The 135,269-nt window shown below is 49.8% G+C and overlaps 13 protein-coding genes across 17 annotated transcripts; 7 read left to right on the top strand and 6 right to left on the bottom strand.

The window, feature by feature from the left end:
* The first annotated feature begins 19,428 nt into the window (after window positions 1-19,428).
* Arl2 (ADP ribosylation factor like GTPase 2) lies at window positions 19,429-25,264 on the top strand. The gene is made up of 5 exons (XM_036207371.1): window positions 19,429-19,582; window positions 21,475-21,585; window positions 21,675-21,837; window positions 23,121-23,201; window positions 24,835-25,264. The coding sequence occupies exons 1-5, from the start codon at window positions 19,518-19,520 to the stop codon at window positions 24,967-24,969; spliced, it is 555 nt and encodes a 184-aa protein (XP_036063264.1). The 5' UTR covers window positions 19,429-19,517; the 3' UTR covers window positions 24,970-25,264.
* A 5,171-nt stretch (window positions 25,265-30,435) lies between these two features.
* Window positions 30,436-40,215, top strand: Snx15 (sorting nexin 15). The gene is given in 9 exon segments (XM_036176991.1): window positions 30,436-30,686; window positions 34,377-34,412; window positions 34,619-34,717; window positions 34,719-34,740; window positions 36,405-36,520; window positions 36,621-36,768; window positions 37,041-37,184; window positions 38,738-38,992; window positions 39,831-40,215. Coding segments are annotated over 9 exon segments (1,011 nt in total). The 5' UTR covers window positions 30,436-30,587; the 3' UTR covers window positions 39,923-40,215.
* Window positions 40,216-40,730: 515 nt separating this feature from the next.
* Sac3d1 (SAC3 domain containing 1) lies at window positions 40,731-43,850 on the top strand. Its single transcript, XM_036202720.1, has 2 exons — window positions 40,731-41,544; window positions 43,263-43,850. The coding sequence occupies exons 1-2, from the start codon at window positions 40,731-40,733 to the stop codon at window positions 43,757-43,759; spliced, it is 1,311 nt and encodes a 436-aa protein (XP_036058613.1). The 3' UTR covers window positions 43,760-43,850.
* Window positions 43,851-44,093: 243 nt separating this feature from the next.
* On the bottom strand, window positions 44,094-56,734 carry Naaladl1 (N-acetylated alpha-linked acidic dipeptidase like 1). Its single transcript, XM_036202733.1, has 18 exons — window positions 56,535-56,734; window positions 56,282-56,454; window positions 56,084-56,205; window positions 55,596-55,718; window positions 51,303-51,586; window positions 51,114-51,218; window positions 50,578-50,663; window positions 50,356-50,475; window positions 47,266-47,351; window positions 47,115-47,178; window positions 46,966-47,033; window positions 46,749-46,840; window positions 46,570-46,660; window positions 45,159-45,240; window positions 44,907-45,080; window positions 44,743-44,830; window positions 44,548-44,640; window positions 44,094-44,324 (listed from the first exon to the last, which is right to left on the bottom strand). Exons 1-18 carry the CDS (start codon window positions 56,732-56,734, stop codon window positions 44,138-44,140), a joined length of 2,238 nt encoding a protein of 745 aa, XP_036058626.1. The 3' UTR covers window positions 44,094-44,137.
* Window positions 56,735-75,092: 18,358 nt separating this feature from the next.
* Window positions 75,093-80,474, bottom strand: Cdca5 (cell division cycle associated 5). The gene is made up of 6 exons (XM_036176961.1): window positions 80,399-80,474; window positions 80,128-80,219; window positions 79,979-80,044; window positions 79,859-79,894; window positions 75,681-76,109; window positions 75,093-75,543 (listed from the first exon to the last, which is right to left on the bottom strand). The coding sequence occupies exons 1-6, from the start codon at window positions 80,442-80,444 to the stop codon at window positions 75,463-75,465; spliced, it is 750 nt and encodes a 249-aa protein (XP_036032854.1). The 5' UTR covers window positions 80,445-80,474; the 3' UTR covers window positions 75,093-75,462.
* Window positions 80,475-80,630: 156 nt separating this feature from the next.
* On the top strand, window positions 80,631-84,458 carry Zfpl1 (zinc finger protein like 1). 2 transcript variants are annotated; one of them, XM_036176957.1, is made up of 8 exons: window positions 80,631-80,810; window positions 81,133-81,242; window positions 81,522-81,633; window positions 82,765-82,958; window positions 83,072-83,144; window positions 83,218-83,364; window positions 83,453-83,570; window positions 84,002-84,458. In XM_036176957.1, exons 2-8 carry the CDS (start codon window positions 81,141-81,143, stop codon window positions 84,186-84,188), a joined length of 933 nt encoding a protein of 310 aa, XP_036032850.1. In that variant the 5' UTR covers window positions 80,631-80,810; window positions 81,133-81,140; the 3' UTR covers window positions 84,189-84,458. The 2 variants fall into 2 exon arrangements, with proteins under 2 accessions (XP_036032850.1, XP_036032849.1); XM_036176956.1 differs by having other exon boundaries at window positions 80,719-80,779; window positions 84,002-84,448.
* On the bottom strand, window positions 84,430-85,151 carry Tmem262 (transmembrane protein 262). Of its 2 annotated transcripts, none has more exons than XM_036176958.1 (3): window positions 84,890-85,151; window positions 84,687-84,786; window positions 84,430-84,587 (listed from the first exon to the last, which is right to left on the bottom strand). In XM_036176958.1, the coding sequence occupies exons 1-3, from the start codon at window positions 85,061-85,063 to the stop codon at window positions 84,511-84,513; spliced, it is 351 nt and encodes a 116-aa protein (XP_036032851.1). In that variant the 5' UTR covers window positions 85,064-85,151; the 3' UTR covers window positions 84,430-84,510. The 2 variants fall into 2 exon arrangements, with proteins under 2 accessions (XP_036032851.1, XP_036032852.1); XM_036176959.1 differs by having other exon boundaries at window positions 84,485-84,587; window positions 84,719-84,786; window positions 84,890-85,063.
* A 2,640-nt stretch (window positions 85,152-87,791) lies between these two features.
* Vps51 (VPS51 subunit of GARP complex) lies at window positions 87,792-97,107 on the top strand. Of its 2 annotated transcripts, XM_036202658.1 has the most exons (10): window positions 87,793-88,069; window positions 88,538-88,667; window positions 92,994-93,140; window positions 93,217-93,436; window positions 93,546-94,263; window positions 94,637-94,852; window positions 95,054-95,272; window positions 95,593-95,714; window positions 95,799-95,886; window positions 96,730-97,107. In XM_036202658.1, the coding sequence occupies exons 1-10, from the start codon at window positions 87,854-87,856 to the stop codon at window positions 96,988-96,990; spliced, it is 2,337 nt and encodes a 778-aa protein (XP_036058551.1). In that variant the 5' UTR covers window positions 87,793-87,853; the 3' UTR covers window positions 96,991-97,107. The 2 variants fall into 2 exon arrangements, with proteins under 2 accessions (XP_036058557.1, XP_036058551.1); XM_036202664.1 differs by lacking the exon at window positions 95,593-95,714 and having other exon boundaries at window positions 87,792-88,069; window positions 96,730-96,814.
* Window positions 97,108-97,151: 44 nt separating this feature from the next.
* Tm7sf2 (transmembrane 7 superfamily member 2) lies at window positions 97,152-101,580 on the top strand. Of its 2 annotated transcripts, none has more exons than XM_036202675.1 (10): window positions 97,152-97,428; window positions 97,762-97,958; window positions 98,057-98,111; window positions 98,445-98,639; window positions 98,720-98,823; window positions 100,161-100,280; window positions 100,370-100,538; window positions 100,744-100,824; window positions 100,909-101,031; window positions 101,311-101,580. In XM_036202675.1, the coding sequence occupies exons 1-10, from the start codon at window positions 97,221-97,223 to the stop codon at window positions 101,505-101,507; spliced, it is 1,449 nt and encodes a 482-aa protein (XP_036058568.1). In that variant the 5' UTR covers window positions 97,152-97,220; the 3' UTR covers window positions 101,508-101,580. The 2 variants fall into 2 exon arrangements, with proteins under 2 accessions (XP_036058568.1, XP_036058574.1); XM_036202681.1 differs by having other exon boundaries at window positions 101,246-101,469.
* Window positions 101,581-101,896: 316 nt separating this feature from the next.
* Window positions 101,897-103,186, bottom strand: Znhit2 (zinc finger HIT-type containing 2). Its single transcript, XM_036202694.1, has one exon. The coding sequence runs from the start codon at window positions 103,137-103,139 to the stop codon at window positions 101,940-101,942; it is 1,200 nt and encodes a 399-aa protein (XP_036058587.1). The 5' UTR covers window positions 103,140-103,186; the 3' UTR covers window positions 101,897-101,939.
* Window positions 103,187-105,769: 2,583 nt separating this feature from the next.
* Window positions 105,770-107,459, bottom strand: Fau (FAU ubiquitin like and ribosomal protein S30 fusion). The gene is made up of 5 exons (XM_036202649.1): window positions 107,373-107,459; window positions 107,048-107,130; window positions 106,791-106,935; window positions 106,073-106,128; window positions 105,770-105,939 (listed from the first exon to the last, which is right to left on the bottom strand). Exons 2-5 carry the CDS (start codon window positions 107,120-107,122, stop codon window positions 105,814-105,816), a joined length of 402 nt encoding a protein of 133 aa, XP_036058542.1. The 5' UTR covers window positions 107,123-107,130; window positions 107,373-107,459; the 3' UTR covers window positions 105,770-105,813.
* A 122-nt stretch (window positions 107,460-107,581) lies between these two features.
* Mrpl49 (mitochondrial ribosomal protein L49) lies at window positions 107,582-111,092 on the top strand. The gene is made up of 4 exons (XM_036202637.1): window positions 107,582-107,717; window positions 108,349-108,499; window positions 109,962-110,086; window positions 110,179-111,092. The coding sequence occupies exons 1-4, from the start codon at window positions 107,640-107,642 to the stop codon at window positions 110,323-110,325; spliced, it is 501 nt and encodes a 166-aa protein (XP_036058530.1). The 5' UTR covers window positions 107,582-107,639; the 3' UTR covers window positions 110,326-111,092.
* On the bottom strand, window positions 111,000-117,683 carry Syvn1 (synoviolin 1). Its single transcript, XM_036202626.1, has 16 exons — window positions 117,580-117,683; window positions 116,643-116,791; window positions 116,365-116,457; window positions 116,129-116,281; window positions 115,988-116,036; window positions 115,468-115,571; window positions 114,747-114,873; window positions 114,557-114,656; window positions 114,411-114,476; window positions 114,202-114,318; window positions 113,958-114,121; window positions 113,560-113,688; window positions 113,322-113,477; window positions 113,055-113,241; window positions 112,201-112,352; window positions 111,000-112,129 (listed from the first exon to the last, which is right to left on the bottom strand). Exons 2-16 carry the CDS (start codon window positions 116,772-116,774, stop codon window positions 112,020-112,022), a joined length of 1,839 nt encoding a protein of 612 aa, XP_036058519.1. The 5' UTR covers window positions 116,775-116,791; window positions 117,580-117,683; the 3' UTR covers window positions 111,000-112,019.
* Between the last annotated feature and the right edge of the window lie 17,586 nt (window positions 117,684-135,269).

Genomic DNA, 135,269 nt, shown 5'->3' with positions numbered 1-135,269 from the left:
TCTCTTGGGGAGCCCCAGGTTCACAGTCCACACTGGAGCTGTGCAGCTTTGAGAAGGTGACTCATCTTCTCTGAACTTTAGTTTCTTCATCTGTAAAGGATGTGGTAGGATGGAACAAATTCCCAGACTTGCGGCGGGGTGTGGTCAGTGCGGTGCTTGCACTGCAGAAGCAGAGGCAGGAGGATCACCCATGAGTTTGAGGCCAACCTGGGCTACATAGTAAAAGTTCCCAGGCTTGACAAAGGAACTAAGACAATGCAACCACTCTGAAATCTCGGAGACCAATGTGGCAGGCATGACTGCAAAACTAAAGTCAGGGCTGGCATGGTTCCAGAGCCAGGAGGGGGTCTATGAGTTAGAGGCTATCAAGTTACAGGGCAGCCAGTACTAAACAATCCTAGCATTTGGGAAATGGAGGCAAGAGGATCAGAAGTTCAAGTCCATTTATAGCTACACAGAGAGTTGGAGGCTAGCCTGGGCTATAAGAGGTGGTGTCTCTTAATAAATAAGTAAATAAAAATAGAAAAGTACTACAATTGATTAGCAATGTCTGCCATACCATGATTGATTAGTGATGTCTATAATGACCAGAGCTATGGAGCACAACAATCCTTTGCCATCTCTAGAACTGGTCCTGAAGCCAGCCTGGGCTTTATAGTTGGAAATCTTGACTGAGCCCTGGTGCTCTGCCCACCAAGTTTACAGCCAGAGGCTTCAGTGTGCTCATCCCTTTTCTGGGGATGATAAAATCAGTCCTAGTTTACAGAGCTGTTTGAGGGAAAGAACAGGATGAGAAGAAAGTCCTTCCCCTATCATAAAGTACTGCCAGGCTAGGTGCATTCCCTCTCCTGAAACTTGTAATGAATCGGATTCTAGGATCATTGATGTATGCTCACAATTAAAGCTGGGTAGGGGCTGGAGAGATGGCTCAGAGGTTAAGAGCACCGACTGCTGTTCCAGAGGTCCTGAGTTCAATTCCCAGCACCCACATGGTGGCTCACAACCATCTGCAATGAGGTCTGGCACCCTCTTCTGTATACATTATAAATAAATAATTTTTTTTTAAAACTGTCTGGGTAGGTGAGATTAGATATGACAACCGGACCCTGTCACCTTGCTTCTGAGAGTCCTGGAGGCAGAGGCTGAAATGGGGTAACCCCACACAATGAGGCTGCTCATTTCTTGGAACTATTTTTGTTTCCCAGACATCAGAAGACTAGGGCAGCTGGCTTGAGGCATGCACCTGAGGGGCTCATTAAACCAGTCTGTGAACTCCACTGGGGAACAGTCAGGAGGAGAATTGGCCATGATGTCACTCCAAAAAACACCTATAGGGGAGACTAGGACCTTGTGTCCCTACTTCAGCCTGTACCTCTAACTAGAGCTAGACTCCCTTGACCTCCTAGACCAGTGGTGACCAGTGGCTTCCAGTAGAGCGGAGACAGGCTGCAGGAGTGTGTGTATCCCCTCCTCCTGCCCCCACTTCCCGAGAAAGCTTCCTACAGGAAAAGGAAAGGAAGGTGTTTATGGCTTGATCTCCAGGAAAAGGAAGGGAGAGGGAGTGGCAGGCAGGGAGGGTACAAGGTAATATTTAACCCCAAATGGTCCTGCAAGGCTTCCCTGAGAGGTGGATGGACTCCCAGGCCAGTGGGGCCACACACTCTGACCCCTCACTTGGAAAGTGCCCTCATCACCTCACACCAACACAATACTGTAGCCTGGGTGGCTTAAACATTTATTTCCCATAGCTTTGGAGACAGAAAAGCCCAAAGATGCAGCAGATTCAGCTTCCTGCAGAGGGTTGCCAAGGTCTCATTTTGTAGCCCAGGCTAACCTTAAACTCCTAGAGAAGCTTTTGTCTTAGGCTCCAGAACACTGGTATTACAAATGTGTGTGGTACCAAGTTCTACAGTCTTATGGTAGGACAGGTTCTCGCTAGGTAGCCCTGGCTGCAGACCAAGTTGGCTTCACACCTACTGCCTCTGCCTAGTGCCTAGTGAGCCCCATACCTAGTGGCGGCTGCTGCAGCTGCTTCTGCTCCTTCTTCTGCTCCTTCTTCTGCTTCTTCTTCTTCTTCTCCTCCTCCTCCTCCTCCTCCTCCTCCTCCTCCTTCTCCCCTTCCTCCTCTTCATCATCTTTTTTTTTTTTTTTTTTTTTTTGAGACAGGGTCTTATATGGTCCAGGCAGGCCTTCTTAAATTGGGTTGTAGCACCGGGTAGTGGCGGCGGTGCACGCCTTTAATCTCAGCACTCGGGAGGTAGAGGCAGGTGGATCTCTGTGAGTTTGAGGCCAGCCTGGTCTACAGAGTGAGATCCAGGAAAGGCACAAAGCTACACAGAGAAACCCTGTCCAAAAAAAAAAAAAAAATGGGTTGTAGCAATCTGGCCTCAGCCTCCTGGTGGTGGGACTACAGGTATGTGACACCATACCTAACTGAAGGACTGGTATTTAAAACATGAGTTTGGCAAGAACATAGGCATTCAGAACATTCCCAAAGGGGAGGAACAGAATACCCAGAGAGTTAAGGTCACCTACCCCAGGGAGGCAGAGATGGAAGAAGAACAGAATCTCTCCCTCTTCCAAACCCTTAATCCTCTCTACTGAGCTCTTAGGGGCCTACTAATCCGGCAGTCCTGGGGGCGTGGAAGCTGGAGGGTCTCAGGTCTGACACCTGAGGTCCAAGCGAGCGGCTGTCTTGCTCTCTGATGTGGTCCCCGTGCCTCTACCTAACAAACGCTCTGTTGGCATCTGAATGAACTAAAGCCCAGTCAGCTGGACTCTGTACATCCAGAATCTCCAAAATTTTCCTCAGAAAAGAAACTTCGGGAAGACTCACTCCCATAAGACCTACCCTAGAGACCTGGAGGACTCTACTAGCCAAGCTCCTCAATATGCTTGTGTGGGAACTGGAGGCACAGGGAAGGATCATTTGGTAGAGTCCAGGATGTGTTGATGCCTGGTCCCAATGCCCTCCCATACCTCCTCGGATTGGAACAGATGCTCAGACCTCCAGCTGTGTGGGGAGGAGGAGGAGCTCTGGGTTTAAATCTTCCCATTACATGCATCCTGTGTTGTAGGCCTGCCCTCCTCAGCCACTGAAGTGAACAGAAGAAAATGGGGCTGAGGTGAGCTGACTTCTCGTGTAGAGTGAAGGGCTTGCTGAAAGCTAAGCCACAGCTGCTTACACTCTGTAACTGAAAAGTGTGTGGGACACTCCTGCCGAGGAGGAGGTCAGGGAAGGCAACAGCGCTTTGGGATATACATCAGAGAACAAGCAGGTTCTGTGGCAGGTCTGAAATCCGTCCTGGACCAGTCACTGGACTAACTTCTGGGTCTCCTCTGTAAAATGAGCTAATAAGGCTTTGATGAAGCAGAAAATGTAAAAGGTCTTTTGGGGAATATCTTTGGGGTTTGCTTTTTTATAATCAACCAACAGTGTGTGTGTGTGTGTGTGTGTGTGTGTGTGTGTGTGTGTGTGTGTGTTTCTGGGTTGTCCTAGCCGACTGAAACTCATTACTTAGAATTTGTGGGTGATCCTCCTGACTTCTGTGTAGCCAGACTTTTCTTTGGGCCACCAGCTCACAAAAAAAAAATAATAACAGAGACTTATTATTAATTATGAAAGCTCGGCCTATAGCTTAGGGTGGTTTCTAACAAGCTCTTACAACTTTAAATTAACCCATTTATATTAATCTACATGTTGCTATGTGGCTTGTGGTTTCCACCTCTCCTCCTTCATGACTTGCTTCCTCTGTGTCCAGCTGGCAACTCCCCCTTTCTTCTTCCCAGGGCTCTCTGTCCAGAAGTCCCCGCTATACCTCCTGCCTAGCTATTGGCTGTCAGCTCTTTATTAAACCAGTCACAGTGACACATCTTCACACAGTGTAAAGGATTATTCCACAGCACTTCTGTCTCTTTGGTCATTCTTTAACCCCATCACTCGGGAGGCAGAGGCAGGTGGATCTCTGAGTTCGAGGCCAGCCTGGGCTACAGAGTGAGTTCCAGGAAAGGCACAAAGCTACACAGAGAAACCCTGTCTCAAAAAAAAAAAAGAAAAAAAAAATTAAGCCATCTCACCACCCCTGTGGACAACTGCCTGCTCCTCTGTTCACTGCAGCCTTCTCTCATGCCTGTCATGGCTGCCGCAGCTCCACTGCGCATGTGCCACTCTGCTCGTCTTTCCTGCCTCTCCGTCATGAAGCTGCGGTGTGTCAAGCCCTATACCCTTTTGCCCAAACAGCTTTACTTACAAACGTTCACTGCAGTAAGTCGTTGGTCTGGTTCAAGACCACTGGCACACCATCAATACTGGACCCTCACCAAGAGTCCCCTCGGAAATCCTGCTGTTGCCCAGCGTCATGGAGATCCTGTGGCTATGGTTCCAAAGGACCAGACCCTTCACACAGTCTGGCAGCTCATAGATGGGGTAGATGTTGGGGTGGGTCAGCGGCAGCTGGTAAAGGTGTGGGGCCAGCTCAGGCATCAACATGGTTTCAGGCTGAAGCCCAAACCACAGTCATCAACACAGATCCTGGCTTCAGTAGGACCACAGGCCCAGACATGGCCCTCAGGTGGCAGCAAAGGCCCTCCCACATCAGCCTGTTCCTCACCACTTCCGCCTCCCTCACAGCACACAAACCACTCTGCTTCTCTTTCTCCCAGTCTCTCTACTACATGATTGCTCATCATTGTGGCACCCGCTCGCCTATGAAAAGAGGTGGCAGGTGGGCCTCTTGGCTCTCTTTTAAAATAACTTTTTTTGAGATTATAATTACATCATTTCTCTCTCCCCTCACCTCCCTCCAAACATTTTCATGTATCCCCTTTGCACTCTTTCAGATTAATGGTCTTTTCCTTAATTGTTGTTTTACACACACACACACACACACACTTAACCTGCTGATTCTGTATAATGTTACTTGCATGTAAATGATTTCAGGGTTGACCTCTTGGTACTGAATAAACAATTGGTGTGTTCTCCATCTGTTGCAAAGAATGTTCTTGGTGAGAGGTAAGCACTACACTTACCTGTGTAGTCCCTGGGGAATGGTGTCTGACCCTCTTGATTTGTAAATTTTGTAGCTTCTGGTCAAAAGAACAGCGGATCATTTTTGCAGGTCACCTCCCAATGCTCACAAAGGAGCATACTGGATTTTAATGGAGGGACTCAGTGGACCTCTAATTGGTTTTGTTCATGTCATGCCAGCTTGGATTTCCTTCTTTGCCATCACCATCACCATCAATAGCCAAGAGTAGTGACTCACACCTATAATCACATAATTCTCAATGCTGAGGCAGGAGGATCAGTGGTAACAGGGACAGAGACACAGCTCTATGCCACTACCTATTAAAGATAAGTTCCTGTTCAAGGCCAGCCTGGGCTACCAAGTGAGTTCCAGGAGAAGGCGCAAAGCTACACAGGGAAACCCTGTCTCGAAAAAAAAAAAGATAAGTTCCTTCAATCTTTTAGGGACCTCTACTCAGGTAAAACCAGGCCATTGGTTTCAAAACAGAAAAGTTTCATGATGAGCCATTATGAAGCAGAGATGAGGTTTATTAAAAATAATTTTCTGTTGTGAGATATTTAATTACACTGTGTAAAGATATGTCACTGTAATTGGTTGAATAAAAAGCAATGAATGGCTAGACAGGATTCCCAGGATTTCACAGAGGACTCTGGGAAGAAGAGGGAGAGAGATGAGAGAGACCAGGAGGAAGCAGGAAAGCAGGGTGGACAGTTCATAGATGAGGTAAACCAGCCGTGGGGCAGCACATAGATGAACAGAAATGGCTAATTTAAGTTGTAAGAGCTAGCTAAAAGCAAGCCTAAGCTATTGGCCAAGCTTTCATAGTTAATAATACGTCTCCATGTCATTATTGGGGAGCCAACGGTCCCAACCAAAAAGTCGGCCTACAATTTACAGCTGGTGAGATGGCTCAGAAGGTAAAGGGGGCTTGCTGCCAAGCCTAATAACCTGAGTTCAATCCCCAGGACCCACATGGTAGAAAGAGAGAACCAGTTCCACAAAGTTGTTCTCTAACCCCCACATGTGTAACGTGCCCTGGCATGTGCACCCTTGTAGTTTGACTTTCTTGGACTGCTAGCCCACAAATAAGGACAGAGACCTCTTATTAATTAGGAAAGTTCGGCCTTAACTTAGGCTTGTTCCTAACTAGCTCTGATAACTCAAATGAATCTGCTTCTATTAACCTATGTTCTGCCATGTGGCTCGGTTACCTCACCTCTGTACTGTATGTTCAACCTGTTCTGAGTCTTGCTGAAGTCTACTCCTTTCCCAGAGTCCTCTCTCTCCCTGGAAGTCCCGCCTATTCTCTCCTGCTTAGCTATTGGCCATTTAGCTCTTTATTAAACCAATCAGAAGGTGCCTTAGGCAGAGACACATCTTTACAGTGTAAATAAATACTCCACAACACACTCACCTGCAAATATTCATATACACAATAAATAAATATGTTTTAACAAGATTTTATTTAGAGATTTGTCTGTATGTATACTGGCATGATTTTATATGTATGTGCATAGGTATTCTCAAAAGCCAGATGAGCTGGAGTTACAGGCAGTTGTGAGTCACCTTCCGTGGGTACTGGGAATCAACCTGCCCTCTGCAAGAGCAGTAATTGCTCTTGAGTGCTGAGCCATCTCTCCAGCCCCACAGCAAATGTTTTTGTTGTTTTTGCTTCTCAGCTGGCAAGAAGCTTCAGCCAGAGTCTAGGGTACAGTCACCGTTCCCTTTCCTCTAATAGTGTTCTCTCCAGCCTGCCTTGCGAAGATGGTCACAAGTTCCCAGACCCCCAACTTTCGCCCTCCCCACAGAGGGCCGCCCGCTTTTTAGGCTGGCCCGTGTCCCAGGACGATGATGTACAACAAGGACAGAGAGGATATACATATTTAATGAAAAGGCCCTCAAACACACTTGGCGCCTGGATGCATTTCTCACGCAGGGCCTCTGCAGCAGGCTGCCCACAAGGGGCAGCAACGTAGTGGCTCCAGGAAGGGGGAGTCCCCCATACTTTCTCTGTAGGCATGACAAATATCTCCAGGCTCTTCACTCCCGGTCTGACTCAAGTCTCCTGTGTATTCCTAATACCCATGAGCTGGGCAAAGCCAGGGGCGGAGGCTCACTTGGTGGCAGGTAGTGGGGTCAACCTTATCTGAACCAAAGGGACTAGGGGAGAAGGGGCAACTCGCAGGCCACTAGGGTGCTGCTGTCAGAAGCAGGGCCCAGGGAAGAGCGGCTCCTGCCCAGATCAATCCAGTACAAAAAGTCTCAAAGTCTAGGTAGCCCTCCCTGCTCCCAAGTCACCTTGCCAGGGAGGGACAGACTCTCTTTGTTGTTTGAAATTGGGCCTTATACCCCCAGGGTGACCTCAAATTCCCTATGCAGCTAAAGATGACCTTGAATTCTTGTGTGCACGTGTGTTTTGCCTGCAGATAAGTCTGTGTACCCTTGCATGTCTGGTGCCCACGAAGGCCAGAAGAGGCCAGCTGGAGCTAGAATTCCAGATGGTTGTGAGCCACCATGTGGGTGCTGGGAATTGAACCCACGTCCTCTGGAGGAGCAGCCAGTGCTCTCAACTACTGAGCTATCTTCCCAGCCCAAGCCTTTGAATTCTTGACCTTTCTCCCAAGTGCTGGGAGGCATTCGCCACCTGCCCTTGCTGGGACTTTCATCCCTAATTATCTCTTTCCATTCCTTCCCAGCAGCTAGAATTGGGACGCAGGGTCCTGAGAGCCACCTACACACAGGAAGGCAAAGGCTTGCCAAAGAGAACCATTCTAGGCAGCCGATTGCTAGGCAGGGACTGGGGAAGTGACTCTTGGGGACACAGACCAGGAAGGACCACTTTCAGTTCCAGCACAGCTAATGAAAGGGTCTCCCAAGGGGCAGGTGACTGCACCTGGAGTTCTATTACGTCACCACAGTCATCAGCCCTTTCCTGGTCACCACCACTGAGAGGAAGTGGGAGATGACACGCCCCAGTGCTCAGCTCTCTGTGGAGACTTCGGCGGTCTGGGAAGTACTGCCCGGGCTTTGCTCCACTTTCCTTAAGCTGCACGCATTTCCAGGAAACTCAAGGAACTCCTGGAGGAGGGCAGGAAGTATAAACAGTAAACAATAGGGCTGAGGAGGAGGTGGCTGGGACTCCAGCTCCTAGATCCTCCCAAAGCCTGTTACCTTTGTGACCTTGGCCAAGGTCTGGTTTTTCTGGGCGTCGGTTTCTTTGTCTACAAAATGAAAACCCCTCTCTTTTCAGAGCTATCATCATGACCGAAGCTACATAAGGACAGTGGTCACTAGTAAGCTCAGGAAGGGTGGGTCCCCTTGTTCCTGTCCTTTGGGAGCAGCCAGCGAGGGTCAAGGAGCAAGCACCCGCCTGGGTTGGAGCGGACTGAAGACTGCCCATTCCAGAGAGGCCAGCACCTCACAGGCCCCAACACAAGAGGCTGCCTTCGGCCAGCTCAGCACCTTGGACGGTGCCAAGAGGGTAGGGGTGGACCTGGAACCACTTGAGCTAGGCTAGTGGGCAGGGGACCACAACCAGAGCACTCTGAAACTTGTTATCCAGCCTCCTGGCTTTTTAACTGGGGGAAACTGAGGCTCAGTAAGAGGAGAGGGCAGTAAAAGTCAAAATGGCAAAACCAAGGAGACTCAGGTTCTGCTCAGAATGTGTGTGTGTGTGTGTGTGTGCATGTGCGTATGTGTGTGAGTGTGCGCGCGTGCATGCGAGTGTGTGTGTGTGTGTGTGTGTGTGTGTGTGTGTGTGTGTGTGTGTCTGCCCTCTCTCCTGCTTCCCCATTGTGTGTGTGTGCGCCCTGTATGTTGTCCAGGTGCTTGTGGAGGCCTGAAGGGGGTCCGATCTCCTAGAGATGGAGTTTCAAGTGGTGGTGTTCATGGGTACTGGGAACAAGCTCAAGTGCACTGCAGGTGCAGTAAACACTCCTAGCCACTGAGCCATCTCTCCAGCCGCTTGACCTTGATTTTTAGGACAGGTCTCTCACTGAATCTGGACTTCATCCATTAGGCTTAGCTAGATGACCAGTAGGCCTCTGGATAGGTGGCACCAGGCGCTGTGCGGTTTTATGTTTGCTTTTTGTTTTAGCTGTGGCTTGTGGGGATCCAACTCCAGTCCTCAGGTTTGCAGGCACTGAGCTGTCCCCAGCCCCCACGTGCTCTCCTCTCGCTGTGCACTGACTCAGCCCTCCCACTGCTGTCTCTCTTCACCAGCACACAAACTTTCCGTCCTTATTATCAGCAGAGACTCTGAACATCTACTACATGGCAGGTCCTGTCCTAGGCAACTGGAAACAGCTGTTTAAGAAAAATTCAAGGTCATGCTTGGTTACATAGGAATCTGAGGCCGGACTGGGCAATATGAAACTCTGTCTTAAAAAAAAAAAACAAAACAAAACAGGCCGGGCAGTGTTGGCTCACGCCTTTAATACCAGTACTCGGGAGGTAGAGGCAGGTGGATCTCTGTGAGTTAGAGGTCAGCCTGGACTACAGAGTGAGTTCCAGGACAGGCTTCAAAGCTACACAGAGAAACCCTGTCTCGAAAAACGGGGAAAAAAAAGATATTCTGTCTTAAAAAGCAGGCTGGGTGGTGGTGGCACATGCCTTTAATTCCAGAACTCGAGAGGCAGAGGCAGGTGGATCTCTATGAGTCCGAGGCCAGCCTTGTCCACAGGGCTAGTTCTAGGACAATCAGGGCCATACAAAGAAACCCTGTCTTAAAACAAACAAACAAACAAAACAATAACAAAAACAAACAAAGCAGTAGGGGATGGGGCGATGCCTCAGCAGTTAAAAGCACTTGGGGTACTTCCAGAGGACCTGAGTTTAGTTTCTAACACCCACATAGGGCAGCTCACAACTGCCTATAACTCCTGTTCCAAAGGACTCAGTCCCCTCTTCTGACTTACACAGGTACCAAGTATGTACATGGTGCACAGACATACAAAAAGGCAAAAACAACAACAACAAAACCATACATATAATGAGTAATTTACTATTTTATTTCTTTTTGTTTTTTGAGCAAAGTCTCATCATGTGACTCTTACTGTCCTGGATCTCGCTCTGTAGACCAGGCTGCCCTCAAATTCACAGAGATCCACCTGCCTCTGCCTCCCGAGTGCTGGGATTAGAGGTGTGTGCCACCACCGCCCAACTAAAATAATTTTTAATGGAGTCTTCTTGGGCTTGATGGTGGTGTTATTGTTCTTACTGTTTTTGGATGAGTCTGGTTCTCCTGAGCCTAGACTGGCCTGTCCCTTCCAACTTTGCCAGGCAGTTGGCAATGACCTTGAACTTTTTATTTTGTTTTTTCTAGACGGGGTTCTTCCGAGTAGCCCTGACTGTCCCAGAACTCAACTGACCTTGAACTCTTGATTCTCCTCCCTGAATTTCCCAGCTACTAGGATTACAGGTTTATATCACCATTCCCAACTCTTTTAATTAAGATATTGCTAGACTAAGGGCTGGAGAGATGGCTCAGGGGTTAAGAGCACTGGGTGCTCTTCCAGAGGACCTGCGTTCAATTCCCAGCAACCACATGGTGGCTCACAACCACATGGTGGCTCACAGAACACTGTATATCTATAAATAAGAAAAACTTAAAAAGAAAAGAAACAGGAAGCCAGAAAGGTTAAGTAATAATTTCAAAATTATACAGCTGTTCAGCAATAACCAGGATTCACATCAGGCCTCCCTGGCCTATTATAAAAAGAAAAGAAGATATTGCTAGACTAATTGCTTGTTGTGTTGTGCTGGAACTTACCCTGGGCCTGTGCATGCCAGGCAAGCACTCCATCACTGAGCTAAAGTCCCAGCCAGTATCTGCACAAGAACATATAGTTTTAGACACTGGACATTTGAGCAAAGAAAGAAAGGGGTGGCATTGGGTGTCCAGCAACAAAGTAGGGTAGTGTATTCCAGGCCCAGGTGGGATTAATGTAGACCAGGACTGATCCAGGGACCAAACATTCAAGCAAGCTCTAGTAGATATGCTTATGTTCTGGAGATACAAGCTGCCAAAGTTAAAAGAACCCTGTTACTGGGGATGTCTTTATGCTGTGAATTTGTATTGCTCTGACTTGGTTGATAAATAAAACGCTGATTAGCCAGTAGCCAGGCAGGAAGTACAGTATAGGGAGGAAAAGCAGAGAGAATTCTGGGAAGAGGAAGGCTGAGTCAGGAGTCGACAGACAGACACAGAGGAAGCAAGATGTGAAGACAGAACTGAGAAAAGGCACCAAGCCACATGGCTAAACATAAATAAGAATTATGGGTTAATTTAAGTGTAAGAGCTAGTCAAGAGTTAGTCTGAGCTAGTGTCCAAGCAGTTTTAATTAATAATTAATTAAAGCCTCTGTGTGTTTACTTGGGTCCAAGCAGCCACAGGGCTGTGGGAGCTGGGCAGGACTAGAAAAAGTTCAGCTACACCCTGTGGAGCCAGGCATGGTGGGCACCCCTGCAATCCTGACACTCAGGAGGCTGTGGCAAGAGGATTGAAGGCCGTAAGGTCAAGGACAGCCTAGGCTACATACAAGATCCTGACTCAAAGAAACAACAGGCACAGAGAAAGCAGCCAGGAGCTGCCCCGCTTTCCAGGTGAACAAAGGCTGTGTGGGTGGAGACAAGAGCGGCCCAGCAAGGAAGGAGAGGATGGACACCTGGAAACACACGGCCATTCCCACCTCAGTCATCAGCTGGCCCTCAGGAGTCATATGCCAACTGAGACGCTGTGACAGCTTCGTTTGGGGGAGATGCTGTTGTCATTTGCTTCTTTTTTTTTTTTCTGGTAAAGATTGTTTATTATGTATACAGTGTTCCGCCTGCATGTGTCCCTGCAGGCCAGAAGAGGGCACCAGATCTCATGATAGATGGTTGTGAGCCACCATGTGGTTGCTGGGAATTGAACTCAGGACCTCTGGAAGAGCAGCCAGTGCTCTTAACCTCTGAGCCCTCTCTCCAGCCCATGCTTCTTTCTTTAATAGCATTCTCTGTTGGGGGTTTGGGTTTTATGGTTTTTCTTTTCTTTCTTTCTTTTCTTTTCTTTTTTTTTTTTTTTTTTTTTTGTTGTTGTTGTTGTTGTTGTTTTGGTTTTTCAAGACAGGGTTTCTCTGGGCAGCCATGGCTGTCCTGTAACTCACTCTGTAGACCAGGCTGGCCTCCAACTCAACAATGCCAAGATTAAAGGCATGCACAGCCACCACCCTGATGGTTTTTTCTTTTTAAAGACAGAGTCTATGTAGCCTTGGCTGCCCTGGAACTCCCTATGTAGACTGGACTGGCCTTGAACTCACAGAGATCTTCCTGACTCTGCCTCTCAAGTGCTGAGCCTAAAGGTGTGGGTCACCATACCCAGTGTGCTTTGTTTTGAGACAGGGTCTCACTTTATAACCCAAACTAGGCTGGAACTCACTATGTAGCTCAAGCTGGCCTCAAACTGGTGTCAATCCTCCTGCCTCTGCCTCCTGAGTGCTAGGATTACAGGTGTGAGGGATACTACCCCTCTACAGTCCTGCTCCAAAGGGATCCTCCTGCACCAGATGAAGTGAGCATGAAAGTGGCTGCTGGCACAGTTGAGTTCCGAGTGCTTCCCAACGCCCGAGGTCCAAGGTCCGGGTAAGGCCTGAGGGTGGCATGTGCCTGCAGTGACTGACTGCGGGGAGTAACCACTCCTTTGTCACCTGCAAGTGGGGTGGGACGCTGCTTGTGCCACCCACATGAGGCAGCTGGGCGGAGACCTGTAAGGAAGATGTTTGGGTGCTCTGACCTGTCTTCTGAAGTAGAGTCCCACATGGTACCCACACCCACTGAACAGCCAGGGACAAACACCTGGACAAGGTTTGCCCTAGGACCTTGCAGACTGCCTCGGAGATGAGCCTTCAAGCAGGCCAGGGCAGAACTAGTCTGTTCACAGCTACCATTTCAATATTTAGATTGCACGTTCTACCTTCCGGTTCTTTGCTATTCAACAGGACAAAACCTATATTTGAGTATGCTGCCACCAAGTGCTGGTTGGTGCCTCTGTTATGGGTATGTGACGTGAACAATAAGACCAGCATCTCATGCCTTACAAGAGAGATCAGGTTTCTTCCTTCCTCATCACTCCCTTACATATTGCGTCTGAAAAGGCTAAAAATTTCATCCTTAGAGGGCCTCTGTTTTTTTTTTTCATGTACCCATGTGTTGTAGAATATTATTTTAAGGTGTGTTATTTTTGTTTATGTTGCATTTGTTTAACTCTGTGAAGCTGTGTTACTTTGCCTGTCTAAAACACCTGCTGGTCTAATAACGAGCTGAATGGCCAATAGCTGGGCAGGAGAAAGATGGGCAGGGCTAGCAGGCATAAATAGGAGGAGGAGACATCTGAGAGGGAAGGACATCAGGAGCCAGTCACGCAGCTACTCAGCAAGCCAGAGACTAAGAGTAAGATTTACAAAAGTAAGAGAGCAGGAAAAGCCCCAAGGCAAAGATAGATGGCTTAATTTAAGTTAAGGAAAGCTAGCTAGCAACAAACCAAGCTAAGGCTGAGCATTTATAATTAAGAATAAGCCTTTGTCTGGGCGGTGGTGGCGCACGCCTTTAACCCCAGCACTTGGGAGGCAGAGGCCGGCAGATCTCTGTGAGTTTGGGGCCAGCCTGACCTACAGAGTGAGTTCCAGGAAAGGTGCAAAGCTACACAGAGAAACCTTGTCTGGGAAAAACCAAAAAAAAAAAAAGAGTAAGCCTTCATGTGCGTGATTTATTTGGGAGCTGGGTGGCAGACCCCTTAAAAGAGCCAAGAAACAAACATTTTAGCTCGAATATCCCCAGGGTCTAAGAAAACTGGAAAAAAAGGGGGGGGCGTCTAGGGCTCCTTTAAGAGTTCGGGCCAAACAGTTTCTTCCAGTAAATGAGCCCCTGAGCAGCTAGTATGTTAAGTAGGAAGAAAAAACTAAGTAAAAACACTTACCACTGTGCAAGCACATTCTAGAGCTCTAGGGGGCTTGAAGGCAGTTCCTGGTCAGACAAACCTGTGACCAGCCTCAAGTTCCATGCTTGGTTTTCACAACCCAAGCAGTGGACAGAGCCAGCTGAGAGCCCTCTCAGAGGACCCGGTGTAGGTTAGCAGTTTAAAAGTTTGCTTATAAGGTCAAAAAAGGTGGAAGATACACAACAATAGAGGTCCAGGCAGAAAAACCTCTAAATAGGTTACAGTGTGTTTAACAATGTGTGTAGGCTTAAGAAAAGGCATAGTCACAGAAAGAAATAAATAGTTTAAAAATAATAATGAAGTCTTTAAAGAGAGAGTAAAAGTAATATAAAAGAAAAAAGTCATGTGAGATGGGAAATACTCTGGGAGTTGGATCCTGTTTGTTATTATGTTGATTTTGAAGTTTTTGGTTATTGAAAAGCAAAGGACAGCTGCAAAGAGACCTGGAATTGAAAGAGGGGCTGTTGAAATAAATCAGCCTGTATGCTTTAGGAATGCCTTTTTTTTTTTAAAGTAAAAAAATATATTTGTCAAATGGAAATCAAAAATGCTTTGGGGTTTTGTTCCCATAGGAGATGAGAGGCTGTGGATTCCTTCAGGGTTAATATGGATCAGATTTGATCAGGCTAGACCTCCTGAAATTTGACAGGTGATATCTATCAGCAAAGGCTACTGCTGGTCTTCCCAGGACTCGGCCATTGTCTCAAAATTTTCACTCTGGGACCCTAAAGATACTTTGTCCAGACAGAAGGAAGCAATTTGGAGAACATGATGTCCACATTCCCAAGACGGGTGTAGGAGGCTTTTGATTATTTGGTGGGTTATGGATGTTGGTTTTCATTTAAGAGAATACAGAATATTGATACAAATTTAAAGTTCTTTTGTTACACTGTATATGTATATATTTATATATGTTTCTACTCTTAAAGGATTTTTGTATATTGATAAAAATTTAAGGTTATTTTTGTTGCAACATACTGTACGTATGTTTCTATTTTTGTTTGAGGTATTGTGCCTATGCAGTTCATTTGGAAATGTAAGATGACATTCTAGTTTTTGAAAGCTATTATTATAAACTATATAGGATAATCATGAAACATAGGTTAGTGGTTAGTCATTTGTAACAATCAAAATTGTAGGTATGTTAGATATGCTTTCCAGATCATATAGAGATATATTTTAATTTTAGATAGATAGATGGTCTTCAAACCTTTCAAAGATCTACAGAATATAGCATTTCAAATGTTTTGTTAACTTAGGGCTTTTCATGACAATAAGAAATGTCTGCTTCTGGTAGCATGAATTTACTTCAGCGATAATGGGCATCAAAGAAACTCCTTAAGGAGATTGCTTTCAATGTGGCAAGGCTAGCCATTTGGGCAAAAAGCTGATCTTGCCTGGACTAATTGACAGTATGTTGTATAAACTGAACATGTAGAACCCCCAGAAAGTAACCACTGAATGTTGCCAAAACAAGGCAGGATGGTCCTTCAGGGTTCCTGCTTCACAGAAAGAACTGCTCGATATTCTGCAGAACTCACAGGAAAGTGACTGATGAACTTGCCTAAACAAGGCAGGACAGTCCAAAATTCCTGCGTCACTGAAACATTTGCCAGTTATTCTGGACCTGTAGGCTGAAGATGGATGCCCCAATGTTGCAGAGGAACTTTGCATGACTGTCCAGGCAGCCAAATGTCTCTGTGGTTAGATAATATTACATCTTTCTGTGTCTTTGATGGAGTTGAAGACTAGATAGTTACAGTTGCAATTTTCCTTAGTTATGATAGAAAGTAAATTATGTCTAAAACTTGTGAGTCACTAAGATAGATGAATGGGGGGATGCTTTCTCTAAATTTGCTAAATGTAAATAAACTGAATACTGTAAATTTTTTTTTTTTTTTTGAGCTGAGGATCAAACCCAGGGCCTTGTGCTTGCTAGGCAAGCACTGTACCACTGAGCTAAATCCCCAACCCTGTAAATTAATTCTTTTTTTTTCCTTTTTTAAAAAATTTATTTATTATGTATACATAAGAGGGCGCCAGATCTCATTACAGATGGTTGTGAGCCACTACTTGGTTGCTGGGAACTGAACTCAGGACCCCTGGAAGAACAGCCAGTGCTCTTAACCTCTGAGCCATCTCTCCAGCCCAGTAAATTAATTCTTATTTGATAACTTTGTTGTATGGAGTTACACTATGTTAAAGTTAAAACCCTTTTTTATTTAGACAAAAAGAAGAAATGCTGTAGAAGATTATTTTGAGGTATGTTACTTTTGTTGATGTTGCATTTGTTTAACTCTGTGAAGCTGTGTGACTGTGCCTGTCTAAAACACATGCTGGTCTAATGAAGAAGTGAACACTCAATAGCAAGGCAGGAGAGTGGATAGGTGGGGCTGGCAGAGAGAGTGAATATATAGAAGGAGAAATCTGGGAGGGGAGATATAGTGGCCAGAAAAGGAGAAGGACATCAGGGACCAGCCACCCAGCTACCAAGCAAGCCACAGAAGTAAGAGAACAGGAAAAGCCCCAAGGCCAAAGATAGATGGATTAATTTAAGAAAAGCTAGCTAGCAGCAAACCAAGCTAAGGCCGAGCATTTACAATTAAGAATAAGCCTCGATGTGTGATATACTTGAGAGCTGGGTGGTGGGCCCCCCGAAAAGAGCCAAGAAACAAACAATAATACTCATGTTGGGGCTGGAGAGATGGCTCAAGGGTTGAGAGCACCAACTGCTCTTCCAGAGGTCCTGAGTTCAATTCCTAGCACCCACATCACCCACATGTTGGCTCACAACCATCTGTAATGAGATTTGGCACCCTTTTCTGTATACATAATAAATAAATAAATCTTTAAAAATATTTTATAAAATACTCATGTTGTATATACCCAATATACAACAAGCTAATGCGAGTATTACAGTTCTCCCATCCAAGTACTAACCAGCTTAGCTTCCAAGTTCAGAAGAGATCAGATGTTCAGGGTGGTATGGCTGTAGATAGCATTATAGTTCTAACAAATAGAAAATTTGTCTAAGGTTGCCTTAAAAATAAATGTTTAGATATTAAAAAATGAGAAGTATTTCAATATTTCAATATACTTCAATAATGTTTAATGATTAGCAATTTTCTTTTTTCTCTCTTATTTATTTATTTGTTTGTTTGTTTTTTGACAGGGTTTCTCTGTGTAGTTTTGGTGCCTGACCTGGATCTCACTCTGTACAGCAGGCTGGCCTTGAACTCACAGAGATCCGCATGACTCTGCCTCCTGAGTGCTGGGATTAAAGGTGTGCACCACCACTGCCTGGCAGTTTTCTTTTTTCTTAAGTGATTGATTTACTTTTATGTTCATTGGTGTTTTCCCTGCATGTTCGTCCTGTGAGTGTGTTGAGTCCCCTGGAACTGGAGTCACAGACAGCTGTGAGCTGCCACGTGGGTGCTGGGAATTGAACTCAGGTCCTCTGGAAGAGCAGCCAGTGAGTGCTCTTAACCGTGAGCCGTCTCACTAGCCCAGCAATTTTCCTTGAGTCCTAGTAGTTTTCATTTCAAGATGACAGGAAGTAGAGCGGCTCTTTGAAGGGCGACACCTGCTTCATTTATTTATAGTCTGGGAGGAGTCTCACTGCCATCCTGCCAGTCCTGAAGTCCTCCTTCAAGCCACCTGCTGGCCCCAGCAGGCCTCTGAACTGCTGATTCAAGGCACTCCAGCCTCAGCAAGTACCAGCCACTGCATCCAGCAAAAGTCAAGCTAAATTGTTTCCTTTGGGTAAACTGAGCCCTGCACAGAGCCTCAGGGCTACTTAGCTACACACACACAAAAACGGATTGGAGAGATGGTGCCTCAGTTAACAGCACTGACTGCTCCATTCTCAGCACCTGCATGGTGCATCACAATTGACCATAGCTCCACTTCCAGGGGCTCCAATGCCCTCTTCTGGCCTCCAGTGGTACCAGGCACTCACATGGTGCCCAGACAAGCATGCAAGCAAATATTTATGCACATATAAATGAAAGGGTAAATTAAAACAAAGCAAACCCCACAAACAATGGGTGAGATATAGTGGACCAGCCCATAATCCCAGCACTCAGGAGGCAGAGGCAAGCGGATCTCTGTGAGTTTGAGGCCAGCCTGGGCTACAGAGTGAGTTCCAGGACAGGCACCAAAACTACACAGAGAAACCATGTCTCAAAAAAACAAAACAAAACAAACAAACAAACAAAAAGAGTTCTTCACTATCCTTAGCTGCACAGTGAGTTCAAGGCCAGCCTTTAAATTGTCCTCTGGCCTCCAATTGTATGAGCGCCCCCACCCACACACACACACAATAATATTTGAGACAGCATCTCACTATATGTAGCCCTGGCTGGCCTGGAACTTGATATGTAGACCAGGCTGGACTCATCTACTTGCCTGTGACTCCCTGATGCTGGGATTAAAAGTGTGTGCCCTCACCAGCCAGGTGGTGGTGGTGGTGGTGGTAGTGGTGGTGCACGCCTTTAATCCCAACACTCAAGAGGCAGAGGCAGGCAGATCTCTGTGAGTTCGAGGCCAGCCTGGTCTATAGATCGAGTGCTAAGACAACTAGGGCTACACAGAAAAACCCTGTCTCGAAAAACAAAACAAAAAGAACTCTTGGGCAAATCATTTATTGAACAAATTCTAACTGAACACACCTACCACATGCCAGCAGGCAGGCTTCAGGTTTTTACAAATCTGTTTTTTGAGACAAGGTCTCTCTACATAGCCCTGGCTGTCCTAGAACTTTTATGTAGACCAGGCTGGCCTCGAATCCCTAGTGCTGGGATTAAAGGCGTACGCCATCACCGCCCGGATAGCTCCCTCATTTTATCCGAACGTTGGAAAGGAGCTTCTCAACCTGATGGCTTCCTAGACAGGGCAACCCTTTGTGCAGGTCTGATCGCTGCATTGCGGGAAACTTACGAGCTTTAAATGACTATGACTATTGTACCACTGAAACAACCCAAAGGAGCACATTTCCAAATGGCCCTTCGGGGGCATCATCCCCCCTCGACTGAACGCACAGGGCCATATCCGACAGAGTCCCGCACCAGGATCAACGCTTTCTCCGTCCCTGGCAGATCCGAATAATGCAAGTCACAAGATGCGCAGGAACTGGGCCATTATTACGGTCCCCGGATGATTCGTCAGCCCCCTTGTGGAACTAGGTTCGAACTCCTGGCTAAGACTCCCTTCGCGGGTTCTCCCTACCCAAACGAGATACAGCTCGAGATGTCAGCTTTGCGTCCGCGACCAAGGCCTCGGAGTCAGAGGGTTTGGGGACTTTGCCCTAGTCTTCCCCAAACCTCACACATCGGGAAGCGAAGGAAGGGTTAACGCGGCAGGCAGCAAATTCGCCGCCGCGCCGCTAGAGGGCGACGCCCCGCACTCAGTCGTCACGTGATCTCGAAGGCGGGCCCAAGCACCGGCCTGGCCAATAGGAACCGGGAGCGGGGTCCCGGGACTAGAAGAAACGGCGGCCGGGAGGGGGCTACGGGATCATGGGGCTTCTGACCATTCTGAAGAAGATGAAGCAGAAAGAGCGAGAGCTGCGGCTGCTCATGCTGTATCCTCAGAGCGCCCCAGCGGCCGCCAGGGTGGATCCGCCGGGGGGCGGGGCCGCGGCCGCCGTGGGTACCCACCGCCGGTGGTGCGTCACGCACGCGGCGCTACCACTGCTGGGCGCGGGGCCGGGCGGGCCGTACCACTCTGCGGGGCGGGGGTTTGCGTGCTCACGCCAGCAGTGTGAGCCTGAAGGACGGGCCTGCACTGGGGTCTCCAGGGTCATGGGGAGGCGCGCCGCGCTGGTGGTGATCGGACGTCACGGTCTCTCGGGCTGGCCCGAGCGTGGGCCCCGCTCCTCCCCACCGCCGACCCCCACCCCTTCGTGTAGGCCCCGGCGGTTCCCTCCGGCTCGGAATCCCGGGGGCGCGAGGACCGCCTAGGCCCCTGCGCGTGGGCGTGGGCTGGGCTCCAGGTCTAACTGTCACTCAGGGCCCTTGCGGACCTTGCATTCCCTTAACTGGCACCTGCATCCCCCGCCTTGCGCCGTACCTGGCTGCCTGGACATCTGCGATCCACAAACTGGCAGGGAGAGAAGAGGGAAATCACTGTGCACTTAGAATTGGCATGCAGAACATGTCTGTTTTAGACAGTTGTGGGAAAGACAGTCATTAGGTTACTATGTATTGATCACCTACTGTGTGTTAGGGAATGCTGTAAAACAGGGAAACGGAAAGGCCTTCGTTACGGATCACAGAAGAGGAGGAAAAAAAGTAATAAAGCAAATGAAGTGTGTAGTTTGATTGAGTAGAGAAGAATGCAGTCCAGAGTAGTCAAAGACCATGCCAAGATAGTAACTATTGGGCAAAGATTTGAGGAAGGAAGAGATGCCTGGGAAAATTTAGGCAGAGGGCCTAAGATGGGGAGAGTGAGTGGATACAGGGCACTGCTGGACCATGGGAGATGGGAGTTTGCTAATGAGGAAGATACAAGAGAGGAAACACGGAGAGAGGGTGTGGTATTGGAAGGGACGGGATAATCAGGGCTAACTTTCCAAGGCCAAAGTTGGGCTACAGATGATGACAGGTACTCTGCTCACCCCCTTAGACATGGGATCACTGAGCCTGGGTCAGGTGAGCAAGAAGTAATAAAAGCAAAGCTTGTCCCTTCCCTCTCACCCCTCAGTTCAGGCTGTGGCTGCTCCAAGTTCGCACCTGCTGTTGAGCTCACGTTTGTTCTCTGCAGTACAGACTGTGGATCATTCCAGAAGGAGATGAAGGTGGTTTCCACCTCTAGATAGTTGCACTTTACTAGGTCCTTCAGAAGACTTGGGCCATCTATTTTGGGCCTCAAGACCTCACAGAGCCTTGTTTGGTGTCTAGGCTGAAAGCCACCCCTTACAGGAATGTCTCACTGGTTTCAGGGATCCCAGGTACCTAACTTTCTCCTCTCCTGCTTTATTTAGTCTTTTATTTCTCCTTAGACTTCTTTGTGTATTTTGCCTCTCTGTCTGTATGTGCACCATGTTGAGCGCCTGGTGCCCATAGAGGTCAGAGCTTGGTTGTGAACCACCATGAGGGTGCTGGGAACTGAACCAAGGCCCTCTGCAAGAGCAGCTAGTGCTCTTTACTGATGAGCCATCTCTCCAGCCCCATTATTTAGGGTTTTTTGTTTGTTTGTTTTGTTTTGCTATTTTTTTAAGTGTCATAAGGGTGAAGACTTGGCACATAATAGGCACTAAATATTTGTTGCATAAATTAAGTTACTTTGAGTCGGCTGACATGATACAATTCCATTTTGATACCTCCACATTTATCTCAAGCCAATCATGGGCCAGGCATATGCTCAACTTGTTTCAATATGCAGTAGGAAAATGCTAGCCCCTGAGAAGGTGGTAGTGTGAAGAAGTGTCCTCCTGCAGAGCTCAGGGATTTCTCCTTAGCCTATGTGCCCCAGTGGCTTGGACAATGCTGGCAAAACAACCATCCTCAAGAAGTTCAACGGGGAAGATGTGGACACCATCTCCCCAACACTGGGCTTCAACATCAAGACCCTAGAGCACCGGGGGTGAGTAGGGTCACTGAGGGCCACTGTGGGTCTGGGGGAAAGCAGGGAGGGCAGGACCAGCCTGACCTTCAACGCCCCTTCCTTCCCAGATTCAAACTGAACATCTGGGATGTGGGCGGCCAGAAGTCTCTGCGTTCCTACTGGCGGAACTACTTTGAGAGCACAGACGGCCTCATCTGGGTGGTGGACAGTGCCGACCGCCAGCGCATGCAGGACTGTCAGCGCGAGCTGCAGAGCCTGCTGGTGGAGGAGGTGTGCCCTGGGCTTCCAGCTGTGCCATGATTGGTCTGGACACTTGGGGAGGGAAGGGTCATTCCTTCACTGGGCACTGGGCTGAGACCTGGACTCACATCTCCTTGGTGTCACTGATTCACCACCCTGAGTGAATCTGCAGGAGCTGCCTCAGGACCAGCGCAGGGGCGAAGCTCAGGTTGCTGTGTGATGTCCACATCCCTAAAATTGTAATTAGGCTAATCTTGACCTTGTTGTCTGGACCCCTTTTTTTGTTTTGTTGACACGGAGTTTTACTCTGAATCTCAGGCTGGCCTAAACAGACTGAGGCTAACCTTGAACCACCAGCCTCTATTTCCCAAATAATAGGATTACTGGTGTGTGCCGACACACTACTTCATTATTACCTATTTGTTTTGGCAGGGTTGATTTTTTTTTTTTTTTTTTTTTAGGGAGTGGTGAGATCAAGTTTCTCTATGTAGCCCAGGCTGGCTCCAAACTCTCCATCCTTCTTAACCACCTGAATACAGTTGGGCGCCACTAAGCCATGCTCAGGAATTGCTATTATCTTAAGCTACAAGTTTTATTTGGATACTGCTATTTCTCCATTAATGTGCTCTGTCTGTCCTAGGACTTGAATCACATTGCCACATTTCAGTTAGTTGAAGGCCAGGGCACTTTTGAGAGGGTAAGAGGGAACTGCTACTGTCTATGCAGAACCCACAGGAATGCATGGGACTGTCAGACTGACATATACCACTAGTATGAGCGCAGCCTCTTCTGGAGTAGTGAACAAATCTAGAGAGATCACTGTTGACAGAGGCTGAGCCAAGGCTCAGCAGGGTTAGGCCCAGAAGTTAGAGTCCTCTTTGCAAACACACAAAGGTGAATAAGTAGAGAAAGGCCAACAGGGCAGTCTACTGGGAGTACAATTTAAGGATTCTGTGAATCAGGAGGAGGGGCAGGTGATTATATCACCAAGTTCCCAGGGCAGCCCACAGCATGCTTATGCTTTCTGCACAGAGCCAGAGCTACAGAGGGCTCAGGGATCACTGTGACCAGCACCCTCACCCTGATCATGGAAGAGGAAACTGAGACATGAAGGGGAGAGATGCCCACTGGGTGGTAGTTCGCTAGCATCAGCAGCTCTGTCTGCTTTGCCTACCCCACCTAGGGCTCCCCAACAACCATGGAGTCCTGCTCTTGACCCTGCATGCTGATCACTGACCCCCATGGCTTGTAGAGAAAGGATCAAACTGTACACTAATCCTCCCCAACCCCCAACCTGTTTTCTCTTTCCCCAGCGCCTGGCTGGAGCAACCCTCCTCATCTTTGCAAACAAGCAGGACCTGCCTGGAGCACTGTCCTCTAATGCTATTCAGGAGGTGAGTCAGGCCCTGGTGCAGGCTCATTGAGTAAAACTGAAACGTCTATAGTGCTTTATTATTTTTAACTGTATTTATTTTTGGTTTTTTGAACTGGGTTTCGGCAGCCCTAACAGGCCTCAGACTTACTAGAAGCTGAGGATGCCCAGGAATGTTCATCTTCCTGCCTCCACATGGAGAGTCCTTGGGATTAAAGCGTGCACCACAATGTCAGTTTCTGTAGTGCTGGTGATTGTTCCCAGAGCCTTGGGCATGCTAGGCAAGCACTTCTAACTGAGCCACATCCCCAGGCCCAGTCTTTTTTTTGTTTTGTTTTGTTTTGTGTTTGTTTTTTTTTTTGTTGTTGTTGTTGTTTGTTTTGTTTTGTTTTTTGAGACAGGGTTTCTCTGTGTAGCTTTGCGCCTTTTTCCTGGAACTCAGTTGGTAGCCCAGGCTGGCCTCTAACTCACAGAGATCTGCCTGCTTCTGCCTCCCGAGTGCTGGGATTAAAGGCATATGCCACCACCGCCGAGCAGTCTTTTTTTATTTACTTTTGAGACAGGGTTTCTGTAGCCTAGCCTGGCCTAGAACACACTATGTAGGCTGGTCTCAAACTCAACAGCAGCCCTCCTGCCTGAAACTTCAAGCGTGCACCTCCATGCCTGGCTAATAATTGGCTTTGAAAGCACTTATTAGCTCCTGCTGTGTGGCAAGCCCTAGGCAGGGTACCCAGAATTTGATGATTAATAAGGTCGTGTGGCCCCAGTCTAGACAAAGGCAGACCTTTAAATAGATCATTTCACAGGGTTCTAGCAGCCACCTTGCAGTGAGTGCTTCCCACTGCAATGCTCTCTGCATGGATTCACGTTTCATTCTTCGTTTATACAACAATCTCATGAGGCAGAAATGACTGTCACCACACAAAGGATGCAGGAGAATCAGAGAGGTTAAGTAACCTCCCCAATGTCACATAGTAGGTAAACAAGCCAAGATTGTTCCTCATGTTGACCTAGCCCTGGAGTCATAGCTGCATCTTTTTTTTTTTTAAAGATTTATTTATTATGTATAGTGTTCTGCTTGCATGTATGCCTGCAGGTCAGAAGAGGGCGCCAGATCTCATTACAGATGGTTGTGAGCCACCATGTGGTTGCTGGGAATTGAACTCAGGACCGCTGGAAGAACAGCCAGTGCTCTTAACCGCTGAGCCACCTCTCCAGCCCCATAGCTGCATCTTAACTGTTACTCTAGCAGGTTTAGAATCTTGATTTTTGTCTGTCTGAGACAGATTTCATGTAACCCCTTCTGCCTGCACCTCCCGTGTCCTGTATCGTAGGTGTGCGCCACCATAGCTGGTTTTAGAACCTTCCTGCCACCTTTTAACTGGCTATGTGGTGTGGAAGGTTATGGAGCCTCTGAGTTTGGGTTCCCTCCTTGGTAAAATGGACCATATCATCCCTAGATCAGGAGCTTTAGCAAGAGACAGACGACCTCTGTGGTTCCTGCAAAATTCCTGGCTCCTAGCAGACACTCAGCAGGCCATGTTGATTTTATGTCACCAAGGGGTGGCACTGGTGTGCAGCTGGAGTTGCCCACTGGGTGTCTGGGAAAGGATAGGCTAAGGCCTGCTTGTTCCACCAGTCCTTTCTGTCCCCAGGCCCTGGACCTGGCCTCCATCCGCAGCCACCACTGGCGCATCCAGGGCTGCAGTGCCGTCACTGGGGAGGACCTGCTGCCTGGCATCGACTGGCTCCTTGATGACATTTCCAGTCGTGTCTTTACTGCCGACTGAGCTTCTTCAGTGTCCCCAGCTCACTGTCCAGGCCCCTCCCCTCATCAGACACCAGCTTTGGGGGACAGGCACCAGCCGGCCAGACTAACACTCCCAACCCCGCCGTGATCTGCTGCTGCTACTGCTACCCACTGCTGCTCCCCCTCCAGGCCAGGGCTGTCACCCTGGCTCCCAAAGTGGCCTCCAGCTGCCATGCCAAAAGGAAAGGCTGAACTGGGAGGGACTACCTGCTGCTACCAAGGTCCTAGGTGTCGCCTCTGTCCAGCAGTGAGAATAAAACATTCCTTTCCCAGTTCCTGGCTGAGCCCTTTGTGTTTCACTGACTTCAGCCCTCACCTGGAATGCTTGATCCAGAGGGGACAGACGGGGCAGAGGTAGAACTGATTTTATCAAAGGACCGTGCACAGCATGGACGCTCAGGACTGGGCTAGCTGGTTCCACCTGCAAGAGACCAACTGGACTTCCTGGACATTTCATTAAAACAGGGAATCAAGGGAAGAGAAAGGTTTGAGAAGAAGAGGTTAGCAATTTCCTAGGGGAACACCTGCCTTCATCAATATAAATTACAAAAAACAAAACAACCAGACTCCCTCCCCACCCAGCCTGGGGCTCCTGGATAGTTTAAGTTTGGTTCCTAGCTTGCCAGTGCAGCCAGGAAAGCTTGTGCAGTGAGCAGCTTGCACAGCTATAGGACGGGTCAGGCAGAAACTCCTAACAGATTGGGGTGTCAGGGGGTGGGAAGATGGGTAGCTGTGTCTGTTGGGGATGACAAAAACTAACAGGACCCAACTGCCTAGCCAGACTGTCTCCAGCCGCTGACGGCTCTCTACCAAGAGCTACCCACAGCCCAGTGCAGGGTCAGCCCTGTTCTCCAGACCTAAGTATCCCCTCCATGCTCAGGGCAAGCTGAGCCTCTGGCAAGGGAAGTGGTTGGGACCTGAACCCAGGCACCTGGCACCGACATCCTGCCTCCTCTTGTTTAAGTCCAGATCTTGCTGTCTTCCGTTGTTACTCATGCTTGAAATTGAAGTGCCCAGGGCAGGAGCTGGCTTGTTTGTCCAGGGGTCCTGCCAGTCTCTCAAGGTCCTGATGCCACCAAACCCAGTGGCCTGTGTCCTTGTGTGTAGGGCAGTCACCTAAAGGGAAGAGATAACTAACACACTGAACTGGAGCCCCACCCATGCCACCTCCAGAGAGGAAGAGGCCTGAGCAATCCTGGTTCCTCAGGAAGGAGGGACCACAGGCATCAGGACAGAAACTGTCCTCCAGAACTCGTCTGTCCGTTCTAGACAGACCTTGGGTGGAACTGTAGGGAGATTTAAAGTGCCTAACTCATCCAGGCTCAGCTCTCCCAAGACAGGTTCTCCCCACCCCACCCCTTTTCCCTCCTCCCCCATCTTCTTAAAATATATATCTTCCTTACATTTTCTCTTTTTTTAGATGGAGTCCCTCTGTTGTAGCCCAGGCTGTCCTGGAACTCATCATCTGCCTCAGTCTCCCCAGTGCTGGGATTATGGGTTTACACCACCACTCCCAGCACAGCTTTCTTTGTGCTGATTAAATTGCACACCAAGACATCTAGGAACACACTCTTGTCACAGACTCTGAAGAAAGGCACCCCAGTGCCAGCCTTCTTAGGCCTCGAGCAAGAAGGAAGAAGTGGATTAGACACAGAGACCAGAAAACAGCAAGGCTGTTTCATCAAGGGACTGAGGAGAGAGCAAGGACTGAGGTGGGACCTCCCTCACAGTCAACGGCACAGCAGCTTCTGACCTTTTCCTGCTGCTTCTGCCGGCATCTGGGGCACCTCGAGATCAGTACAGGGCCAGGAACTGCACCGCTGTAGACCAAAGAGCTTAGCAAGCACAGGGAGAAGGCAAGACAGCCGGGAGCTAGGCACAGTGGTGCACACCTGCAATCCTAGGCTGCCTCACAGTGTGTGTGTGTGTGTGTGTGTGTGTGTGTGTGTGTGTGTGTGTGTGTGTGAAGCTAACTACACAGAGAGCTTGAGGCGGGCTGGGCCTAGGTGAGAGCCTGCCTCACAGTGTGTGTGTCTGTGTGTCTGTGTGTGTGTGTCTGTGTTGTTTTGGGTTTTTTTTTGTTTGTTTGGAGATAAAGTCTCACTTCTTCACTAGGTAACCCTGGGCTGGCCTGGAACTTGCTATGTAGACCAAGATGGCCTCCTTGAATGCAGAGATCAGCCCATTTGTGCCTCCTGAGTGCTGGGATTAAAGGCCACCACACCTCACCCCTTTCCTCTCAAAATTTACTTTCTTTTCATATTTATTTTATATTCTTTGTGTGTGTGTGTGTGTGTGTGTGTGTGTGTGTGTGTGTGTTTAAGGAGACCAGAAGAGAATGTTGGGGCCTCTGGAGCCGCAGTTACAGGCAGTTGTGAGCTGCTAGTCATGGGTGCTGGGTTCTGAACTCTGCTCCCCTAGAGGAGTAGCAAGCACTCTGTGATCACTGAATCTTATCTCCAGCCCCTTAGCAATCCCTTTTGCTCCCAAGATGAGTGGCTTAGTAGGATCCATTCTGTTAATGGCAGCTAGCTGTCTCCTATCAAGTGCTAAACCAAGAGGGAGCCTTCACGCCCCCACCCCCTTCAAATTGGCAAACACTGCCAGTGTCAGTCACAAGCCAGCCTGAGGTGGGCGGGGGTGGGGGTGGGGTGGGGGATGGGGGGATGGACCAGTGTGCTGCTCCACCTCTGCATTCTGAGCACCAGTGATGGTCAGAGGGGTCTGGCACTCTAATTTTCACAGGAGCATATCACTGGTGACTGGACTCACAATCAGCTTTCTGTTTAACCATGTTTTGGGGCTTTTCCCACCTCAGCAGCCAGATGGTGGTTTAAATAAGAACGGCCCCACAGGCTCATGTAGTTGAATGCTTCGTCACCAGGGAGTGGCACTGTTTGAAAAGGACTAGAAGGTGTGGCCTGGTTGGAGGAAGTGGTCACTAGGGTTGGGCTTTGAGGTTTTAAAAGCCTATGCCAAGCCCAATGTCTCTCTCTTCCTGCTACCTGTGGATTCAGATGTAGAACTCTCAGCTACTTCTCCAGCACCATGTCTACCTGTGTGCCACCATGCTCCTCACCATGGTAATAATGGACTAAACCTCTAAAACTGTAAGCAGGTCCCAGTTAAAATTTTTTTTTAAATAAGAGTTGCCACAGTCATGGTGTCTCTCCACAACAATAGAACACTGACTAAGACAAGCCTCCTTAGATTTTGTTTTGTTTTTTTCAAGACAGGGTCTCTCATATAGCTCTGGCTGTTGTGGAACTCCTATAGACCAGGCTGGCCTAGAACTCACAGAGATCCACCTGCTTCTGCCCCCAAGTGCTGGGATTAAAGGTGTGAACCACTTTGCCCACATCTCCTCAGACTTTTCAATGGTTATTTTATCTACTCTTTCCCATTTGAAGATGGAATTTCTGGTAGTGGTGTAATATGCTGGAATCTACATGTCTAGCACTAACACTGTTGATATATCTTCCTCACAGATTTGGGCTTCACCGTACCAGTGTTCTGCCAGCATGCCCCCTGATCTGCTTCACTACAGTAGATAAGTTACAAGTACCTCTTTCCATACATGAAAAACTAGGCTCAAGCAGTTAAGGAAGGGAAATATGGTGATGCTTATAATGAAACCTTTTCTGTCCTGCAAGCCAGCTCCCAAATAATGTTACGAAGACTTATTATTAATTATGAAAGCTGGGCCTATAGCTCAAGCTTGTTCCTAACTAGCTCTTATAACTTAAATTAACCCATTTATATTAATCTATGGTCTGTCATGTGGCGTTACCTCTCTTCCATCTTGTACCTCCTGTTTCCTCTCCATGTCTCCTGGCTTCTCCTGAATGTCTAGATTCCTCCTCCTCCTCCTCTTCCTCTCTCTCCCTGGAAATCCCACCTATACTTCAGCTGTCCTGTGTATGTCTCATCTTTACATGGCTTATTCTTTTTTTTTTTTAAGGAGGCTTAATCTTTTTATACTTATTTTCTCTCTCTTTAAAGACTTTTTTTTTTTTAACTATTTTTTTGACTGTCTATACCCATTTTTTACTGTATCTGTTTAAAGGTTTTCTTGGTATGGAATGCTTTACTGCATGCCTGCAACATTCTCTAACCACAAGACAAACCTTAAACAGCCATGCCAGCAGCCCTGTGGCTCTGGCAGCTGGCTCTGCTCCCCTCATTTCCCTTACAGCCCCAGCTCTGAGAAGCTGCTGTGTCCAGGATGCAACAGGCGTTTTTACCCAGCATGCTCAAGTGCTCCTCTGCACAGCGAGGCCTCCTCTACCACTTTCTCAGGCCCTATGTGGATATTCGAGCCCCACATTGGGTGTGATTTGTAGTCAGTTGGACTTTCCTTTAGGCCGCTACCTCACAAATAACTACACAGAGACTTACTGTAATTATGAAGGTTCAGCCTATAGCTTAGACTTGTTCCTAACTATCTCTTATAACTTAAATTAATCCATGTATATTAATCTATATTCTGTCATGTGGCATTACCGCTCTTCTATCTTGCACCTCCTGTTTCCTCTCTGTCTCCTGGCTTCTCCCACACCCTAGATTCCTCCTCCTCTTCTTTTTCCTCCCAAAGAATCCCACCTATACCAACTACCTAGCTATTGGCCATTCAGATTTTTATTACACCAATCACAGCAATACATCTTCACACAGTGTACAAGTATCCCACAACAGATGCTTACCTGTGATCTCAGCATTTGGGAGGTGGAAGAAGAAGGATCAGAAATTCAAGACTAGCTGCTATTACATAGTGAGTTTCGAGGCCAACCTGGGCACCTCCGCCTCACCCACATCTAAAGCAGTTATGGGGAATCCAAACAGCTATAGCATTGTGACTTCAGGGCCTCTGTCACTATCCAACTTTTTCAGCATCAGAAAGTGTCAATCATCCAGCCAATTCCGCACAGGGATGCAGGGAACTTAACTTGCCTCTTGCACATTTTAAACACAATGAAAGTTGGGTGGGTTATACCTACCCTTTGGCTGGAACCAGTAGTTCCAGATACTCAGGAAGCTGAGGCCGAAGGATGTTTTCAGCCCAGAAGTTCAGTCTAGGCAACACACTGGAGACCCTGGCTCACAATAACTCATACAACAGCCTGAGATGGCACAAGCCTTTGATCCCAGGCAGAGACAGGCGGATCTCTGTGAGTTCAAGGCCTGCCTGGTCAACAGACCTAGTACCAGGATAGCCAAGTCTACACAAGACGGGGAGAGGGGAGGGAAGAGGCTGGGTGGATGTAAAGAGAAACAGGGCAGAAGTTTCAGTGGTCTGTTGGGAGGGTTTATGTCGGGGTGAGATGGGTTCAACCACTTACCAAGAAGAGGCCAGTTAGTAAAACCTCCCCAAACAACCAACCAATTATTCTTTACCTAGATCTCTCCGCTTTACCAATGACCTAGAACTTGTCAGACACTCCCTTAACCACGCCCCCAGGCCAAGAGCAGCTGTGTCACTTGCGACCAGGTCCCTGGACCTGTAGAAGGGCGCAGGCCCGAGCCCGGCGGCGGCGGCAGCCGAGGCACGCGGAGCGGGGACGACGTGCAGGAGGAGGAGCTTGCGGCCAGCTCGCTGTCATGTCGCGCCAGGCTAAGGATGACTTCCTGCGGCACTACACAGTCTCCGACCCCAGGACCCACCCCAAGGGCTACACGGAGTACAAAGTGACGGCGCAGGTGAGGTGGGACCCGGCGGGAGACCTACCCTTTTAAACAGCCCGGGACCCATGTTGTGCCTTAAAGGCAAAGAGCTGCTGGGAGCTCGCAGTTGGGCCTACGAAAATGGACGTCCCCTTTAAGAGGAGCCCGAGGCCGAAGACTTAGGTTCCGCACCCCCTGGGGGCGGGGCTGAGGGTCGTTTGTAAAGCCTGGGGACTCTGTTGCTTCCCGGGCAGGCTTGCGTCCCCGCCCTTCCGCTAGTTGTGTCTAGATGCTGTCTACGAATTTCTCAAAGCAAGAAAACTCCGGATTAACCCAAATATTCCTTCTCTAATCGCTTGGAGTAACTTTTAGTTATTAGCTCTGCTTGACACATAAAAGCCCCCTCCACACACGCCTTTTTTTTTTTTTTTTCTTTGAGACAGGGTTTCTCTGTGTAGCTTTGCGCCTTTCCTGGAACTCACTTGGTAGCCCAGGCTGGCCTCGAACTCACAGAGATCCACCTGCCTCTGCCTCCCGAGTGCTGGGATTAAAGGCGTGGGCCACCACTGCCCGGCCTTTTTTTTTTTTTTTTTTTTTTTTGAGACGGAGTGTCTCTACTTATCCCTGACTGTCCTGGAACTCATTATGTAGACCAGGCTGACAGAATGCTGGGATTAGAGGCATGCGCCGCTGTGTACAATTGAAAAAGTTTCAAGGAGTTTGTTTTTCTGTTTTTGTTTTCATTAAAATATATGTATTTGTGTGGTTTTTAAAAGCTCACGCAATCCAAAAGGACTGAAAAAGTCTCTATCTTCACGACTGTCTCAGGAAGTAAATAAAAGCTGAAGTTTGTAACACTAAAACTTAAGGTGAGCACATAAAGACATGAAGGAAACTATAAAAATAAATCATCATGAAAGAATGCTTTTAGAATTTTACCCAAGGGCCTGTAACCAGGGAGGCGTCTAGCGGGAGAAACTGGATTGCTGCTGGAAGACTGCAATACGTTTTCCTGTACCTTTCAGCTAGGCAGCCCTTTGATTAGTGTGCCTGTCAACGGTTAGAAGGAAACACACACATAAAAGTTGCTCCCAAGGCGATCTAAGTCAGAATCCTAGATGTTTTGGGATTGTGCTTCTGCCCAATAACTTGCTTTGTTCCATGCCAAAAAAATATGAACAAAATAATTGTCTCTAGGAAGATGGCTGGAGTGTAGGAAACATTCGAAAGTATTTAGAACCCATTCTGACGTATCTTCCTGTTAACTTTTTAGACCTAGTCACAATGCATTACACATGCATTTATTTTTTTCTTTTTTTAAATTTTTATTTATTTATTTATTATGTACACAGAAGAGGGCGTCAGATCTCATTACACATGGTTGTGAGCCACCATGTGGTTGCTGGGAATTGAACTCAGGACCTCTGTAAGAGCAGTCAGTGCTCTTAACCTCTGAGCCATCTCTCCCGCCCCTATTTTTTTCTTTTTTTTTAATGCTAGGGATTGAACCCAGGGTCTCCCTCAAGCTAGACAAGTGCGAGACACACACACACACACACACACACACACACTCAAACTTACTGTGTAACTGAAGATCTTGAACTAATACTCCACACACACACACACACACCTCTCGAGTGCTGGGATCGTGTTGCCACCACACCCTGCACCTCCATTTAAGATTTACTTAAATGTTTCTTTCTTTCTTTCTTTCTTTTTTTCAAGACAGGGTTTCTCTGTGTAACAGCCCTGTCTGTCCTGGAACCCACTTTGTAGATCAGGCCTGCCTGTTTCCCAAGTACTGAGATTAAAAGGCAGACCACATCTGGCTTATTTACTTAAAAAAAAATTTTTTTTAAAGATTTATTTATTTATTATATATACAGACGAGGGCACCAGATCTCATTGCAGATGGTTGTGAGCCACCATGTGGTTGCTGGGAATTGAACTCAGGACCTCTGGAAGAGCAGTTGGTGCTCTTAACCTCTAAGCCATCTCTCCAGCCCCATTTACTTAAAATTTAAAAAATGTTTTAGTTATTTATTTTTTTAACATGTGTGGGTGTTTTATCTGCATGTAGGTCTGTGCACTGTGCATGCAGTGCCGGAAGAGTACAGAAGAGGTCAGTGGATCCCTGTGGATGGGAATGACAGGCCATCCCTGCTTCCTCTGCGTCCAGCTGGCGACTCCCCCTTTCTCTTTCCAGAGCTCTCTGCAAGTCCTGCCTATACCACCTGCCTAGTATTGGCCATTTAGCTTTTTCTTAAACTAATCACAGTGACATATATTTACACAGTAATCAAATATCTCACAACAGAGAGCCAGGCCTGGTGGTACATGTCTTACTGCAAGTACTCATGAGGCAGAAGCAGGCAGATCTCTGTGAGTTTGAAGCAAACCTAATCTATATAGCAAGTTCTAGGCCTGCCAGAACTACACAGGGAGACCTTGCTCCTCCTCCAAAAAAAGACCAACTTAAAAAAACATAAAATTAGCCGGGCAGTGGTGGCACACACCTGTAATCCCAGCACTCGGGAGGCAGAGGCAGGCGGATCTTTGTGAGTTTGAGGCCAGCCTGGGCTACAGAGTGAGATCCAGGAAAGGCGCAAAACTACACAGAGAAACCCTGTCTCAAAAAACAAAAAACAAAACAAACAAACAAAAAACCCATAAAGTTGCTGGGTGGTGGTGGAGCACACGCCTTTAATCCCAGTACTTGGGAGGCAGAGGCAAGTGGATCTCTGTGATTTCAAAGCCAGCCTGGTCTGCAGAGTTATTTCAAAGACATCTAGGGTTACACAGGGAAATCCTGACTCAAAAAAGAAAACAAAACACACACACACAAAGTTGAATATGCGACTACCTAGACAAATGTTTTTTTGCATTTTTTTTTCTTTGAGACAGGGTTTCTTTGTTTACTAGCCCTGGCTGTCCTGGAACTGACTTTGTAGACCAGGCTAGCCTCAAACTCACAGAGATCCATCTACCTCTGCCTGAGTGCTGGAATTAAAAGTGTACACCACCACCACCACCACCACCCAAAAAACAATCCTGAAAAACTGGGCGGTGGTGGCGCACGTCTTTAATTCCAGCACTCAAGAGGCAGAGCCAGGAGGATCTCTGTGAGTTCAAGGCCAGCCTGGTCTATAGATCGAGATCCAGGACAGACATCAAAACTACATGGAGAAATCCTGTCTCGAAAAACCAAAATTAAAAAAAAAAAAAAAAAAAAGGTGTGTGCCACCACAGCCTGACTTCTAGGCAGATGTTTAGTATCCTGACATTTCCCAGATGAAGATACATGTGTACAACAAAAAATTTTCTCAAGAAGCTGAGGATGTAACTCATTGGGAGAGTGCTAACCCAGGTCTGAAGAAGTCCTGAGTTTAATTCCTCGTACCAAAAATAAAAATAAAATAACCGAATCTAGTGGTGTATGCCTATCACCCCAGCACTTGGGAAGCAGTGGTAGAAGGATTAGGAATACAAGGCCATCCTCTGCTACATAGCCAGTTTGAGGCCAGCCTGGGCTATATGAAACCCTGTATCCAGAGACCAAAAAGAAAACTTGCTCAAAACCTTCAGTGCAGGACCCTTTTATTCCAACAGGCACTGTGTCCTTTGAGGGACACTAGGAGGCCTTTGGGGCTCCCTCAGCTTTTGGGGGTAATGCAGTGTTGCATGTTAGGCTCTGGGCTCACCTGGCTCTTGCCTTTCCTTTCTCAGTTCATCTCAAAGAAGGACCCAGAGGATATCAAAGAGGTAAGGCTCCTGGGAAGGAGGGGGACTATTCCATATACAGAGCCAGCATCAGTAAGGGACAGTTGGTAACTTCAAGGAACCAGCCTTCTTCCCTGGCCTGTGCTTGAGGGGTATGTGCTGTCCTTCTCAGCCCCTAGGATATACTGAGCATGGGAAAGCCACTTTCTACCCATGCTGGTCCAGGTCAAGTCTCACATACCTCACAGGTAGTAGTCTGGAAGCGATACAGTGACTTCCGTAAGCTGCATGGGGACTTGGCCTATACTCACCGCAACCTCTTCCGCCGCCTAGAAGAGTTTCCGGCTTTTCCCCCGAGCCCAGGTGTTTGGTGAGTATTGTATCTCCACCTCTAGCCCCAGTATGCAGGTAGATTTAGGCAAAGGGGACCTGGACTGTTGGGAGCTGGTGAATGTGGTCCTGCACACTTTTGGAAAACTGGATGGGCTTACTGCAATGGTGTCATTGAAATATGGGGAAACTGAGGCTCAGAGCAACCTACTGCTTATTATGTGTTGGGCTATTACCATTCCCATCAAGATGAGGCTCGGCAAGGTAAAGGGCTTTTGTCTGAGCCTTAGTCTGTTTTCTGTTGCAATAATACAATACCACAGACTGGATGCCTTAGTTACACAGAACAGAGGCTTGTTCTGACATATGGCTCTGGTCCAAGGTTCAGAGGCCACATCTGCTGATGGCTCTGTTGGTAGCAGCACGCCCAAGGTGACAGGGAGCATCACATGAGTGACAGAAACAAGCTCATTTTTATAGCAGAGAACCAGGAGTCCATTAACCCATTAATTACAAAAGTTCTGCGACTCATGTGAATATTCCTTTACAATGAGGTAAAGAATTGTTGGCAGGTCATGCAAGGCCAATGAAACCATTATGGGGAGTAGGGCGGGGTGCAGGCTGCACCCCAGCACAATAACTGTGGTAGAGTTAGGTTACCCACATGTAACTTTGGAGCTTTTTGTTGTTTTCTTTTGGCTTTTGTTTGTTTGTTTTTGGTTGGTTTGGTTGGTTGCTTGGTTGTTTTGAGACAGGGTTTCTCTGTGGAGCCTTGGCTGTCCTGGAACTTGTCCTGTAGACCAGGCTGGCCTTTAAATCAGAGATCCACCTGCCTCTGCCTCAGTGTTGGGATTAAAGGTGTGCACTACAATGCCCAGGTTTTGTTTTTTCCCCTGTTTTTTGTTTGTTTGTTTTTGAGACAGGGTCTCAAATGTAGCCCAGGTTAGCCTTGACTTTCTGATGATTCTCCCACCTCAGCCTCCCAAGTAGGGGGATGGGATGGCAAGTGTGTGGTTATTATGCCCAGCAGTGAAACAGTCTCTTGCTTTGTGACCTTGGGCAAGTCACCTCCCTTCTCTGAACTTTATTTTCCTCCTGATTATATCCAAGCCTCCTCAAATGGCCTTTCTTGCCAGACATGATAGTACATGCCTTTAATTCCAGCACATAGAAGGCAGAGGCAGGTAGATCTCTGTGAGTCTGAGGTCTACATAGCAAGTTCCAGGCCAGCCAGAGCTATATAATAATACATTGTCATTACAAAAATTTTAAGAAGCCAGGTGGTGGAGGCGCACACCTTTAATCCCAACACTCGGGAGGCAGAGCCACCAGGCAAATCTCTGTGAGTTCGAGGCCAGCCTGGTCTACAGAGGGAGATCCAGGAGAGGCACCAAAACTACACAGAGAAACTCTGTCTCAAAAAAAACAAAGCAAAAAACCATGTTTTGCCTCCTCCTGTCTATGGTATGATACTCTGAGAACAGGGAGCTTGTTTCTCCCACTAACCTTCAGGAGGCAGCATGAAGCAGGTGCTCATTCCACATGGAAAATTAGCAGAGAGCTGGTGCCTGCAGGAGGAGCCAGGGAAGATTAATGGGAGGAGGGGGGTCCCACAGGCTGCTTAGCACTTCTCAGGCAGAGCCAGGAAATGTGGGCTTTGGGAGCAGAACTCCTGTGGCCATTGCTGCTGTCCTCGGCCTGCAGGTCGATTTGAAGCCTCTGTGATCGAAGAAAGGCGTAAGGGTGCGGAGGACTTGCTGCGCTTCACGGTACCCATCCCTGCACTCAACAACAGCCCCCAGCTCAAGGAGTTTTTCCGGGTAAACCTGCCTGCTCCCCCACCTCCCCAGCACCTGTACAGCTTCCCTCCTAGCAGCTAAATTCCTGACTCTCTCCCTTGCTGGACTTCGTCCCTTGCAGGGTGGGGAGGTAACGCGGCCCTCTGAGGTGTCCAGGGACCTGCGCATCCTGCCACCCCCCCTCATCCCCAGACCACCTCCTGATGAGGCCCGGCTGCTCCAGCCACTGCCTGCAGAAAGGAGGGGCCAGGAGGAGTTGGATGTGCCAGGTATATCTGGGTCAGGGAAGGGAGTGAGTCCTCCCCAGGAATCTCAGGGAGAAGTACAGGGGTGCGTAGTTCTACCATTCACCTGCAGGGGAACTCTGAACAGGTCATTTTTCTTTTCTGGGCTTCAGTTTGCTAATCTGTCAAAGAGGCCAAGACCTAAGAGTGGCCTTGTCTGTACCCATGGCTGCTTCAAGGATTAATCCAGACAGATTCTGTTTTGAGAGCTGAGAGGCAGTGGGTGCAAACATTAATGTCCCCTGCTCTCTCCTCAGCGGATCCCCTACCGTCTAGCCCTGCCCAGGAGGCCTTGGATCTTCTCTTCAGCTGTGACAGTACGGAGGAAGCATCCAGCTCCCCAGCCAGAGGGCCCCTCTCTGAGGCTGAACTTGCCCTTTTCGACCCATACTCCAAAGAAGGTAAGGAGAAGGTGTGGGGCAAGAGGAGCTAAGGGACATGAAGGGAGTACATGCTGTCTGGGTCAGCCCCTGCTGCCCTGAAGCCAGACGGCAGCCTCCATGGCCATGAGAAGCACTGAGCCACTGTGGAGGAAGGATCTGAGCCCTCCTCTCTGGGCAGAGTCTGGGTAGCATAGCATCATAATGTCTTTGCTCTTGGACCTGCTACGGCTAGCCGGGGTGGCACATGCCCTGACTCCCAGCATGAGAGGCAGAAGTACAGGCAGGAGGATCTGCATGAATTTGGCATGGTCTACATAACAGTCCGGGGAAGGGAGGGCTACATAATCTCAAAAACAAAAGTAAAGAAGGTGGGACCTTGTCCCAATCCATGGGGACAGTCTGGACCTGAAGAGCAGTAGGCACTAGAGCTCCTATGAGACCTGGGGGCTGCCAGAGTCAGGCAGGTTCCCCATACAGGTCAGGGCACCGAACTCCTGCTTGCAAAGAGACACTGAAGCTTTCTTTATTCTAAAATTCACCGACTTCATGCTGTAACTGCAATTGGGTTAGGGTTGCTGACTGCATGGGGGACACGGCTCAGTTGATAGAGTGCTTGGCTGGCATGCACAGAGCCCCGGGTTCAACTTCTAGTGCCACTTTACAGGGCTTCCCTGTGGAGCCCTGGCTGTACTGGAACTCAGAGATTCACCTGCCTCTGCCTTGGCCTCTTGAGTGCTGGGATCAAAGGCGTGTACCACTGCCCACCCAGCTTTTATTTCAAGCCAAAAATAAGGGCCTTCAGGATGGCCTTGTGGATAAAGGTACTAGCCAACAAGCCTGATGACTTGGACTCACGTGGTAGATTCTGCCAAGTTGCCCTCCAACCTACACACGCACATATATGTAATGCTATTTTTAACAGGAAAGTTGGATATGGTGGCACACACCTTTGATCCTAGCACTCAAGGAGTGCAGATATGTGGATTCAAGATCAGCCTAGTCTACATAGCAAATTACAGATAGCCAGGCCTCTGTGGTGAGACCCTGTCGTTAATAAAACAAACAAAAAAGGTAAGTGGCACATGGCTATATCCCAGCACTAGGGAGGCAGAGGCAGAAAGACCAGGCCAATTCAAGGTCATGGGCCAGTAAGGTGTCTCAGAGGGTGACAGCACCTGCCCTGTGAGCCTGGCAACCTGAGTTCATCTCCAGAACCCACTTAGGGTGAAAAAAACACAAAACAAAACAAACCCAAAATCTCCCAAAACTTGTCCTCTGGCCTCTACCTGGGTGACTGCAGTCGGTCATGTATGCAACAACAATAATAAACTAAGCCTTTCCAAAAAGCTCCTGAGCCAAACCAAGCAAACAGAACACAACTGGTTTGCTCTACTCAAGGGAATTCTGGATTTTCCAGGCTCTGTTCCCATCCAGTGGGGACAGTTTTGTGTCCTTATGAACAAAATAAGCGCGGGGTGGGGGGGGGGGTACAGGACGGGGACGGGGACAGGGACGACAACAGACCCTGGGAAAGAAGGCCATTCCGGCTTGAATCCTCCATTTTATTACAGAAAGGACCGGTTCCAGCCCCACCCACACGGGTGAGCTGGCCGCCATGGAGGTGCAGTCCAGAAGGCTGGACCAGGAACCCTGGGAGCCAGGAGGCCAGGAGAAGGAAGCAGAGGATGGAGAGCCTGCCCCAGCCTATCTGAGGCAGGCCACAGAGCTCATCACTCAAGCCCTTCACAGTGAAAACAGTGGTGCCTATGCGGAGGCGCTCCAAGGCTACCGAGACGGGGTGCACATCCTGCTTCAGGGTGTCTCGGGTGAGTGCTGCTATAAGGAGACCAGAAGTGAAAAGCAACGGGGCTGGGGAGATGGCACCGGGGATAAAGTACATGCTACATAAGGAACTGAATTAGAATGCCCAGAACCCACACAAAGTGGCAAGATGGGGGGCAGAGTCAGGAAAATGCCAGGAGACTCCAGGGCTGGTGAGCCTGGCATATGTAACAGAACGGCAGAGTGGAGTCTCAGACATGGTGGAGGAGGAGACTTACATCAGAGGTTGACCACTGACCTGCCGTGTTCACTCTCACAAAATATTTCAAAAAGAAAAGAAGGATCAGGAGCCTTCATTTCTTACAGGTCAACCAGAGACCTTGGGCAGAACTTTCTTTTTATTTATTTATTTATTTACTTACTTACTTACTTACTTATTTTGGTTTTTCAAGACAGGATTTCTCTGTGTAGCTTTGCGCCTTCCCTGGAACTCGGTTTGGAGACCAGGCTGGCCTCGAACTCACAAAGATCCGCCTGCCTCTGCCTCCTTGAGTGCTGGGATTAAAAACATGTGCCGCCACCACCTGGCTAATTTTTTTTTTTGAAGGTTTATTTATTATGTATACAATATGCATGAACGCCGGAAGAGGGCACCAGATCTCATTACAGATGGTTGTGAGCCACCATGTAGTTGCTGGGAATTGAACTCAGGACCTCTGGAAGAGCAGTCGGTGCTCTTAACCTCTGAGCCATCTCTCCAGCCCTCATAATTTTTTAATAGCCTCATAAAATGGGGAAAAGACACACTAGGACCCAGGGCTGGGGGAAGGGCACATGCTGGCCAGGGGTTCTGAAGGTAGCGGGGCCTTCTGCTCTCTGCAGGTGACCCATCCCCTGCCCGCAGGGAAGGTGTGAAAAAGAAGGCTGCGGAGTACCTGAGGTGGGCAGAGACCCTCCATGCACACTTGCCTTGAGGGGTGGACCCTTCTGGGACGTCAGTTCCTGCACTGCCAGCCTCCTCCACTCCTTTCCTTGGGACCCAGCCCTGTTTCCTGCTCTTGGAACCCCAGGGGCCATATCTCTATTAACTGGATCAAGTATGAGAAAAGCAAAGACTCATCAGCTCTGACCTCTCTGTTTTATGTGAGTGGCATGTGGCCACTAATCTCTCAGTTCACCCATCTAGAGCCAGGGTCTGCAGTCAGACCTGGCCCACTGCCTTTTTTTGTAAGGCCCTCAAGCTACAAGGATTTTTCCTTTTTTTTTTTTTTTTTTTTTTTTTTTTTTTTTTTTTTGTTTTGTTGTTGTTGTTGTTAATGGTTGGAAGGAAAATGATTCTTTGACCAGTGAAAAATTTACAAAATTTAAATGTGTGTGAATAAAAACGAGTCAGAACACGTCTAGGTCCGTTTGCTTATTACTGTCTATGGTTGTACCAAATGAGTTGAATAAGCTGTGTCTATCAGTCTGTGGCTCACGCCTTTAATCCCTGTACTCCAAAGGCAGGGGCAGGCGAATCTCATTGAGTTCAGAGTCAGCCAGCCTAAGCTACACATGGAGACGCTGTCTCAAAACAAAACGCTTAGGGAGGCTATCTCCAGGGAAACAATAAAGAATGGCAAGCCCACGACACTAGTTTCGTGTGTCCAAAAGATAATGAAGAGATACACAAAACAGAGTTAAGTATTTTGCGAGAGCCCCAAATCCAAAAACTGAAGTTCACTAAATCCCAGAAGACTTGGAGAGGTGTGGCCTCATCGCTGGACTACAAACCAGTGCATCATGGGACGGCTTAAAGTGGGAAAAGAACGAGGCCAGGCGCGATGGATTATGGGAGGCGTTTCTGAAGGCCGCCGGAGCAGGAGCGTTCTTGTATTGGCCGGTCTGGGGAGCCACGGGGAGCGGGGGCGGGCCAGCCAAACGGGGCCCCGTGCCTGTTCCCCGTGCCCGGGGCAAGATGCAGCGCCGCGCGTCCACTGGCCCGGAGATGCCGAGTGTGCGTCGGCTACCCACCTCCCTGCCATGTCCGGCTGCAAGCTGCCGAGGGGCCTGTGCCCAGACATGTGCCCGGCCGCCGAGCGCTCCCAACGCGAGCGCGAGCGCCGCCTGCACCGGCTGGAGGTAGAGCCGGGCGGACCTGGGAGCGCGCCCCGAGCCGACCCGCGGCGCGCCGTGAAGGAGTACAGCCGGCCGGCGGCCGGCAAGCCCCGGCCCCCGCCCAGCCTGCTGCGGCCGCCCCCGGTGCTCCTGGCCACCGTGCGCTACCTGGCCGGTGAGGTGGCCGGCCGCGCCGACGCGTCGTGCGCAGAGGTGGCGGGCTTCGTGGCGGACCGCCTGCGCGCTGTGCGGCTGGACCTGTCGCTGCAGGGCGTGGGCGACGCGGAAGCGGCGGCGGTGCTGGAGGCCGCGCTGGCCACGCTGCTGGCCGTGGTGGCGCGCCTGCGGCCCGAAGAAGCGCGCGGAGCCGCGGACCCGGTGCTGCTGCAGACGCAGGTGCAGGAGGGCTTCGGCTCGCTGAGGCGCTGCTACGCGCGAGGCGAGGCTCCGCACCCCCGGCAGGCCGCCTTCCAGGGCCTCTTTCTGCTCTACAATTTGGGTGAGTCGGCTCCCACGGAGCTGAGCGTGGGGACCTGAGGATCTTGGGGGAGAAGCAGCCCTAGCGTCGGTGGCGAAGTGTAGCTACGGGGTACGGCAGCTTCCATCACTCCGTAGTAGCTCCTCCTCGGGAAAGTCTGTTCCTAAGAGCCCTCGACTCCCGACGTGGGGCCTCAGACCTGTCATTCCTACACGGGGCTGTTTTCTCCATAATAGAGGTGGAGGGAGGTGGGATGGTAATGAGGGAGTTGGCCTAGAAAGCGCTTTCCGAACTTTTAAAAACTACTCGGTGGGCTGGCTGGCCCAAGAATGAACTTGACAGAAGTTGCTAAAAGGCCCTTTCTGTGGGCGAATTACTTATTAAAAGAAATCCGATGGGCGTGGTGGCAGGTGCCTTTAATCCCAACTCAGGCAAGCAGATTCTTTGGTGATTTTATATGGGATAACACACACAGGGTGACTCCTTTTTTAGGTTTTTCGAGACAGGGTTTCTCTGTAGCTTTGGGCCTTTCCTGGAACTCACTTGGTAGCCCAGGCTGGCCTCGAACTCAGAGAGATCCGCCTGCCTCTGCCTCCCGAGTGCTGGGATCAAAGGCGTGCGCCACCACCCACCCAGCCACAGATTGATTCTTAAACTAAAAAGTGGCCCAAGGTCCCAGTGGCCACGATTTCTTGGAAAGGAAGAGAGTCTTCCTCAAAAAATGACCTTTCCAGATGGAGAAGTGAGAGTGTGGTGAAGAAGCCAGCACCCAGAATCCTTTTGATAGTGCAGCCTAGACAGTGGGAAACCCGAGTCAGACAACTTAGGTTTGGGTCCAGCAGGAGTAGCCTGAGCTCTCTAGGACAGCCTCAGGCAAGACTTTATTTTGGCCTGTGCACTGGCTGGTTTTGTGTGTTGACTTGACGAAAACTAGTCATCAGAGAGGAAAGAAGTTGAGGAAATAAGCCCGGCGGCAGCGCAAGCCTTTAATCTCAGCACTTGGGAGTCCGAGGCAAGCCTGGTCTCTGAGTCCGAGGCCAGCCTGGTCTCCAAACTGAGTTCCAGGAAGGACGCAAACACTACAGGAGAAACCCTGTCTCAGAAGAAGAAGAAAAAAAAAAAGTTGAGGAAATGGCTTCACGAGATCCAGCTGTAATGCATTTTCTCAATTAGTGATCATTGGGGGAGGAAGGGCCCAGCCCACTGTGGTGGTCCTGAAAAAAACAGGAAAAAAGAAAACGAGCTGAGCAAGCCAGTGAGCAACACCCCAGTGGCCTCTGTATCAGTTCCTGCCTCCAGGATCCTGTCCTGCTTGAGTTCCTGTCCTGATTTCCCTTAGTGATGAACAGCAATTTGAAGGTGTTAGCCAAAGGAACTTCCTCCCCTCCAACTTGTGATTGGTCATGGTATTTTGTCACAGTAATGGAAACTCTTAAGACATCCTGTGTCCTCATCTGTAAATGTAACAATGCCCATTTCCCCATTGTAAGGATTTAGACTGAAGGAGGTCTGGTCTTGTGGCTCCTCACATAGACAGATCAGAGAAGGGTCTGGTGTGATGGCTGGATCTTTGTTGGAAGGAGAGAGGAAGTGTTAGCCTCTCTGAGGGAACATGACTGGAGTTGGCAGGTGGGCAGAACCAAGTTCTGGAAATGAACTGGAGGGGTGGAATATAAGGTAGGTGGGCCTGATCTATTAGTTACTAAGCATTCTTGTTTCTTTCTGATTCTGGGCCTCAGGCTCTGTAGAAGCCCTGCAGGAGGTCCTACGGCTGCCTGCCTCCCTTCGTGCCTGCCCACCCCTTCAGACCGCCCTGGCTGTTGACGCTGCCTTCCGTGAAGGCAACCATGCCCGGTTGTTCCGCCTGCTTCGCACCTTGCCCTACCTACAGAGCTGCGCAGTGCAGGGACACATTGGCTCTGCCCGCCGCAAAGCCCTGGCCCGTCTGTCCCGTGCCCTGAGCACTCCCAAAGGGCAGACCTTGCCTTTGGACTTCATAGTACACCTTCTGGCCCTGGATGGACTCTGCGAAGCACAGGACCTGTGTCGGGCCCATGGGCTGACCTTAGATAAAGACAGAGTTGTATTCCTGAGGGGTCGATACTCTGAGGAAGGACTCCCACCCCCTGGTACCTGCCACCTGTTAGTGGGAAGCAAGCTGCAGGGACACACCCTGGAGGAGGTGGTCATGGCAGAGGAAGACAGGGAAATACACAGACCTGGATCTCCAGCTTGAGAGGGCTCCGTCTCCCCCAAGGACTGGACCAGAGCACCTGGGGTTCTTTTTCATGATTCCCAAACAATAAAAGGAACTTGTTTTACAGGAACTTGTTAGACTTCGTTTATTTGAGGGTTAAGAGGGGAGATAGAACATTGAAGATCAGGGTAAGAAGAAAGACGTTGGGCAATGGCCTCTACACTCTACTTGGGGCCCAAGTTTCACCCACTACCATGAGCAGGTTTTTTTAACTGCAAGGATCCCCAGCTGTTGCCTCAAAAGCTTGAGAGTGTTTCCTGATTTAATCTACTCCTGGCCTCACAAAGACTGGGACATATCCCAGAGGAACAGGTGTGAGATGCAAGATAAGGAAAGGCCCAAGAGACAGAGCTAGGGTCAGAGGTCATCCACAGGTTCCAGGGTGGCTGCTGCACCCTCCAGGGCCATTACTACAATGCTAAGCTGCCTCTGTACTTCAGCCCAAGCTTCAGATCCTGAGTTGGCGTCCTGTGCTCTAGCACAAGCATTGGCCAGACCTGGGAATGTGGCAGTAGAGGCGGTGTTGGGTGCCCAGAGCACGTGACTGTGGAGAAATAACAAGTTAACAGTCAGTGAGAGGTTGGCCTGGAACTCTGCATTGTCCACAGGCAGGCATAAAAGCCCCCGTCTGGTCTCTGAAAGAAAGGGCTTAGCAGTTCAGGGAGGATCTCATTCCCAGCCATCAGTGAGCAGGTGGTGCAGGGAAGCAGGAAACCGGCTAGATCGTTGCTCCACCCCACCTCCCAGGAGCTTGGGCATAGACTTACCTATAGTGTCGGTTCTCCGGAAAAGCCCTTGGGTTCAGGAATGCCCGTTCCAAGAGCATTAGCTGGTCATTGACCATCCGTACCTGCAAGGGACTGGAGGGCATGTGGGTCACCCCACAAGCCAGTAGTCTAGCTGCTGGCTTGATGTGTGCCCTTGGTACCCCCTCCAGACACCTGCCCACTGCCCATGCTCACTTAGGGCTGTTCTTCTGCAGTCTTGAGATGCGTTCGACCAAGGCTGCAGCTGCTGTCTTAAAGTTCTCCACTGCAGTCACCAGGGGACCTGGGAGAGGAACATCTGGCTTAGCTCTGCCTGGGGATACAGGGTTCCCCGAACTTCCATGTTGGGGTGTGCATACTCAGGCTGATATTATGCTGCTCTAATAGGGTGCCAAGACCCTTTTGGGCAGCCTCCAGGAAGCTGTGTAGTGTCTCACTGTAGTCACTGACATTGAGGGGCAAGAAGAGGCTGTCACTGAGCCGCAGAAGCACACTCCCAGCAGTCCGGGCCACAGCTTGGTGGCTGCTGAAACCTGTGGAGGGGACATGAGGCCAGGACTGCATCTTCAGCCCATCCTTCTATCCTCAGAATGTCCCTGTCCCCTCCTCACCAGGGTCCAGAAACTTCTCCATATAATCAAAGGTGTCAAAAGCCGTGTGGTAGGTAGGGTAGATCCTGGCTGAAGTCTTGCCCTAGAAGAATAAGGAAGAGGGGCTAGGCTTGGGTGGGAAAGCCACATTGTGTGAGCTGTGTGTCAGCATGGCCGCAGTCATCACATCCAGGATGTGGGCTTCAGAATTTCCACATAAAAGAAGGAACTGAGGCTCAGGGACTAACCTGCCTGGTATCTCCCAGGTAGGAAAGAGGAGGAGCTTGGGGCAGTAGAGTCAGATATGGGGATCCCAGCTCCACCACCCAAGGGCAGCAGAGCTAGTGGGAGAAAAGGCCTTAGAGCATCCACTCAAGAGGTGCAGGCCAGAGGAGCTGCAGCTCCCACCTCAGTCCCACAACAGTGTGTGACTCCTTAGTTCCCTAGCATTACTTGATTAGTGCTGACACCCACAAAAGCATTTCCAAACTCAATTCTGTTAGTCACTGTCATCCTACAACTGATTGACAGTAGTCTTTTCTTCCTCCTGACTAAGGCATAACGTGACACAACAGAGGATTGTAGAATGAGCAAGATGGAGCATCTGCGAATTGATGCAGTCAGCACAAATATTCGGTGAGTATACATGCTCAGAGAATCTAAGAAAGTTGGTGTGGTAATTTGAATGTAATTGGCTCCCATAAGCTCATAAGGAGGTGTGGCTTTGTTGGAGTGGGTGTGGCCTTGTCGGAGGAAGTGAGTCACTGTGGGTCACTTTGAGGTCTTCTGCCTGCATGCCACCATGTCCCACCATGATGATAACAGACTAAATCCCTGAAACTGTAAGCCACCCCAATTGGATGTTTTCCTTTATAAGAGTTGTTGTGGTCATGGTGTCTCTTCACCGCAATGGAAACCCTAACTAAGACAGTTGACCTGTGTTGCCATGTTAATCGTTAGTTTAAATTGTCGACGTGAGGATCTAGAATCACCTGGGAAGAGTCTCAAGAAGGGACTGTCTAGATCAGGATGGCCTATGGGCATGTCTGTGGGAGTCTATCTCGATTACATTCATTGGGGTGGGAAGACCATACTGGGTAGCACCATTCCCTAGGTCAGGGATGGAGAAACTAAACTGCACACTAGTGCATTCACTCATTGCTTTCCACCCTTCACTGTGAATGTGATATGTTCTCTGGAGTGCCTGCTACAGTAACTTCCTGCCATAATGTACTGTGACTTGGACTTGTGAGCCAAAATAACCCCTTCCTCCTCAAAGTTGCTTTTGTCAGGGTGTCAGTCACAGCAACAGGAAACAAAACTAAGACGCACAGCTGCTTAGTGAATGCGCTAGAGCTAGTCTGTACCAGACCTTCCCTGAGATTTGATGCAGCCGCACTGGGAGGGGAGTGGCGTGGCAGACTCTGCTCACCTTGTCATAGGTGTAGGCAAGGTCCATGGAAGAGATGCCCAGGAAGTGGATAAACGAGGCATAGTCGCTGCCTGCACCCAGTGTACCCAGGCTAGAGGAGGGAAGAGAAATACATTTGGAAGGTGCTTGATGAACGTGCTGGGCCTATGGTCCTCTGCCTTTCTGGTTTTGAGGCTCACCTGGGGACCAGACCATACACTGGACTACTGCGGTTGGTATACCGGAGCCAGTTGTCATAGATACTGAGGCTGCTGGGACCTGGAGCACTGATCTGGTACAGAGAGAAACCCAGCCTCAACAACTGGATGGGTCTCTGCCAGACTCCAATCTCCAGATCCACTGTGACCCCTGCCCCAGTCCTGCCCACCCCACTAGATCATCATACTCCCCTTGTACCTCTTTGGTGGCAGAAAAGATCACACTTTGTACAGGGGGCGTCCCCTGTGCCCTGAGGGTAGCATTGGCTATGGAAGGAATCAAGGAGACCTGTTCAGACCCAGCTCCTCCCTTTCCCAGCCCACCTTAGCTGGCAGAACTTCCCCTACCGAACACAGAGATGTCCACATTGATGTAGGCCACTGTGCGCTCCTGCAGCTTGCTGAGGAACTCCTACAGGGTCAGGGAACACCCCAGTCTGTTACAGCCCCATCCAGGAACCCCTTCCACCCATTCTACCCATTTGTGGGGTTCACTCACCTCTGTGAATTCTGTAGAGCCAATGAGCCCGAATTCCTCTGCCCCCCAGCTGGCAAAGATGATGGATCTGCGGGGTCGCCAGGTGCCTGGAGAGAAGAGGGCATGAGGAGTCGGAGGGCAGGGTCCTCTGACTTCAGGAGTAGGCTGGGGACATGGAAGGGATGGAGGAGCTAGAAAAGGTGTGCAGCCTGTGCCAGGGAGACCTAGCACCCTCCTGCCAACCTTCCAGGAGGGGTCTTCTTTCTAGTCTCCCTCTCTCAACACACCCGACCCCGGGAATCCCTGGGTCAGGGTCTCTCTTAGCCAGAATGCCCCACCTCCTCTCTGGTTCATGGTAGATCTGCTTTGAGGGAATCTGAACCTCTACCTCAATCTCAAAGCATCCCAGGAAATATTTGTTGATAATACATTAGTATTTGTCCAATGGATTTATCCCAAACCAACCATTACAACAGTATCTTTGCATTTCACAGTTGAAGAAAATTAGGCAGAGAGAACTTAAATGATTTGCCCAAGGTCATAGCCAGTAGGCAGCAGAGCCACGTTCAAATTCAGACATCTGCCTCCAGAGGCCTAGATTTATCCAGGGCCCCACCCTGCCTCCCACAGCATCCTGCAGCCTGGCTTCCATCTCCAGGCTACCTACCCACAGTGTGTCAGCCACACCCAAGGACTCTTGTGGGCCACAAGAATATATCGTAGAGATTCAGCTGTGTATTAAAGCTAAACCTTGACCGGCCAAGGGCCTGTCAAAAAGCAAGCCATTTATTATGAATATTTGGTGTTACCCAGCCTTTAATATTTCAGCTGTCTTTTGCTATGAAATCCTTGCGTGCCCAAACCAAGTGGCAAACAGTTCAGCTCCCCTGACCTGCTGAACCTACTAAGTTACTATCTGCCCTGCTGAGCCTAGGAGACAAGCTGGAGGGAGCCGCCTAGCTTTGTTTCCTGTGCTAAGGAAGCTCAGACCATCCCCTGGCCTTGAGGAGGCCTAGTGGTTCTCCAGAGCACTTTGATTGAGAACAAAAGAGGTTTTCACATATCAAGGTGAGAGATAAAACAACATTCCTGAGGAGGCAGGGAACCGCGTGCCCAAGGAAAGAAAAGGCAGGTATTTTCTGTAGACAGGGAAAGAACCGCGCACGGAGAAGAGAAAAGAGAATGGAAGAACTAGATGGGTAAGAACTTGAGAGGAACAAACTGAGATGGGGAAGAACTAGATTGAAAGGCTAGAAGAGAGAACTAGAGGAACGAGATGGAAGATGAGGAAGAGCCAGATGGGGAAGAACAAGATGAGAGAGAAGGAGATGGGAGAGGAGCTGATATGGGAAAGAACTAGATGGATGAGAACCTAGACGGGGCAGAACTAGATGAAGGAATTAAGATAGAACCTGGAGGGGACAGTAGATAGATGTAGAGAGAAATCAGGCAAGAAAGGAGCTGGGCATGAGAGCAGAATAGAGGCTATGTAGAGAGAACTGACACAGTAGAATAAAGTGTATGAACTAAGGAGTTTCCTGCACATGGATTCATTTCTTTTCATCGAAGATTAATTATCAGCTGGTTGTAGATTCTTCCCAGACCCTGGGAGGGGACTATCGAGGGGCTGGACCCCCACAGTCCCCTCATCGACGCCATATTCCCTCAGCCCCACATGCTCCCTGTGTTTGTCGCCTCTGGCTGCAGCTGGATCACTTGATCATTCTTGTTTGAGTCTTACACTGTTGTTCTCCAAAACGGGGTCGTGCTATAGAGTTCAGTCTGGCCTAGAACTAACTACTCATATAGCACAGGTTGGTTTTAAACTCACCATCCTCCTGCCTCAGCGTCCCCAGTGTTAAGATCACAGGCATGTGCTACCCTGACAGATCTCATCTTTTGTATCAGAGCCTGACTCCAAATTCACTATGTAACTGAGGTTGACTTTGAACTTCTAATTCTCCTGCCTCCACTGGGATCCAAGTGCTGGGATCCAATAAAGGGCCTCTCACATGCTAGGCAAGCAGTTTACCAACTGACCTGCAACTCCAACCCTTCACTTACTTATTTACTTACTGAGATAGGGTCTCACTCTGTATCCCCACACTTTTTCTTATCAGAAACGTAAAGCCTGATGGTAACCAGGCTTACCCAGACTCAGGGAGATCAACAAATGCCAGCATGGTGAAAGACAAGAAGAGCTGAGGAGCCGCCGAGAGACGAAAGGGCACAGGTGAGGCAGGCTCTCCAAGGCTCTCCTGTGTGAGTGCAGGTTAGCTTTGTTTACGGTTTTGGTGATGGTGGTGTTTTCTCATCTCCAGAAAGCACCTATCTTCATACCACTTATTAGTATTTCCTGACAATCTATAGGAGAATCCATTATTTAGATTCTGTCTACTTTGATGTATTAAACTATAATAAATGCATAAGGAAAATATTAGCTATGTCCAAGTAACCCCTTGGCTTTTGAGATGAGGTCTCCATGGCCAGGAACTCACCAAGTGGGCTAGACTGGCTGGTCTTGCTCAGAGCTCCAGGGCTGCTTGTCTCTCCCCAGCTCATCACTTGACTCCTCAGCCGATCTTGGCTGCATCTGCTTGACCTCCTGGCATTGCTACCAACTCTCCAGTTCGTGTCTCAAGTGCCTTTTCCAACCTGGACACAGACACCCTCAACCTCCTTCCTGCCAGCTCCTCTGGTTGCCACTATCCCTGGCTGCTCAGCTTCTTTCCTAGCTATGACCCCTTGCCCTACCTGAGAATCCACTACCCCTTCCTCTGAGAGACTCTGGTGCTGGAATGTCACCAGAATACTTTGACATGCCTTAAAAGGCATGGCACCCTAATGGGCAGAGCCTGGGCAGACCATGTTTACAGCCTGTGGGGCTGACTCTACCAGGACACACATCCTGAAGATGGCTGCATATATCAGTAATCTGTTCCTTGATCCCTGAGACTTCTTAGGCCAGGGGCTGGTGCCCAGGAACTTATGCCTCCAGAGCTCATGGCCGAGCTCAGGTGAGCCCTGAAGATGGAGGAAATGGAAGAAGTAGGCTAGAAATGACTCTGTGGCTTCTGGGGAAGTGACCAGGAGAGAGGATAGCAGCCTCACCCTTCTTTAGCAAGGTTCCCAGGACTCGGGAGATCTCCAGGAGGACAGCAGTGCCGCTGCTGGGGTCCACGGCTCCATGTACCCAGCTGTCCCGATGGTTTCCATAGATCACATAACGATCTGAAGGGAGGACCAGAGTCAGGCGGACCAAGGTGGGCTGCAACCGGGGCAGGACCCAGGGAGACTTGAAGGGGAGTGGCAGGGCTTGGACCGGAGGCTCACCAGGCTCCACAGCCCCCTGGATGATGCCCAGGACGTTGGAGGAGGGTCTCAGCTCCAGAGTGTTGTGGACACTCACTTTCACCTCACTAGGGAGTGAGAGGAAGGATATGATTAGAATTTAAGCCCCCTCCTGTCCCCTTATCAAATTCAGGAGAAAGTGAGGCCAAGAGAGGTGATGGCAGTCACTTGCCCAGCAGGACCAAGAAAAGCAATAAGCAAAGCTGGCCTGCCTTTGGTTGGGAGCCTCCTTAGCTTGGGAAGAGGGGACACTTGGTAGCAGGAATGCCCAGATGAGGAAGCTGACATTGGCCAGGAGTGCACTGCCAAGGTCATGGAGCATGTTCAAAGGAGGCAGTGGCTAGAGCTGGAAGTGGGTTTGGAGGGTCATAGCCCTTTCAGTGAGCTTCCCCCAAAGACCAAGCTGTTCTGGAGAGGGCTGGAGGACGGTCTTGAAGAGGGAAGAAGGAAAGTCAGGTAAGAGGTATCAGGGAGGAAGGGAGTTGGGGGACCTGGAGGGAAGAGAGAAGCCTCCTCACCTGTCTGCTGGGAAGCTCCCGTCCTGCTTGAAGCCGGGCCCCAGCTTATAGTCACAGCCCAGCGCTCCCTGCCAGGAATCTGGGGCAGAGGCTCCAGTGAGGTTACTGGGGAGGAAGAGGGTGCCTGTGAGGGTAAGTTTGCCATCTGCGGGTATCTGCAGACAGGCAAAGGACTGGGCACAGGCTCACCAGAGCAGGTCTTTGGCATCCTCAAAGCCAATGGGCTGAGCAGGAATTGGGGGAAATCCCGAGATGTTGTTAAGATTCAGGCGGAAAGTAGAGGGATGAGCTGGAAGGTATGGAGTCAGAGGGTCCCCAAAATACTCATAGTAGGAGCCTCTCTCCACACCAGAGGGAGGCAGCCCCCAGGAGTTGGGGAAGGTTTCGGTAGGCAAGCTCTTCCCATCATTGATATCGCCAGGGTCTGTGTACACCAGCACTCCGACCACTCCGTGTTTGGCAGCATTAATGGCCTGCAGAAGGCACAGAGGAGGCCGTGTGTGAGTGACAGATGGGGACAGGTATGCCCTATGCCTCCTCCTGTACCAGGCTTTTTCTTTTGGGCCACTAACCAGCTCCCAAATCATGTATGACACAGAGACTTATTAGTTGTGAATGCTCAGCCTAGCTTAGGCTCATCTGGCTAGGTCTTTTAACTTAACCTGTTTCTCTTCATCTTCCTTGTTTTTTTTTTTTTTTTGTTTTTTTTCTGAGACAGGGTTTCTCTGTGTGTCCCTGGCTGTCCTGGATCCTTGCTCTGTAGACTAGGCTGACCTCAAACTCAGAGATCCTCCTGCCTCTGCCTCCCCAGCGCTGGGATTAAAGGTGTGTATGTACCACCATCACCACGGGGAAAATGTATGACACTTGTAACTCCATCACCGAGGGATCAGATGCCCTCTTCTGGCCACTGAAGGCACCCACACAACACAACACAAACATGCACATAGACACATAAACAAACAAATGTCTGAAGTCCTTTTTCATTGAAAAATAAATAAGTTGGCAGGGATAGACAGAGTACTAGCTGTGCCAGACTATGGTGTGGAACGCAATAGGGAAGCAGAGGCAGGTGGATCTCAAATTCAAAGCTAGCCTGCTAAACAGAGCAAGTTACAGGATAGCCAAGGCCACACAGAGAAACCCTGTCTGCAAAAACAAAAACAAAACAAAAGAGCACTGGCTGCTCTTCCAGTGGACCTGGGTTCAGTTTCCAGCACAAACATGGCGGCTCATAACCATCCATAACTCCAATTCCAGGGGATCTGATGCCCTCTCTGGCCACTGTGAGTACTGAATTTATATTTGGGCAAAACACTCATACACATCAATTAAAATTACAAAAGAAAGTGGAGTTGAGGATATTAGAGGCCTATGGTGCAATGGGAGAAGAAGACATTATTAAATGGAATTTCAGTTTCAATTAAGCAAAACAAAGCAGGTGTGGTGGCGCACGCCTTTAATCCCAACGCTCAGATCTATGTGAGTTTGAGGCCAGACTTGTCTACAAATCCAGTCCCAGGACAGCCGGGGCTGTTACACAGAAAATCCCTGCCCCTGCCAAGAGTAAAGATATATTTTACTATTTATTTAAATTGTGTGTGTCTGTGCGTGTGTGTCGTGTGTCTCTAAGTGGGTTTGTGCACGAGTGGCTGAGGAGGCCAGAGAGGCCAGATCCCGTTGGAACTGGAGTTTTAGGTAGCTGTAAACCACCTGACATGGGGTCTGGGAACTAAACTCAAGCCCTCTGCAAGAGCAGTATGTACCTTTAGTAGCTGAGTCATCTCCAGAGCCTCTGGAATGTTGTTTCAAACAATGCTCCGGTGCTGAACATGGACAGTAATGATGGTGCATTGTGGCGGCATTCCTGCTGAGCTGGCTTGGCTCCAGAGGGCAGCCCCTAGCCCTAATCCTTCCTAGGTCTAACCACACCTTTTGTTTCTCTTATTACCCCTATGTGAATCTTGTTTGAGAGTCAAGGATCAGAGAGTCCCCCAAGGATCAAAGGCCTATGCAAAACTTGGTCCAGGAAACCCGGAAAACCGAGGAACCCGTTAATTCAAGTAACTTGCACCTGGCATTTGGTCTCTGGGAGAGCCTTTCAGGTTGCTTTGAAGGTACGAGATTAACTATCTAAACTGTAAAAAAAAAAAAAAAAAAGAGTAAATAAATATGCCCTAGGTGAAGGGAAAAGGGCTTCGGTCCTTCGTGGCTGGACCCCCCTGCAGCCATGATAGGCTAAATTCATTCTTAAGATGCCTCGGTGTCTTCATTCCACAGACCCGCCTGAACCCACACACTACACACAGCTACAGTGCATATCGCCAAGGTTCTTAACACACTGTAGACTTTGAAACTGTGACAGCCAGGCCACATGTGGTAGCTCACAATTCTAATCCTAGCACTCAGAAGGCTGAAGCGGGAGGATTACCTTGAGTTGAAGGTAAGCCTGGGCTACATAGTGAGTTCTAGGCTAGCCTAGGCTGTAACATAAGGCCTTTTCTCAATCTTCCCCACACATCATTTAAAAAAAAAAAAAAAAAAAAAAGGTGAGCATCACACTGAGCATGGAGGTGCACAATTGCAGCCCCAGAACTTGGGAGGCTGAGGCAGGAGGATTTGGGAGTTCAAGATTAACCTGAGATACACAGTGAGTTTCAAGCTAGATTTGGCTACATAATGAGACTCCAAAACAATGAAAAAACAAGCAGACAGACAAAAAGGAGATTAACAATTACGTAACTTGGTAATTACGCAAACCTCTAATACCAGCCTGTGGTGGGTGGGGGCAACAGGGTCAGAAGCTCAGGGTCCTCCTTAGCTACACAGTAAATTCAAGGCCAGCCTTTGCTACATGAGAAAAGGAAAATAAACTCTTCTCCCCAAGTTGCTTTTGTCATGGTGTTTATCACAGCAACAGAACCCTGACTAAGCCAGGCAGTGGTGGCCCACGCCTTTAAACCCAGGAGTCAGTGGCAGGAGGATCTCTGTGAGTTTGAGGCCAGTCTGGTCTACAGAGTGAGTTCCAGGTCAGCCAGAGACACCCTCCCTGTCTTGAAAAACCAATAAGAAAAAGAAAAAAAGAAAGAAACCCTGACTAGGTGAGATACCTCCCTTGAAAAGCTGGGGAAGAGAGCAGACAGCAGCTGTCCCAGCCCTTCCTCCTCTCTCTCTCTCTCTCTCTCTCTCTCTCTCTCTCTCTCTCTCTCTCTCTGTACACAAGTGTCTGTGAACATGGTCACTTTCCACCCTATTTTTGTTGTTTAGGTGTTGGTTTTATTTGTTTAGTCCTAGCTGTCTTGGAATTCTCTACATAGACCAAGTTAAAGCCAGACAGACCCTCCAATCTGGAGTTAAAGCTGTGCGCCACCACACCTGGCTTTATTTATTTATTTAACCTGAAAAACACTATGTAGACCAGGTTGGCCTGGAACTCACAGAGATCTTTCTATCTCTGCCTCCCTCTTCAGGGATGAAAGGCATGCTCCATTTTCACCATATTTTTTGAGATAGCCTTTCTCCCTGAAACCTAGAGCTTTCCAATATGACTAGACCGGCAGCCATCCATGGAGCCCCAGGACCCTCTGTATTGCAGAAAAGAGCCTGTAGGATGTGCCCAGGCCCCGGAGTACACAGTTGGTATCAGCAGACACTAAGTAGACTCAGGGTCTGAGCTCAGCACCCCGAGAAGGAGCAGGCCGTGCAGCAGATGCAAAGGTGAGACACGAACACTGGGAGTCTCCGAAGCATGGCCGGCCCTGGCCCGAGGGCCTGACTGCTCCAGAGTGGCGCCTGCCTTTGTCTCTCCAGTCTCACTGTGCAATCTCCTGGCTGGGGAGGAGATGCCAGCTATTAAGATGTTAGCCCGCTGCTTTCGCAGATTGCCAGGTCTGAATAAAACACAACTTAAAGAGTCAGTTCCTGGGCAGGTGAGCCGGCACGGCAGGTAAAAGGGGCTTGCCACCAAGCCTGACAACCCAAGATCAACACCCAGGACACAAAGTGGAAGGAGAGAACTGACTCCTGCAAGCTGTCCTCTGTTCCCACACACTCACAAACATTCTTCCCCTCAAATAAATAAATAAAATGAATAAATAAGTGTAAAAAACGGTTTAAAAAAGACTTTCTAAACATCTTTTTAAAATTTGCAATTAGCTGGGCAGTAGTGGCACACACCTTTAATCCCAACACTCTAGAGGCAGAGGCAGGCGGATCTCTCTGAGTTTGAGGATAGCCAGGACTACACAGAGATACCCTGTCTTGAGGGGAAAAAATAAAAAAGGAGCTTAAGAGCTTGGGTTTTTTACTCTATTGGGGTACCAGGCAGCATGAGCCGGGGTGTTCGGGGGACACCAGCCCACATAAGCTCGCAGCTCGGCCCCTTCCCTCTCCTAGCAATGCTTCCTCTGCTCTCTTCCCCTTGTGTTTCTGTACATCCCTGGCCCTTCTCCACCAGGTCCCTGCATGGTGAATGCTACTCACCTTGGCTCCACGCCCCACGCCCCCATAGCGAGTCAGGGCGATGGTGCCTTCAAGGTTGATGCCCCGAGTCTCTAGCTCCTTGAAGTCCTCTTCAGAGCCTCGGTTGGCATAGACGAGGAGGCCCTAATCCCAAAAGGAGAGATCTGTAGGCCAGGCTTGGCCAAAGGCAGGTACAAGGGGGTCCACAGATTGAATAGCAGAAACAAGAATTTTGGTTCTCTTTCCTCCTCACCCAAAGATATGTGTACCCCAAAAATGGCTCTCCTCTTCCCTATCTAGGTGTCTATACCAGGCTTTAAGCAGGGAGCACTAACTAGTGTTTGTTGAATGATGAACAGAGGCCAGGAATAACAGCAGCATGTGTAAGATCAGTGGGGAGGGGGGGCTTTGGGCTCCACTTGAAGCACTTCTCAGATGCCTCTGCTTTAGAGCAGGAAGAGGGGGAACCAAGAAGAACTAGAATATGGTAGTGGGGGATCCAGGCTCACCTTTGGGGTTCCAGGGGGTGCGTAGGCAGCATAAGGTTGCAACACATTGGGCCCCACCTGCTCCCCAGTCAGATTTTTCTCTCCAGGTTGGAAGGAGTGAAAGACAGTTCCACTGGAACCCACTGTGTGAGAAGGCTGGGTCAGCACCGGGCCTAGCCGCAGCCCTCACCACCGGGGCAGTCCTGGACAGGAACTCACCAACTTCCACAATGTTCGGTTGCTCCCGGCTGGGGAAGGAGAGCAGGACCTCATACTCATTGGTCTTGGCTGAGTCCAAGCCAGTCTCTGTATCCTGCCAACGCTCCAGCAGCAGCTGCACCAGGGCCTTATCCCGAGCGCTGGAGGCAACATGTGGCTCCTTGGAGAGTTCTCTGCAGGGTGAACAGGGGAGGGTGGAGTCTGTCAGGGCAGGCCTCTGGCTTACAGGGGTTTGGGAGGACCCACCTCTTACCGAAGGTTCTCTCTGATCCTGCTGGCATCTAGTTGTCCCATTACCAAGTCAAGAATGGCCAGGTCCAGGTCCTGGGAGTCTGAAGTGTTGGGGGCCGGAGGATCACTTGCTTTGGGGATGGCAAAGTGGCCCAGGATTATCCCCAGCCCCAAGAGGGCGGCAGCCCCAACGGCCACCCCCAGTATTTTAACCCAGTGCATCCTGTGGAAACAGCCCAGCAGCCCTCACTGGGCTGCTTTATATATGGGGTGTCCAGCTGGTTAACCATTACTCATGAGTAGTACTGTTCTTTTGCCCCTGCGGTGAAGAGACGGGGAACATCCTGTAGTACCAGCCAGGAGCTGACACCTGAACCACATTTTGAATTGTTTACCTGAAGGGCTCTCTGAAGGAACCAGGACAATTCTGGAACACTACAGCTGGCAAAGGGAATGGCCCTTCCATGGTTCCCCTGCCAAACTGACACCACAGGTCCGGGACATCCAGGGCCCTGCTGACTGCCCCACTGCAAACCCTGTCTCCTTTGCATCCTCGCCGAGGCCATTCAGTCTCCGACACTGGTGCCTTGATGGCTGGAGCAGACATTTAGTCAAATGACGTCATTTTGCTGGACAAGCTGTGTCATGTTAGACAATTCACTTAGCTTCTCTGAGTCCATTTTCCTCACTAGAAAACCGCACTGTCGGCTTCATGAAGAAGACACCGTCTGTGGAGATGTTACAGCCCAGTGTCAGAGCATGAAACGAGGGAAAGGCTGGCAGGATTTTCTGTCTCTGCCTCTCAGAAGGTCCGGTTCACGGAAGGAAGTGGGACTCTTGATGGGAGCCTAAACCTTGCAGAATCTAACCCAGGAAGCCCACATCACCCAGGCAAAGCAAGGTTCTCCATCCCCAGATGTGGAATTTACCCATCATCCTTTTTTTTTTTTCACAGACAGAATCATGTTGTGTAGCCCTGGGTGGCCTACAACTCTGTAGAACAGGCTAGTCTCAAACTCGCAGACATCTGCCAGCCTCTCCCACTTCTGCCGGGATTAAAGAGTGCACCACCGTGCTCTGCTCGCATTCATCTTATCTGTCCCTCCCACCATTCTGCAGCTCATCCATCCTTCCTCCCATCCTCTGGTCTTCCTCTTCCATCTCCCACTTAGCCCCTCACTCCTCTCCATCCACCCATTTTCTTATCTATTTCCTCCTATGCTTTACCCTTCATTTACTCAGCCCCCGGCAGGCCCTGGGGAAGCAAAGTCCAGTGGGAGAGATAGACTGGCTTGATGCTTATCAGGGCGCAGACTGTGGCCTTGGCTCTTATCAGAAGATTGTCAATCTGGAGAGCACTCACCTTCCTTAGGAGGAACTGGGGGACAGTTGCTAAGGTTAGCAACAGAGGTTCAGATGACACCCAGGGTACAACCACACCCCGTCCTGAAGGAGTTAGTTCTTGGAACATTGAAGCCACAGGTGGGACACCTAGTTAAGAGTAAGTGTGCAACTGTGCTCGAGTCTGGTTTGGGTCTCAGAGCATGCATAGTGAATGACATTTGAGAAGTCTACTCAGGCCAGGCTTGATGGTACCTGCAATCACAGTCCTCTGGAGGTAGAAGCAGGTGGACCACCAGTTCCAGACCAGCCTAGGAAAGAGTGAGTTTGAGGCCAGCCCCATGAAACCCCGCCTTAAAAAAGTGTCAGGAAGAAGGCTCAGTCAGTGGAATGCTTCTGTGAAGCATGAGGACCTGAGTTCCATCCCCAGCATCTCTGTACAAGGCTGGGCATGGTGGCTGCCATCTACAACCCCAACACCAGGGTTGGGGGAGTGGAGAGGGAATCCTTGGGGTCTTTCTGGCCAGCCAATACAGCCAAACTAGGGAGCTTCAGGTTCAATGAAAGACCCGATCTCAAGAAATAAGAAGGAGGGACTGGAGATGATTCAGCATGTATAGGACCCACCACCACCTGGCTGTTTGTTTGTTTGTTTTTTAAAGATTTATTTATTTATTATGCATACAGAAGAGGGTGCCAGATCTCATTACAGATGGTTGTGAGCTACCATGTGGTTGCTGGGAATTGAACTCAGGACCTCTGGAAGAGCAGTCAGTGCTCTTAACCTCTGAGCCATCTCTCCAGCCCTAACAAGATCATTTGTTTGTTTGTTTGGTTGGTTTTGGTTTTTTGAGACAGGGTTTCTCTGTGTAGCTTTGCGCCCTTCCTGGATCTCTCTCTGTAGACCAGGCTGGCCTCTAACTCAGAAAGATCCACCTGCCTCTTGTTTTTTTTTAAATACTAGTTATGTGGACCTGGTGTGGAGACTCACACCCTTAGTCCCAGAACTCGGGAGGTAGAGGCAGGCGGATCTCTGTGAGTTACAGGACAGCAAAGGCTGTTACACAGAGAAACTCTGTCTCAAAAACGACAAAACAAGGGCTGGAAAGATGGCTTAGAGGTTAAGAGCACAAATTGCTCTTCCAGAGGTCCTGAGTTCAATTCCCAGCAACCACATGGTGGCTCACAACCATCTGTAATGAGATCTGGTGCCCTCTTCTGTTGTGCAGGCAGATCACTGTCTACATAATAAATAATAAATCTTAATAAATAAGTCTTAGCCGGGTGGTGGTGGTGCACGTTTTTAATCCTAGCACTCTGGAGGCAGAGCAAGGCGGATCGCTCTGAGTTTGAGGCCAGCCTGGTCTACATAGTGAGTGCCAGGAAAGGCACAAAGCTACACAGAGAAACCCTGTCTCAAAAACCAAAAATAAATAAATAAATAAGTCTTAAAACAACAACAGGGGTTGGGGATTTAGCTCAGTGGTAGAGTACTTGCCTAGCAAGCACAAGGCCCTGGGTGCGATCCTCAGTTCAAAAAAACAAAAAAAAATAGGTATTTGTATATATGTGTCCATATTACAGCAAATATACAGAGGTCAGAAGATGGTTTAGTAACAAGTCCATTACCCACTGAGCCATGTTGCCACTCTCCTCTCTTAAGCCCACACACCTTCTCCCCACCCAGCTTTCAGTTTCTAGCTCTGGCCCATCCCCTTGTCCTGCCCTCCTCATACCATGGCAGAACAAGCAGTCCATGTCCCCATCTGAGGTCAGCCTCCACCCTGGACCTGGACCACTGTCCTCATAACTCAAGGGTGTGGCTCAGCAAGTCTTACTCCCTCCCACTCCTGTGCATGAACACTCACACACACGTGCAAGCATGCTTGTGTATATGTGGGGGCCCCAAAACAGCTTGACCACACAGCTGCCATGACAGGCTTACTGGCAGGCAACATCCAGATCCAGGAAAAGCCCTAAGCTGACCCCACCAAGGAAAGGCCTTCATCTAAGGAGAAATACCTGACATTCCAAACCTTCCAGCACACACCTATACCCCTAGATAAATGTCAGCCAATCAGGGTCCTGAACCCTGAAAATCCACTCCCCCCAACCTCTGCTATGATAAAAGCCCCACCCTGCCGGGCTCAGGGCTCTGTCCTCACTGCTTCATCACAGAGACCAAGCTCCAAGCTTGAAATAAAGGCTCGCCCTGGGCTGTGGTAGAGCATGCCTTTTATCCCAGCACTGGAGGCAGAGCCAGGCTGATCTCTGTGAGTTTGAGGCCAGCCTAGGCTATAGAGGGAGATCTAGGACAGGCACCAAAACTACACAGAGTTTTGCCAGGTTATTGGAAAATAATCTCAGAAAAAAAGAAAGGAAGGAAGGAAGGAAGAGAGAGAGAGAGAAAAAAAGAAAGGCTCTTTGCTTTTACATATGGGATTCGGTCTCCTTAGTGCTTTTTTGGGGGTCCCTATGATCTGAGCATAACGATATACATTTGCTAAGCAAACACACATACACACCTTATACACACACACACAAAAAAAATAATAAAATAAAAAATAAAAAAAACTAGATCCTGCTTCTCCTAGGCTTCTCAAGCAGAGGGCAGAGAATAATCAGAATTCACTAGGATACGTCACATTGAATCCTTTGACCCCAACAGGAGCCTGTCATCAACTGTGCTACAGATGAAGTATGTCCAGTCACAGTTCCTCAGCGCCAAGGCCTCAGCTGTGACTAGAATGGAAAGCAGGGATGAGCTGCAGCTCCACACTCACTCAGCAGGTCTCCAGACAGTGCCCACTGGCTCTGCACTTCCCTGAAGATGGCACCGGAGAACCAGAGGAGGGTTTGTCAGCCAGCCCAGTGTCTTGAGGACTAAGAAGTCTGGAGGATGTGACACAGTGTTCTGGTGAACACCAAAACTTCTTTTGACCACCAGATCCTGGGAAGCCAACCGAGTGTGAACTGAGAGGCCCTCTGAAGCCTTCACAGCTTCTCTGTGGGACTTGGATTTGAAAGACTATTAGGCAGGTACTGCCCGGCAGTGTCAACGGGACTGAGTGTAGGACAACACAGCTCTGAAGCCCAGAACCCTAGGGCCAGCTGAGCTAGGGCATTGATACCCCTGTGGCTGCAAGCTAGCTGGAGGCAGCCTGGCAACCTTGGTAATACCTAAGAGCCTGCTTTCCTGGGTTCCCAGGCCTGAGGCCTACCTGAGGGAACAGGTAAGTCAGGTCACAATGATCTGCTCTTGATGGAAGTCCCTAGGGTGGGGTACTCCTTCCCTGGAACCCCTCAAAGTTTCAGATGTTTCCCTTTTTTTAAAAAAGATTTTATGGGGCTGGAGAGATGGCTCAGAGGTTAAGAGCACTGGCTGTTCTTCCAGAGGTCCTGAGTTCAATTCCCAGCAACCACATGGTGGCTCACAACCATCTGTAATGAGATCAGGTGCCCTCTTCTGGCCTGCAGGCAGAACACTGTATACATATAAATAGGGCTGGAGAGATGGCTCAGCCATTAAAGGCTAGGCTCACAACCAAAAATATAAATAAATAAATCTTTAAAAAAAAAAAAAAGGCCAGGCAGTGGTAGCGCACGCCTTTGATCCCAGCACTCGGGAGGCAGAGCCAGACGGATCTCTTGAGTTGGAGGCCAGCCTGAGCTACAGAGTGAGTTCCAGGAAAGGCACAAAGCTACACAGAGAAACCCTGTCTCGAAAAACCAACAAATAAACAAACAGGGACTAGAGAGATGGCTCAGAGGTTGAGAGCACTGGCTGTTCTTCCAGAGGTCCTGAATTCAATTCCCAGCAACCACATGGTGGCTCTCAACCATCTATAATGAGATCTGGTGCACTCTTCTGTATGTATAATAAATAAATCTTTAAAAAACAAACAAACAAACAAACAAAAAGTGTAATGGGACAATTAGTTATTGCTGACGGTGAAGTCCTGAGGAAAATGATGTATTGTGGATGATATGCATTCGCAACATTCACAACATGCCCCCACGGTTGGGCATGCCTGGCAGACCTAGACACTTCCGCCTAGTTATTTCCCATTCAAAATAGCCATTTCCGGGTCAAAACATCTCGCATGACTAGGACTCCGTGGCTTTGCATGGTCGCATAAAGCGCGTGCACAGCCATGTGATCTACGCGCATGCGGGGAGTAGCCACATGAGTTCCGGCTCCATTTTTGTACCGGTCTCTCTCTTTCCTCTTGACCACATGTGTTTCCCACAGGCCTGTTCACGTCTGTCTCTTTCTCTCCTATCTTAATAAAACTCTTCTGTGGATTTGTCGTGTTTTGGGACGTTTCCTCGCCAGATAAGAGCGCCAAATAACTAACAGTGGACCCCTCCTGACTAACCTGGCAAGGGCTTGAAATCATCACCAGAGACAGTTTCTTTCATATCAGAAACTGGTTCCGGGCCAGAGATGGCTCAGCTTGCCACACAAGCCTGGGGACGTGTTTGATCCCTGGAGCTCATGTGAAAAAGGTGAAGAGAGGGAATATCTCCACAGAGTTGTCCTCTGACACCCACAAGCATTGCAGCACATGTGCCTTTCCCTTATTATTAACTATAATTTAAAATTTTGTTTCCTTATTAATGTCAACCAGTCTAAGGGTTCAGAACGCTTAGGAGCATTTTATTGTGTTGCCCGGTCCTATTGGACTATACTTCAAGATGAAACCAATCTAAAGTGAATAATGTGGACACAAAGGGGGTGGGTGTAAGCGCTGTGGCTCAGATGGAAAGGGATTCTGCCAATCCTGAGCCAAGGAACTGTTACAGCTCGGATGGAAAGGTCTTCTGGCAATTGGGAGCCAGGGAATACCACAGGTCACAGTAAGCTCAGCAGCTTGCAGCCCTGCTCTCGGGAAAGGCTTCCCACTGTAACAGCTCTGCTCCAGAGTAGGAGGGATTCCCCAGGGTAGTTGTTACAATTGCGCTCCGGTTTCCCGGAGTTGTCCACTCTGCTAAGGGAAGATTTCCCCAATGAAAGTATTACAGCTCAGCTCCGCTCTGCCCAGGTTGGTCTGGTCTCTGCTCTGGCAAAAGAAGGTCTCACCTAAACCTCAAGAGATTTATTGGGAGGGAGGAGCCAGGAAAGTGGCTGCCTCTGCCAGGGTGACAAAGGGGCAGCCGCAAACTATATAGGGCTTCTTAGGGGCGGAGTTTGTCCAGGAAGAAGATTGCAGATGGGCATTGGTCAGATTTCAGGTCTTGAGCTCAGATTTTGCTAGATCTCGTGCTCAGGGATTGGTTGGTTGTCTGCCCAAAGATCAGTTTGTTTTTCCTGCTCAGGGACTGGTTGGTTACTTTTCTGCTTAGTTGGTCAGGCGCAGATTTGACTCTGGTTTCAGAGCCAAAGTGTTTCTTTCACTAGCCCATTTTGGCCTTTTGGCTCTAATTTCAGGGCCAGGGCATATTTCTTTCACTGGCTCTGATTCTAGGGCCAAAGTATGTTTCCATGGCACCGGTTTCAGGGTCAGCGTATATTTCTTTGGCTCCGGGTTCAGGGCTAAAATGTTTCTTTCACTGGCTCTGATTCTAGGGCCAAAGCGTGTTTCTATGGCTCTGGTTTCAGGGTCAGCGTATGTTTCTTTTGTTCTGGGTTCAAGGCTAAAGTGTTTCTTTCACTGGCTCTGGTTTCAGGGCCAGGGTGGGTTTCTTTGGCTGGCCCTTTTACCCTACAGTGAGAATAGGTTTTATTACCATAATTGTTCAGCTGGAACCCCCAGCTCACCCGTGCATGGGCCAGAATGCCCCATTCCTCTCTCTCTCCCTCCCTCTCCAAACCCCACCTGCTCAGAGTCTCCAGACAAAGGAAAGGTGCCCAAAGCCCAGTTCCGCATTCTTGGCCCCTGCTGCAACCCTTTCCCGAGCCACCAGCAGCCCAGATATCCCGTCTCACTGCTCAGCTTTGGACCATACCTGAGCACAAACCCAGTTTCTGGCAGACACCTCATTACCCCTTGCCTACACCCTACAAAGAATCCCTGCTTCACTCTAGGGCTGTGGCTTCTCTGGCCTCCACCTCTGGGACTGGGGAACTGGGCTGGTGGTTGCTCTCTTCAATATATATACCTATTGTTTTACTTTTTCAATGGGCTTGATTTGGCTTACTGCGTTGGCAGAGAAACCTCTGGGGGGGGCAGGGAAGACAGAAAACGTATTAATAAGTAGGAAAATTTTTATCTATTGGGGAATTTTTTTTCTTTTTATTATTATGTGTTTTAATTTTATACATCAGCCATGGGTTCTCCTGTCCTCCCCACTCCTGCCCCCCCCCCCACCTTCCCCCCAGCCCCTCCCCTCCAGTCCCAGATCCTCCAGGACCAAGACACCTATTGGGGAAATTTTTTAAGATTTGTTTATTCATTATGTATACAGTGATCTATCTGCCTGTATGTATGTCTGCAGGCCAGAAGAGGGCATCACATCTCATTACAGATGGTTGTGAGCCACCCTGTGGATGCTGGGGATTGAACTCAGGACCTCTGGAAGAACAGCCAGTGCTGTTAACCTCTGAGCCATCTCTCCAGCCCAGGGAAATTCTTTTATACATGATAAATGAGAGTCTCTAATAAATGTGGGGAGAGGTCCTCAGTTAAGTGCATTTCATGTAACTGTTGCCAAAACACCCCTGGCCAACCTCAGTATTGGGTGGTTCCTCTGGGAAAATGATGTTGTACAGCTTTGCCAGTGGTCAAGGATGGCAGGAAGAGGGTGAAGAGGATGCCTGGGACCCTTCCAATCATCAGATAAGAATTGGGTCTCTGGGCCGGGTGGTGGTGGCACACGCCTTTAATCCCAGCACTTGGGAGGCAGACGCAGGCGGATCTCTGAGAGTTCGAGGCCAGCCTGGGCTACCAAGTGAGTTCCAAGAAAGTCACAAAGCTACACAGGGAAACCCTGTCTCGAGAAAAAAAAAAAAAAAAGACTAAAAGAATTGGGCCTCTGAAGAGATGTAGTGTTGAATTAAAGGTGTGAGCTCTGCTCAGCATGAGCTGAGACAGGGCCAGACCACATGCGCCCTCAGCTTGGAACAACCCCAGCACTACAAAGCCAAATGGAGAGAGAGAAGAGGGGCTGGAGCTGTGTTTCAATGGTAAAGCACTTGCCTAGCACATGTGAGGCCCTGGCTTTGATTCCCAATTCTGGGGGTGGCAGGAGAGTCAAGTCTGGTTGAAGGAGGAGCGTCAGGCAGGGAACTCCTTCTGGATGGTGTCTGCAGGCCCAAGAGCAGGCACGAAGGTCACCTGACTCCCCCCCCCCTCCCCCCCCCTCCCCCCCCCCCCCCCCCCCCCCCCGTCCTTTCTAGGGTTTCCTATCCTTTTTAAACTTAAGAGGATTAGAGAGGAATTCTAGCTTGGGCTCCAAACATGTCTAGGTTATTTACCCGAAGTGGAGTAGGGTGCAACTGGCTTTTACCAAAAGTTTTCCTCCCCAGCTACTGCTCATTCCCTACTGTGGTGATTTTGTTTGTGCTTTAACAAATAAAGCTTGCCTGGAGATCAGAGTGCAGAGCCAGCCACTAGTTAGCCATAGAGGCCAGACAGTGGTGGCGCACACCTTTGATACCAGCCCTTGAGATCTCACATCTTTGATCCCAGCACGAGGGAGGTGGAGTCAGGAAGTGATATGGCTGGGCAGAGAGGGATATAAGGTGAGAGGGGACAGGAGCTCATCCCTTTCAGGCTGAGGAGTTGGCGAGGTAACAGGTAGCTGTGGCTTGCTCCTTTGTCTGATCTTTCAGCATTTACTCAGATATCTGGCTTTGGGTTTTGTTTGTTTGTTTGTTTGTTTGTTTTCCAGACAGGGTTTCCCTGTGTAGCTTTGCGCCTTTCCTGGAACTCACTTGGTAGCCCAGACCGGCCTTGAACTCTCAGAGATCCGCCTGGCTCTGCCTCCCAGTGCTGGGATTAAAGGCGTGCGCCGCCACCGCCCGGCACTACTATACATTTTTCTTTTCTTGGTTTTTCGAGACAGGCTTCTCTCACTGTGTTTCTCTATTCTCTAGACCCTGCTATTCTCCTCTCTCACAGAGAGCCCTCACCAGGTCCAGTCTGCTGGCCATGTTCAGTCTACTTTCTTTCTCTGCTCTGGACTCCTTCAGGAAATGTCTCTGGCTGTTCTCTCATCTCCACGGTAAAAACTTCCCCTTAACCACACCATGGAGCAGTCACACTTTCATCTATACAGGTTACCTTTGTCATTTCCCACAGCATAGGCCAGGTTAGCTGGCCTCAGAGCTTCTGGATCTTTCTTCTCCACCCCCCATTTCTCAGGAGTGCTGGGATTGTACCCACTTGTGCTATGTGGACTCTGGAGACTGAACTCAGGTCCTCCAGCATGTATGACAAGGGCTTCACTCATTGAATCACACCCACCCTAGTCTGTCTTTGGAAATTGGGGCTTCTCTTCACACACACAGCTTGTCTCTCTCCCTTTAGGGATTGTGGATGCCTAGTGAGCTCCCTAGGCTGGACAAAAAATGAGAGGCAAAGTCCTCAGGCAGTCTCAGCCCAGATCTAAAAGCTTCTCCAGGCCCTCAGGAGTTCCCACCATCTCCCTACTTCCTACCCCATGGCCTACAAAAGGGGTAGTGACTTGTAGGAGGTCACAGGTGGGAAGAAATCCTTACTGACCTCAGTGTGTTGTATCTGTACTCTCCCATTACAGCCTTGATCCTCAAGGATGATTCCCTGTCCTACCCTGGACTTACCACAAAACACTCCTTGAGTGAGTCTGAAAGCAGGGCTGGGGTATTAGGAAGGTCCAGAGACTCAGCTCTCCGTGGAGTGGCTGGATTCTACTCTATCCAAGTGACAGGCCCATCTTGGTTCTGCAACTCAGTGGGGATCTTTATTGCTGGGGCTTAAAGAGGGGCTGACTGATGGAGCAGCCTCCCAAGGAGGTATCCTTTCTCTGGTCTCACGCCTGGCCAGGGCTGATTGCTGTTCCTTTGAGACCCTATCTTCTGATAACAGGGTGGCTGCTGGCATTGGTATGGGATGCCCAAGGGAGTACCGCTGGGTAGAACCTCTCTTCAGATACTTAAGAGCGAAGGCTTCCTCCTTGGTGTCTTCTGATTTCTTGTGGGTGCCCTCTGTTTCCTCTTGGGAGACTCTGGCTATCTCCTGGGTGACTCTAGGGCCCTTTGAGGTGACCAGACTTTCCTCCAGGTTCTCATACAATGAGGTAGCCTGGGACAAAAGATTGCAGGACCTGAGCGGGTGGCTGACCAGCAGGACTACCTTCATCCCCAGGGGCAAAGGGGTGAGGCTGGGGGCAGGGAGGAGCCAGGGCAAGGCATGGCTCTGGGGCTGAAGGTCTCACCAGGTTTTCTAGCTTCTCTTCAAGGACCAGGTTGTCCCTCTGGTTACAGTTCAGGGCCTCCTGAAGCCTAAGGCAAAGGAGAGGCTCCCTGAGCCCCAAGCTTCCATCCAGGCACTTCTTGCATCAGCTCTGCTGGCTAGCGCTTCCTGAGGAGGCTGGACTTACCCACACTACCACTGCAGAGGGAACAGTCCTTCTATACGGCTTGCACCAGCCGCTTTCTCCCTTGTAAACAATGGTTTGGTTTTGTTGTCTCAAGACAGGGTCTCGTTATGTAGCCCTGGATGGCCTGGAATTCACCATGTGAACAAGACTGGACTCAGACACAGAGATCCGCCTGCCTCAGCCTCCTGGTGCTGGGATTTAAAGGTGTGGGACACAATGCCCAGCATTCTTATCTATTTACTTTTTTAATTATTTATTTTATGTGCATTGGTGTGAGGGTATCAGACAATTAGACAATTGAACCCGGATCCTCTGGAAGAACAATCAATGTTCTTAACCACCGAACAATCTCTTGAGCCTCCCAGCACTGTCTTTAAGATTTACTTACAGCACACGCCTGTAATCCCAGCACTCGGGAGGCAGAGGCAGGTGGAAGGTGGATCTCTGTGAGTTCGAGGCCAGCCTGGGAAAGGAAAGGCTCCAAAGCTACAGAGAGAAACCCTGTCTCGAAAAACCAAAAAAAAAAAAAAAAAAAAAAAAAAAGAAGTATTATTTCTGCTGGGTGGTGGTGGTTTAGACCTTTAATCCCAGCACTCAGGAGGCAGAGGCAGTTCCAGGACAGCCAGGGCTACACAGTAAAACCCTGTCTTGAAAAAAAATGTTTTTTTACTTATTTCTAGTTTACACTATGAATGTTTTGCCTGCTTCTGTGCCTGGTGCCCTCAGAGGCCAGAAGAGGGAATCAGCTCCTTTGGGATTAGAGCTATAGACAGCTGTGAGCCTCTATGTGGGTGCTGGGATCTGATCCCAGGACCTCTGTAAGAGCAGCCAGTGTTCCCAACTGCTGACTCATCTCTCCAGCCCCTTCTCTTAATTTTTATTCATTGTAAGTAATTAATAACATAAATTTGAGGCAGATTCTCATGTTGCTCAGGCTAGCCTCATGCTTACTCTAGAGACAAGTTCAAGACAAGGTATTGAACCCATGATCTTTCTGCTTTCACCCACCACTGCTGAGAGAAGGCATGCACCACTACACCTAGTTTATACAATACTGGGATTGGAATCCCAGCTTCCTAAAAGGCAAAAACTCAACCAACTGAGCTACATCCTCAACCCTTATTTCTTATTTATTTATAACAAGGTCTCAGTAGCTGACAGAGAATTCTCATAGAAAAGATGATATTGAACCCCCCTAGTCTTCCTGCTTCCACCTTCAAATGCTGGGGTTGCATGTGTGTACCCACACCCAACTCTTCTTTAGCAAGAGACAGGCTGCTTATCACCTGGGCTGGGCCATGAGTCCTGTGAGGTCTCCATGGAGCAGGGCAGAAAGCTGGCCATCCCTTTGAGCTGTATCAGGGCTGATTCAGGACTCTATGGTTGCAGGTTGAGTTTCTATGAAATCAGCCCTGCCTGAGAACTCTATGCCAGCAGTGAGTGAGTGGAAACCTGCATTGTTCAGATCCATGGTTATAGGCATGAAGCAGTGGAGGAAAGGCAAGACATCCATCCCAGGACCTCTGTTGCCAGGTAGAATTGAGCAGACCCCAAGCTCTACTGGCTGACATCACAGAACAGAACCCCTCCACAGCCAGTTACCTATCTAGTTCTTTGACAGTTAAAGGTAAGAATCTTCAATACACTAGACTCCTGCCACTCAGCCATGGCTGTGGTCACTAACCAGTGGGGCAGATCCTGAGCCTGTACGATAGGATACTTCTGCTTGGGAGGTGAGCTTGTCTAGGTTGGACAGAATAAAGACAAAAGAGAACACAGGCAGAAGATTCAGGGCAAGTGAAGAGCCACAGCCACGGCAGCAGCCAAAGCCCTCAGCTAAGAACCAGTCCTGGCTTCAGCATCCTGTCCTGCAAATTGGCCCCACATGTCCCTGAAGCTCACCTCTTGCAGTCCCTCTGCAAATTCTGTATCTCCTCTGAAGTCCGCTTAGTGCCCCAGTCATCCCGACCCAGGAACTGTCTCTCCAGTGCCTCCGTGTCCCTGGGGAGGTGATAGCAGACCTCAGGGTCTGGAGGCCAATTTTTAGTTCCCAGCCTGGGACCCAGCTCCATCAGTCATGTGTGGGCCTTCCTGCTGTTCAGCACAGGTTTGAATGGTGGTGGTGGTGGTGTGGTGGGTTGTCCTCCACCTCCCTCAGATAATGCCCACCCACTCACAGACACACACCCATTCAGGCAACCTTACGATTCAGCATCTTTGGGCTCAGGGGTGTTCAGGAGTGTAAACAGGAATGCAACAGTGGGTTCCGACTGCTGGTCCGACTTTTGCTCTGAAGATGGCTTTGCAGAGAAGGTGCCTTGGTGACTGGAGGGGCGTGGGGCTTCCAACCCAGGAGCCTAGCCCTTCTTCCTCCCCTTTTTGCCCTTTCCGTTACTCTGCTTTACAGGGATTTGGTCTCTGTGCCCCTCAGCTTATGGGGAGGCAGCACTGGGAAGGACAGGGCAAGTGAGTTTTCTCCTAGAGGAGGCCCTCCAGCTGGAGGACCCAAGACGCCCCAGCAGCAAGAGGAGTTTGAGGATCGGAAATACAGGTCTTGGCCCAGGCTAAAGAAGAGTTTCTGTAGCCCACCTCTCTCCCTTGCCTTCTGTCTTAGGGTCAGCAGGAAATGAGGGGCCCTCAGAGCTTGCTGTCACCTCCACGCTGTGCTCCCTGGAGCTCCCTGGTTCTTCTAGCCGTGGCTCAGCAGGCTTCATCGCTGTTGTCAGTGTCTGCATGGAGTGGGCACTCAGTTTGCCTGTGGGAGCCTGAGGGAGACAGATCTGCTTGGTGACCCGCCTCCCCATCCTATTTGCTTGCCTTTCCTTTCTTTCCTTCTTTCTTTCTTTCTTTTTTTTCTTTTTTTTGTTTTTCGAGACAGGATTTCTCTGTGTAGTTTTGCACCTTTCCTGGAACTCACTTGGCAGACCAGGCTGGCCTCAAATTCACAGAGAGCCTCCTGCCTCTGCCTCCTGAGTTCTGGGATTAAAGGTGTGCACCACCACTGCCCGCTGTTTGCCTTTTCTAACAAGCTTGGTTTTCTTGGGGTAGTAATTGGTCTAGGGAATGGCTATTACCAGCTCTGTCCAGCAAGCCAGAACCCCCAAGCTAGTGTTGACAGACCATGGTGCAGCCCAGATGGTAAAGGCCTCAGCAAATATGATGCAGGATGCTGTGTTGATGTTAATGCTGTCACCATGACAATCAGAATCACCTAGGAGACAAATCTCCTGGCATGTCGCTACACTGGGTTAACTGAGGGAGGAAGAGCCGCTCTGGATATGGATGTCACCATCCCAGGGGCTGGGGGCCTAGACAGAATGAGAAGCAGAAAGAGAGCTGAGCACTGGCACTCATCTGGCCCTGCATCACAAACGCAGAAGCAATGTGACCAAACTCAAGCTCCCATGACATTGCCACCACAATGAGCACGTCCTCCCACTGTGAGCCCAAATAACCTTCCTTCCTTCAGCTGTCTCCTCAGGTATTTGCCACATGAGGAGAAAAGTGATCAGCACACAGAGTTTTCAATTTAAAAAAAAAAAAAAAAAAAAGCCAGTATATTGACACTGTGCATCTGTGCATGGCCCATGTATGAAGATGGGAAGACCTTCCACCTTTGACTTGAAGCAACACACCTGGGCTGTTAGCCTTTTTTTAGAGGCCTTCACCCACGGAGTCATCTCAGGAGCCCACGACCATCTCCAGGGTGTTAATCCAATTACAAGCCCAAAGTGAATACTTTAGGCACAGCTGTAGTCTTAGTACTCAGGGGGTGGAGGAAGGAGGATCAAGACTTTAACAACAGCCAGGCGGTGGTGGTGCATGCCTTTAATCCCAGCCCTGGAGGCAGAGGCAGGCAGATCTCTGAGTTCAAGATCAGCCTGGTCTACAGAGTAAGTTCCAGGACAGCCAGGGCTATACAGAGAAACCCTGTCTCAAAAACAAAACAAGGTCCTGAGTTAAATTCCCAGCAACCACATGGTGGCTCACAACCATCTATAACGGGATCTGATGCCCTCTTCTGGCCTGCAGGCATACATGCAGGCAGAACACTGTATACAAAATAAATAAGTAAATCTTAAAAAAAGAAAAAGTAAGTTAATTTAAGGCCAGCCTTCAGCTAAATAATGACTTAAAGGCCAGCCTGGGCTATGTGAGACCCTGCCTAGAAAAACAACAAAGGGTTGCAAATGACATCTTTTTTTTTTTTTTTCTGAACATTTAGTTTATTATGTGCTCTTAACCTCTGAGCCACCTCTCCAGCCTGCAAATGTCATCTTTTATTTACTTCTCAATGCCCATCTGACACTAAAAGTAGAAGTATTCCCCACTTTACAGAACTGCAGGATTCCTTTAAATACTGTCCCCAACAACTGCCCCAAACCCGATCCCTTTGAATACCATCCCCAACAACTGCCCCCAAACCCGATCCCTTGTGCTTTTGTCAGGGGTTGCTTTTTTTTTTTTTTTTTTTTTAAATAAGACAGTGTTTCTCTGTAACAGCCCTAGCTAGCGGTCCTGAAACTCAGTAGACCAGGCTGGCCTCAGACTCATAAGAGATCCACCTGCCTCTGCCTACCGAGTGCTGGGATTAAAGGCGAGCGCCACTATGTTCAACATAGTTTTTGGTTTTTTGAAGAGAGTCACCTGACAAAATTCTGCTCACCTGCAGCTTTGGTAAAATCGCCAGGTGAGATACAGGACATATGAATTTCAGGTACTGAATCATTTCCATGTAAATGGTACTGGAGACCAAACCCAAGGGCCCAAGGGTGTTAGGTAAGCACTCTATCACTAAGCTACAGAGCTACAGCCCCTGGAGGATTTCTTGGCACATAAACACATCCCAAACACAGCAGCATTGCAGGGAATGCACTTACATTCAAAAGGTTTGTGTTTGTTCTTGTCTTTCAGTCTGGTGTAACCTAGGCTGGTCTTGAACTCATCACACCGTGGAGCGTGCCCAGAGCTCCGACTCCTTCCACCTCCCAGTGCAGGGACTTCAGGTGTGCAGCTGGCTGATCCCTTGTTTTCTGTCCCACCTCATTTTCTCTTTCAGAAAAGTAGGGGTTCTTTCTTTTTAATGTAATTGCAAACGTGTCCCCACTGCTGTATGCTGGAGGAATTTAGCAGTCACTGTATCTGGGGCAGACATCAGAATGAACAGCTACTTTTTTGAAGTACTTTAACCTTGAATAATCCTTATGGAAAACAGTGATTGTTTTCTGTGATTTGTAGAACTGTTTCCCTGAAGGGGCACTGCAGCCATCACATGACTTTGGTCACAAAACGCTTCAGGCACACCTGAGGCTCTTGTATTATTGTGTATTGTACATGGTACATGATAAAGGATTAGAGTCATGTAGACATGTGATGCTCTCCTTTAGTAAGACATGTAAATTAGATTAGGGACCTTGGGATGAAGAAATACTTTGTGTAACAATCAATAAATACTCCTTTGTACAGTTGTTCAGTCCATCAGAGGCTAGGCCTTCCTGCTGCCACATAGGTCTTAAAATTTCATCTTGGAGTGCCTTCTTTTTCAACCGACCCGCCCTACTCACTACACAATGCACCCTAACAGCTGTGCTCTTATCCAGGAATGTTCCTACAAGTTTCCTGTCCATTCTGCCAACTTGTTTCGCTCACTTTCCCTGCTAAGCAAACATATCTTCCTCCGGACTCTGTTCATGGTGCTGGTATGCTTACTGAGGGTGTTTCCTACTCTCAATGTAGCATGAGATATCCCATCAATTGGGACGGGAGCAGCAGCATTTCCTCAAGTCTAAAGTTACCAGCCTCCTATCTTCTTTCTATACTGCCGTAATGGTGCCCAGGAATGTCCTGGCTGATCTCTCAAGGACATTAACACTACAGAGGCCAATGCTAGGTTCTTACAGCGCCATGCTCCAACTGTTTTGTGTTTTTAGTCATGTCCCTCCCTCCCCACAAGACAGGGTTTATCTGTGTAGCTTTCACTGTCCTGGAACTCCTCTGTAGAGCAATTGGCCTTGAACTGAGAGATCCACCTACCTCTACCTCCTGAGTGCTGGGATTAAAAAGGCGTGAACCAGACCTGGCTGTCTTTGTTCTTTTTAGACAGGATTTCCCTAGCTCTGGCTGTCCTGGAACTATGTTAAGACCAGGTTGCACCAGGATCACGTAGATCCACCTACCTCTGCTTTCCTGGTGCTCAGATTAAAGGTGTGTGCTAGCACAGGTGGCCAGTGTCCTTCCAATTACAATAATGCAGATGAGATACACTGCGAGTGTGCAACATGACACAAGTGTGCAACATGACGGTGTGGGCTGAGGAGGCGACTTAGTGGGTAAACTGCCTGCTAAAGCATGAGGACCTGAGTTCAGATTTCTAGCACAAACATTAAAGCCAGATGTGGTGGCATACATCTATAACCCTAGAACCAGAGAAGGGGTACAAGATAGGCAGATCCGGGGTCCTGTTACCCAGCTGAGTTGGTATTCTCTGTTCAGTAAGAGATCTGGAGAGAAAAAGAAGAAATCTGGAGAAAATGTAATGGTCTAGATTTCACCAGAGAATGATCTGGAACACTCACATTTGCACAACAGCCCTAAGAATCACATCTTTGGTCTTCTCAGGGGTTCCCATACCTCAGCTGCTGGGTAACATCTAGGAGGGGCTATTATACCTGAGCCATAGGCTCCGATGTTGAATAGAGCTTTTAGAAAAGAGAAACAGGGCTGGAGTGTGGCCAATTCCATATACCTCTCCTGGGAAAGAGTGCTTAGCAGCCTTACCCACATCCACATCTTCCCTCCTGGGATGGGGGGCTTGGACCTTCACTCCAGAAGCCCTAGCTTGGAGGAGCAGGGATCAGTTATTTAGAGGCCAGGCTGGCAGCTTGTACAGAGGAACAGGCCTGGGGATACAATCCAAAGACACAGTATTCAGGGCTTCACACCAGCGGCTGTGTTTTCGACCAAATAAAAAGCATTCTACAAACAGGTAGAAAACTCTTTACAAGTTTATTTGATATTAAACCTTTCCCCTTGGGCTGCACATTAGTTCCTCAAAGGCAAACAGGTCTGTAGTGATGGCAGCAATCAGCAGGGTCCACAGGAACCAGTGTGGACAAATTCTTCAGGTATGCTCTGCTCAAAACCATCCTGGTGGTGCTGCAGTTCTCATTCCTGAAGCTTCTCCTCCCATGAACTTGCAAATGTTGGGAGTCCAATAGCCTTTGAATCCATATCTCTTTACCATAATTGAGAGGAGGTGGTAGGCAGGAAGCAATTCCGTAAGAGACCATGAGACATCCATTTTTGTTCCCAGCAGCCCCCTGCCTAGGGATGGTCTCATGTGAGTGTGTAATAGCTAAGCTCACCGCAAAAGCTGCCATCAGTGCTACAGCTGCCAGGCTTATGAGAAATAACATCCAGAATGCTCTAAGTGTAGTTGCAGAAGGCCACATTCCAGAGCCGAGACTGCAGTTCACTGAAGAAACAGATGTGGGCGAGGAAAAGGTGATCTGAGACCACAAACCTCAAGTTGGTAGCATCTGGAGCCCACACCATGAATTATAACCGCTTTGCCCTAAGCACCAGTACCTCATTACCAATGCAATGTGTCAACAGCAGAACACAGACATGACCAGTTCCTCCATAACAGTCACTCAGTGTTTAAAAAAAAAAAACCAAACCAAAAAAAAAAAAAAACCCAAACAAACAAAAAGCCCTTCTTTCATACTTCAGACTCCATATCAGGGTTTAACTGTCTCCCTAGCCTGTGAGCTCCCTATCAGACTCTACAGAACCTCTGGATTGGTTGGTAGCTAGACTCCAAGCCACCAACAGAGGGTACCACCAGAGGAATAGCTCACAGAAGAAGCTGTTTCGGACAGTGCGGGCTCAGAGCAAAAGTGGCTTCTCCTCCCCAACACTGTGGAGGTAGAAAGCCCAGGGTAGCAACTAGTCACAATATAAGGGACCAGCAACACATTTTCTGGGTAACAGGGCCAATAAAGATCCTAAAAGTATTGCTGCTCTACTCAAAGAGCAACATGTACAAGGAGAGGGGAGAGCCTGGCCAGGTGTACCCCCAATTTATCTCATTCAATCAGAAGATCAAATTGTTCAGCAGCTTCAAACTCAGCATTCATGGCCATAGCCCACTCATCCAGCTCCGATTTCTGGTGGAAAGAAATGAGGGCACATGAGTGGGGAAAGCAGCCATGTTGGCCAGAGCATGTTACTTACTTACCCACACCCTCAGGTGGAGTGGAGTCCTGCCCCGCCCCCTGCTGTACAGTGCCCACCCCTCACTCACCAGGATCTCTGGCAACTTCTTCTTTCGCTTTTCTTTCACAACTGGAGGAGAGATTCCAGGAAGTGTCGTGTCTGGAACCCAGGGCTTTGCAGGTACTTTTGGGATCTCAGTTAACTTTGAACACACTACAGGTGAGACTCCAGGCAAGTCTTCAGGTCCCTCAAATCCGAAGAAGGATCGGCGGCCAGGAGTGGAGGTTGAGGCAGAACTGAGGCTCTCCAGACGACTGTATGATCGCCTGACTTTCCGGGACATTTCCAAGGCTCTGGTGTCCAGCTCCTCTCCTTCCATGGAGTTAGAATCAGCATTCTGAGTATACAGCACTGGGGTGCTGGTGGGGGTACCAGGAACACTACAAGTCTTGAAGAGGTCCTCCTTAGTAGGTACCTTGAGAGGAGGGCTATTTTCTTTTTCCAAGATAAAAGAGACCTGTATCAGGACAGGAGAGAGAACCCGTGTCAGCTAGGGGATTCAGGATAGAAAGATTGCCCACAAGATATAGGATTTCTACTGTTTCTTGTGTAATTTACGGTGTTGGGGATGGAACACAGGGCCTTGTGCATGCTAGGCAAATGCTGTGCTGAGGAGCTCCAACTTCAGTCCAGGACAGAACAGTCATAGAGCACATGCCCAGAATGCACAAGCCCTGGGTTCTTTCCCCACTGTTCAGAAAAAAGAAACAATCATTATTATTCTTGAGAAGTTGCACTTATGACAAGATTCACTGTATTCACTACATTCGCTGCCACTGCCACATGTACCTGGCATATAGCCACCATTTGCTAGCTGACTTAAAGTCCCAGCATACCTAAACTGGCTTGACGGCCTCCTAAGTGGTCCTTTGGCTAATGAGTATCTACTGGTGACCTGTCCTACACCAGGAGTGTCTTGGGCACCGTATGATGGAAAAGCAGTACTAACACCTCAGCGCTTCCCCTGTAGCCCCGAAAACACAATGAGGAAAAGTGGGGGTCGGGGCGGGGGCACACCTTTAATCCCAGCACTTGGGAGGCAGAGGCAAATGGATCTCTGAGTAGAGTACACTGCAATACCATCTCTGTATACACAGACCACTATAAGGCTTTACCCAAGACCAGTGGAGCCGGAGCAAAGCTGTCAACAGCAAAGCTTAACCTGACATGTTTTGAGGTTCATGTGTTGGTCACTGTACTCCCACTTACAGTTTAAACAGTTCCTCCTCAGGGAGGCTGTCTTTTACCTGGGATTCAGATCATTTACAGCTTATTCTATAACAGTACCTTATTACTTCTAGTGCAGCAATACAGCTATCTGAAGTTGGCCTGTTACTCCTTAACTCAGTCATGTCAGCCAGATGGGGAACATCTTGAGAATCAGGGGTCACCAGCTATCCAGCTAACTCTGCCAATGCCCAATATACAGCAGATTCCTGCACATTGGAGGCTTACTATATTAATGGACATGAAACTTGGCACCTAGTTTCTAGAGGCTGAGACCCAGTAAAAGGACAAATCTAACAACAGTTATGCTCTAATACGTGGAAGGAAAGTCATCAAGAGACATTTTAGCTGGGTATGGTTGCACACGTCTTTAATCTAGGCAGAGGCAGGCGGATCTCAGTGAATTGAGACCAGTCTAGTCTACAGAGTGAGTTCCAGAACAGCCAGAGCTACAGAGAAACTATCTCAAAAACAGACAAAGAAGTAGGGCCATCCCTGACTACTACATCCCCATCCTCTGCAGCCACACAGCCACTAAGATGTTTTTTTTTTTTAATTTTTAAAATTATTTTTTAAAGATTTATCTATCTATCTATCTATCTATCTATCTATCATGTATTTATTTATTTATTATACAGTATTCTGCTTGTATGTGTCCCTGTAGGCAGAAAGAGGGCACCAGATCTCATTACAGATGGTTGTGAGCCACCATGTGGTTGCTGGGAATTGAACTCAGGTCCTCTGAAAGAGCAGTCGGTGCTCTTAACCACTGAGCCATCTCTCCAGCCCCAGACTGTATTTTTTGAGAAAGGGTCTCTCTATGTAGACCAGGCTGGCCTTCAATTCAGAAGTCTACTCTCAAGGTTGTTACATTTAGAGGGGAAAGATATCAAACATATAAAAGCACCCTACCAGATATTGATACAGATAATTCCAAGAAATATGTCAGTGGATTAGAGTAGTTAGGTCTCAGGGAGGAGGAGTGACAGGACATTTGTCCAGCCATTATCTTAGTTGGGCTCTTACCATCTTAAGGTCCTCCCCCTTGGTCCTAGGACACCAATGAAATCACTCACATACCCCCAGAGAAATCTTTCTATAGCATTCCAGCTTTACCCTGTCAGTACCTCAGTGAAAAGGGGGCTGGGCGGTGGTGGTGCACGCCTTTAATCCCAGCACTCGGGAGGCAGAGCCAGGTGGATCTCTGTGAGTTCGAGGCCAGCCTGGTCTACAGAATAAGTTCCAGGAAAGGTGCAAAGCTACACAGAGAAACCTTGTCTGGGGGGAAGGGGAGGGCCTGGGGTTATCTTGGCTGCAGGGCACCTGCTTAGCATGTGCAATATCCTGGTGTTGACCTCCAGGACCACACAGCAGGCTAATAAATCAAACTGGGGACTATGGCTCATGTCTGTAATCCCAGCACTTTAGGGTTTAGGAAGATGGCCTTGAATTCAAGGCCAGTCTATCTTACTCAAAGAGTACCAAGCCACCCAGACCAACACAACAACAAAACCTCGTTCAAAGAACATTGGGTATAGTGGTATACACCTGAAATTCCAGCACTTGGGAGGTTGAGGCAAGAGGATCAGGCTTTCAAAACTAGCTTTAACCACATACTACGTTAAAGGCTAGGTTTGGCTATATGAGGCACTATCTGAAAAAACAAAGTGCTCATGGGCAAACAGCCAAAGTCCTTAAAAAAAGTTCTGCTAAAACTATAAAGGCACGTAAATATAACTCATCTTTTATAATCTGTATGCATGTGTCCATGGAGGCCAGAAGAGGACACTTGATATTCTAGAACTAAAGCTACAGATGGTGAAATCCATCTGATTCCAGTGCTGAGAACCACTTTTTATCTTTCTTTTGAACACTTACTATGTGTACAGTGATCTGATCTGTCTGCATGCATGCCTGCAGGCCACAAGAGGGCACCAGATCGCATTACAGATGGCTGTGAGCCACCATGTGGTTGCTGGGAATTGAACTCAGGACCCCTGGAAAAACAGCCAGTGCTCTTAACCATCTTACCAGCCCTGAGACTTACTTTTAACTGCTAAGCCTTTTTTTTTTTCCTCCCAATTTTTTTTTTTTTTGAGACAGGGTTTCTCTATAACAGCTCTGGATGTCCTGGAACTCACTCTGTAGACCTTGAACTCAGAGAGATCCACCTGCCTCTGCCTCCAGAATGCTGAGATTAAAGGTGAGTGCCACCATGGCCTGGCAACCAGAGCCATCTTTGTAGATCCCAAATACAACTCATTCTACAACTATGAATAAACACTGAAAGCAAAACAGACCTTTTGCAAGATAGGATTTTTCTGTGGAGCCCTAGCTGTCCTGGAACTTGATCAGGCTGGCCTAGGACACAGAGATCTGCTTGCCTCTGCCTCCTGAATGCTGGGCTTAAAGGCATGTGCTGCCAATACAAAACAGTTCATGGCCTCCTGAGTGCTAGGATTAAAGGTGTTCGTCACCACTGCCCAGGTATAAATTAGTTTTTAAGAAAAACAGTAAAAATGCTCAGAGCATAAAAAACTAAAAAAATGAGCAGGGCACCTTTAGTCCCAGCCCTCAGGAGGCAGAGACAGGCGGATCTCTGTGAGGCTGGTCTACAAAAGGCCACGGCTACACAGAGAAACCCTGTCTGGAAAAAAACCAAACCAAACCAAACCAAAATAAATAAATAAAAAAAGAACTAAAAATGAATGACACTCCAGGTGGGAACCAAGAAAGGCAGTTCAGAGCCAGTCTTAATGGCACGGACACATTTAATCCTTGATCCCAGCACTGGGGAGACAGGCAGCTGGATCTCTGAGTTTGAGGTTGACTTGGTCTACAGCAATTTCCAGTTCAAGACAGCAGGTTACACAGTGAGGCCTACAGTGACAGTTCATGAAGGTGTCAATTGCTCTCAGTTGCCCTTATTTCAAAGGGAAACTGGATCTCACACAAATAAGCAGCCGGAACTCAACTCACCCTAGGACTCCTTCGAAGTGTGTGGACAGCTGGGGCCTGTAGAGATAACATCAAACCATCAATCAACAGTGAAGCTCAGTTTTGACATCTCGCTCCCAAATCCCTCTCTCAGCCCCTCACCTTTACTGTATGAGCCACGATCTTCTTCAAGACGATGGCCTTTCTGACTGGAGCAGCATGAGGTGTCTGGAAAGGGGGAGAGGGATCACCATGAGCTTTACATTAGTTCAAAACCCTCTAGGTCAGTATCTGAGGAACTCGGATCTCACCTTCGGCCAAATTTCAGGAAAGGTGTTTGGGAGATCTGAGCCAGATTTCCGCTGGGACCTCTTCGAAGACTTAGTAAGTGGAGTCCTGGACCCTGGAAAGGGAAACATGTTTACGGGTAAGTAAAACTTTGACAGCAACCAACCAACCAAACGAAACAAGATGCTCGGCGAGTTCGGAAAAGCAGAAGCCTTTTGGGGCGTCTTCCACCAGGATCTAAGTTCCGTCCTCCAAACGCCGCGGCCGTACCGCTCTCCCGCGCCCTCCACTCACCAGACCGCGGGGCGGCCCCTCCTGACCGCGTTCGCCGCTCCGACATGCCTGTGGTCCGGCTCAGTCTCCGCCGCGGTCGTCGGGCTCAGCTCGCGCCAACCGGAAGTCCGTGCCTGCAAACGTTCAAATTACCCGCCAAGCGAGGGCGGAAGCGGAAATGATGCAGAGAGGGCAGACCCATGGACTACCCCTTTTTGTCGTATATACGTCTTGCGTAGGCAGAGGCGTGGCCTGGTGGCGCTGAGCGTCATCAGCGTGCGCCGCACCCGGAAGAGACGTGGCAGCGGAGGGATAATCAGAGCGGCCGGAGCCGAAGGCAGCAGAGCGTCAGCTACTGGAGGGGATCAACGCAGTCTCCGGCCTCCCGCGCTTCCCACCACAGTACGCACCCGTCGCGACCGGCATCGCGGAGGTTCTCTGAGACCCAGAATGGGGTCTGCCGGATGGGGGCGGGGTCAAGAGGAGGTGGGGATTGGGGGGCGGGGCTGGCGGTATGGGAGTTGTAGATGGAGAGGTCTGGTTAGGGGCTGGGTCTCAATGGAATGAGGGGTCGCCTGCGGTGCGGTCTGTGCAGGGGCCGTGGCCTTACCCGTGCTGAGGCAGTAGGCTAGCATTTGGCTTTTGAACTGGTGTGAAACGGGCCTGGGGGATTTAAAACAAACGAACTGGGTTTGTGAGAGCGAAGTGGCAGTCACCAGAACCTGATTTCCTGCTGACTCAGGTCCTCTCCCTAGGATCGGTCATGGGACTTTGCAAGTGCCCCAAGAGGAAAGTGACAAACCTGTTTTGCTTCGAACACCGAGTTAACGTCTGCGAGCATTGCCTGGTAGCCAATCACGCCAAGGTGGGGCGTTCAGAACAGTGGTTGAGCGGGGCACTGGGTGGGCAGGCAAGATTGGCTCCTTCCAAATCTGTGAGGGGCCCTACGCTAGATTGTAAGCTCCACAAGGGCAGGGACTTGGTTTATGATGCTCTCTGCTAGGCCTTCAGTAGGAGCTCAGTAAATATTCATTGACTAAACAGACGAAATGGTGTGTATGATGAGAAAAAGGCAGCTGGGCCTTGGAGTGGTGTGTTCACTGTGGAGCCAGGCACCAGTTGTGACCTCTCTCTCCCACTCCAGTGCATCGTACAGTCCTACTTACAGTGGCTACAAGACAGTGACTACAACCCCAACTGCCGTCTGTGCAACACACCTCTGGCTAGTCGAGAGACGACCCGTCTTGTATGCTACGGTAAGGCCTGGGCACTAGAAGGGGTCAGGGCAGCTTGGAGACTGGTTTGTTTTAGCACCCTTCTAGCAGCAAGACAACCAGGCCTGGAAGCCAGAGCCTCAGATCCTGATTCTCTTAGGTACTTCCCTGTTTTGTAAGCCTAGGCAAGCCTCTTCCCTTCCTAAGCCTTAGCGTCTTTCCTTCCTGCTCTGCCAGCCTTGGAGAGCTGGTGATGACTGTGTCCTGTGGCTGTGAGCAGGATCCATTTTTCTAGAACGTTACTGACTCCAAGACTGAACAGAGAGGAAGCCTCCAATGTTACAGTTAGCTAGAGGGAGTCAGTAGTCACAGCCTGGTGTAAAAGCCTCAGCTTACATTTTTCAAGATACCGGTCCAAAAGGGGAAGCTTCACATGTGTTTCTCCGTGAAATTGTGTGTACTCGTACAAATGCACACTTTAATACTCATGGATGTATGTAAACACATGTCCCATGGGATGCATGATGACTTGAGGGTGATGGTTTTTAAGTATTAGCTGACATGAATGTACAGATGTATATATCTTACATGTGTGACAACTAGTGTAGGTTGAGGGAATGGCTATTGGCTTGCTTGTATATTTATAAGCATATGTATATATGTGCTTCTGGATATATGCATGTATCTGTGTGAATGTCTGGGAAGTTTTCCTGAAAGTATCCTTGTGTGTAGTGGTTTTTTGAGACTGGGAGCTCATGGGGCTGATCTTGAACTCTTGATCTTCCTGCCTCCACCTCCCAAGTGCTAAGTTTACGAGCAGCTGCCGCCACACCCAGTCTGAAACTATTGTTGTTTAGCCATTAGCCCAAGGAGTGTGATGAGTTCAGGCCCAGAGAAGACTCTTGGAAGGGTAGATGGCATTTTCTTCCCAGCCACACCTCCTTATGGGCTGGCCAAATAGAATATACTGTGATTTAGTACAATGGTGTTAACAAGAAGGCTGAATGAAGCCTTGGGGACCTGGGGTGAGGAGGAAAGGGACTGGCCCTGGGTATCCATTCATTCCTGCAATGAGCTAGTGGGGTGTGGGGCTGGAGAGAGGCACTGCTGGGCCTAGGCCAAGAGCCCAAAGAGTTGTCTTTCTCCTGTCTTTCTTATTTCATGGGTCCTAAGATCTCTTCCACTGGGCCTGCATCAATGAACGTGCTGCCCAGCTACCACGAAACACGGCACCTGCAGGCTACCAGTGCCCCAGCTGTAATGGCCCCATCTTCCCCTCAGCCAACCTAGCTGGCCCCGTGGCTTCAGCACTGAGAGAGAAGCTAGCCACGGTCAACTGGGCCCGGGCAGGACTGGGCCTCCCTCTGGTGAGATCCCCCTGTCTGTCTGTCCATCTGTTTGCCCTGACCCTCACTTGAGCCAGATTGGATGGGTTGGCAGCAGTTGTGGACAGGCTACTAACTTAGATTCCTTTCTCGAGATCGATGAGGTGATAAGCCCAGAGCCTGAGCCTCTCAATTCCTCAGACTTCTCTGACTGGTCCAGCTTCAATGGTAAGTGGTGGCCTCCATCTGCAGCCTGGGCCTTGCTTCCCTGCTCCACTGACAGTTCCCTCTCTGTTCACAGCCACCAGCCCCCCTGTGCAAGAGGAGATAAACAACACCTCTGTTGCTTCAGCTTTCTACAGCCAGGCTCCCCGCCCCTCTTCTTCCCCAGACCATCCTGAGCAGCACACAGTTATACACATGGGCAGTACTGAGGCCCTGACACACGGTGAGCTGGGGGATTTTTTTCCCAGTCACAGAACTGAAAAAAACCAGTTTGTCTGAATCTGTTCATGCTGGTGTTTCTATCCCTATAGCCCCAAGGAAGGTATATGACACACGGGATGATGACCGAACAGCAGGACTCCATGGAGATTGTGATGATGATAAATACCGTCGCCGGCCTGCCCTGGGCTGGCTGGCCCAACTGCTCAGGTACATGGAGACACACAGGATGGGGTATTGGAAAGAACAGGCCCCATGGTGGACAATTTGCTGACAGTGGGGCTTGTTCTGGGTACTAACAGCATCCAGTGCCAGGGCGGCCCTGGCTAGGAGGCAGGCTTAGCATGTGTGTCCTTTCCAGGGACTGTGCCCTTTCCTCTTACAGGAGTTTTGGACTTGGGCTCTGAGGCCCCGTCCTGCTGTGATGCCACCTGATTTGTATGAGCCTCCCTCATGTTTAACGTTCAAGCTTCCAGACAGTTTGTGTCCCACTGGTTCAAGCTTCGTAATAACCCCATGTGATGGCCAGTGCAGGGAAGTGCACAGATGGAAATTAAGGCCCAAAGATAGTGACAAAGGCTTCTGTCTGTGCCAGGGAAGGGCCCCAGAGCCTGACCTGACTTTTCCCTCTTTCTTCTCAGGAGCAGGGCTGGGTCCCGGAAGCGGCCACTGACTCTGCTCCAGCGGGCAGGGCTCCTGCTCCTCCTTGGGCTGCTGGGCTTCCTGGCACTCCTTGCCCTCATGTCTCGCCTCGGCCGGGCTGCAGCTGACAGTGATCCCAATCTGGACCCACTCATGAACCCTCACATCCGTGTAGGTCCTTCCTGAGCCCATGCTTGTATCTGGGCCAGCTGAGGACCTAAAGTCCTGGGGAGAGAAGGTCGGGAGGCCTGAGGGCTTTTCTCCACTCCTCTTCCTCAGTCCTGAGACACTAAGATCCCCTGGACCGAGTCAGTTTGAGGCGGAGGCTACAGGCCAGGTCTGTAGCCCTGTTAGTCAAATTGGTTTTCACTTGCTTGTCCCTGGGTCTCCAGCCTCCTACTTAACCCTCAAAGGAGCAGACAGGTGCAAATAAACAACAGACTTTATTAAAACATCTGAAGCAGCTTTTTCCATCTCCCTTCTCAGCCCTGTCCCCTGTCCCCAGGCCTTAGTGTATCTCCTCTCGGTAATTGATGGCCAGAAACTCCAGGGACATGCGGTTGAAGAACATGGCTCCATTGAGCACTAGGTGGAGGAGAGAGCCCATCAGCTCAACATTTTTATCCCTCCTTGACACTTCTCAGGGTTTCAGATCTCCCCCTCCTTGTAGCAGACCCCACTCACTCAGGATGGTCAAAGCAAAGCATCGAAGAAACTTGTCATCAGTCATCTCTGCGTAGAGTGACCCCATGGCAGCCCAGCAGATACTGATCACCTGGGAGAACTGGGAGACGGGTCCAGTGGGAGAGTGACCCCTGACACAGAAGACACTTTCATCAGCCCCTCAGCTTTCCCCAGCCAGCCCTGAGCCCCCACCCCAGACCTACTATCAGGACAACTGTGTATTGGAAGCTCATTCGCTCATAGTTGTGGGTGACACAGAAGTTGTGCACGTCACTAGCAAAGACACCCATGTGCAGAAAGAAGAGCATGAGAGCGGCCACAGTGAGCATCATGCCTGGAGGGAAGAACAGCACAGCTATCCGGTCGCGCCACCTCATCTCGCTCAGACCGGACTCAAGTCAGGCCCAGGCAGTGGAGCGAGGGGTCACTGTCCGGGGCAGCGAAATCCTGCCATCTAGGGTATTCCAAAGTGAGAAAGGCATTGGAGAGGGCAGGGTTCTAGAACATAGCCTGATTCCAACAAATAGAAGGATGTGTCTGAGTACGGGGCTGTTCCATTGTGGATTGGTAGGCAAAATGAGCTGAATGGCAGGAGCCTATGGTATCAGGAAGAGACACCATTCCATCCTCCATACTTCCTGGCAGCTCAATATTCCCACAGGACACATTGTAGAGGGACTAGGCAAAGGGTCAGAAAGGTGGATGAACATGCCCTAGCTCTACAGCAAGGGTTTTTGGGTTTTGGTTTGCTTGTCTTTTCATCACAGGATTTCTTTGTGCAGCCTTGGCTGTCCTGGATTTTGCTCTGTAGACCAGGCTGGCCTCAGAGATCCATTTGCCTATACCTCCTAAGTACTGTGTTTAAAGGTGTGAGCCACCACATCAAGTTAGTCCACAGCAGGTTTTAGGCAGGTGAGTGATTAGAGCCTAGATGAGTAGCTGAAGGCTTTCCCAATGGAGGGGAGGCTTTGGCCTCATCCCAGGCTCTCTAAACTGGAACACTGGAGTTCTTGTCCCTTGTCACCACACAGACTTCAATGATCAGAGATGGGAAATCAATCTAAACTGCCCTTTCTTCATAGAATATTCTGGATGACTACAGACTGATGCCCTACAAATCCCTTCCCAGTTCTGGTTACCAGATTTCACAGGGAACCAGAAACAGAGCAAAATGGAGTTGTCCCTGTGATTGGGCGGTCACCCTTGTGTGTTCCAGCGTCAGCATTGCTCTTGGTGTCCCCTGTGCTTCCCTCCTGTCTCTACAATGCGGGTTTGTTTGCACACTCCCAAGGCCTGTGTCCTTTTACAGCATGAAGTACAAGTAAGCTTCTGAAGATTTTATTACCTATAGTTAGTACTAATTAACTTAAAGTTGGTTTTGTTTGTTTGAGACAAGGTCTCACTAGGCAGCCCTGGTTTACCCTGGAACCCACTGTATAGACCAGGCTGGCCGATTGGATCAAAGGTGTGTGCCACTGTTGCCCAGCCTCATTTTAGTGTGTGTGGTAGGTAGAGAGAGTCCACATGCCACAGTGCATCAGTGCAGGTCAGAGGACAACTTCCGGGAGTCCACTCATGACTGCTGAGCGTCTCTCCAGCCCTTTTTGTTGTTTATTCTGCTGTTGAGACAGTCTTCCTGTAGCCTAGGTTGGCCTCAAACTTACTATAAGGATGATCTTGACCCCCTCCTAACCCTTTGCTTATGAATTCTGGGATTCCAGGTAGTTAACACACAACCATGCCTGTTTTTTTGTTTTGTTTTGTTTTGTTTTTCATTTAAAATTTTTTTATTTTAATTTTTTTCTGTATTTATGAGCATTTTGCCTGCATAAACATGTGTTCCTGGCTCCCTGTAGAGGCCAAAAGAGGACATTGCATCCCCCAAGACTGGAGTTATAGACAGTTGTGAGCCTAGGAACATGAAACCTCAGGAAGAGCAGTGAGTGCTTCTAGTTGCTTAGCCATCTCGCCAGCTCAAATTCATTTTCTTAGATTCTAGCTTCATAGGCTGAAATTTTCATATGTACAGTTTCTAAATAGTCCAGTGAATAAGAAGTCAGGAAACTTTTGCTCCAAGATCAAATGGATAAATAAATGCTTGAGGTTTTATGGGTCATTTAGTCTGTGACAAAAGCAGAATAGATGATAAGTCAAAGTATGGGCGCTGGGCTGGGCATTGGTGGCACACGCCTTTAATCCCAGCACTTGGGAGGCAAAGCCAGGTGGATCTCTGTGAGTTCCAGGCCAGTCTGGTCTATATAGTGAGTTCCAGGTCAGCCAAGGTTACAAAGGGAGACCCTGTTTCAAAGAGAGAGAGAGAGAGAGAGAGAGAGAGAGAGAGAGAGAGAGAGAACGGTGAAGAATATGTATTACTCTTGTAGTTTGGTCCCCCAGCATTCATGTTGGGCAGCTCACACAAGCTGTGACTACAACTCCAAGGTATCCAAATCTTCTTCTGACCTCAAGCACCTGCATACACATATTTAAAGACTATAAATATTGAAGCTGGATAGATGTCATGTAAATTTTAATACTATTTAGTATTTTTCTTTTCCTGAGGCAGGGTTTCTCTGTGTAGCTCTGGCTGCCTAGGACTCCATCTTACGTAGACCAGGCTGGTCTCAAACTCAGAAATCTACCCGCCCTTGCCTCCCTAGTGCTGGAATTAAGGGCATGTGCCACCACCTCTGGCTTTTTGTTTGTTTGTTTTGTTTTTTTTTGAGACAGGTTTCTCTGTGTAGTTTTGGTGCCTGTCCTGGATCTCGCTCTGTAGATCAGGCTGGCCTCGAACTCACAGAGATCCTCCTGGTTCTGCCTCCCGAGTGCTGGGATTAAAGACGTGTACCACCGCCGCCCGGTATGTTCTGTAATGTTCATGCCCATTCATTCAGTCAATCTAGGCACATAATACATGAGTCTTTCCTGTGGGGATGCGGGATGGGGACGCCGACTCGCCCATCTTATAGCATTTACACAGTCACAGGAACCAGCTTGGTGAAACTTCTGCACTCCAGAAGAAACCCAAGGCGGAACTTTAGTCTCACAGGTCCTATAGCTGCAGAGGAACGTTTCACCTACAGGACCGTCTGGTTTCAACAACTTTATGGCTCCCGGAAGTGCTTCCTTTCCCCTCCCCAGCCTCACCCCGTTGTGCTGTGGCTGGAGCAATGGCGGCAGCGGCAGCTGTGGGGCCCGGGCCCGGGGACTCCCCAGAAGGACCCGAGGCGGACGCTCCGGAGCGTCGGCGGAAGGCTCACGGGATGCTGAAGCTTTACTACGGCCTCTCGGAAGGGGAGGCGGCGGGACACTCCGCGGGGCCCGACCCTCTAGACCCGACAGACCTCAATGGGGCGCACTTCGACCCGGAAGTTTATCTGGACAAGGTGTGTGTGTGCGAAGTGGGGCGGGTCCAGACCCCCAATATGCTGGACCCTAGATCATGCCCCGGACTTTGTTGATGTAGTGAGGGGAGCGAGAGTTCGTGAGTGGAGGATAGCCCATAGTGGGCAATAGGGGCAGATGTGGAGGCTAAGCAAGCCTGGGCCATTTAGGACTGACCTGAGGGGATGCGGGGTCTGTGGCCTGGTTGCTGACGTTCTGATAGGCCCTTGGGTAGTGGGCGTGGCCATGGCCTGACAGGCGAAAGGCTGAGCCTGAAGACTTTGAAAGCTGACAAATCCCCAATCCGGTCTAGTCTAGTAACGTAGATTAGTATGTCACTTACAGATTCCATATCTGGAATTCCTGATAAGGGTGGAATCACCGTTGTATTGCACGGAAAGCCAGCTAACCTAAGGCCAGGCAGGGGGCCATGAGTGACTCTAACTGAATGCTACTACCTGCTTCTCTAGCTGCGTAGAGAGTGTCCTCTGGCCCAGCTGATGGACAGTGAGACGGACATGGTGCGGCAGATCCGGGCTCTAGACAGCGACATGCAGACCCTGGTCTATGAGAACTACAACAAGTTCATCTCAGCTACAGGTGATCCCACTGGGACACACTCCTCAGAGCCTTACATCTCCCCCTGTGCTGGGGAAAACAGGGGTTAAAGGAAAGAGAGCCAGCTTATAATTCTGCCCCACATTAATCCACAGTCACCTCTGTACTGGTCTCTGTGGCCGACTCTTCCGGAAGTGACAGTTACTTTGGGAGGGCTGTCCTAACGACCAAAGGGAGGGGAAAGGATAAAATGACAGTTTACCTGAAGCACGTAGGAAGCACTAACAAGTTTCAGTAAGCTTTAGTTCTTGTCTTGTTTTTTTACATTTATTTATTTTGGGTGTGTGTGTGTTCACGCATGTGTGTCTGCCACAACATTTGTGTAGAGCTCAGAGGACAACTTGTGGGAGTGAGTTCTCTCCTTCCACCATGTGGGTGCCAGGGACTGAACTCAGGTCATCAGGCTTGATGACAGGCACATTTACCTGCTTCTAAGCCATCTCACAGACTGTTCAATTCGTTTTCATTTTGGTTTCTGGTCCCCTTGAGGGCGGACTTGTCACTCCCTCCTTTCTTTTTCCATTCTCATTCCTTAAGATTTGTTGTTGTTGTTGTTGTTGTTTTTGTTTTTTGTTTTTTTGTTTTTTGTTTTCCTTGAGACAGGGTTTCTCTGTAGCTTTGGAGCCTGTCCTCGACCAGGCTGGCCTCGAACTCACAGAGATCCACCTGCCTCTGCCTCCTGAGTGCTGGGATTACAGGCGTGCACCACCACTGCCCGGCAAGATTTTTTTTTTTTTTTTAAGATTTATTTATTATGTATACAGTGTTCTTCCCCCATGTATGCCTGTAGTCCAGAAGGGGGCACCTGATCTCATTATAGATGGTTGTGAGCCACCATGTGGGTGCTGGGAATTGAACTCAGGACCTCTGGAAGAGCAGCCAGTGCTCTTAACCTCTGAGCCATCTCTCCAGCCCATTCCTTAAGATTAACTAGTAGTAGTGTTTAATTATGTGTATGTGTGTGGATGTGTACATGTGAGGACAGGTGTCCTTGGAGGCCAGAGACCAGAGGTGTCGGATTCCCTGGAGCTGGGGTTATAGTCACCTGTGAGCTGACTGATATGGGTGCTCAGTACTGAACTCAGGACCTCTATAAGAGCAGTACCCACTCTCCACCACTGAACCACTCTCCAGCCCTTGGACTAGACAGTGCAGGTCTCATCCCAGGCCTTTCCATCTTACTTTCAGGAGATACACTTGAGATGTGTGTAATACTTTGAAGCACTTGTTCTGGACGCAGACCGTAGAGAATGCTCACATCTGTGGGATTGTGTCCCCATAAGTAATCCTACTCTTCTGGTGTCACAATGCCCTCATTGAGTAGGTGCTTGTCTGTTAATGCTAACCTCAAAATGAAAAGAGATAGTGATTTCTGTGCTGAGGAATTCTCCATAGGAATTTTTCCAGTATTTTCTCATTTGTTGAAATATGTATAATGTTTGACATTTATCTGTTGCTTAATAGAGATGGCTTGAGGTTTTTTTGTTTTTTTTTTTTTTCTTTTTAACTTTTTTCTAAGATCCGCATGGCTCTGCCTCCTGAGTGCTGGGCTTAAAGGCATGCGCCACCACCACCACCACTGCTGGCGAGCTGAGATTGTTAATCTGCAAAGATTAGGCTTGGCAAGATTACAGTTTTATGCTGGCACTGGCTACAGTTGCCTATAATCCAGCACTCCAGAAGCTGAGGGAGGAAGGTTGTCATAAATTTGAGGCCAGACTAAGCTATATAGCAATAGATTTGAAAGAACAGAGAATGTGAGGCCTTCTTCCTGGTCTACCTCTGGCCATGAGGACAGCCAGAGCTGTTACACAGAGAAACCCTGTCTCCCCCCCAAAAAAAAGGAAAGAAAGAAAAAGAAACCAGAAGAGTGAGTGAGCAAACATGAAGATAGGTCAGTTGAGATTATCCAGTATGAAGGATAGAAAGTAAAAAAAAAAAAAAACAAAGTAGGCATAATGGAACACATGCATAATTCCAACAATGAAAAGGTAGGTAGAGACAGGAAGTTTAAGACCAGCCTGGGCTTTAAGAGACCCTGTCTCCAGTTGGGGATTTAGCTCAGTGGTAAAAGCACTTGCCTAGCAAGCACAAGAGGCCCTGGGTTCAGTCCTCAGCTCCAAACAAAAAAACAAAAAAACAAACGAGACCCTGTCTCAAAAACAAAACAAAACTCTCAATAATAGATTGTGTGTAGATGTGTACCAGAATATGGTCGGGGATGTACCTCAACAACAAAATGCTTGCCCAACATACAGAACACCCTTGATTTGGCCCCCTGCTTTTGCTATCTCAGGTACTCAGTGGGGATGGCTCAGCAAGTTGAGATGCTTGTGGCCATGCCTGACAACCTGAGTTCAGTTCTTGTACCCATGTGGTAGAGCAAGAGATCCACATCCTTTAGATTGTCCTCGACCTCCACATGAGTAATGTGGAGTTCATAGGTGCTCACATGCATACCATGCCCCTCCCAACAAATAATCATGCAAATGAAAAATAAGCTCATGTAAAGATATTCCACCTCATTATTGATTAAGGAGGTGTGACTTCTCTGCACACCCTCTAGTATTGCCATAACTACATAAATAACATGTTGGTTGGGATGTGGAGGATACAGAACACTGATAAACTAGCAGTGGAAATACACAGCTGTACCCCCACTGCAGAAAAGCTTGTCCGGTCCTCAAAAAGCCAGACAGAATTATCACGAGACCAGTAGTTCCACTTCTGGGAACGAATACGTATGTATGTATATAAAAACAAGCAGAGCCTATAATCTCTGCACTTTGGAGGCTGAGGCAGGGGGATAGCTGTAGATTCAAGGCTAGCTTAGCAAATATATCAAACCCCCTTGCCTAAAGAAACAAACAATAACAAAAACCCAGGTGAGGGTGCTGGGAATGGCTCAGTGAGCACAGTGCTTGCTGTGTGAGCTTGAGGACCTGAGTGCAGAGTCTCAGCACCTCTGTGAAAATGAAAAGCACGCCTTTCACCCCACCACTTCTAGAGGCAGAAGGGCTTTGTGACTTTGAGACCAGCATATAGTGAGTTCTGGACCAGCCAGGGACACTTAGTGAGATCTTGTCTCAAAGAACAAACAAAAAGTGTGGCAGTGTACATCTGTAACCCCAGACTGTGTGGAATAGGGTGTGTCCCTGGGGCTTGCTGGATGATCAGCCAGCTCAGCTAAAGAGCAAGGCCCAGGTCCGTGAGCAACCTCGTCTCTAAGAACGATGCTAGGAGCCGGGCGGCGCCGGCGGCGGCGGCGGCGGCGGCGGCGGCGCCTCACGCTTTAATCCCAGCACTTGGGAGGCAGAGGCAGGCGGATCTCTGTGAGTTCGAGGCCAGCCTGGGCTACCAAGTGAGTCCCAGGAAAGGTGCAAAGCTACACAGGGAAACCCTATCTCGAAAAACCAAACCAAAAAAAAAAAAAAAAAAAAAAAACAACCAAAAAATCAAGACAGGGTTTCTCTGTGTAGCCCTGGCTGTCCTGGAACTCACTCTGTAGTCCAGGCTGGCCTGAAAATCACAGAGATCCTCCTGTCTCTGCCTCCCAAGTGCTGGGATTAAAAGTGTGCTCATAGCTTATTATGTTCTGTGTAATCAAAAGTTCTGGCCAGTGCCAAGTGTCTCTGGCTGTTGTTGGGATCTGGATACCATCCGATGGCAGAGATTGGTACCAGAATCCTGTTCCTGGGTTTACTTCTAAGGGTCTTCAAAGAGTAGTTCTGTGCATCATCATCCTAAGAGGATCAAGACAGAGAGAAGGTGAAGTGGGAGTTTATTCTCCATTTGCCTAGCTAGGGTGGTAGCTGGTCTTCCACATTTGGAGTCCTGGTCAATAGCTCCAAAATTATATATGAAAGGACAAAAATTGGGAGCCAAGAGGAACATGTAGCAGCCTCCACAGCCTAAGTGGTCCTGGAGCCCCAAGGTGTTCATATGCATCTTCAGTTCTGGTGGGTACAGATTGGGGCCAGGGACCAGTTCCCTTCCGGAACAAAATGAGACCGAAAAGGAAAAATGGAGAGCACGTTTGGACAAAGTAGTCAGTCAGGATAGTGACTGAGTGCTTCCTATTTATTGATTTTTTTAAACACTTTCCCTCCAATTTTAAGGACCCTCGCCCTCTTCCCTTTGCACCAGGGATAGGGTGAGCAGAGCTTGTTGTACCATCATATCAACCCTCCTGCCCATGCATGCAGCGGCCAAGACCCAAGCCGTTTCAGGCAGGTCACTGCTATCAGTGAGAGCTGCACCTCTCTGCCTTGGTCATTCCCATTTTGCTCTCGGCGCTTGCCCTTCTAGACACCATTCGGAAAATGAAGAATGATTTCCGGAAGATGGAAGACGAGATGGACCGGCTGGCTACCAACATGGCAGTGATCACCAACTTCAGTGCACGAATCAGCACCACGCTACAGGACCGACACGAGCGCATCACCAAGCTCGCAGGTGGGCTCTGTACGGGCCAGGCCCTGCAGCCAGCCACCCTGAGCTCTGCAGCTCACATGCCCTTCCTGTCCCCTAGGGGTGCATGCTCTGCTGCGGAAGCTGCAGTTCCTTTTTGAGCTGCCTTCGCGCCTCACCAAGTGCGTGGAGCTGGGTGCCTATGGGCAGGCTGTGCGCTACCAGGGTCGCGCCAGGGCCGTGCTGCGACAGTACCAGCACCTGCCCTCCTTCCGCGCCATCCAGGATGACTGCCAGGTCATCACAGCCCGCTTGGCCCAGCAGCTGCGGCAGCGCTTCAGGTGTGGTTTCTGAGCCTGGTTCTTGCCCTCCAGTCACATCAAGAGTGCCCCCACTTTTTGTCTCCCCTGCACCCCACCCTCTGTCTTCACTGCATCTCCGTCCCCACAGGGAAGGTTGCTCGGGTGCCCCAGAGCAGGCTGAGTGTGTGGAGCTGCTGCTGGCCCTGGGTGAGCCGGCCGAGGAGCTGTGTCAGGAGTTCCTGGCACATGCTCGGGGGCGGCTGGAGGAAGAACTGAGCAGCCTGGAGACTGAGCTGGGGCCCTCCCCACCAGCGCCCGACGTGTTAGAGTTCACCGACCGTGGTGGCAGTGGCTTCGTGGGTGGCCTCTGCCAGGTGGCAGCAGCCTACCAGGAGCTGTTTGCCGCTCAGGGCCCTGCTGGGGCGGAGAAGCTGGCAGCCTTCGCACGCGAGTTGGGCGGCCGCTATTTTGTACTGGTGGAGCGGCGGCTGGCGCAGGAGCAGGGTGGCAGTGATAACTCACTGCTGGTCCGGGCCTTAGATCGCTTCCACCGGCGCCTGCTAGCACCTGGGGCCCTGTTAGCCGCCGCTGGGCTTTCCGAGGCGGCCACGGAGATTGTGGAGCGAGTGGCCCGAGAGCGCCTGAGCCACCATCTGCAGGGGTTGAGGGCTGCCTTCCTGAGCTGCCTGACCGATGTCCGCCAGGCCCTGGCGGCGCCTCGCCTGGCTGGGAAGGAGGGCCCCAGCCTGGCTGAGTTGCTGGCCAATGTGGCCAGCTCCATTCTGAGCCACATCAAGGCCTCTCTGGCCTCTGTGCATCTTTTTACCGCCAAGGAGGTGTCCTTCTCCAACAAGCCCTACTTCCGGGTATGTCTGCCTTTTGTCTCTTGGGTATTCATTCTGCTGACTGGCCCTCTGCCGCCCTTTTACTAGTGTTTGGGGAACTGAGGACAAGTCACCAGCCCCCACACAATCCTTTCCCAGGCACTCTGGATATGGATTTACGTTCTCAGGAGGCAGTCTGGGGGAGAAAATGCTATGCAGCTGGGCTAAAGATAGAAGGGTACCAGGGACCTTCCCCCTGCCACCTCCACCACCCTCAAGGCAGAGACGCAGGATGAGGCTGTCCTTTGGAGGAGGGTTAGGGCAAAGGGCGAGGAGTAACCCCATGCTCTGGCTTTGCTGAACCTCTCCTGCCTAGGAGAGAGGACTGGTTGTAGATCTGGACCTCCTTTCACAGGGCGAGTTCTGCAGCCAGGGAGTCCGTGAGGGCCTCATCGTGGGTTTCATCCGCTCAATGTGCCAGACAGCCCAGAGCTTCTGTGACAGCCCTGGAGAAAAGGGAGGTGCCACACCGCCTGCCCTGCTTCTGCTGCTCTCGCGCCTCTGCCTGGATTACGAGACAGCCACCATCTCCTACATCCTCACACTCACTGATGAGCAGTTTCTGGTGCAGGTGAAGTGTCTCAGAAGAGGGAAAGGGAGCTAATCCTGGGAACACAGGAGGCTGGATATTTTCTTGTTGCCAGTACCAGACTGGCAGTCTGCACTCATCCCAGCCTCCATCTTTCCCAAGATTTGCTCACTTCCAAACTGGCAGTGGCTTCTGATCTGTCCCTAGAACCTACAACCATTGTCCTCTGCTTTCCTGGCTTAGGATCAGTCTCCAGTCACCCCTGTGAGTACACTGTGTGCAGAGGCCAGAGAGACGGCCCGGCGGCTGCTGACCCACTATGTGAAAGTGCAGGGTCTAGTCATATCACAGATGCTTCGCAAGAGTGTGGAGACGCGGGACTGGCTCAGTACTCTGGAGCCCCGGAACGTGCGTGCTGTCATGAAGCGTGTCGTAGAGGACACTACAGCTATTGATGTACAGGTGCTGCTTTAGGCTGGCTGGTGGAGCCCTGATGCATGCTGGGGCCCTGGATAACAGCCCTGCAAGGACCAAGCAAAAGGGGCCTAACTGTACTAGAACCCATTCCATACCTATGGGAATGCGGAGGCCCAGAGTCACCCAGAAAGTTGGAGCAGGGATGGGCTGAAAATTGAGTTTCAAACTAATTCTTGCCCTGCCTTTGTTCCGCTCCCTTGATTGTGTAAGTGGTGACCATACCTATGATTCTTCAAGGAGTAGGTAAGGGAATTTTCTGTTGCTAGTACCCCAGGCTCCCTTGCAGCACCTCTTTTCACCACCAGGTGGGGCTCCTGTATGAGGAGGGTGTCCGCAAAGCCCAGAGCAGCGATTCTAGCAAACGGACCTTCTCTGTATACAGCAGCTCCCGGCAGCAGGGCCGCTATGCGCCTAGCTACACACCCAGGTCAGGCTGGGCGGGAACCTCCTTGAGATAGAGGAGGGAGGGTGTGTGAAGTGGGCTCTGACTTCTCTCCCCTCCACCTTCCAGTGCTCCGATGGACACAAACCTCTTGAGCAATATTCAGAAGCTGTTCTCCGAACGCATCGATGTGTTCAGCCCTGTGGAATTCAACAAGGTCTGAAGTACCTTCTCGCCTAGATCCCATAACAGTCCAGGGAGCCCTAGGACCCCACCTAAGCTTAACTGCCACTCTGACCAACCAGTCTCCGTCTCTAGGGCGTCTGGGTAGTTCGGAGTAAAACCACCTTGTCGCTCCAGCCTGGATGTTACTCCTGTTGCTTGTCATTAAATTCAGTAGATTTCTGTCCCTCTATAGAACTCAGGATTCAAAGGTTGCGGTGAAATTCTGCTCACAGAGAGGCTGAGTAGCAAGTAGTTAACTCTCTCTCCTAGCTCGTGTCTCCCCATAAAACCAGGCGTCCTTCTGCTCAGCACCCACTTAAGAACCCTAGCTACACATGGTTCCATGCCCTGCCACTTCCTGTCAGGTAGTTCTGACTCAGCCTCCTGACCCAGGTTAATTTTATTTAATCAAACAAGTGTAACACATCTTTGCATCATTAAATATTCCACAGCATAGGCGAATGTAACACATCTTAAATTAATATTCTGCAACAGACTTCAAGTATTCTTTGCTCTCATCTTGTCTCCAAAACAGTCCTGAGTCTTCAGGGGTTCACAGTCACTTAATGATCTCCGCCTCCCTGTGGCCCAAGTACAGGGACAGCCTTCATCCATTTCTACTCTGTAGTCAGTGATGACTGCTGCCCCCCCTCTCTGATCTGCTCTGTGGCTGGCTGATCTGCCCCTCCCCATCCTGGTAGCAATAGGAGATGATCCCTCCTTACCTAGGCCCTGGAAATGTCTGACTGACTTTGACTCTGCCCAGAAGTTAGGTGTATGTTCCTCCCCCAAAGCCTGCAGTCACTGAGCTGCATCCTTATGTGCCCACTTGCAGGTGTCGGTGCTGACTGGTATCATTAAGATTAGCCTGAAGACGCTCCTGGAGTGTGTGCGGCTGCGCACCTTTGGGCGCTTCGGGCTGCAGCAGGTGCAGGTGGACTGCCACTTCCTGCAACTCTACCTGTGGCGCTTTGTGGCTGATGAGGAGCTAGTGCACCTGCTGCTAGACGAAGTGGTAGCCTCGGCTGCCCTGCGCTGTCCAGACCCAGTGCCCATGGAACCCAGTGTTGTCGAGGTCATCTGTGAGCGTGGCTAGGCCCTGCCGAAGCGGTCACGGGGCAGCCCCATCGCCCTATCCTGTCCTTACAGTGCCCTGTCCTCACCCCGCTGGCGGGTGTCTGGACCCGTTTAATAAATTTGTGTGGCCTCCTCGCTCTTGCCTGAAGGGGCGGGACCTGCCAGGGGTGGGGTTTTGATGTCGAAGCTTGTGAGGCGACAGCGCGGCCCCGCCTCCCAGCGTTGATTGGCTGCTGTGCTGGGCCCAGGATGGGCAGGGGGCGCGTCCATTTAAAGACTGCTGGACAAGAGCAGCAGCTGTCTCACCTCAGTGTCCACACAGAAGCTGAACCAAGCCATCAGGATGGGGCAGGATGTGTTCCCATGATCTTTTGTGAACCATCGCTCCCTGGCAAAGCAGAGATCATGACTCCTCATGAGGCCGCCCAGGCCCCACTGGAATTCGGGGGGCCATTGGGTAAATGGGAAGGTTGGGTGTGGAAGCTGGACCGATGCTACTTACGGGAACAGGATATGATACGAGCTAGAAGGCTTTGGGGAAGTCTGGAGGCAGAAAGATGGGGGTGCGCAGGTGGCAGAGTGTCTGCAGGAAAGGATGGACGGATCCTGGCAGCAGGGAGCTTCTGGAATGGGAGACAGAGTTGGAAGAGTGGGAGGATGGTCTTTGGGAGGACTAAGATGAAAATTCAGGTATGGCGCTGGAAACCTGCTAAGCAGGCAGGTGACCCAAGGTGCCTGTGGACCTGGGAGAGCTCGGGGAACGGTCACACGACACTGGCTCTCTCCCCAGGCGTCACAGCGATGATGGTCCTGCTGCCTGCCACCATGTTCCATCTGCTCCTGGCGGCCCGATCGGGCCCGGCGCGGCTCCTGGGGCCACCCGCTTACCTGCCTGGGCTGGAGGAGCTGTGGAGTCCGTGGGCTCTGTTGCTATTGTTCATGTGGCTCGGCCTGCAGGTGGCGCTCTACCTGCTGCCTGCACGCAAGGTGTGCTCTCTGTCTTAACACTGGGAGGAGGGCACAGAGAGGGCTCGACCAGGGGGAAGGCGTCCCCAACCCTTATAAGACCTTCCCTATACTCGTAGGTGGCCGAAGGGATGGAACTAAAGGACAAGAGTCGCCTGCGCTACCCTATTAATGGTGCCTGGGGTTTCCCCTCCCCATCACTGAATCTGAGTTACGGGTCGGGGTGGGTTCCAAGTCTAGCGGGAGGTCGGTGGACTAGTTCTGATGACACACTCCCCTAGGAGAATCTCGCTCGTGTGTGTGTGTGTGTGTGTGTGTGTGTGTGTGTGTGTGTGTGTGTGTGTGTGAATCTCGCTCGTGTGTGTGTGTGTGTGTGTGAATCTCGCTCGTGTGTGTGTGTGTGTGTGTGTGTGTGTGTGTGTGTGTGTTATGCAACCCCAGGGCTTACCCTGTGCCGTGGTAGCTGTGGACAGATGCAGTCCCAGAATTCACTTTGCTGTGGTTCAGGCTTCCAGGCTCTGGTGCTAACAGCCCTGTTGGTGGGGCTGGGGGTGTCAGCTGGGCTGCCCCTGGGGGCGCTCCCTGAAATGCTCCTGCCCTTGGCCTTCGCGACCACTCTGACCAGCTTCAGCCTCAGCCTCCTTCTCTATGCGAAGGCTTTAGCAGCTCCCGTCTCAGCCCTGGCACCTGGAGGAAACTCAGGTGAGAAGGGTCCCAGTGAGGTAGGGCTGAGGCAGATGGGATGCTTACCTGTGCCTTCACTCTCTCTATTATCCCTCCAGGAAATTCCGTTTACGATTTCTTTCTGGGACGGGAGCTGAACCCTCGCCTTGGTTCTTTTGACTTCAAATATTTCTGTGAGCTGAGACCTGGCCTCATCGGCTGGGTATGCTGGGCATGCTGGGTTTAACTATGCTGGTCTTGGGCCAAGCGAAGGGCAGGGTGGGCTAGCATTGTTGGGTGGACAGCAATCATCATTCATTCACTTGCCAATATGTTGCTCTGCCATGGAAGTCACCAAATGGGGTCTTAATACCAAATCTTAAAAAATAAAATAAAAAAAAAAATAGGTAGAGAGCATGTGGCTACCACACAAAAACCCCTTGATTCCAACCCAGCACCACAAAACTAAATATATACAGCATGACAGTGGCTACAGATTCTTGCTTGAAGGACAGGCAGCTCGGTGCCTCCGGTGGACTGTCGGATTTAACAACTTGCCTTTCATTGGTGGCCTTGACCACACACCAGCTGTTCTTGGGTTAGGATCATATATACACAGACGATGGTGGAGAATTCCAAAGAGACCCAGGCAAGGCCCTGCCTTCACCTTGCAGATCTTACACAGAGGCAGGAGTGCCAAGATCCCTTATGAATCTGCGTTTGGTTTGGTTTGGAAACAGGTCTCGTTAGGATAGCCCAGGCTAGTCTCAAAATCAAGGTCTTTCCCACTTCCCTGAGCTACTAAGTACAGTCACTGTAATCCCACCAGGCCTGCTCCCACCACAGATCTGGAGATTGACCTGCCCACATACATACCAGACTCTAAGGTTATTTTCTCACTGGAGAAACAGGATGGAATGAAGTTTTCTTCTAAAATTACTGTGAGGGCTGGGTGTAGTGGTACACACATTTAATGCCAGCACTGGGAGGCAGCGGCATGTAGATCTTTGTGAGTTCCAGGCTAATCAAGGCTACTTAGTGAGACTACCCCCTCAATGCCACCCCCCCACCCCTACAGAGTTTCTCTATGTCACAGTTCTGGGTGTCCTGGAACTCACTCTGTAGACCAGGCTGACTTCAAACTCAGAGATCTGCCTGCCCCTGCCTCCCGAGTGCCTTTTTTTTTTTTTTTAATTAGAGGTACCCGTAACGAAAGTAACCCCCGTAACCCACTGGGGCTACCAAAACAAGGGCGCAAGTGCAGGTTCATGAGAAGCTAATCTGTAGCTTGGCAGGCATTGTATAATTCTTTAAACAGCAGCTCAAGGCAAGGCCCTTTCCCCATTTTTCACATGGCAGTGGACAGTGAGCTGTATCAGGGTACACACTCTGCACATGTGGCAAAGCTCAGATTCAAAAGCAGGAGTTCTGAGTATAGGCAGTTTCAGCCCGGATCCATTCAACGTGTGAACTGACAGCTGGGAGAAGGGGAGAGGTCGACACTGTTCCGCTCCTGAAGCTCCCACCCGGAGCCAACTCCCCTGTCCCCACTCCCCTCAGGTCCTCATTAACCTGGCCCTGCTGGTGCAAGAGGCAGAGCTGCGGGGGAGTCCCTCACTGGCCATGTGGCTGGTCAATGGCTTCCAGTTGCTGTATGTGGGTGATGCCCTCTGGTATGAGGTGAGGCTGGATTGGGCAGGGGCGGCAAGCAAGGGATCCTGAGGATGTCACCTGGACTAAGCCAGCGTGTCTGGGTCCTGTCCCTGCAGGAGTCTGTCCTCACCACCATGGACATAATTCATGATGGATTTGGCTTCATGTTGGCCTTTGGAGACCTAGCCTGGGTACCCTTTACCTACAGCCTGCAGGCCCAGTTCCTGCTGTACCATCCACAGCCTCTGGGGTTGCCCATGGCCTTGCTCATCTGCCTCCTTAAGGGTCAGTAGGAGAGCCTTCACCCCCTCCCCTTCCGTTCATTCTTTATTCACTACCCATCAGGTATGGCCCCAGGCTTTGATGCTCCTCTAAAGGGGAGCTGGCTCCTGGGTGTCCTCACAGAGCCTGGGATTTGGACAGGCTTGTGGTCAGGGTTAGGCAGAAGGCTTAGACTTCCACCTCACTGCCTGATCACACTTTCCCTCAGCTATCGGTTACTACATCTTCCGTGGAGCTAACTCCCAGAAAAACACATTCCGAAAGAATCCTTCTGACCCTAGTGTGGCTGGTAAGCTGGGTCTGCTGGAGACTGTGGGTGAGATGAAGGGGCTGGGCTTTGTGGTTCCCTGTTTCATTAGCTATCTTTCTCCAGGTCTTGAAACCATCCCTACAGCCACAGGGCGGCACCTGCTGGTATCTGGGTGGTGGGGTATGGTTCGTCACCCCAACTACCTGGGAGACCTCATCATGGCTCTGGCCTGGTCCTTGCCCTGTGGTGAGTAGGTTTGGGAATGATCAGGTGTGGTGGCAAGAGGCTCAGTCTGGTGTGCCAGGTAGAGGGAATACTCAGTGGCTGGAGATGGACCTAGTACCTCACTATGCACACTGGGCCTTTGACTGATGAACCTGTCGCCTTGTGCGCCATTAGATGAGAAAGCCCTTACGCACTGGGTGCTGGTGTCTGACCACGCAGCCCCTCTTCCCTACAGGGGTATCCCACCTGCTACCTTACTTCTATCTCCTCTACTTCACTGCGTTGCTGGTGCACCGGGAGGCCCGAGACGAGCAGCAGTGTATCCGGAAGTACGGCCGTGCCTGGAGGGAATACTGCAAGCGTGTGCCTTACCGAATCATCCCCTATATCTACTGAAGCAGAGCCATCGAGCCAGCTCAGGTCTGAGCACACCTGGGGCATCGGGCCTGCACCCCACTCTACTCGGCAGGGATGACCAGCCTCAGAGAAGAGGTTAGAAGCAAGAAGAGGGAGCCACTGCTTCCATATGGAAGTATTTCCCCTGTTGGATAAATGTTTTCAACCCTGTTTCTCTTCTGTCCTGGGGTCAGTGGTTTGAGGGGTATAGGGGGAGGCCTAGCTGAGTAGGGAAAGCTGGAAAGTAGTCTGTGGGTCCAGAGTCTGACAGGGTAGAACAACTGATTTCTGTCAGAAATGGGCACTTTAGGCCTGGGGGAATGTAGCTAAGTTAGTGCTTGCTTAGCATGCGCGGAGCCTTTGCTCTTCAGCACTGCGTGAATTAGCAAGGGGACTAACACCTGAAATCTTAGCACCTTAGTCAAGGTGGAGGCAGGCTTTGAAAGTTCAAGGCACTGTCTTTGAAGAAAAGAAAGGTACTGCCAACATCTAGGCAGACCAGTGACATCTTTATTAATGACACGGACACCCGCTCAGCCAGGGAGTTCCTCAATGAGAGTCCTCGGAGCAGGCGGCACCGGGCCTCCCCAAAGCCGCTCCAGCTCCCCAGTAAGGGTTGCCATCTCCTCGGCTGTGACAGCATGGGCTCGGTGGGCCCTGGCACAGTCCAGAGCCAGTGGTGTGAGAGCAGCCTCGTTTTCGTTGGTCCAGGCCAGCAGGAACTGGCACTTCTTCCGAGCCCGGTAAAGGCGATTTCGCTCTTCGCTGATCACGGCCTGTTTCCGGGCTCTGCCCAAGGTCTGCGCCAGGTGCCCCAGTGCTGTCAGCGTGTAGCCTTTCTGGTTGACAGGACCCTCGCCCAGCAGAATACGAGCCACCTCCTGCATAGCACCCCGCGTACCCAAGGGCCCGGGTGGATGTTCGCCCGCTTCCAGCACGTGGGCTGCGGCCTGCAGGGCTTCCTCCGTAGAGTCAAAGACTTGCTGGGCGCCCAGGGCTCCAGAAACATCGAGCAGCGTGGCACAGAAATCGGAGAGCAGAGCGTCGTCGTCCCCTCCATGATACAGGGCTAGAGTGTGAGCGTAGGCGAACAGCACGTTGGGCAGCTGGAAGCGCACGAGTGGCGAAGCCGGGCTGCGGCTCAGGCTGGCCAGCGCTGGGATCCGGGTGGGCAAGGCGGGCGGCGCGGCGGCCGCGGAGTCTTCAGCAAGTGGCACCGCGGCGGCCGCATCATCCAGAGATTCGGGCGCCGTCCTCGCAGGGGTGGACTCCGGCTCCGAAAGATCCCTGCCCGGGGCACGATCCAACTCCTCCAGAAAACGCGGGCCAACCCCGCGGCCCCACCACCAGGGCCGCCACGGGGGCAGGAGGCGCCCAGCTTCGCCACGGCTCAGCAGCCGCTCGAACGCCGCCTTCTCAGCCGGCGCCAAGCGTTCCCAGAGTCCAGAAAGGCCGCTCGGCCGCGGGTCCGGCCTGAGGCCTATTTCCTCAGGCTCATCCTCGGCCTCGCGTTGTTCGCGGAGCCGGCGTAGTGCGCCCGCCAGACGGCTGGGTGAGGCGCTCCGGCCGCGGAGCTCTCGCAGCACCTGGTCGCGGTAGAAGTCTTCCGCGCAGGAGCCATGAGCCCGGTAGCAGCGCAGCGAGCAGTAGGGCGCATTGCAGCGCGGACAGGTGTAGCGCGCCGGCAGCGCTTCCCCGCGTGGGCAGAAGCCGCAGAGCCCTGCGGGCTCCATGGCAACTGGCGCCGCGTGCCGGGCAAAACACAGCGGCGGCAGCTCCGCCACTTCCGGCGCTTCTTCGGTTATTTCCGCCTTTGTGCGTGGGGCGACGTAGCCTCGTTTCAGCCCATTCCCGAGGCTTCTCGGTAACTTTCGTCATCTGAGTAGCCCTCTGGGCATGTGCAGAAGAGCCAAGCTCCTCCCAGCACGGTGGCTGGCCGAGTTCGAAAGCATTAAGTAGCTGAGCACAGCCTGTTCCCTGTGGGGTTTTTGTTTGTTTTTTGGGGGTTTGGTTTTTCAAGACAGGGTTTCTCTGTGTAGCTTTGATCCTGTCCTGGATCTCGCTCTGTAGACCAGGCTGGCCTCGAACTCACAGAGATCCGCCTGCCGCTGCCTCCCGAGATCCGCCTGGCTCTGTCTCCCGAGTGTTGGATTAAAGGCGTGCGCCACCACCGCCCGGCAAAAGGTTTATTTTTACACAATTTGGTAAAACCACAGGGAACAGGCCGGGCAGTGGTGGTGCACGCCTTTAATCCCAGCACTGGGGAGGCAGAGCCAGGTGGATCTCTGTGAGTTCGAGGCCAGCCTGGGCTACCAAGTGAGTTCCAGGAAAAAGCCGCAAAGCTACACAGAGACACCCTGTCTCGAAAAACCAAAACCAAACCAAACCAAAACTACCTTTTAAACAAAACCAAAAAAAAAAAAAAAAAAAATCCAGAGTCTTAGCAGGGCGTAGCGACACGCCTTCAATCCGAGCAACAGATCAGCAGAGGCAGGCTGATTTCTGTGAGTTCGAAGTCTACATGGGGGGTTGGGGATTTAGCTCAGTGGTAGAGCACTTGCCTAGCAAGCACAAGGCCTTGGATTCTATCCTCAGCTCTGGGGGAAAAAAAAAATGTCTACATGGTATGTTCCAGGATAGAGCTACGTAGTGAGACCCTGTCTTGAAAAAACAAAAAACCGAAAATAATAACCCCACAAAAATCAAATCATAAACCATGCATGGTAACGAATCTGACACATCAAATTGAGGCAATCCTGGGGCTACTATGAGACCCTATTTCAACAAAATAACAAGTGGGCAAATCGCCCCCACAGTGCAATCCCTAATGTTTTTTTCCGGGACAGGGTTTGTGTAGCCTCTGTCCTGTAACTAGCTCTGTAGACAAGGCTGGCCTAGAACTCAGAGAATCGGCCTGCCTCTCCCTCCCAGAGCTGGGATTACAGGTGTGTGCCGCACAGCTGGGCAGTGGTGTCCCACGCCTTTAATCCCAGCTCTCTTGAGTTTGAAGCCAGTCTTGTCTGCAGAGTGAGTTCCAGGACAGGATCCAAAACTGAACAGAGAAACCCTGTCTCGAAAAACCAAACCAAACAAGAGGTATGTGCAACTATGCCAGGCTCACAGCTTGTTTCCTTCTTTTCCTCTAGAAAGAGCCTGAGTTGGGGATGTGAGTTCTGGGTTTGATCCTTGAGCACTACTCAAACTAGCTGTGACAGTTTACACAGCATGTGGTAGTCTAATAACAGCATTTAGGAGGCTGGGTTAGGAAAGTTACTGAGTTCAAACCCAGCCTTGGTTTCAGTTTGAGACCTTGTCTCAAAATAAAAACCAAGTACTTGCTTCCAAATCCTAACAGTGCCACCCCTAGAACACTCCTGAATGCTGTCCTATCTTTAACATGAATGTGGGACACACCCATACCCTGTGTAGAGAAAAAGCCAAGGGTTAAATGATGAGGCTGAGACAGTCATTATTTGCACGTCTACACTGGGCCAGACACTGGTCTCAGAGCACTTTACAGGGTTGAGAAAGGGTTTCTCTGTGTTTTTGTTTTCCCCAGACCTGAGGGCCAAACCCAGGGCCTTGTGCTTGCTAGGCAAGTGCTCTACCACTGAGCTAAATCCCCAACCCTCTGTGTAGTTTTGCGCCTTTCCTGGAAGTCCCTTTGAAGACCAGGCTGCCCTTGAACTCACAGAGATCCGCCTGGCTCTGCCTCCCGAGTGCTGGGATTAAAGGTGTGCGCCACCACCAACTGGCTCAATTTACAGTTTTGACCCGCACAACTCTCAGATAAAAGTTAGATAGAATGGATGTAGTGTCCAACTCAGCTTACTCCATGGTACATCCCAAGAAGTAGGTTCCAAAACACAGATGAAGAGTGGGGTCTGGCTATACTGGCAGCCTGTTGCTAGGGTGGAACCATTAATCATCTGCTCAGTCACAGGTGTGATTAAATTAGCCCAGACCAGATCAAGATGCCATGTATCAGGTAATACCAATTTCCAAAGCTGAGGGACCCCATGGTCCTTGTACTTTGATACCATAGCTGGTCCCAAATTCAGTGAAGACCGATTCACCTCCTACCCAAGCCTTCCCTCCCTTCCATCGATGCCTCCACAAAACAGCTTCACACTAAATCTGGTTGGTTGAAACAGGGTTTGTATGTAGACCAGGGTAGCTTCAAACTCAGATCCACCTACCTGCCTCTGCCTCCCAGGTGCTGGGACTAAAAAGTGTGTGCCACCACTACACTGAGCTGGCCTTGGTGGTGACTGATTCTCATCTACCCTTAATGACCAAGAGGCACTTCACTAGCCTAAAAGTTTCTTCCTAAGGCCTCACAAATGAAGAAAGTGGTAACAAGTCTGGGCAGAGTGGTTTTATTAGAGTGCCAGAATCACATAGGACTTAGGAATTAGCATTGGGGCCCTTCTTCTTGCCAAAGGTGGGCACGACGTTGACAAAGCGACGGTTGTACTGCATTCGCCGCTTGGCACGGCCTGTCTTCTTCTTCTTTTTCTCCTGTTTGGCCACCTGGGAAGGGGATTGACTGGTAAGACCCAGGTTGACCTCTCCCATGCCTGGCATCTTTCCCACCAGTACCCCTCCAGGAAAGAGTAAGAAAAGACTTTGCTGCAATAGGAAACACAAAGTCCAAATACCTCACCTTAGGAGTTTGTCCTCTCACTTTTCCAGCACGAGCCAGAGAACCATGGACTTTACCTGTGTGGGAGTGGGAGAACGGAAGCAGTAAGAAACAATGCCCTGCCCAGCACAACCCTTACTCTTGAGGCCAACAAGGAATGAAACTATACTTGCTGAGTGTTAAGGCACCCTAAGGCAAGGACTCCTTAACTAAAATTCTACACACCAAACAAAGCCAGGAGCACCCCGGGACCCCAGTAAATCGGATTCTTATTATTGCTGTTCTGTTTTTTTTTTTTTTTCCCTGACAAGATTTCTCTGTGTATCCCTGGCTGTTCATGAACTTGCTCTGTACACCTGTCCTTAAACTCAGAGAGGCCGGGCGGTGGTGGTGCACGCCTTTAATCCCGGCACTGGGGAGGCAGAGGCAGGCGGATCTCTGTGAGTTCAAGGCCAGCCTGGGCTATAGAGTGAGTTCCAGGAAAAGGCGCAAAGCTACACAGAGAAATCCTGTCTCGGAAAAACCAAACTCACTGAGACCTGCCTGCCTATCTCCCAAGTGCTACCATGCCACCCTGGACTTTGACTTTAGTGGGTTCACCATGAACCAGTCTGATTAGAGACTGAAGTACCATTATGAAATAAAGACCCTAGAAGACACAAGTGTATTGCCACATTAGTACGCTGTCACATGCTCTAACTACACACATTCCACTAGTTCACAGTGAAAAAGCAGTCACCTCCCAGCATGCGGCCAGCTATTTCCAGAGTGGTCAGGGCCTCTACACCACACTGGCCTAGGGTGGCCTCATCCTCCAGCGGCGAACCAGCCAGAAGCACGACTTGGTCTTCCGGGGCAATGCCTTCCAGTGAGGCCACATGAGCCTACATTAAATAAAAAAACCAAAAACAACGTTTGTTAGTAAACAAGTTTTCCCTGTGTGCCTTGGGATAAAGGAGCATAATTAGATGGAATAAAAGAGCATTACACACTTACTTTGATTTGGGCGACCGTTTCTTGGCCGGTCACCTCAAGGGTGTGTAGCTCCTGGGCGCGTACAAAGAGCTGCATGTTGGCGACTGGAAAACAAAAAGGTTTCTTGAGAGAAGGAAAGAAGCGTCTCAGACGTCAGATCGGGGATGGGAAGCGGGGCAGGAGGTTGCGCCGGTCCACATGCGAAAGGTCGGGCTCTCGGGGGCCTTGAATGAGGTCGGGAGACAAGGCCGCAATCGGCCCTTGTCCCCTGGCCTCCCCGCACCTTCGGAGCCCGCAGACGGCCTGCTGCCGAGCGCTACAGGTCCTGCAGCCCCCCGAGCCTCACCTAACCCGCGGACGGCGAAGCTTCCACCGCGAAGATGGAGTCAAGAAAGAGGAAGGAGCGGGAGCGCGCACGTCCTCACCTCCTGTCGCGTGTCACGTCACTGTTGCGCGACCGCGCGGATTGCTTGTATTTGTACCGCCCACCGCCGTCCACGCCTTCCCCTAACGCACTACGCAGGCGTTCTTTCCCGGTGGGCGGTGCACGCAGGAGGGGGCGGGTCCAAGCAGGTTGCGCGCGCAGGTGGCACTTGCAGTTGGTCAACCCAACATGGCGGCAAGTGTGTTCCGGACCGCTTTGCGGGACTGGGGCCGCTGCGTCCGGTGGAGCAACGGGCTACGGCAGCTGGTGAGAGTTCGGAGCTGAGAGCACAAGGCTGTGTGTGAGCCTCACTGTTACTCATGACAGCCCTGACCGCCGCATTCCCTCACGTGGCCTTGGTTTTCCTGTATTCTCGGCTTGTCACTGGTCTCGAGGGTAGATGCAGGCAGGGTGGAGAGGGCAGGTGGCAGAGCCTGGGTAGTCTGGGGTTTGGAATGTGGCTGCTGCACAGCTCGAGTTGGGACCACGTCCTCGCTCAGTGCCTGATCGTTTTAAGCACCATAGTCGGAGCTAAAGATTTCAACACCGGGGTTGGGGATTTAGCTCAGTGGTAGAAAAGGCCCTGGGTTCGGTCCTCAGCTCTGAAAAGAAAAAAGAAAGAAAAAGATTTCAACACCATGCTCAGAAAAACACTGAAGAATACTGTATTGACTAGTCTTAGGGTTAATTGGCTTTTCAGGAATATGGACACGTTTGTCATTTGAGTCTTGGGGAACTCTTGGAATTCAGACTGAGCTGTTTTTCCAGTCCCCCGGTACCTTGCCCTCTGGAAAAGTCTGTTGCTTTCCCAGCTTAGGTCTTGCAATTCTTTCTGCCTTCTAAAGTCCTTCTGTGTTGTGTGAACTAATGGAAATATGGTTTGTTTGTTTTGCCTTAGAGCCAAATCCAGGGTCCTTCTGATAACCCCAGCTTTGTGGAGTCTGTGGATGAATACCAGTTTGTGGAGCGCCTGTTCCCCCCTACCAAAATCCCAGAGCCACCAAAGCATAAACATTATCCCACTCCTAGTGGCTGGCAGCCTCCCAGAGGTGAGCTGGGTGATGGGGGTAGTTTGAAGTCTGTAGAGGAGGAAGGTCCTTTGCCCCAGCTGAGGCTTTGAACTTCCCAGTGGGTTTAGGAGTGCTGTTGAGACAGAGGATTAGTATTGTCTCATACCCCAGGGATGGGCCCAAGAATAAAACCCTATTTTACTGGGGCGAAGTCTTCTCTTGTGGTGAGAAAGCATAGAGAAAGAAGCCCATGTGTTTGGATTTCTCTTCTTCCAGGCCAACTGACCGTGTACAATAGAGAATGCAGCTTAGCAGAAAGGCAGTTTTGGTTTGAATTTGGGTTTGCCCTTCATTATTGGTGTGATCTTATTAGTCATTTAACTTCTTCTCCTCAAATTCAGCAAAATGGGTATAATCTGTTGAGCATAGAAAACCTTTAATACAGAGTCCATTGTGTGATTGTGTTTATAAAATCCCATTGCCATTATAAAGTTTAGGCCAACTGGAGCTACAGTCTCAAAAACAGCAAACCAAACAACCAAACCAAAAGAACCCCTGTAACTCCCATCTCTTTTGTTACATAAGTTGTCACCCTCACTGGGTCAATGAGAAAGTAGAGTAGTCCAGAGAGGTCTCCCCAAAGACCCAGGGAGAGATACTGTAATCAAGTATTGTGTATGCGTTTTGTTTGTTTTGAGACAGGGTTTCTCTGTGTAGCCTTGGCTGTCCTGGAACTTGCTCTGTAGACTGGGCTGGCCTTGAACTCAGAGAGATCCACCTGCCTCTGCCTCCCTAGTGCTGGGATTAAAGGTATGGGCCCCAAACTCAGAGATTCACCAGTTTCCTTCTGCTGGGATTAAAGAAATGTGCCACCATATCTGACTTTTTTTTTTTCTTCCCTTTTTCTGGATAGGGTTTCTCTGTGTAACAGGCTTAGCTGTCCTAGGACTCAATTTGTTGACCAGGCTGGCCTCAAACTCAGTGATCCCCCTGCCTCTGCCTACCAAATGCTGGAATTAAAGGCATGTACTACCATGCCTGGCTTTTGACTATTTTCGAGACAGTGTCTAAAGTAACCAAAACTAGCCTTGAACTACCTAGATGTTCTAGGCATGAACAGTCATGCCTAGCTCTTCATTTCTTTTTGAGCACTTAAATGGTAGCAGGCCTGGGTGGGGCCTTATAGCACCAAGTTGAAAATTCAGTCCTGACTATAAACTGAAGGACAGAGGAGATGCCCTGACCTGAAGTTTGGAGGTAGTTTTGTCCAGTAGGATTTAATGACCCTCTGTAGCCAGTTGCAGCAAGCCTGAAGTCCTTGTACTTGGAAGGCAGAAGCAGAAGGATTAGGAATTCAAGGTCATCTTTAGCTACTTGAGTTTGAGGCTAGCCTAGAATTCAGGAACCTTATCTGTCTCAAAGCAAAAATGAGAACCTTTGTGAGGGAAGGCCCTTGGCCAAGGCCTAGGTTACACTGCCTTCCTACACCACACCTTTACAGATCCTCCTCCCAACTTGCCCTACTTTGTTCGGCGATCCCGGATGCATAACATCCCGGTCTACAGAGACATCACACATGGCAACCGACAGATGACTGTGATCCGGAAGGTGGAAGGGGACATCTGGGTAAGTGGCTTGGGTCTGTTTCCTATCCTTCCAGGGTTGAAGGGGAGGAGCCCTGGGATTAGAAACTGTTGACTGCAGTTATCTTTTCCCAGGCTCTACAGAAGGATGTGGAAGAATTTCTGAGCCCACAGCTGGGAAAGACACCTGTCACCCAGGTTAATGAGGTGACAGGTACTCTTCGAATCAAGGGCTACTTTGATGAGCAGCTTAAAGCCTGGCTTCTTGAGAAAGGCTTCTGAGGCCTGATGATCAGTCCATGGCAGTTCCCTCCACAGACTGGCATCCAGAGAGGAAGTGGATTTGGAGTCTCTGGAATAGGACTCAGAGCACGGGGTTAGGACTTAGAGGTAAAGACATTGAGATCAGTCCTTGCTTCCACAAAGAGGAAAATAAGTCAACCATTCTGGAAACAACCCATCAGAGACATGCATCCTTGGCCTTCTGGAGCTTTTGCTATAAGCCAAACTGGGCTTTGAGTATGGAAAACAACATGGACAACATAGGACAGTGACATGGACTGGAACGGAGCAGACAGACAAAAATATCTTAGGTTCTGAGTGCTGTGATAGGTAGGGTTGGAGACATCCACCTGCTGTCCTGGAATCGGCTATGTTGACGTTTGAAGACAAGAAAATGAAGGCTTTTCACTCCTGCTGTACCATCCCATATCAGCCACTTGTCCAACTCCACCATTAAATTGGTTAGCAGTGTTCAGATCCTGGCTGCCTGGCTTGACTTCAGACCCAAGGTAGAAGAGATACCAACCTCCCAGCACTCAGGTTTTCCACGTGTAAGATGAAAGTATGTCTAGTTGTTAAATATCTGGGCATCCTCATTCCAGGAGACCACAGACCATAAGTCTACAGGCTAGGCAAGGGAAAGGACCCCTGCCCTAAGTTACAAGCCCCACCAGTCATTAATGCAAGTTTTTATTTGGCTGTATATACAATTTAAGCTATTAAAATTTGTACAATATTTACAAATTAAATAATCATCTGAAACTGTCTCCAGAAACTCCTGTAACACAAAACCAAAAGGAAGAAAGAAAGAAGCAGCTAGGTCTTGGCTCCATGGTCCCTGCCTGGCCCAGAGCCTGTTCTAAAGTGGAAAGTCAAGGTACCTAGCCTCACACTGCTCCTTCTTCCTGGGGTCAAGCATTCAAATCAAAAAGACAAAATTTAAGCCAAAAGCCTCTAGGTACAGAAATAGTTCCAATCCTGAACTCAAGTCCCACAGGTTGGAGGTGGCCTGCCTTGGGTTCTGGGGAACAGTGGTTAAGGAGCAGCACACACCCTCAGCCAGGCCCACCAGGCAGTGGCTGCTGGGTGAGATGGGGAAAGAGCCTGGGGAGGGGCAGGACAGGGTCCCTCAGTGCTGCCCGCCTGTCCCCCACCCCCAGGCACTCCTTTCCCTGAGTTGTGTGGTTGCCAGTAAGACATGGAAATGCCACAGGGCTTAGGGGGCACAGCCACCATCACAAAGGGGTTTCTGAGAAGATGGGGACGAGGAAGGAGACTGGTACCAGTCTTGGCAGAAGTAGGGTAAGGTCCTGGTCTGTCTTCAGCCCCTCTGGGTTTGCACACTTGGGAACAGAAGCTAATACTGTTCGGCACTGCAGCATGGCCCCACACTCAAGCAGGGCTGGGGGGGGGGGGCTTCACCTTCTCCCAGAGGTGCAGCCTCTATGTTCAGGGACCCAGCAGAAGACAGCAGAAGTGGTAGTGGAAGGTGAGAACTGAACGACATCCCATGGCTGCCAGGGCCATCAGGAATGGATCAACTGGGAACCCAGCCACTTCTTGGCCTCAGAGATCCTGCCACTTCCTTCTCAGCCGGGGGTTACTACTCCCTGATGCAGACAGAGGGAGCTGGCACTTGGTGGCAGGACATATTCCAGAGAGCCACTCGAGAGCAGGGCCAGGTCTGGGCAGTGTCAGTGGGCAACAGGAGACTCCAGCTTTTGCAGGCGACGCCGGCGGAGTTCTGCAGCATCAGGCTCTCCATCCTCAGGAAGCTCCTCGGCAGCGCCCACTGACTCAGGAGCTGCGCAGAGAAGTCACAAGTGGAGCCCAGAGAATCTTCCATCCTCACCCCTCTGGCTTAATCACACCTACCTGGAGGCTTTTCAGCTTCAGGGACTGGTGGGGAGGCTCCTGGGGATGGGGTAGGGACCTCAGAGCTGGGGACGCTGGTGGAGGGGGCAGCAGACACCACTGCGGAGGCAGTCTCTTCAGTGGGGTTGACTGAAGCTGCTGGCCTGGGGGGCCTGGCAAGAGAAGGGACAAAAGAGGCCTAACCTTGGCACCTTGGGCTGGACAGCTTTTCCTACCAAACCCACCACCACCACACGCCTTGCAGGCAAGCTCTAAGGCAAGCCGTCCTTGAATTTTTGTGAGAAGCAGACATAAGTGAACGCGTGTGGATTCGAGTCTCAGGTGATTCAGCCTGTGGACTGTGAAGCACTTGCAGGCAGAGACAGCCAGCTGACCCTCTCAGGTTCCTTTCAGTCTCCACTTAGAGTTAGGCACCTTAGAGGGGTTACTGGGTAAGTTGGAGTGCTCAGCCCTTTGCACATGTCACCTATGACTGAAAAATTGACTTCTGTTCCAATGTAAAGCAAGTCTTAAAGCAAGCAAGTGACTAGCACTTGAACCTGCAACAGGCTGGCTTGAAGCGACTTTCTATTATCTGCTCCTCAGTGTCAGGAGTGTGTGAGGTGATGAGCTGGAGCAGCAAGTGTCAGGAATAATCTGAGTCTAGAAAAACGTGAATAACTTTCACAGTCAGCTCACTAACAAGCACTGACTCCACAGCTCTGGGTGCACTTCTTGAATGGAGGATGAAAGCACTGGGCGTGCCTGGAGATGGGTGGCCTGAGGCAGCAGAACATACTACAGCGCATAGGGAAGACAAACGCCAAAACTACATGGGACCTTTTTTGAGCTCTACTAGAATCTGGCATGCATACCCCAAGGAGGCCAGCACAGTGAGGTACTGGTTGATTTGCAGCATGGCAGCGTCCAGTAGCGTGTGTATGTTGCGCAGACTCTGCAGCCGGGCCTCCAGGTGCTGCCGCTCATGGCCCTCCAGCGCCCGTAGCTCCTCTGGGGTCAGGCCGGCAAAGCCCGCAGGGGGCACAGGCATTGGCGGAAAGGCTGGAGGGAGGCAGACATCAGTCTGAGCTACCTGGGCCTGACCTCTTTACCCTGAACATCCCAGAGAGTAGCCAACTTACCAAAAGGTGGGGGCAGGGGCATACCCATCCAAGGAGGAGGGAAGGGGAAGCCAGGAGCCGGGCCAGCCTCTGGGCCAGGGACAGAGCCAGATGCTGGGGCAGAAGTACTGGTACCAGCAGCTGTGGTGGTGGCAGTTCCACTGGGCCGAGAAACAGCTGGAAAGCACAGAATGAAAATCAGTCTCTGGGTCTCTAGATGTGACTGCCACTCCAACTGCCTTAGCATGCAAAAGCTCACCTGCGCTGGTGGACGGAGGAGCTGCGGCCTCTCCTGAGCTTGGGGGAGGTGGGACAGGTGGAAAGGGGCCCATTGGGGGCCACAGTGGGAACATGCCTGGAGGAAAAGGAGGCAGGAGGCCCTGGGGGACTGCGGAGAGAAAATGGCAGTGAGAAGAGGGAGGAGCTGACGGTTCCCACTCCCAAGCCAGATGTTCGGCTACTAGGAGCGGCCTCCATTCCTGCATGCCGCTGAGCTGAGCACTGGTCATCTGTCTACTCATCTTCCCCCCCTCCTGCTCAGAATGAGCTTCGGGGGGCAGACATTTGGGATTCCCAAGCATTGTTGATACCCAGCCCAGGGCAAGTACCTGAGGGCAGGGAAGGTCCTCTGAGGTCAAATGAAGGAAGACCACTTACAGTTGGGAGGTTGTGGCAGAAGTGGTGGAGGATGAGGCGCAGGGGGTGGTCCTTGGTCAGCAGGCTCAGGGGGTGGCGGTGCCTGGGCTGGCAACGATGCCCGCAGGACATCCATACGGCAGGTCGGACAGGTCTGCTGCCGCTGGAACCAGGAGCGCAGGCAGCTGGGAGTAAGAGCAGACAGTGGTGAGCAGGTCCCCATGAGCCTGTGCCCACTACGCAGGTCCCCCAGCCCCTCTCCCACCTGGTATGGAAGATGTGGTTGCAGGGCAGTCTCTTAGCGCCTGTCACCATTTCTTCCCGGCAGATGATACAGACATTATCCATTGCCTGAAGCTCCTCAGGGCTGGCATCTGGGTACCTGGATAAGATGGCAGAGAACATGTCAGGACCAGATCTTGGAGCAAAGGCGTCTAGGACAGAGTGGGAGAGGAGCCAGGATAAACCACTTACAGTGTGTTCATGTTGCGGATGGCTCGGCGAGACATGATGGCATCTGTCACAGCTTTCTTGAACTGCCTAAAGAGACAAATCAGTAAGTGTAGGAAGACAGATGGGAGACATCAGTCAGGGACGGGAAGGGACAAAGCTGGACTCACCTCATAGCCAGGTACATGGGCCTAATGGCAAAGAGTGGGAAGGTGTGCACCTTGATCATGATGGTCATGAAGGCCATGTACAGCAGGACTTTGATGAAACCTGGGGAGGAAAGGCAGAGCTGGCTGGCCACAGAGCTGGCAGGCACACAGGATGCCGGTGTGGCTCAGGAGAGGCCCAGGCTCCTGTCACCTGTAAACAGCTCCGTGTAGAGCATATATACAGCCTTATTGTCCCAGGGGTTCTCGCTCTGGAGGTCCACGGAGTGCAGCACATACTTGATGAAGATGGTGAGCACCATGGTCATCAGAATGGCATACTGGAGGGAGAGGACATGAGACAAATGTAAGCACCAGCTTCCCCTTCTCCAGCCAGGCCCAGGCCTCAGTATGGCAGGCACAGTGGTAGCAGCTCAGGCTCTGGACCCAGAGCGGGTCCTCCTAGCCTATCACTAAAGCAACTGGCTCAACCTCTGTCTGCTCATTGGTAAAACGAACATCAACTGTCATCTACAACAACGCAGTTTTGTTGATTATGAGTGAGATGTAACATGCATACAGCAGAAGGCCTGGCATGTGGTAAGTACTCTGCAAATGTGAGCTGGGAACACGTCTCCTGGGTGATCTACCCAGCAATTTCCTCCTGTCTATCCATAGCCAGCTGTGGCACCAGCCTCCAGGAAGCCTTCCTTGCTAAGGTGCCCAGGTCAGGAGTCCTCTTACCAGCCTCTTTTGTGCCCTTCTGCAGTTCCTTACCAGTGCATGAGGGCAGGCAGGACTATGATGACTGCTCTCTGGTGGCCAGTACCGGGGGTGGGGGGGTGGAGACAGCAGGTGCTCAGGAAGCACTTGTAGGATTGCTCACAGCACATGCAGGGCCACCTCAGCTTTGTCCCCCCAAACTCAAGTTTTACCTCAAAGCCAAACACCAGCTGCACAGAAGCCCCCCGGGTCAGGATGCTGTGATAAGCGTGGCTGACGAAGAGGAAGTCCAGGATACCCAGGAGGAACATAAGAGCTGTGGAGACCCCCAGATGGAGGGAAGTGAGGTTAGCACAGGCCTGACAACCACTTCCTGCTCTAGTACAGCCCCACCCTCATGTCCATCATGGCCATAGATGCAGCCATCTATTCAGATGTGTACACCCAAGTGCAATCAGCCCTCTGGGAACTACTTTTGCCCAGGCAGGGTGTTGGGGCAACCCAGGCCCAAGGGAGAAGGCAGAGAGCTGAGGGCCCAGGCAGTTTAGAAGCCCTGGAGTGGAACAGAGCAGAGACTATGCAAATTCACTTCTTAAATTATCTTTCCTGTACAGCTGTCCACAGGGCAGCAAGGCTCTGCGGTACTGCTCATAGATTCTGACTTTTTATGTTTACTCCTCAGTGGCGCCTCTCCCCTCAAGCAACCCCCTCTTCTTCACAAGGCTCACTTACAGACAATGCGGCAGTGAAAGAGCCAGGAGATGTTGGGGCTGCGTTCCATCTGAGGCAGAGCAGAGAAGGACACCATCAAGATGGTTGGGGTCACCCTATGCCCCAATCCACCAGGATGCCCATCAGCCACTCCCGACTCACAAAGTCCACACGGTCTTCAGCCAACCAATGAAAACATTTGAGGAAGAGAAGGAGAGTAAAGAGCGCCACAAAGCGAGGACTGAAGTCATCCCGAAAAACAGTGAAGGCCAAACAGGTCTCAGTGACAGCATACCAGGACCGCTCCAAAAGGTGCTGTGGGTTGAGCAGGGGGACATGGAACCCGTCATTGTTTGCCCGGCTCTGGACCCTGTCCTTTGGGGCCAACAACATATTACCTCCATCTCTGCTGCCCTCAGCTGCCCAAAGAACACTTTGCCCATCACTTTGCCCAAGAGGAAGACGAGGACAAAGGCCTGGATGTACAGGACCTAGGAGTGGGGAAAGCCATAGTTTGAGGTCATTTTCTGCTCTCCACTGCCTAGGACTCATCATTCTGACATGTTCCCAAGTCTTATAGATTATTCCAAGTTAGGCAGCCAATGGCTATGTCTCCCCTACATAGACTCCTCCTTCCCTCCCTGGACAGTCCCCCCTCACTGAGCCATGAACTCACTGCCATGCTGGGGCTGGACTTCGTCAAATACACCACAGTGGGGTAGAACTGGTGTTTGAGGTAGTAGGCATGAGCCACCACTGCCCCGGTCAACGCCAGGCTGGCCGCCATCATTACTGCGGTGCGGAACATCGCCCTGGCCCAGAGACCTGCACAAGGAAAATGACATTTGTGATGTCCATATTGTGCAAACCTAGTATAGTCCCCGGTAGTGTCAGTTTAGGAGTGAACTCTCATTTCACCTGACAGCCACTAGATTCGGAACAGCATATACTCCCCATTTCACAACCGAGACACCGGGACTCATAAGGGTTAAAGGCTCACACTGATGCAAGGCCTGGGACTTGGGTTAGTCTCGTTTAAAAATCTAGGGCTCTTTCCACGCTGCCTGCCAAGCCGCCTCCTCTAGGGAGTCAACGAGGCAAAGCAGCAATGCTGACCCTCTGTAGGAGCTGGGATGACAGGCTTTAGAGGCGGGAACGTTGGGCCTGGCTGGGAGAAGGCAAGGCGCAGAGGGCACAGCCTGGGAGGCGGCACGGCCGGTGACAGCTGTGTCAGGGTGGTCAGCATAGACGCGTGCCCAGCGGGGTACGTCAGTCTGGAACCCTGGCACCCCCTTCCCAGCCCCCCGAGCAGGGTCCACTCCGAGTACCGGAGAAACGGCCGACCAGCAGGGTGCAGAGGCGGGATCGAGAGCCCCCCGGGTCGCCTCGAAGACGCACACCTGTGAGCGCTAGGAGTTGCAAACGTCGCAGGCGGGGCCCGGCCTCTAGGACGGTGGCCGCGCTGCCGCCTGAGGTCTACAGCCATCTGACAGGCCGAAAACTGGCGGCGGAACGCAGGGGGGCGGGCTGATCTCAGTGACCCCAAAGAGCATGGTCCTGGTCCCCGACCCCCTACCCCAACCGCAACCTGGACCAGACTTGGGCCCACTCACCAGGAGCCCAGTGCCGCGAGCCCGCTCAATCACCGCGACTGCCGCAGCCGCTCCGGTTAACAACACTCCCCACCCCCTGCGAACCGGAACTTCGGGGGTAAGACACCTCACTTCCGGCGGCGCGGGGCGCGGCGGAGCGGACCGTACCAAGTGCGCTTTGCACGCCGCGATCTCGCCGGTGCTTCCGGGGCCCGTGCGCACGCAGCCGAGCTGAGCAAGAGATGTGGCGCGTGGTCGCGACCAAAGAGGTCTGCCCCCACAACACTTGTTAGTCACCGTACTAGGGTCACCACTGTAAACCCCTCCAGGACTCCAGCTGTTAAAGTGCCTGGAAGATGGGGCATTCTGCGGGCCGTGCCATTTGGAGGGGGGAGAGGAGCGAGCAGGAGCCTGGCTTCACTTCAGACATAAAAGAAATAAAATGTGCCAGCGCCTCATTCAAGGGACAGGTACGACACGGTAAGAAGTAAAGTACTTCCTGGGAAGACTGGATGCAGAAAACAGATGTATCTTCCTAGGTCACCTCCCCCAACGCAGGTTGGGTAGGAGTGAGTTAGGTCCCGTGGCTACCGCTGATTGGTTACGATAAAATTACGCGGACCAATGAGAAAAAGGAAGAAAAATTCTGGCCTATAGGAAGAGAACAGCATGTGAATGGTTGCTAGGGTCAGTAGGCAGAGCCGTCCTACTGCAGAGCCGCCAACCGAGAAAGCGCAGTCCGGAGGCAGGGGATCCCTATCCTGCCTCGGGGAACGCTTACCGCGCCCACAAATGGAGCAGCTGTCTGGTGTGGCCGGGCTGACACGAAGCAGAGCTCCAGTTCTTTCGAGGTTTGGGTGGAGACTTCTGTGCCGAGAGGTTGATTCAGTACCCCAAGCGCTCAGTCAGCGTGCGTGTTCATTCCTGGGTGGTAGCCGTCCGCTGATTTAGTCTGGTCGGGCCCAGGCAGTCACTACAGTCGCAAACAGAATGGAGACCTAAGGCGTCTACCTTGGGCCCTGAATTTTTCCTTTGCCGGTCCATAAAACCGTTCGTTATCTACGTTTATCAGCTAGGGGGTGCTCCTCCCGTTTTTAAGGCGGACTCACTGCAGATTCAGAGGCCTAACACCCTGGGAGTCTTCAGGATCTGTCTGCCCCTGAGTCCCAGAGCTCTTGGTCTCGGTCTTTCCTACCATCCGCTTACCTTACCACGGTGGTTCTCAGCCTTCCTAATGTTACGACCCTTTAATACAGTTCCTCATGTTGTGGTGACCCCAACCATAAAATAATTTCAATGCTATTTCATAACTATAATTTTGCTGTTATGAATTGTAATATTTAATATGTGATGCCTCATAAAGGTCTCGGCCCACAGGTTGAGAACCTCTGACTTACTGGTTCAGTTTGTGGCTAGTCCCAAATTAGCGCTCTATGCCTTCCCTTCCCCAGTAAGCTTTCTATGACCTTCTACTAGCTGCGTCCAGTCCTAGAGACTCCGCCTTCCCATTCTTCTATTTTTTTTTTCTTTTCTTTCTTTCTCTTTTTTTGTTTTGTTTTTGTTTTTTGAGACAGAGTTCTCTGTGTAGCCCTGGCTGGTTCGAATTCAATTTTGGAAATAGTTTAGTGAGCAGAGCATAGTGGCCAGTGCCTGTAATCCCAGACGTTGGGAGGCTGAGGCAGGAAGATGACTAAATTGGAGGCCAGGCTGGGGCTATAGAGTGAGATCCTATCTCAGAAACAAATGAGGGCCATAGGATGGCTTGAGGGTTAAGACAATTGATGCCTAATGTCTGGAGTCCAGTCCCCAGGGACCCGTATAGTGGAGGGAGAGAACTGACTTCTCTGACCTCTACACCCTTTTTAACCATTTGCTACTCGAGTTTATCAGCTAGGGGGTGCTCTTCCCATGTGTATGAGCATTTAAAAACAGTGCCAGGCAACACAGCACAGCCTGTAATTCTAACTCCCCTTAGAAGCTGAAGCAGGACAATCAAATCTTCAAGGCCTGCCTGGGCAACATAACATTGTGAATTACCTAAACACTGGGAGGTAAGAAATGCTACTGCCCGGGCAGTGGCAGCACTCAGGAGGCAGCAGCAGGTGGATCTCTTGAGTTCAAGACCAGTCTGGTCTACAGAGCGAGATCCAGGACAGCCTGAGCTACACAGAGAAACCGTGTTACAAAAAAAACAAAAACAAAAGAAGGAAAGAAAGGCTACCAGAGAGCTGGGAAGAAGATTCAGCAAGTAAATGGGCATGCCATGCAAGCATGAGGACCTGGGTTCAGATCCTTAGAACCGACGTAAAAAGCAGGATGTAGTCACAAGCCTATAATCCTTGTTCTGTGGGAAGACAGACAGAGGATCTCTGGGGCTTCTTGGGTGCCAGCCTTGCGCCAGGTTCAAGACAGGTCTCAAGAGAATGAGCTGGAGAGTGATAGAGTAAGACACCTGATGTCTTCCCTGGCCTCCGTGTGCTCACATGGACATGTGCACTTATACCGCACAAGTAAAACTAAAGAACAATGAAAAGGGGGTGTCAGGGTAAGGGGTGTGGTAATGAGTGAGGAAGATAGGCTAAGCTTCATTGAGGAGGTAAGACTTGAGGAAAGACACACAAACACAGAGGATGTCTGGATAGAGCTCCAGCTGCAGGTACATAGATTCTGATTAGTTGAAGGCGGCAGGTGTGGCTAGAGAGGAGCTAGTGAAGAGTGGATAACAGATGAGGGTCTGGTCCTGGGTCAGATCTCGGTGGACATCATGGGCCTTTATTTTGGGTAGCATGAGGACCCACTGGAGGGTGTCAAGGGTAAGACACTTTGACATTTTTTTTGGGGGGGGGAGGGCGGGATTCTGAGACAGGATTTCCCTGTGTAACAGTCCTGGCTGTCCTGGAACTCACTCTGTAGACCAGGCTGGCCTTGAACTCACGAGATCCACCTGCCTCTGCCTCCCAAGTGCTGGGACTAAAGGCGTGTGCCACCACTGCCCGGCTTGACTTAGGTTTAAAGGGATCTCTCCAGAGCCTGTGTTGGAACAGAGCATGGTGGAGTGGCAGGCAAGAGTAGGGGCAGTTAGGAGATTTTGCACTCATTAGACAAGAGAGGAAGGCCTTTGATCCTACTGCCTCAGCATCTGTAGGGCCACATTTTCTTTGCCATCTTCTCCTCCACTGCCCTAACACAGGCCATTGTCGCCTGCTGGGCCCAGTGGAACAGTCCTTGGTCCTGTACGTCGTTTGTTTTTCTCCCTCTGCTGGGGTGATGCACGGGATGCCTGCTCACCCCAGACGGGGCAACAACAGGACAAAGAAACGATTCCTGCCCAGTCCAGTTTGAACCAGAGTTTATTGAGGTTAATTACAGGAGCACAGGTTGGGTATGACTGGAGCCCAGGCAGCTCCATCACTGAAAAGCCACCCAGCGTGGGTGGTAGCCCCCAAAAGCTGCATCCCAGGAGCTGAAGTGCCGAAATTGTCTATGGACTTCACACTAGCTTACACAGACCCTGAGCTCAAAACGGGAACCATAGTGGTTTTTGGTTTTTGGTTTTTGGTTTGTTTTGTTTTAAATAGGAACAAATAGATTTCTGAGTAAAGAATAATACCAGCGGGCTGGAGAGATGGCTCAGAGGTTAAGAGCACCGACTGCTCCTCAAGAAGTCTTAAGTTCAATTCCTAGCACCCACATGGTGGCACACAATCATCTGTAATTAGACCTGGCAACCTCTTCTGTGTACATAATAAATAAATAATTGTTAAAAAGTTTTAAGAATAATACCAGTGGTAAAAACATGTCAGGTGGCTCAGTGGTTATGAGTGCTCACTGCCTCTGCAGGAGACCAGAATTCAGACTGTAACACCACAGCATGGCTCACGACCACCCATAACTACAGGTCTAGGAGATCCAATGCTCTTTTTCTAGCCCCTGAGGGCATCATGCATGTATGTAGTATACACCCACACACACAGGCACACATGTACTCGCACACAAGCAAAACATCCACACAGGTAAAATGAGTGTGTGTGTGTGTGTGTGTGTGTGTGTGTGTGTGTGTGTTTTCAAGACAGGGTCTCACTATGTAGCTCTGGCTGTTGTGGAACTCGATCTGTAAACCAAGCTGGCCTCAGACTCAGATTGGCCTGCCTCTGCTTCCCAGGTATTGAGATTAAAAGCATGTGCCACCATGCCTGGCAAAAAATAAATATATTTTTTAAAGGCAAAAATGTGCTAGGTGTCAGAGGCAGGTAGATCTCCATGAGTTCGAGACCAGTCTGGTCTACAGAGCAAGTTCCAGGACAGCCAGGGCTACATAGAGAAATCCTGTCTGGAAAAACAAAAACAAAAACAAAAAGGTAAGAATGTCAGGTAATCACACACACAACAATCCTAAATATTCACTGAAAAACAGAACTTGGGGTTGGAGATTTAGCTCAGTGGTAGAGCACTTGCCTAGCAAGAGCAAGGCCCTGGGTTCGATCCTCAGCTCTGGAAAAAAAAAAGAAAGAAAGAAAGAAAGAAAGAAAGAAAAAGAAAAAAGAAAAACAGAACTTCAAACTCCACAAAAGCAAAATGTGACTGAACTTCCAGGTAAAACATAACTGTCTATAATAGTTAAATATTTCCATAGTCCTTTGCCAATGACGGATAAAACAAATAGAAAAATCAGTAAAGCTTTATTAGGTCCTAGGAACGTGATCATCCCGGGAGGCACAATTGACATTTATACTCCGCTCCACCCAACAGTGGACTTTATGATCTCTTTAAGTGCCTTCATCTTTTGGTTGGTTGGTTGGAACAAGTTTTCACTCTGTAGCCCAGCCTGGAACCTTCTCTGTAGCTCAGTCTGCCCTTGACTTGCAGAATCTCCTTAACTCAGTTTTTTTCTTCAGCTATAACACAGGCCAGAGTACAAGGTGTACATTCTGTTTTCCTTAAGTGCATGTGGGACATTTACCGAGATGAGCCATATTCTGCACAGAAAATGACTTAATACATTTATAACTCCCAGCACTTGGGTGGCTGAGGCAGACAGATCTCTGTGAGTTCAAGGCCAGCCTGGCCTACAAAGTGATTTCACAGACAGCCAGTGAGGCCTTGTCTCAAAAGGGAAGGAAGGAGGGAGGGAGGGAGGAAAGAGAGAGGGAGAGAGAGAGACACACACACAGAGAGAGAGAGAGAGAGAGAGAGAGAGAGAGAGAGGGAGGGAGGGAAAGAAAGAAAGAAAGAAAGAAAGAAAGAAAGAAAGAAAGAAAGAAAGAAAGAGAAAAAGAAAAATTAAGGAAATAAATGAATCCTTTGAGAATATTAATATAATCAACAAATCCTACCCAGGATTGATCAGGAAAAAAGAGACAAAAGACAACTTATCAGTATCAAAAGAGACGTTTTTCCCCCCCTTGGTCTTTTTTTGAGACAGGCTTTCTATTTGCAGCCTTGGCTATCCTGGAATTTACTCTGTAGACCAGACTGGCATTGACCTCTCAGAGATCTGCCTGCCTCTGCCTCTGCCTCTGCCTCTGCCTCTGCCTCTGCCTCTGCCTCTGAGTGCTGGAATTAAAGGTGTGCACCACCACCACCTGGCCTAGGTGCTTATTTTATAGCCAAGGCTGATCTATAACTAATATGTAGCCTAGCATCAAATTGGCATCAGATTGGAACAGCTCTGACTGTAATTCCTGCACTAGGAAGGCAGAGGCAGAATGATCTCTGAGTTCAAGTTCAGCCTGGGCTACATAGTGAACTCCTGGCCAGCCTGAGCTGCAGTGTGAGGCCCTGTTTCTACTGCCCTCTCCTCCTCCCCACACCCAAAAAATAATAATAAAAATAAAAATAAATAAATAAAAATCGATCAACTTTAAATTAAACCCTTTTGCTATTCAAAAATATATATATATTGGGGGGTGGCTCTGTAAGGAAAGTATTTGTCATACAAGCATTCAATATGAGTTCAGATCTGCAGCTTGTACATAAAAAGCTATGTATGCCTTTAATCACAGCTCTGGGTAGGAAGAGACAGGAAGACTAGGAGTTCAGGGCAAGCCTGGGCTACCTGGGATCCTAACTCAAATAACAAAACCAAGGCTAGTGGTGGATGTAGCTCATGAGAACACTTGTCAAGCGTATATGCAGCCCTGAATTCAAGCCCTGCTTCATAAACCAGGTGTGGTGGTGCACAGTAATAGCCCCTTCACTAGGGTGGCAGAGGCTGGAGAATCAAACCTTCAGGGCCATGCTCAGCTAGCTACATGAGACCTCTCTTAGCTGCTCTTTTCAAGACAGTTTCTCTCTGTAGCCTTGTGAGGTGTGTCACTGTGGCTGGTTTAATAAAGAGCTGAATGGCCAATAGCTGGGCAGGAAGAGTTTAGGCTGGACACTTCTGGGAGACAGAGAGGTCTTGGGGAAGAGAAAGGCAGAGTTGCCAGCCAGATGTGGAGGAAACAGGACATGCAAGAGGAGAAGTAAACACCACGTGACAGCACATAGATTAACAGGAATAGGTTAATTTAAGTTATAAGGGCTAGTTAGAAACAAGCCTAAGCCAAGGCCGAGCTTTCATATTAATGATAAGTCTCTGTGTCATGATTTGGGGGCTGGCAGTCCAAAAAAGCCTGCCACATTTAATTTTTATTGTGATTAAACAGTATAACCAAAAGCAAAAGGGTTTATTTGGCTCACATATCCTCATCACAGTCCATAATGAGAAGAAGTCAGGACGAGAACCTGAAGCAGTGGCCATGAGGAGTGCTGTCAACTAGACCCCGCCAGGCTTAGGTTCAGCTACATTTCTCACACATTCTGGAGCCACATACCCAAAGGTGGTGCTGCCCATTGTGGGCTGTGTCCTCTCACATCAGTCATCACTCCAGAAAATGCCTCTGGCTGAGAGCATCTTTGATCCAGCACTTGGGAGGCCAAGTAAGGTGGATATCTTTGGGTTTGAGGTCAGCCTGATCTACAGTCCAGGCCAGCCATAGTTATATGGTGAGACTCAGTCTCAAAACAAAAAGCAAGAGGGAAAATGCTCCACAGGCCAATTGATGAAGACATTTTTTCCCACATTACCGTGTGTGTGTGTGTGTGTGTGTGTGTGTTACAGAGAACAGCAGACAACTGATAAGAAGTTGACTATTGGGTTGGGGATTTAGCTCAGTGGTAGAGCCCTTGCCTAGCAAGCACAAGGCCCTGGGTTCGATCCTCAGCTCCCAAGAAAAAAGATGTTAACTATCTTGTCCTATCACCTGGTCTCAGGATTTTACTCAGGTCTTCAGACTTAGCAGTGAGCTCCTTCACCTGATGAACCATCTCATTGGCTTTGGAGTCATTTACTCAATTGAGGTTCCCTCTTTCCAGATAATTCTTGACAAAAAACTAACCACCACAGAAGTTGCCCACCAGAATTATAGAAGACTGTATTGCTGAAGATACTGAGCACCTTGGTTGTGTGATATGGGGAAATCAAGCTGCAACTGACCTGGAGGTTTCTTTTGCTGGCCAGCTTTCATAGTCTCGGAATGTACTGCACAAGTTGCTTGGGGGAATAAAGGCATCACTGATCTTATCAGGCTGTGAATGCTGTGAAGTCCAAGACCAGTCAGCCAGGCAGGATGTACCCAGTTGTATAATGGTAGCATTACTGGTATGGGGTAACCTCTTACTATAAATATAGTCTTAAAAAAAAATGTAGCAGGGAAGTCATAGGTCCTAGGGAGAAGGGTGCAGTGGTACATATCTGTAATCCCATCTCAGCCCACCCCAGCGAGAAGGGAGGCAGAGCCAGGGAAATCTTCTTTAAGCTTGTGGGTCAGCTAGCCAGAATAGTTACCATGGCAGAAATAGCAAGAGACCCTGTCTCAATAAAGTGGAAAGAGCTCACTCCCCAAAGTGATTCACTAAACTCCCACATTTGTTGTGGCTGGCACACACACACAAAGAAGTGACATTTTAAAGTTTTATTTTTTTTAATGTATGTGTATATGTGTGTGCAGATGTTAGAGTTCAGAGTGGTCAGATCGCATGGAGCTGGAGTCACAGCTGGTTGTGAGCCATCTGATGTGGATGCTGGGACCTGAACTCTGGTCCTTTAGAAAAGCAGTATGAGCTCCTAACTGAAGAGCCTTTTCTCCAGCCCAATCAAAAGGGAAGAAATCAGTTTTAAAAACAAAGGATTGACCGGACAGTGGTAACACACACCTTTAATCCTAGCACTCAGGAGGCAGAGCCAGGCGGATCTCTGTGAGTTCGAGGCCAGCCTGGTCTACAGAGCGAGATCCTGGACAGGCACCAAAACTACACAGAGAAACCCTGTCTCGGAAAATAACAACGTCAAAAACAAACCACAGAGGATTGTCAGCCAGGCCATGGTGGTGCCTTTAATGCCAGCACTTGGGAGGCAGAGGCAGGCTGATCTCTGAGTCTGAGGACAGCCTGGTCTACAGAGTGAGTTCCAGGACAGCCAGTGCTGTTACACAGAGAAACCCTGTCTCAGAAAAACAAACAAAAAAAAGATTGTTGACATAATCCACCATGCTTAGGATAGTTTGTTTTATGACAATCATCTGTCTTGTCTCCCCTGGCCAGTCCCTGATCTGGGGGGTGGGAGGGGGCTGTGAATGGATATTTGAATAGACAGCGAGTGGGTAATGAAATAAATTGCCTGGAGTCTGACATAATCAGGAACTAGAGGTCAGCAGCTTTCTGGAGGATGAGGAGAATGTCTGCTAGCATTGTTAGAATTTCCTGGTCAGGGGTCCTGCCAGATCTTCTAGAGCTACTTGGGGTTGCAAGTCACAGGGGGAGTACATGCAGCTGTTCCAGGAAAGACAAGAACTAAACTGGATGTGGTGTAATCTCAACACTCAGGAGGCAGAGACAGAAGAGACCCCAGAGTCTAAGGCTAGCCTGGGCTACATAGCAAGATTCTGTCCCAAACAAACAACAAAACCACAAGCTTAAATAAACATTGGCAGTACAAGATCTGGAGCCTCCATAGTACAGAGCCTCCAGAGAAACCCACCCTGGATCGGCCAGAACCAAGCCCACAGCAGTTCCAAGGTGTCTCACCTAACTGAAATTGGATGAGTGTAGAAGTCAGGGTTTTAACCTCTCCAGCTTTCTAGGACAGAAGCTGGGAGGGCCTGGGACACAGGGGCAGCTGTGGGGGAGGCCAGCCCCCACCTTTTAAAAGGGCTCCTATGAAGAGGAGAGACAGATAAGAAAATTAGATAGAAAGACGGTGAAGAGGAGAAAGAGACACAGGATACCTTCAGGAGGACCTGGGTCAAAACCCAATGGTCCTAGGCATTTATTCAAAAGGGCTTTTTTTTTTTTTTTTTTTTTTTTTTTTTTGCCAGAGCTGAGGCCCAAACCCAGGGCCTTGCGCTTGCTAGGCTAAATCCCCAACCCCCAAAAGGGCGTTTTATAACAATGCCAAAGGGTGTGACAAAAGACCTTCCCCCTTCCTGTATCAAAGCACACCACATAGCCAAGTGCAGACCCTTCCAAACACCTGGTAACCACACCAGTGGTCAAGTCATCTCCTTATGCACCTCTGCTGAGTAAAGCAAGCTCAAATTTTTGGACCCTAGGTAAGTTCTCAGTAGGAAACTTCTATGAGTCTCTACAACTCCCCCTTCTTAAAGAGCCCCTCACACCCCTCAGACTGTGCCTGCCTTAGGTTGTCCTTCTCTAATCAGCCTTACCCATTCTTGAGATACACTTTCCAGAAGTGTACTCCGTCTTCGGTTGGCAGCTAGCAAGAAGGACTTTACCTGTCCCTGGCTACCAGCCTCTGGCGGGGGTAAGTACAGAGCTTACCTCAACTCTGACTCAGGTCCCTACTAAGAGCTTACCTGTAGTTGGAACAACCACAACAATCCCTATGGCTGCCACACCCCCCAGTAAAGGAGTAGAGGGGTGACCAAGATGGAATGTACTTTTGGGGTCTAAGATGTCTGTAACAGCCTTAGCTGTGCCAAGCACTTTTTAAAATCAATAAACTCTTGATGCAACTGTATCAAATAAATTAACTCCTGATGGAACTGCATCAAACTTAAAGACTCCCTTCACTTCACCAAAACATGGTTCATTAATATCAACAGATTAACATAATTCTACTATAAATATTACTATATATTTAGAACTAGAATGAATATAACTATATTTACATATATATTATTATTTACTTATATATATATTTTTGGGTTTTTTTTAAAGGTTTATTTATTACGTATAAAGTATTCCACCTCCATGTATGCCTGCAGCCCAGAAGAGGGCACCCAGATACCATTACAGGTAGTTGAGAGCCACCATATGGTTGCTGGGAATTGAACTCAGGACCTCTGGAAGAACAGCCAGTGTGCTTAACCTCTGAGCCATCTCTCCAGCCCCTGTTTTTGGTTTTTCAAGACAGGGTTTCTCTCTGTAGTTTTGGTGCCTGTCCTGGATCTCGATCTCTAGACTAGGCTGGCCTTGAAGTCACAGAGATCCGCCTGGCTCTGCCTCTTGAGTGCTGGGATTAAAGGCATGTGCCACTGCTGCCCGTATATATTTATGATTCTTACAAACTTACATTCTCTATAGGACTATTTACACTTTAAAAACTTTACCAAACATGCAAAAGAGATCTCTTAACAGAACTATTTACATTTTCTCCCAACAAGACAGAGGGTATGTGAATCATGAGTCACCACAGTTAAAATTGTAGGTAAGCTCAAAACTATTTCATTTCTGATGTTCAAAGTTAAAAAAAGTCAGTTCTAATAACAGTCTTAATGTTCCCCTGAAAGTTTGAAATCAGAGCCTAATCCATCAGCAGCTCTGGAGTCTTTTTATCCGGCTCCTTTGGCTGTGGATAAACAGTAGAGGTGATGCTGATGCCCCTCCCCATCACCTTCCCTGCCAGCCCCTCCCAGCTATCCCAGAACTAGTCACAGTGCACTGCCGTGGTGGAAGTGCTCCCAGCAGTGACAGGTCGCTAGCCAGTGGGTGGTCCCTTTACCCAAATGCATTGCAGTTCCCCTGAATGCAACAATTCAACTAAATTCAAGTAAATGGCTCCGAGGCTTCACTCTCAGCCACAGAGGTACTTTCAGTTAGCTTTCCCCTAAGGGAAAACTGCTCCGGGGCCAAAGCTGCTAGCTGGCTGGGGAAGAGTTCTTTCAAAAGAGACTTTCTTACAGCCAGCAAACGGAAACTGCATGGCTTTAGCTGCCAGCTCTGTTCAGACTTTTACAATCCCAGTCCCGAGGCCCGAGCGCTCTCACCTGCCTCTCGCCCCAGGTTCCACCCTCTGCTACGAGCCACAGCTCTCTAGCAGCCCTGGCTCCTGGAGGTCTTTGCACCAGGACAAGTATGTGTGCCTTTGCTATGTGGGTCTTGCTATGATAGATGACCCCGTCCCCAGGTGAGTCTAATTCTGCCTACAGAAGGAAGGTGAGTCCCCTTCTGAGAAGGAGAGACCTGAAGAGCCTCCAGTTGTTGAGAAAGAGAAATGATTAAGCTTTTCAAGCCCTTCAGTTCCTCGCTTGTCTCATCCCAAGACTCCGGCCAAGAGGGAAGTGACCCTGATTGAACAATGTTGTAAAAGTGTTCTCATCTAGCAGCAGCTCTGGCAGAGCTGAGGGTGCTGATCTGCCTGTATCCTCCTGCTGCTCAGAACCTAGATCTAAGCTGTCCCAGATTAATGCCCACAGGTCAAAAGCTTCCGTAGGAATCGTTTCCATCACATGTTCCTCATACTATTTTTGCATTTCAACTCTGATTCTCCCCCAGGAGTCTGTGTCCAGAGTCCCATAGTTGGGAAACCAAGAACACAACTCCTCTACAAACTCCAAGAACCTCTGTACTTGTTGAATTCTACCTTAACTGCCCTAGTTTTCAAACTCTCCACAAGTGAATATTCAAACATCTGCTTACTATTTCCCTGCCCCATTTCGGCTTTTCTTTCTCAGACTGCTAAGTCCACAGAGGCTGCTTGTTCCTGGATGCTGTTTTCAGGTCCGGTACTAGGGAAATTCTACTCTCAGTCTACACAATATCCATATATATATCCCTATACTTTTACCTAATTTTATAATAGAAAGGGGGGGAGAAATTAGACAGAGATATTAGCTGCAGCCTAACTTTTCTATATACAGATTTTGCTCCCGAGGAATCAAACACCACTGCCGTAACCTTAACACAAAACTGGACATGTCTGGCTGCTTCCGTGTTGCCTCCTCCTCCACTTACTTCCTCTGCACCCAAGTCCCTACTTCTGGTGCCATCTGAGGGAGGCCAGTTCCCACCTTTTAAAAGGGTTCCTATGAGGAGGAGAGAGGGATAAGAAACTTTTAGATAGGAAGATAGCAGAGAGAAGAAAGACAGAAACACAGGATAGCTTCAGGAGGACCTGGCTCAAAACCCAATGGTCCTAGGCATTTATTCAAAAGGGCTTTTTATAACAATGCCAAGGAGTGGGACAAAAGACCTCCCTCTTGCTATATCAAAGCACACCACACAGCCAAGTGCAGACCCCTCCAAACACCTGGTAACCACACCTGTGGTCAAGTCATCCCCTTATGCAGCCCTGCTGGGTAAAGCAAGCTCAGATTCTCAGACCCTGAGTAAGTTCTCACTAGGAAAGCTCTGTGGGTCTCCTCCACACAACTGACTTTTCCATGCTGCTCTAACAGAAGCCTCTGTGACTGGCCGTGTGGCGATCTGCATGGCCTGCTTCCAGCTTCCCCTATCCCCAGTCAGGCTGGAGTTTGTCTGTTCTCTAACTCCAGTCCCCTTTCAGGCTGTTGTCTTCTCGGAGCCACGCCCTATCCGAAGTGCAGAGCTGGCCTGCCTTCTCCCACTGGTCTGGGAAACCCTTCCTGTATAGCCACAGGCATTTCCACCATCAGGCTTGAACTCCACAGAGTGAGTCCATGAGCTCGGCATTTGACCCAGTGCAAACACAGGCCTGTGTGGCCAGAAGAATCACTTCTGTGTGTGACCCCCAAGGGCAGAGCTCAGAACAATAAAAACCTCTTCTACTTGCTGTACACAGAAGGACTGCAGACTGGTGTCTTGTGCTCAGACTGTGTGCTGGGCAGTTCGTTCAAAGCCATCCTCGGATACAATGCCAGTCTGTGTTAATTGAGACCCTGTCTCAAAAAAGCAACCCAAGAAATAGCTTAGTGACAGGCGGTGGTGGCGCATGCCTTTAATCCCAGCACTCGGGAGACAGAGGCAGGCGGATCTCTGTGAGTTCGAGGCCAACCTGGTCTACATAGTGAGTTCCAAGAGAGCCAGGGCTGTTTCACAGAGAAAACCTGTCTCAAATACCCCCCAGCCCTGGAAAAAAATAGCTTAGTAAATAAAGGCATTTGCCACCAAGACTGAGAAGCTTTTTGATTCTTGGGACCCACATGGTGGAAGGAGAGAACTCACTCCCACAAGTTATCCTTTGACCTACACACGACACACACACCCTAAATAAATAAATATATAACAGATCAAAATGTAGCACCAGTGAGGTGACTCAGCAGGTTAAGGCGCCTGCCAGCCAGGCTGACTCACCGTGGAAGGAGAGAACCCATTCCTGCAAGTTGACCTCCTTGTGTGCTAGGCCAGCCCAGGCCCTCCACACAGATGTACACACAAACAAATAGATAAAATGTAATAAAAACAAAGCAAGTAAAAATATAATCTGGGTGTGGAATCACACACCTGTAGTCTGAACACTCAGGCAGAGAGGTGGGAGGCTCAGTCCTAGGTCACCTTTAGCTAGTGAGGCCACCGTATATGAAACCTGTCTCCTTGCCAGAACAAAAAAAAAAAAAAACGAAAGCAAAACAAAACGATAAATGTGATGGAGTGTGTGTAGTTCGGTGGGGGAGGACTGGCCCAGCATACGGCAGGATCTGGCCTTGGTCTCCAGTACCACATCTCTAAGTAAATCCAAGCAAGGTGGCCCATGGCCCCGTCAAACCTCTGCCCTTTGCCATGTGTCTGTTTTCTCTATCCAAAGACAGACTGCCACTTTACTGATGAAAAAACAGATACTCAGAGATGCTAAGAAACTTAGGGGACTCTCGCCTTGTGCTGGAAAGAGGTGGAACTGGGATGCTGTCTAGTTCTCTGGCGCTGCAGGGACCTCACTAAGGACCTCCGACAAGTTCCTCATGCCTGTGGCAGTGTCTTGGGGCCAAATCATTCCCAGAAGTTTCTGGGCAGAGCCAGGGAATAGTCATTTTAGGCACCCAGCAGGTTGCCTGTGCTCGAGGTCATTGGGCCTGAGAGTCCCTGGGCAGAGCAGGGAAAGGAAACTCATGTATTTCCCATGTAGCAGACAAGTAGGCCAGCTGGCCCAGCAGGTCTGGCATCTGTGAAAGGAAGCAGAAAAGAGTGTACACAGTAACAGGGCTTGTGATGTGCCAGTCAAGGGACAGAAGACAGTAGAGAGGACAGGACACAATGCTGAGCGAGAAGACATCTGCCCTCGTTCATGAGACTTTTTTCTTTTCATTTTCATTGTTTTCTTTTTTTGGGGGGGGGGTGTTTGTTTGTTTGTTTGGTTTTTTGAGACAGGGTTTCTCTGTGTAGCCCCTAGTGAACTAGAACTTGCTCTGTAGACCAGGCTGGCCTCTCATGAGACATCCTGCTTGTGCAAGATATTTAAACATCTGCCTTCACATCTGCCCCAGCCTCCTCCTTCTTCCTTTCTGAGTGGGCAGCTTCTCTTCTCCCATTCATTCCCTGGTTTATTCACCCAACATCATTCACAGAGTGCCCATGGTACCCCAGGCTTTGCTGTATGGGAAAAACTCATTGGCTAATAAGTACAAAAACAAAACAAAACAAAGAAACCTGCCTCAGAGCTAAAGAGATGGCTTGGAGGTTAAAAACATATTCCTCTCTCTTCCAGAGGAACCGGGTGTGGCTCCCAGCACCCATACGGTGGCTCATAACCATCTGTAACTCCAGTGCCAGGGGACCTGATGCCCTCTTCTGGCCTCTTCAGGTACTGTACACATGTAGTATACAGGCGTATGAGCAGACAAACTCTCCTACACATAAAATCAAATAATAACAATAAACCTGGCATCCATGGAATTTATGGACTATAAAAGACAACAAAGAAATCAGCTGGGAAGAACACAGAAAAGCAGTGACTAAATGCTAAGGGGAGAGGAGCCAGGCCAGGCCGGGAGGAACAGGAAGCAGTTAAAGGAAAGCAGGGCTGGCATGGTGGTGCAAGCCCTCGGAGCCAGCATTTGGGAGTTCTCTGGGAGTTGGGCCAGCCTAGTCTACATAGTGAGTTCCAGGACAGACAGAGCTATGGAGGGAAACCCTGTCTCAACAAACACACAAACAAATGAAGGAAAGCAATTCCATCTCAGCGGGAGGGAAGACAAAGGATGGGGGGAAGCCCAGGAGCAGGGAAAGGCTGGCTGAGAGAGCATTTGCCCCAGAAAGCAGGATGGCTGAGCTGGGATGTAGCTCAGTTGGTACAGTGCTTACTTAGCAAGCACGAAGCTGTGAGTTAATCTTCAGCATTACATAACTTAGGCATGATGGTACATGCCTATCAATCCCAGCATTTAGGAAGTGGACACTGGAAAATCAGGAGACATCCTTGGCTTCATAGCAAGTTTGAGGATAACCTGAGCTACCTGTCAAACAAAACAAAAACACCAGGCCCAGAGGAAGCACAGTTGCTGCTGGCTGGTTGGAGGTCACGGTCAGCCATAGCCTAGCAGCTTTCTCTCTAAGCTTAGCAGTTTGGAAACTTCCTCCCCGCCCCGCCCCCCAAAAAAAAGAAAGAAAAAAACCCGATTCCTGCTCACTACCTGTCCTTATCTGGAGAATGCCCTGGGCCTGCAAGACTGACTTTATCCAAAATCTGTCTCTAAACCAGATGCCTGATTCATCTTTAGTTTGACCCTTAGCGCAGATCTCTGCTAAGAAGATGTGCTAGGAGCCCTGCTATAGGACCTACTGCCACATACTTTAGCCTTGGGCTAGGAGCATGCTGCCTAATGTGAATTAGGGTTGGTCCCCGGGCTCCCCAATCCTATATAGTCCTTATACTCTGGAATAAAATTTGAGTTGATTCACAGAAGTCTGTCTTCTGGAGGCCTCCCTTAGTCTGTGTCCATGAGCTATGTACAAAGTTTCTGTCCCTCCTCTGCCCCTTTCCCCTCTCAACCTGGTGGCCAACGGGCTGAGAGGGAAGAGGACCCCACAGTTACAATCCAACGATCACACAAATGGTCCTGGTTAAACTAAGTAGGTATGTGCATAAGTGTGGGTGCTCACAGGGGTCAAAGGACAACTTGTAAGGGTCAGTACTCTCCTTCCGCCATGTGGGGCCCAAGTATCAAACTTAGGTTGCCAGGTTTTGTGTCTGGCGCCCTTATCTGCTGAGCCATTATTTTTTTCTTTAAAAAAGAAACTAGCTGGGCGGTGGTGGCGCACACCTGTAATCCCAGCACTGGGGAGACAGAGGCAGGCAAATCTCTGTGAGTTCGAGGCCAGCCTGGTCTACAAAGCGAGTTCCAGGACAGGCTCCAAAGCTACAGAGAAACCCTGTCTCGAAAAACCAAAAAAGAAAAAAAAAAAAAAGAAACTATTTGGGGGTGGAAAGATGAACCAGTCAGTAGTCAAGGGCACTGCCTGATCTTCCAGAGGACCCAGATTTGATTCCCAGCACCTATGTGGGAGCTCACACCCGTACTCGAGTCCCAGGGGATCGAGCATCCTGTTCTGGCCTCCAAGGGCACCAACCATACATGTGGTACACATACATGCATGCAGGCAAAACATCCATACATAGCTGGGAGGTGGTGTCGCCCACCTTTAATCCCAGCATTCGGGAGGCAGAGGCAAGGAGATGTCTGTGTGTTAGAGGTCAGCCTGGGCTACGGAGTGAGTTCCAGGAACAACTCCAAGGCCACACAGAGAAACCCTGTCTCAAACAAACAAACAACAACATTCATACATATAGAATAAAGTAACAATACAAAGTTTTTTTGTATGAGTGTTATATCTGCATGTATGTGTGCATCATGTGAAACTAGAAGAGGGTGCCAGATCCCCTGGGACTGGAATTAGAACTGTGAGACACATGTGGGTGCCGGAAACCCTCTGCAGGAGTAGCCAGTGCTCTTAACCACTCAGCCATCTCTCTAGCCCTTCTCCAAAGTCTTTTTTTTTCTTTTCTTTCTGGAGCTGAGGATCGAACCCAGGGCTAGCGCTCTACCACTGAGCTAAATCCCCAACCCCTCTCCAAAGTCTTTTAATGCTAATATCTTATACACACAGGACAGTTATCCAAAGCAAGAACTTTACTTTGATTTAAAAAATTAGCTAGGGGGCTGGCGAGATGGCTCAGGTTAGGAACATGGGCTGCTCTTGCAGGGAAGAGGGCTTCGACTCCCAGAGCCCATAAATGTATCCCTCATCCTTCTGGAGGCCAGAGTCCAGAATCAGGATGTCACATGCTTTCTTGCAGGGCCATGTGTCGAGCTGGTCTCCTCCTTGTTAGTCACTCAGGTTGTTTCTCTGTGTGATGTTGTCTTTATTTGGTGTTCTCTCTACTTATTCCTGTCTTTTCTCTTCCTATAAGGACTCCACATTGGATTCTGACTCACACTTATTAAGATGAATATGAGAAAGGGAAGAGGAGAAAAAGATGAATAAAGCATGATGTGATGGCGCACGCCTTTAAACTGAGC

The sequence above is a fragment of the Onychomys torridus genome, chromosome 1, assembly GCF_903995425.1.
Source record: "Onychomys torridus chromosome 1, mOncTor1.1, whole genome shotgun sequence".
Lineage (NCBI taxonomy): Eukaryota > Metazoa > Chordata > Mammalia > Rodentia > Cricetidae > Onychomys > Onychomys torridus.
The sequence above is the reverse complement of the archived record's forward strand: the minus strand, read 5'-3'. Positions and strand labels throughout refer to the sequence as shown.

Bases quoted from the DNA above. Each gene is read 5' to 3' on its own strand.
- Arl2 (XM_036207371.1), top strand. From the start codon at position 19,518: ATGGGGCTTCTGACCATTCTGAAGAAGATGAAGCAGAAAGAGCGAGAG. The intron at 21,586-21,674 runs GTGAGTAGGGTC...CTTCCTTCCCAG, and splicing joins AAGACCCTAGAGCACCGGGG to ATTCAAACTGAACATCTGGG. The intron at 21,838-23,120 runs GTGTGCCCTGGG...CTCTTTCCCCAG, and splicing joins AGAGCCTGCTGGTGGAGGAG to CGCCTGGCTGGAGCAACCCT.
- Sac3d1 (XM_036202720.1), top strand. From the start codon at position 40,731: ATGGGACGGCTTAAAGTGGGAAAAGAACGAGGCCAGGCGCGATGGATT. The intron at 41,545-43,262 runs GTGAGTCGGCTC...TCTGGGCCTCAG, and splicing joins CTTTCTGCTCTACAATTTGG to GCTCTGTAGAAGCCCTGCAG.
- Naaladl1 (XM_036202733.1), bottom strand. From the start codon at position 56,734: ATGCACTGGGTTAAAATACTGGGGGTGGCCGTTGGGGCTGCCGCCCTC. The intron at 56,206-56,281 runs GTGAGTTCCTGT...CTTCTCACACAG, and splicing joins ACCGAACATTGTGGAAGTTG to TGGGTTCCAGTGGAACTGTC. The intron at 46,841-46,965 runs GTACAAGGGGAG...TCTCTGTACCAG, and splicing joins TCTTTTCTGCCACCAAAGAG to ATCAGTGCTCCAGGTCCCAG.
- Cdca5 (XM_036176961.1), bottom strand. From the start codon at position 80,444: ATGTCGGAGCGGCGAACGCGGTCAGGAGGGGCCGCCCCGCGGTCTG. The intron at 79,895-79,978 runs GTGAGGGGCTGA...TTATCTCTACAG, and splicing joins TCGTGGCTCATACAGTAAAG to GCCCCAGCTGTCCACACACT. The intron at 75,544-75,680 runs GTGAGTGAGGGG...TCTTTCCACCAG, and splicing joins AGAAGTTGCCAGAGATCCTG to AAATCGGAGCTGGATGAGTG.
- Zfpl1 (XM_036176957.1), top strand. From the start codon at position 81,141: ATGGGACTTTGCAAGTGCCCCAAGAGGAAAGTGACAAACCTGTTTTGC. The intron at 81,634-82,764 runs GTAAGGCCTGGG...ATGGGTCCTAAG, and splicing joins GACCCGTCTTGTATGCTACG to ATCTCTTCCACTGGGCCTGC. The intron at 83,145-83,217 runs GTAAGTGGTGGC...CTCTGTTCACAG, and splicing joins TGACTGGTCCAGCTTCAATG to CCACCAGCCCCCCTGTGCAA.
- Tmem262 (XM_036176958.1), bottom strand. From the start codon at position 85,063: ATGAGGTGGCGCGACCGGATAGCTGTGCTGTTCTTCCCTCCAGGCATG. The intron at 84,787-84,889 runs GTAGGTCTGGGG...CCCGTCTCCCAG, and splicing joins AATACACAGTTGTCCTGATA to TTCTCCCAGGTGATCAGTAT. The intron at 84,588-84,686 runs GTGAGTGGGGTC...TCCTCCACCTAG, and splicing joins CTTTGCTTTGACCATCCTGA to TGCTCAATGGAGCCATGTTC.
- Vps51 (XM_036202658.1), top strand. From the start codon at position 87,854: ATGGCGGCAGCGGCAGCTGTGGGGCCCGGGCCCGGGGACTCCCCAGAA. The intron at 95,273-95,592 runs GTGCTGCTTTAG...TTTCACCACCAG, and splicing joins CTACAGCTATTGATGTACAG to GTGGGGCTCCTGTATGAGGA. The intron at 95,887-96,729 runs GTCTGAAGTACC...GCCCACTTGCAG, and splicing joins GCCCTGTGGAATTCAACAAG to GTGTCGGTGCTGACTGGTAT.
- Tm7sf2 (XM_036202675.1), top strand. From the start codon at position 97,221: ATGGGCAGGGGGCGCGTCCATTTAAAGACTGCTGGACAAGAGCAGCAG. The intron at 98,640-98,719 runs GTGAGAAGGGTC...TTATCCCTCCAG, and splicing joins GGCACCTGGAGGAAACTCAG to GAAATTCCGTTTACGATTTC. The intron at 100,281-100,369 runs GTGAGGCTGGAT...CTGTCCCTGCAG, and splicing joins GTGATGCCCTCTGGTATGAG to GAGTCTGTCCTCACCACCAT.
- Znhit2 (XM_036202694.1), bottom strand. From the start codon at position 103,139: ATGGAGCCCGCAGGGCTCTGCGGCTTCTGCCCACGCGGGGAAGCGCTG.
- Fau (XM_036202649.1), bottom strand. From the start codon at position 107,122: ATGCAGCTCTTTGTACGCGCCCAGGAGCTACACACCCTTGAGGTGACC. The intron at 106,936-107,047 runs GTAAGTGTGTAA...TATTTAATGTAG, and splicing joins AAACGGTCGCCCAAATCAAA to GCTCATGTGGCCTCACTGGA. The intron at 105,940-106,072 runs GTGAGGTATTTG...TCCCCTTCCCAG, and splicing joins TGAGAGGACAAACTCCTAAG to GTGGCCAAACAGGAGAAAAA.
- Mrpl49 (XM_036202637.1), top strand. From the start codon at position 107,640: ATGGCGGCAAGTGTGTTCCGGACCGCTTTGCGGGACTGGGGCCGCTGC. The intron at 107,718-108,348 runs GTGAGAGTTCGG...GTTTTGCCTTAG, and splicing joins GCAACGGGCTACGGCAGCTG to AGCCAAATCCAGGGTCCTTC. The intron at 108,500-109,961 runs GTGAGCTGGGTG...ACACCTTTACAG, and splicing joins TGGCTGGCAGCCTCCCAGAG to ATCCTCCTCCCAACTTGCCC.
- Syvn1 (XM_036202626.1), bottom strand. From the start codon at position 116,774: ATGTTCCGCACCGCAGTAATGATGGCGGCCAGCCTGGCGTTGACCGGG. The intron at 116,282-116,364 runs GTAATATGTTGT...CTCAACCCACAG, and splicing joins TGAGGGCAGCAGAGATGGAG to CACCTTTTGGAGCGGTCCTG. The intron at 112,353-113,054 runs GTATGCATGCCA...TTCTCTTGCCAG, and splicing joins ACTGTGCTGGCCTCCTTGGG to GCCCCCCAGGCCAGCAGCTT.